The sequence below is a fragment of the Lepidochelys kempii genome, chromosome 1 (assembly GCF_965140265.1).
Source record: "Lepidochelys kempii isolate rLepKem1 chromosome 1, rLepKem1.hap2, whole genome shotgun sequence".
Taxonomy (NCBI): domain Eukaryota; kingdom Metazoa; phylum Chordata; order Testudines; family Cheloniidae; genus Lepidochelys; species Lepidochelys kempii.
The window spans coordinates 13,948,447-14,092,625 of record NC_133256.1 but is presented as its reverse complement, the minus strand read 5'-3'; the positions used below and the strand labels follow the sequence as shown (position 1 = coordinate 14,092,625).

Below are 144,179 nucleotides of genomic sequence, written 5' to 3'. Positions count from 1 at the left end.
GAAGTGTCACTTCTGCTCATTTACTGGAAATGTAATATCCTCGATTTTGCCTGGCCAATTCAAAATTGCACAATCAATATTGGCAGAGTTTGGGATCGCCAGCCATAAAGCAGGATCTGATGTATCCATTTGTGGTGTGCAATTTTTCTCACTGCTGTTTCTGTCATCATGCAAAGCTAATTCTTCTTTATTGTTTCTCACCTTTTCAGGTAAACCAGATTTTTCTTTGTCATTACTCTCCTTTTCATGTGAGCCATATTCTTCTTTATCATCACCCTCTTGTACACCACCGGGAAAACTGAACGATTCTCCATCACTTTCCTCACATTTCCATTCCTTATCTTCGGCTATATTTGCTAATTCCTTAGTAATAGGACTTCCATCATTTACGCTTTGTTCCCCAATTTCTTTTATATTGTTGCGTAGAGGTTCGAGAGATATCTCTGGTGTCTCATTATATATGTCCTTTATTAGTCACTACTTACACTCTTCAAGTCTTAAAACACAAGTAGACTTTAACCATTACACAATAAAACAAGGTTAACAATATTCCAACTGGGCTGTCACTTCACTTCAGCTCGTCCTTATCTCTCACTGACTGACTGGTGATGCCCCGCACCTTATATACCTCAAGGGCATGGCTGATAACATTCTAGGACGTTTGAGGAAAATGTAGTTCTCAGGAAGTCTGGAAGGTTCCATGAGATTCTACAAAGGTCCAGAACATTCTAGGAGCTAGTGAAAAATGAATCCACATACAGAATACCTGAAACATGTTACTTCGAACATTCTATTTTCCCTTTTGTCGCTAACAACAAAAACAGCACCCCGAGACTGGCGCCCCCCCCCCCAAAGCCCAGTACCCCAGGTGGTCATCTGGGTCACCTGTCCCTAAATCTGGCCCTGGCTGAGGGCGACTTTTATGCATAGTGTTATGTGTTGTTGATTTTTTGTTTGTTTTATCTTGCAATGTTAATAGTAGTCTTTGCAGGTTTCATTTAACTGGGGGCTCAGCTTCCCCACATCAAGAACAGCAGATGCTTTAAGAATTAAATTTTTTTTGTAAATGATTTCACTGGGCAAATTATGAATCCTCCTACCTGGCATTGCACACACATGCTGTTTCGAGGAAGGAGGGCAGAGGAAGGTGAGCTGCAGTCTTTTATTCTTCCACCCTCCCAGGCAAGATGAATAGTTAATTCAGCACTGAATCAGAGTCACCACATGATCATTTGAAATTGCTCATTCGGGATTCTGTCCCCTTCTTTCCCCAAACACTTTGCCTCACATAAAAAAAACACAGAATCAGAGAAGTTATGGTACATGGTTCTTCCAAGGTTAAAATAAATTTTCAAGAAATCAATGTAAGGTTATTTTCAAGGTGGTGGCACGTCTGCATGTGTGTGACATTAGCAACAGAGAATGGTGGGGTATTATAGCAACGGGCATCATCCGATGACTTCAGAAATGGAATTGCGTGACATCAGAATGAGAGTTTGGGAGCACTTTCTTCAGTTGAGAGTTTGGTTTTCAAGAAAATTAGCAGTGTTTTTGCTGGGATGAGCCTGTAGGAGGATTTGTAGGTCTAAAGCTGCTGTATGTATGAAGTGCTGACAATCCTAGTCTCTCACTGGCTGCATCTACACCTGTGCTTTTATTAGTAATGTTTCATCCCTGTTATTATGTCGCTGGAATAACAGCCATCAGCTCAGGTGAGACTCACCACTCCACTTTAATTCTGTGAAGGTGAATTCAGCAAGGAGATACATTCCCTGTTCCAGACAGAAGTAGAGGTGAGGAGGAGGGAAGATGGGATGTATTAATAGTTAATTCCCTCTAAACGTCACTAAAGAATAAGGCCTGCAACACTAGCTCATATTGACTGTGATGCTTCCATAGAGCACCCCTCTACCTCCCTCCCCTCCCCGTCGACTCCTTCCAGGCCAGAGAGCTACGGAACGGGGAAGGACACTTGAATATGGATCTTTTGTTTCAATGCAGAGCACCACTACAACGAGTTGAGCTGGCTGCCTCAGGACACAATGTGTCTTACGAGGCACCCACATATGTTTCCACAGCAGGTTAACACTTGCAGTAAGATAGAATTTCATCCGGAAGTATCACTATTTTCCGTTACTCTCACAGATGTTTGCTTGTTCAACTGACTGGCCTGCCGGCTCAGATGCAACAAATGCAACTCGGGCTAAGGTCAGAGGGATTTTTCTATTCACAGTTTAACTCGTTGTAATAAGACAACTTTCCTGCCACCTCCTGGGTGTCAGGAGGCAGAACTGACAGGGGCCCCAGTGACACTAGGATGGTAACAGACGTTCCTGGGGACTTGAATACTAGCCCATGCAGTGCTTATCCTTGTTCCTCATAGAGTCCTGGTTCAACAAAAGAGCCTTCTTACAAATTCGCTCATAAACTGTCAGTCATGAAAAATTCTGTTCCTTCTGTCCCTCAAAACCACTTCCCCCCAAGCCCGAACAAGCTGAAAGAAACACAAAGACAAACACATCCAACCAGGTGGGACTTAGCTTTCATGCATTCTTCCTCCAAAGTTCACACCTGACTCTGTCATTTCAGTGCTGAGTCAAGTGCTTGGGTCCCATGTTGAATTCACTAGGGTTCAGTTCTCAACTTGGGGGAACTTGGGATTTCACTCACTATTGCCCTGCTCCTTGGTTAGATCTTCACACAAATCCAAAGCGGGTAAAAATTACTACCATTCTAATCTGGCAGCATTTTACACCTATGTTACACTGGTGTAAATGACTGAACAAGGTACAGGCCCATAGTGAATTAAGCCTTTATTTTCCTCTGAAGGATTAAATTGTGACAAAATTGGAAGCTCAGTTAATCTCCAGGGCAAAAAGTGCCAAGGATACAAACTACTGCAGCTCTACTTTCTGATCCCATGTGTGGGCTGAGTGAGTGTTTCAAATGAATAAAAGCTACTTTCAGAAAATTAGCTTTACACATTAAGTTTGAGGAAAAGCTTTTCATGGTGAGAAATTTACAGTCTTTTAAAAAACCTTCATGCTGACATTTAATTAATATTATTAAAGTTGGCTTTTCTTCAGAGTTTGCTTCCGGTGAAATGTAGGGTTCCTTTACAGAACATGATTATCCCATGATTCCTTAAAAGGATCATAGTACAGGCCCACAGTGGTACACAGTACCAGTACACAGTACAGGCTTAATTCTCTATGGGCCTGTCATAGTGTAGACCCCACAAGAGAGTATTTAAAGCCAGGACTGCCTGCAGTCTAATCAGCAGGATAGCTTCCATCTTGGAAACAATCATCTCCAAGATCAGCCCATAGTAGATCCCAGTAGAGAGAAGAGAAGAGAAGAGAAGAGAAGAGAAGAGAAGAGAAGAGAAGAGAAGAGAAGAGAAGAAAGAAAGAAAGAAAGAAAGAAAGAAAGAAAGAAAGAAAGAAAGAAAGAAAGAAAGAAAGAAAGAAAGAAAGAAAGAAAGAAAGAAAGAAAGAAAGAAAGAAAGAAAGAAAGAAAGGTTGACAAATATGCAACAGCAATAAGTAATACCTGGGTTTGCTAACAAAGTTGCTAATAATAATTCACACCACTGCAGGGCCACCACTGCACAAAAGAGCATATTACTTGGGCTGTTCAGTTACTGGGTGGCCTGGTGACAGTTCAGAAAAATGGTGCAAAACACTACAAACTCAGTAGTGAAGAGCAGTGATGTGAAGAACTCCTCAGCAGCTTGTGACATTAAATGTGTTCTTCCAGAAGGAGAAAACAAAACTTCTTGTAAAAAAGAGGGTTTCTACATGTATTAAAACAGCTGTAGTGGAGAAAACAATCCACGTATCATTCAGAAATTAAGATCCATCCTTGACCAACATGAAGTGCTTGAAAGATCAGAGTCAGATACTGATTGCCAATTGTCTGCAGCAACCTTAACCAATTTGGACAAAGATTTTGATTACAGCTCTACGACCAGCTATGTGTACCTCCCTCAAAGTCATGGGGGAGAGGAGAGGCTGGGGAGAGGAAAATTAGGAAGAAGGAGAATGTTACAACATCAATCAGAAAGTCAGGAGACCTCTAAAAGATCTTAATAGCACGCAAGCCAATTTTGCTGGGATCTCTAGTGTCTCCAGCAGAACCTGACATGGGAAGAAGACTCTGATCCATTACCTGCTGCTTTAAAACAGTTCTAGCCCAATGGTTAAATTTAGATTTTAAAATAGATGCAGAAATAAAACAACATGGGACTAACTTCAATGACCTCCACAGAGTGGGAAGCTGCTTGAATTAAGCCAAGGACAGTCTCTTTGGTCATTAAATTCTCACGTATACAGCAATGTTGCAGGTCAAGCAGCAGACAGATTCAAATGATTGTACAGTTCTCCTGTGGCATATGTATTCCCAGCTTATTGCTCCTGCCAGCCTTTGTAAAAACCTATTGGTCAAAGAAAGGACACCACTAACAAGTATTAGGACTTGCTTTGTGAATCACTGTTTCAGCGGAATTCTCTGCAGCATTTCATAGGCACCCAAGCGTCTTCAGAAAAGAAAGTAGTGAAAAGGCAAAGCATCCTGTGCAATGGTATTTATGTACCAAAGGGCTGGAGAGAGGGGAAGATGGTCAGTTACATGAAGAGCACTTACCTGCTGACTGAGATTCTTGGAGCACCTTGATGTCACAGCCACCCTAAATTAAAAAAAAAAAAAAAAAAAGTTCACCAAAATGCAAACAGAGCAGGGGAACACATGTTCAGTGCTTGTAAGCCCTATAAGGATGCTCTAGCTAACACTGGTTAGGTTGGATGTGAAATAAAAATACATACACAACGTATATAATATATATTTTTATTATACCTCCTCTCCCAAATCCCTCTTGTTGTTTGACTTGGGGGCGCAGGGAGAGAAACTGAACTAACAAGCTGTGTGCCTCTCTTCACCCAGATCGCTTTCTCGAATGTTGTATCCTGTCCCCAATTCTTTTATCCATACTTTTAAGAGCATAAGCTCTTAAGAACGGGACTTCCTTTAAGAAACCAAGCCAGAGGGGTCCTGATCATCACTGGGGCTCCAGAAACTACTGCAATATAGACAAATAGGAAAAATAATAATAATAATGGGATTGATCATGATCTAAACCAAAAAAAATTGGTCGGAGACTTTCCAGCAAAGAAAGGTACTTCAGGAATAATCAGAAGACTCCAGGGGATGAGCAGATATCTGAGACAATTCATATCCGGTCTTGTACAAGTGAGGCAACCATTCAGAGAGATAATGATTCCAACCAATATGGCATTATAGGTGCCAACGTGCAGATGCTCTAGTGGTGGAATCTGCGTTATATGGCCTGGGGTAGTCCTTAAGCGATGTTGAAAATAGAGTGTGTCAATAAGTTCCTTAGTTCCCTGTGGCATAACAGAAGCAGAGTAGCAGTAAGTGTATATTGGCGGTGGGGGGAAGTGCTTGACTTGTACCAACATGGCTAACTTTATTGCAGGGGCATAGGCGTCACTATGAAAATGGAGAAGTATCGGTTGGCCCTTCTTTGATAGAAATGGTGGGATGAGGTTCTGCCTAAAAAAATTAAAAGTTTTCATCTTAGGCACTTGCATTTTTCCTACTGCAGTACTATTTTTGCCAAAAAAGATGCTATCAACAGCTATTGCCCTTACAAAGGAAAAAGAGGACCTTGAAAAATGAGTCCCAGGGCATGTTGACTCTTACAGAGATTATCCCACAATCCACCACCCTATTGCAACTGGTAATGGTTATTCAAAATGCAGACAATAGCAACTTGTGAATCCCCCGATCCCAGACCTTACAAAAGAGGCTGGGAACATAAGACAGAACTCTCTGTGTGTCTGATCTTTTATGGGGAGGAATATAACCATGGCAGAACATCTGCAGATGACACACCAAAAAGCGATTTTTTCTAGCAATGTTTCTAGTGAAAAGTTACAAGGGATTCCGGTGCATTTGGAAGTTCAGTACCTGGAGTCTTCACCTCATCCAGAATAAAAAATTGAATTCAAAAAGAGCAATCAGATTTGAGGAAGACATGTTCAATAAGTAATGAGCTTCCATTTTTTCTGAGACAAAAAAAAAATGGTCACAGACTTTCCAGCAAACTTTCCAGTAATATTTCAGGATAAAAAGGCTCCAGGAAATGTGTGTGTATTTGAGAAAACTCATACCCAACCTCGTACAAGTTACACAGCCACTCAGAAAGCTAATGACTCCACGTATGTTGCCACAATAGTGTGATGAGGTGACAAGGAGATGGTAGTGTCAAATTCCACATTCCAAATTCCACGTCTGTATGGCCTGTGGACAGTTCTCATGCAATTTCATCAAGAAAGAGAGAGAGAAAACTAGTTTCATAAGGGACCCCAGTATAGACAGGACTGTAATACATGGGTTCTTCATTTGATCTTGAATAAAAAAATAGATTCACAAGGGAAAAATCAGATATGAGAAACATGACCAGTGCTCCTAATTTGATTGAATCTGATCTAGGCAAGAATAAAATGGTTACAGACTTTCCAGCAAACCAAGAAAATTCAGGAGTAACTAGAAGACTCCAGGAGAAGAGCAAATAGGTCATGCAAATTCATCCTACACCCTTGTACATGCTACTCAGCCTCTCAGAGAGCTAATGACTCCCCTATTCTGCTGTAGTATGATGTTACGGCACAGGAGACGGCAGTGGCAGATGTCTCATTGTATGGTTTTGGGGCAGTTCTTCAGCAACGTTAACAAAAAAGAGAGAGGAGAATCATGTTGCAATCATTTCCTGATGCCTAACAGAAGCAGAGAAGCAGTATTTGTATACTGTGGGGAAAAGTCTGCGCAGGAATGTCAACATGTCTAGTTGGCAGCCGGTGTCAAGTGGAGTGCCCCAGGGGTCGGTCCTGGGGCCGGTTTTGTTCAATATCTTCATAAATGATATGGTGTAGATTGCACTCTCAGCAAATTTGCGGATGATACTAAACTGGGAGGAGTGGTAGATACGCTGAAGGGGAGGGATAGGATACAGAAGGACCTAGACAAATTGGAGGATTGGGCCAAAAGAAATCTGATGAGGTTCAATAAGGATAAGTGCAGGGTCCTGCACTTAGGACGGAAGAATCCAATGCACCGCTACAGACTAGGGGCCGAATGGCTAGGCAGCAGTTCTGCGGAAAAGGACCTAGTGGATGAGAAGCTGGATATGAGTCAGCAGTGTGCCCTTGTTGCCAAGAAGGCCAATGGCATTTTGGGATGTATAAGTAGGGGCATAGTGAGCAGATCGAGGGACGTGATCGTTCCCCTCTATTCGACATTGGTGAGGCCTCATCTGGAGTACTGTGTCCAGTTTTGGGCCCCACACTACAAGAAGGATGTGGATAAATTGGAGAGAGTCCAGCAAAGGGCAACAAAAATGATTAGGGGTCTAGAACACATGACTTATGAGGAGAGGCTGAGGGAGCTGGGATTGTTTAGTCTGCAGAAGAGAAGAATGAGGGGGGATTTGATAGCTGCTTTCAACTACCTGAAAGGGGGTTCCAAAGAGGATGGCTCTAGACTGTTCTCAATGGTAGCAGATGACAGAACAAGGAGTAATGGTCTCAAGTTGCAGTGGGGAGGTTTAGATTGGATATTAGGAAAAACTTTTTCACTATGAGGGTGGTGAAACACTGGAATGCGTTACCTAGGGAGGTGGTAGAATCTCCTTCCTTAGAGGTTTTTAAGGTCAGGCTTGACAAAGCCCTGGCTGGGATGATTTAACTGGGAATTGGTCCTGCTTTGAGCAGGGGGTTGGACTAGATGACCTTCTGGGGTCCCTTCCAACCCTGATATTCTATGATTCTATGTGTCAAGGTTTCTTCCCCACTCTGAACGCTAGGGTACAGATGTGGGGACCTGCATGAAAAACCTCCTAAGCTTATCTTTACCAGCTTAGGTCAAAACTTCCCCAAGGTACAAAATATTCCACCCTTTGTCCTTGGATTGGCCACTACCACCACCAAACAAATACTGGTTACTGGGGAAGAGCTGTTTGGAAACGTCTTTCCCCAAAAAATACTTCCCAAAACCTTGTACCCCACTTCCTGGACAAGGTTTGGTAAAAAGCCTCACCAATTTGCCTAGGTGACTACAGACCCAGACCCTTGGATCTTAAGAACAATGAACAATCCTCCCAACACTTGCACCCCCCCTTTCCTGGGAAATGTTGGATTAAAAGCCTCACCAATTTGCATAGGTGACCACAGACCCAAACCTTTGGATCTGAGAACAATGAAAAAGCATTCAGTTTTCTTACAAGAAGACTTTTAATAGAAATAGAAGTAAATAGAAGTAAAGAAATCACCTCTGTAAAATCAGGATGGTAGATATCTTACAGGGTAATTAGATTCAAAACATAGAGAATCCCTCTAGGCAAAAACTTGAGTTACAAAAAAGATACACAGACAGAAATAGTTATTCTATTCAGCACAATTCTTTTCTCAGCCATTTAAAGAAATCATAATCTAACACGTACCTAACTAGATTACTTACTAAAAGTTCTAAGACTCCATTCCTGGTCTATCCCCAGCAGAAACAGCATATAGACAGACGGAGACCCTTTGTTTTTCTCCCTCCTCCCAGCTTTTGAAAGTATCTTGTCTCCTCATTGGTCATTTTGGTCAGGTGCCAGCGAGGTTACCTTTAGCTTCTTAACCCTTTACAGGTGAGAGGAGCTTTCCCCTGGCCAGGAGGGATTTCAAAGGGGTTTACCCTTCCCTTTATATTTATGACACGCCCCCCAAATCTCAGCTAGGGTGAAACACTGGCTGGGATTTCTTCCTGGAGCTCTAGGAAAAACAGAGTTAACAAGACACATGCATCTCTAAATATACTACCAAGTACATAAAGACTAACAATATTTTCCACATCTTAAGGACGATTTTAACCAGTTGATTCTGGGAAACTTTCACGGGAGAGTGCATCAGCCACTTTGTTAGAAGCTCCTGAGATGTGTTGGATGTTGAAATCAAAATCTTGGAGAGCTAAACTCCACCGAAGAAGTTTTTTGCTATTTTCTTTGATGGTGTGAAGCCACTTCAGTGCAGCATGGTCGGTTTGCACGTGGAAACGCCGTCCCCAAACATATGAGCGTAGCTTTTCTAGAGCGTAGACAATGGCATAACATTCTTTTTCAGTGACTGACCAGTTGCTTTCCCTCTCAGACAGTTTTTTGCTGAGAAACACTACAGGGTGGAATTCTTGATCAGGTCCTTTCTTCATTAAAACTGCTCCCACACCACGCTCGGACGCATCTGTGGTTACTAGGAACGGTTTGTCAAAGTCTGGGGCCCTTAGTACAGGGTCAGACATGAGTGTCGCTTTAAGCTTGTTAAAGGCCTTCTGACACTTTTCGGTCCACTGAACAGCATTTGACTGTTTCTGTTTGGTTAGGTCTGTCAGTGGGGTGACGATTTGGCTGTATTGCGGTACAAATCGTCTGTAATAACCGGCCAAGCCTAAGAAGGATTGAACCTGTTTCTTTGACTTTGGGACAGGCCACTTTTGGATAGCATCCACTTTGGCCTGTAGGGGGCTGATAGTTCCTTGACCCACCTGGTGTCCAATGTAAGTCACTCTGTTTAGGCCTATTTGACACTTCTTAGCCTTAACAGTTAGTCCTGCCTCCCTTATGCGCTCAAGGACTTTTTGTAGATGTTCCAGGTGGTCTGCCCAGGAATCCGAAAATATGGCCACATCGTCAAGGTAGGCGACTGCATATTCTCCTAATCCCGCTAGGAGACCATCTACAAGTCTTTGGAAGGTGGCGGGTGCATTTTGCAGCCCGAAAGGGAGTACATTAAATTCATACAGCCCGAGATGTGTGGTGAAGGCTGACCTTTCCTTGGCAGATTCATCTAGCGGTACCTGCCAGTACCCCTTGGTTAAGTCCAAGGTAGAGATGAACTGGGCCCATCCCCGTTTCTCTAATAGTTCATCTGTGCGTGGCATTGGATAGTTGTCTGGGCGAGTTACAGCATTTAGCTTACGGTAGTCCATGCAAAAACGTATTTCCCCATCTGGTTTGGGAACTAGAACCACTGGAGATGCCCATGCACTTCCAGAGGGGCAGATTACACCCATCTGTAACATAACCTGGATCTCCCGTTCTATAGCAGTTTTAGCTTGAGGAGACTCCCCGTAAGGTTGGACCCTAATTGGGTGAGCATTACCTGTGTCAATGGAGTGGTATGCCCGTTCAGTCAGTCCTGGAGTGGCTGAGAACGTTGGCGCGTAGCTAGTGCACAGCTCCTGGATCTGCTGTCGCTGCATACACCCAAGAGTCATGGAGAGGTTCACCTCTTCCACGCCACCAGCACATTTCCCTTCGTAGTAGACACCTTCGGGCCACTCAGCGTCGTCTCCTCCCTGGGCTGTAAACTGACAAACCTTTAATTCTCTGGAATAAAAGGGCTTTAGAGAATTAATATGGTACACCTTAGGCTTCCGGTTGGAGGTGGGGAATGCTATGAGATAATTAACAGCTCCCAGGCGCTCCTGGACCGTGAATAGCCCTTCCCACGATGCTTCCATTTTATGGACCTGGAGCGCCTTTAAGACCATGACCTGGTCCCCTACTTTGAAGGAACGCTCTCTGGCATGTTTATCATACCAGGCTTTTTGCTCTTTTTGAGCATCCTGTAAGTTTTCTTTAGCAAGGGCTAAAGAGGTTCGGAGGGTGTTTTGTAGGTTGGTTACAAAGTCCAGAATGTTAGTTCCTGGAGAAGGTGTAAATCCCTCCCATTGCTGCTTCACCAACTGTAATGGCCCCTTAACCTCACGGCCATATACAAGTTCAAATGGGGAAAACCCTAAACTGGGGTGTGGTACAGCTCTGTAGGCAAAGAGCAACTGCTGCAACACTAGGTCCCAATCATTGGAGTGCTCATTTACGAATTTACGTATCATGGCCCCCAAAGTTCCATTAAACTTCTCCACCATGCCATTTGTTTGATGATGGTAAGGAGTGGCAACCAAGTGATTTACCCCATGAGCTTCCCAAAGGTTTTCCATAGTTCCTGCCAGGAAATTAGTCCCTGCATCTGTGAGGATGTCGGAGGGCCAACCTACCCTGGCAAAAATGTCTGCTAGTGCCTGGCACGCACTTTTAGCCCTGGTGTTGCTTAGAGCTACTGCTTCCGGCCATCGGGTGGCAAAATCCATGAAAGTCAGTATGTACTGCTTTCCTCTGGGTGTCTTTTTCGGAAAAGGACCGAGAATATCCACAGCTACTCGCTGAAATGGAACTTCAATGATGGGGAGTGGCTGGAGAGGGACTTTGACCTGGTCTTGGGGTTTTCCCACTCTTTGGCACACCTCACAAGACCGGACATAGGTAGAAACATCCTTGCCCATTTCCTCCCAGTGGAATGACCCCCCCAAACGGTCTTTGGTCCTGTTCACCCCAGCATGGCCACTAGGGTGATCATGGGCTAAGCTCAAGAGCTTGGCCCGGTATTTAGTTGGAACTACCAACTGTCTCTGAGGATGCCAGTCTTCCTGGTGTCCACCAGAAAGAGTTTCCTTGTATAAAAGTCCTCTTTCTACAACAAACCTGGATCGATTAGAAGAGCTGAGAGGCGGTGGGTTGCTCCGTGCCACCGTCCAAGCTCTCTGGAGGCTTTCATCTGCTTCCTGTTCGGTCTGGAACTGTTCCCTTGATGTTGGAGACATCAATTCCTCATGGGATTGTGGACCTAGGCTTGCTCCCTCTGGAAGCGATATAGGGGATGGAGCTGTTTCTGTTGACTGTGAACCGCTCTCCGCTGGTGCACTATGTTGGGATTCAGGCTCCGGCTGAGCCTCTTGTGTAGGGTTATCGGCTGCTGCCAGTTCAGGTTCGGTGGGGCCCTCTGGTGTTGAGGTTACAAGTACTGGATTCAGTGCTGACAATGGGTCTGGTGTTGGTTGTTCGGCTGGTTCCGGTTCTGGGACTGGTTCCGTCTGGGTCTCTGGGACTGGATCCACTATTGCTGTTGCATACCTAGCTAGATTACTTACTAAAAGTTCTAAGACTCCATTCCTGGTCTATCCCCGGCAGAAACAGCATATAGACAGACGGAGACCCTTTGTTTCTCTCCCTCCTCCCAGCTTTTGAAAGTATCTTGTCTCCTCATTGGTCATTTTGGTCAGGTGCCAGCGAGGTTACCTTTAGCTTCTTAACCTTTTACAGGTGAGAGGAGCTTTCCCCTGGCCAGGAGGGATTTCAAAGGGGTTTACCCTTCCCTTTATATTTATGACAACATGTTTAGCTTTTCTGGTTGGGTATGGAGTCCACTATCACATAAGAGCAGAAGCCTTGGTTGGTCCTTCTTGGATCAAGCTTTCTGGATACATTTTCAAAAAAAGCCCAGGTTTCTCCTTCGTCACATTTACTGTACCTACAAAAATATTACATGCTCCAAAAATGATACTGGCAAAAGAAATTTCCCTTTGTAGAGCTCCACTTAACACACCCTTTGTCAGAAGGAGGAGCAGGAGGATGTGAAAAAGAGTCAAGGGGAATTTTCACGGTACAGAGAATATTTGAAAACCCATCAACAGTTAGTCATGTCACAAACTTTGTGAGCTGAGGTGGTACTGAAAAGTCACAGAGGGAACTAGTGCATAAATAAGTGCCTTTAAACAGCCTTTCAATCAGTGTGGGGAGTGGTGTCAAGCCACAACCAAGAATAATGGAAAAGTCCAAAATATGCCAAATACTGCATACTTAACTACCAGAAGCATTGATGTCTAACAGAAAGATGCACAAACAAAACAGCAACAAAGAACCAACTACAATGTCATCCACAGAGGTAAACAGTTGCCTGAAAAACAGAGAAAGACATTTTCAACAGCTAATTCTCATGTAAAAAGCCATGGTTACCGGCCAAGCAGAAGTCCCAGCATCTCAATGGGGTGGACAAAGTAGAAACCTTCCAAAGAAACACAGTGCATCTCTGGAAAATTCAAATCAAGAACTGTGAGCATAGGAAGAGACTGTCCCTGCCTTGAAATTACAGTCTAAATACACAAAACAGATAAAAGGTAGGAGGGGAAACAAAAACTGGAAGTGACTTGCTCATGGTCACAGAAGTTAGTGTCAAAGCTAGGACTAGAACCCAGGTCTCCTCGCTTCCACTCCAATACCCTAGTCGTTAAATTTTTCTGAACTGAGAAGTCTACATCCGTTATCTTTGTCACAATCTACAATACGGTACTAGTAACGGATATCGGGAGATGTTTGTTATGTTATCATTTAATTTCTTAATTTCTGCTTTGTTATTTGATATTCCAAGGGTTGTTCTGTTTGTTTTTAATGTATGCTCCTTTTGACAAGTATGGAGCAAGGATATTATTAGCTTAAAACACTAGAACTTCATGATTAATGCACAAACTGAGTGTACAGTGGCAACATGTGTTAACCAACAGTTTATACAAGCTGTAAGGACATCACTTCAGTAAAAAGTTACACTGTGAGAAAAGAGTTCAATAAAGTTCCCTAATTGAGATTCTGCCCTGCACCATGTCCATTTCTTTACAGTATCCAACTGCAAGTGTCCCGAGGGTGTGAACACTAAGCAGGGATGAATGGGTACAAAGAGACTGAATGAGGAGTGATGGAATCCAGCAAGAGAACATTTAGGATAAAGAACAGGGAAACATTTTAAAGGGGGAGGCCTATTAGAGCGAGGAAGAGTCCCCCACCAGGGATTCCAGGGGTTCAGTCGTTATAACAGACTGGACAAAAAAACATTAGAATTGTACTGAAGGGATAATCCCAGCCACCTAATACCTCTTTTATTAGCCTACTGCTGTATGAGGGAAAACAGTTTTCAGTTTGGGTGGGTTTTTTCCTGTGTGTTCCCGAATTAAACTGCTGGCAATGAGGCCAGCTGAAAATATTCCCTGACTATCGCCCCAGCTGTGTGTACTTTGTGATGAGGTGGGGAGCCGTAATAATTTCTCACATGCATACGACACTTTTTCCATACGCATTCCCCAAACTGCACATAGGGAGAACCCTTTCCCTCGTAAGCCCCTGGGGTGACTGGGCAGGACCTAGGAATGCAAACTGCACAGAGCCTGCTGCATCATAGTGGGAGAGAGGAAATTTAGGCCAGTGACACCCAGGCAAACCCCTCCCCCACTGAGTGTAACTTTGGGATAGTTAACTATCAATGCCATGATTTTATGGTCTCATCTGCAAACAAACTGTTCCTGAACATGCTGGGAATTGTTGTTTTTCAGAGGGAAATGACAGGGTGAGAAGGTGGCCTCTCTGGTGTGTTACAGCATCAGATGGGGGAAACAGGTCATTTGGTCCAGAGGAGTATGGATGAAAATAAGAACTTAAGAACGGCCATACTGGGTCAGACCAAAGGTCCATCAAGCCCAGTATCCTGTCCTCTAACAGTGGTCAATGGCAGGTGCCCCAAAGGGAATGAACAAACATGTTATCATCAAGTGATCCATGCCCTGTCACCCAATCCCAGCTTCTGGCAAATAGAGGCTAGGGACAACATTCCTGCCCATCCTGGCTAATAGCCATTGATGTACCTATCTTCCATGAACCTATCTAGCTCCCTTTTGAACCCCATTATAGTACTGGCCTTCACAACACCCTCTGGCAAGGAGTTCCAGAGGTTGACAGTGCGTTACGTGAAAAAATACTTTCTTGTGTTTGTTTTAAATCTGCTACCTATTAATTTCATTTGGTGGCCCCTTGTTCTTGTATTATGAGAAGGAGTAAATAACACTTCCTTATTTACTTTCTCTATATCACTCATGATTTTATAGACCTCTATCATAACCCCCCTTAGTCGCCTCTTTTCCAAGCTGAAAAATCCCAGTCTTATTAATCTCTCCTCATACGGAAGCCTTTCTATACCCCTAATAATTTTTGTTGCCCTTTTCTGAACCTTGCCTAAGAGTGAAGATGCCTAAGAGTGAAGGCAGAAATTCTCTGTGAAGTAGGAATTCATAAGGGGGATTCTAGGGAGAAGCCCTGGGATTGATAGTGGAGTCTAGGAGGTGGTTTTCAAGATAGAAAATTCAAACAATCTGCAGAAACACATAGGCAGGTCTGGCTGCCTTTCCTCTGCTTCAGAAAAATCACTGTTAACCCTCCCAGGGAGATGCTTGGAATGCTTCTTAGTAGTTCACTGTGCATGTGGTCTTCAGAGAATCTGACCAGCTGAGCTCTAACCCATCCAGAGTCTTTGCTTCAGGCCCACAGCAGCTGCATGTAAAACATGGGGAATGACTCACAGTAGGGTCCTCAAATCACTAAACCGGATTTCTATTAGATTGCTTCTGGAAATAACTGAGGGGAAGAATACATAGGATTCAGCTGCAGCATTGCTGACACCAGCATTCAAAAATCATGAGTTAGACATATCAAAATAATGATCTTGGTTAAAGATAAGAAGATTAAAATAAGAATATAAAATAATGATATGATCGTTGGGGGTGCTTTGTGTGTATGATCATTTCAGGTTCCAAAATTCAACCTTCAATGCACACACACTGCACACAAATGTGGTTCCCCTCCCCCTCTTTGGCTGCTTGGAGTGGGACTCCTCTTACCCTTGCCTGTTCCCTTCTGTGTAGAGAGCTGCCTTTCTGCTCCTCTCCCTTATCATTGGCCTGGCTTCCTCCCTTCCCCCACCCCACAGTCTCCTGCCCTCATTCCCACTTCAGGTCTCTGCTCCCAGCTCTAATTTCACCAACCCCCGTATTTCCCCACCCAGTCTATAACCCCTAACACTTGGTCTCTGACTCTCAGCACTCCTTATTTCCTTGTAACCCTGAGCCTCCCTCCTGCTCCCCCACATTTTCTTGCATCCGCCCCCCTTCCTGCAGCTCCCACATTCTACTCTCTCTCCTCAGCTTCCTCCTGCCTCCACAGTCCCCTGTACTCCCTTCACTCTCCCTCCTGCTGCCCTGCACCCACATTCCCTCTATCCCTCCCTTCTCCTCTCCCTCCCAATCACATTAGGGCCTTAGGTCTACACTGCACATTCCTAATGGTGAGGTGTAGAGTGCGTACACCGCAAACACCCCTCGCATGCATATAAGCAGCAGTGTAGATCGTGAGGCACTGCTTAAGGCAAATAGAGTGGAGACACACCTGAATCTTTACCTACGTCCCCTACACGGCTCTCTACACACCCAAGCACGCCCTGTCTACACTGCTATTTTTAGCAGGGGAGTATCCCCACTGCCTCGCAGCTGCTGGTGTCTTTCCCTATTGCAGTGACAGACTCTGGCAACGGGGAAGGGCCCTGGCAGGGGGAGGCCTCAGGGAAAGTCACCGGCAGCTCCCCATTGTGGAGTCTTTCCCGCTGCCCCCCCCCCCCCCCCGCCGTAGCCTTTCACTGATCCGCATACCAGTGTAGCTACACTCCGCAGAGTGGACACAGCCTGCTTTCCACTGCAGGGCAGGAGCTACATGCACCCTACCCACCGCCCCCACCATATGTGCTGTAGGCACAAGCAAACTAAACAATCGCTTAGGGCCCCAAGCAGCTCAAGGGGACCCCCAGTCACTTTGTTAGTATGTGTTGGGGGGGGGGAATACTCCTGCGTAGGGTCCCCCAGTGGGTTAGCACCACCTCTGGACATCACCTTGGCTTCCCAGGGAGACGCCCAACTTTGCAGGGCTCAGGAGCAGCAGCCTGCATCTCCCCTTTTATACGCAGGCAGGTACTTAGCCACCCCCTACAGTGGGCTTCACCCAGTGGACGGTGGCCTTAGAAAAGCCTAGCGTGAGGGCAGCCACTGCGAGGTCCCTGCAGCCCGGGAAGACCGTCAGTGTGGAACGGGCTGGGAGAGCACTGCCTGGTGGTGGGCATGAGTCACTGCAGCTCAGCGAAGACAAGCAGAGGCCTCTGGGACGCAATCCAGGCTGTAGAGCAGGAGATGATCAGAGGGGAAAAGGGTGGGTTGCTCATCCTGGAAAAGGTTACGTGACAGGACAGAGTCGCATCTACTGTTCATGCCACAAAGAGCATGTTGTTAAAGGGAGGTGCAGTCCCAGGCTGGGATTTGGCCTTGGGGTTCACATCTTGATCCCAGAGGCTCCACCTGGCGCTATGTCTCATCAGGCAACACAGGCTTTCTTCACATGTTAGCACATAGACAATTCTGATCAAACTTTGTTGTGTTTTGCCCAACCTGTGATTCCCATATGAGAGATGCCAAGGTGCAATTAGGAGTGGGGAGCTGAGCTTCTCCCTGAGCATAGACTGCTTCCTCCAGCTGCTTTCCTCCTCTGCCCCACAGTCTCTGTTAATCTCCAGCAGCTCCCTACAGTTCCCTTCCCTTTTAGTCTCTCTCCCTTTCCTGGCCTTCACTCCCTCTCTTCTTACTCCCCACATTCCCCCGCCCAATCTCTCACCTGCAACCCATATCTCCCAGTCTTAATAGAAACAATGGGAGATGGCCAACACCTTTACTAAGGGCACCTCACGTCACATCTGATGACTATTGGAAAATGCAGGGCATCTTGACTGTGGACAACGTGTGAATTCAGTCCTATTATCTTTAAAAAATATTTTTAAAAGGGAAAAAGGAGGATCAGGGGAGCTATAGGCTAGTCAGCCTCACCTCAATCCCTGTAAAACCCATGGAGCAGGTCCTCAAGGAATCAATTCTGAAGAACTTTGATGAGAGGAAAGTGATCAGGAACAATCAGCATGGATTTACCAAAGGCAAGTCATGCCTGACTAACCTAATTTGCCTTCTATGATGAGATAACTGGCTCTGTGGATGAGGGGAAAGCAGTGAACATGTTGTTCCTTGACTTTAGCAAAGCTTTTGATATGGTCTTCCACAGTATTCTTGCCAGCAAGTTAAAGAAGTATGGGCTAGATGAATGGACTATAAGGTGGATAGAAAGCTGGCTAGATCATTGGCTCAAAGGGTAGTGATCAATGGCTCCATGTCTAGTTGGCAGCTGGTATCAAGCGGAGAGCCCCAAGGGTCGGTCCTGGGACCAGTTTTGTTCAATATCTTCATTAATGATCTGGAGGATGGCGGTGGATTGCACCCTCAGCAAGTTTGCAGATAACACTAAACTGGGAGGAGAGGTAGATACGCTGGAGGGTAGCGATAGGATACAGTGAGACCTAGACAAATTAGAGGATTGGGCCAAAAGAAATCTGATGAGGTTCAACAAGGACAAGTGCAGAGTCTTGCACTTAGGACGGAAGAATCCCATGCACTGCTACAGACTAGGGACTGAGTGGCTAGGCAGCAGTTCTGCAGAAAAGGACCTACGGGTTACAGTGGACGAGAAGCTGGACATGAGTCAACAGTGTGCCCTTGTTGCCAAGAAGGCCAATGGCATTTTGAGATGTATAAGTAGGGGCATTGCCAGCAGATCGAGGGACATGATCGTTCCCCTCTATTCGACATTGGTGAGGCCTCATCTGGAGTACTGTGTCCAGTTTTGGGCCCCACACTACAAGAAGGATGTGGAAAAATTGGAAAGACTCTAGCAGAGGGGATCACAAAAATGATTATGGGACTGGAGCACATGACTTATGAGGAGAGGCTGAGGGAACTGGAATTATTTAGTCTGCAGAAGAATGAGGGGGGATTTGATAGCTGCTTTCAACTACCTGAAGGGGGGTTCCAAAGAGGATGAAGCTTTGCTGCTCTCAGTGGTGGGAGACAACAGAACAAGGAGCAATGGTCTCAAGTTGCAGTGGAGGAGGTTTAGGTTGGATATCAGGAAAAAAATTTTCACTAGGAGGGTAGTGAAGCACTGGAATGGGTTACCTAGGAAGGTGGTGGAATTTCCTTTCTTAGAGGTTTTTAAGGCCCGGCTTGACAAAGCCCTGGCTGGGATGATTTAGTTGTGGATTGGTCCTGCTTTGAGCAGGGAGTTGGACTAGATGACCTCCTGAGGTCCCTTCCAACTCTGATATTCTGTGATTCTACACAACTGGAAACGGTGGTTGTTTGGATGAAGGGAAAAATTTTGCAGATCTGATGCCAGAAACCAGGAGATAATGAGAAACCTTAAATGCACGTGTGCGGACATACACACACACATTAACATTGCAATGAAACCATAGGAGTTGACAACCTAAGGTTACCCTCTGTGCTTATCACAGGAGTTTCTGTGGAAGATAACAGGACATGCTGCACCTTGTCTGCTGCTTGGCCCTGGCTACTGCATGAGCAGTGCCACCCATAGGCCCAAACTGTATATTACACTGTTATAATCTTACGTCCCCGCTTTTGTACTCTTGCTCTCTAATGGCATATAAACCCCACGCATGATGCCCTCCCTCAAGTGATATGGAGCCCTATCATCATGCAAATATAGGGCAGTTAGAAAATACTGGAGCTCTGCAGAGCTTTGTCCCTTGCGCTTTTCATAGATTTGACCACGTGAAGACCAGTACACAGGCCATAGATCATTACCCAGCAATCCCTGAATCAAGCCCCTCATTTCTCATTGTGCTAGGGCACATCTTTTAGAAAGACCCAAACCTTACCTACAGACTTCAAGAGACAAGAAGTCCAGCACATTCATGAGTAATTTGTTCCAAACTGTCTTTTTAAAAACTTACTTCCAGTCTGAATTTGTGTCTCTTCTGCTTCCAGCCATTGGATCTTGTTAAGCCTTTGTCTACTCGGTTTAACAGCCCTCCACTTTTAGAAATTTTCTCCCCATGTAGGTATTCATAGATCATGAACAAGTCACCTCGTAACTTCTCTACAATAAATTAGATCAGCAGTTCTCAAACTGTGGGTTGGGACCCCAAAGTGGGTTGCAACCCTGTTTTAAAGAGGGTGCCAGGGCTGGCGTTCAACTTGCTGGGGCCTGGGGTGGAAGCCCAAGCCCTGCCACCCAGGGCTGAAGCTGAAGCCCGAGATCTTCAGTCCTGGACACCTGGGGCTCAGGCTTTGGCCCAACCCCTTGGGTGGGCTCAGGCTTCGGTGCCCCCTTCTGGGGTCATGTAGTAATTTGTGTTGTCAGAAGGGGATCGTGGTGCAATGAAGTTTGAGAACCCCTGAGTTAGATCATAGGTAGGGCTCTACCAAATTCACGGCCATGAAAAACGTATCACAGACCGTGAAATCTGGTCTTTTGTGTGCTTTTACCCTATACTATACAGATTTCACAGGGGAGACCAGCATTTATCAAATTGGGGGTCCTGACCCAAAAGGGAGTTGCAGGAGGTGACCCCTTATTTTAGGGAGGTCACAGTATTGCCACCCTTACTTCTGTGCTGCCTTCAGAGTTGGGTGGCTGGAGAGTGGCGACTGTTCAGCGGCGCCCAGCTCTGAAGGCAGCGTCCCACCAGCAGCAGTGCAGAAGTGAGGGTGGCAACACCTTACCACGCTGTCCTTGCTTCTACACTGCTGCTTTCAGAGCTGGGCGGCTGGAGAGCGGCGGCTGCTGACGGAGGGCCCAGCTCTGCAGGCAGCAGTGCAGAAGGGTGGCAGTACCATACCCTGCTGTCCTTACTTCTGCGCTGCTGCTGGCGGCGGCTCTGCCTTCAGAGCTGGGCTCCAGCCAGCAGCCGCCGCTCTCCAGCTGCCCAGCTTCGAAGGCAGCGCCACCGCCAGCAGCAGCACAGAAGTAAGGGTAGCAGAACCACAACCCCCCGACAATAACCTTGCAAGCCCCCCACAACCCCTTTTTGGGTCAGGACCCCGACAATTACAACACCGTGAAATTTCAGATTTAAATGGCTGAAATCATGACATTTACGATTTTTAAAATCCTGTGACCAGGAAATTGAGCAAAATGGACCGTGAATTTGGTAGGGCCCTAATCATAGGTGCTGGAACAAGGGGTTCTGAGGCTGCTGCAGCACCCCTTGGCTTGAAGTGGTTTCCATTATATACAGGGCTTACAGTTTGTATGCGGGGGGAGGAGTGAGAGTCATTGAAGCAAATTATTCCAGCACCCCTGAATTAGATTGAGCTTCTTACATCTGTTATAGTATAGGTTTTCCAAAGTTTGTATAATTTTTATAGCTCTTTTCTGAACCCCGCCCCTTTTGTCCTTGCCCCTACAACATTTTATATCCATTGTACCTGACATTCCTGAAGTCCCCTCATCAGCCTCCTTGTATTCTGTGTGTGCATTGGGATGACCCAGCTTGAGCTAAAAGTGGAGTTTGTGAGACAGTTAATTTGACAGGACTAGATAATGTCTGGTCCTTCCAAGAGTGCATTGAGCCTCCTCCTTCCTTATCTTATCCAATACGTCCACTCTAAAATAGAACAGAATAGACTTGAGGGGCTTTGGGTCAGACCCTAGTGCCTGATTCTCCTTTCACTTGCACCCATGTAAATAAGTATCGGGGTAGCCATGTTAGTCTGTATCCACAAAAACAACAAAGAGTCTGGAGGCACCTTAAAGACTAACAGATAAGAAGTGGGTTTTTTACCCACAAAAGCTTATGCCCAAATAAATCTGTTAGTCTTTAAGGTGCCACTGGACTCCTTGTTGTTTTAGTGTAATAAGCAATAACTCAACTGAAGTTATTAGTTACACTGGTGTAAAACTAGCGTGAGATAAAAATAAGGCTCTATGTGCACAAGCCAAAGCTGTGAAAGCACAGAATCATAGAAATTGGAGCCCATGGGGCTAGCCTGCTATATTATATAATCTGTTTTCTTCATTGGTTTGATTGATTATATTATTTTCTTGGTTTATGTTTTGTACTGAATAATCCCAGTATACATTACTTCATTATACTTGGCTGTAACGCAAGGAACCTACAGGCCTACATCCTGTATGATTAGCTAGAGCAAGTTAGCAAAGTGTATGTAACCTTTGGCATAGATATATAGCCTACTGGCTACCCTTTTCGACTTTGGGGAACTGAATGGAGAACTGAACAGAAAACTGAATGGGTTTACCATAATTCTGGAACATACCAGTAACCACAAGGTACACTGCAGAACTTGGAAGTAATGATCTAGGCCAAAGGTAACTGGTTTGAGGATGAGATAATGGATATTAATATGTATGAATATGGTATTAGTATGTCAGAATATTCTAACCTATAGAGTAAGTGTATCCGAAGAATTATCTGAGTGAGGAAATAAGATTTGGGCATGGAAGGTTGGCATTGATATGAATATTCAGGGCAGTGCCAGGACCCTATAAGAGGGCCAACCACCATGCGGCGTAGTCACTCTTTCCCTTAGTTATTGTCTGTGAAGCTATCAGCTCAGTTTCTGCAATATAGTTTAGCAACTGAACACTGAAACCTAATCTCTACCAGTCTGGGATTGAGAAGCCTGCACCATTGAACTCATTGGGCATGCCAGAGATGAGGCTGGTCTTCTGTCTCCCACTACCAGGTCTCCAAGGAAGGGTGCAAATATGCTAGTTGAAGTAGCCTTTTATAAAAGGGATGTTACAACCGGGGATTATAGAACTGTATTACTTAGTTGTGGCTCTGTGGTTTATAGTTTGATTATTCTCTCATTTATTTTAATAACGATCTTGAAAATTTGGTTTTGTCCTCAGTGTGAGTGTCCTTGCCACACATCCCAAGGGTCCGTACAAGATACTGAACTCTCGATGTTCTCTGATTCTGTAGCCTGAATTTGGGACAAGACCTAAGTATTTTCTGGTCAGATCATTGGTGAGCCATAAAAAATTAGCTCTATAAATTCAGGTCAACATAATGTAGGACAGGAAGGGACCTTGAGAGATCATCTAGTCCAGCCCGCTACACTGAGGCAGGACCAATTAAACTTAAACCATCCCTGACAGGTGTCTGTCTAACTTGCTCTTAAAAACTTCCAGTGACAGGGCTTCCACAACCTCCCTTGGAAGCCTATTCTACTGCTTACCTATCTTTATGGTTAGACAGTTTTTCCTAATAGGTAACCTAAATCTCACTTGCTCCAAACTAAGTCAATTACTTCTTGTTCTACCTTCAGTGGGCATGAAGAACAATTGATCCCCATCCTCTTTGTAACAGCCCTTAACATATTTGAAGACTGTTATCAGGTCCCCCCTCAGGATATGTCTACATTACACTGTAAGCCCAGGCTCAGACACAGGCTCAAGGCCCTAACTCACCTCCCATCTACACACTCATCTCTTGGGCTCAGACCCAGGGTCCTAGGACCTCATGAAGGTGGAAGGTCTGAGCACAAGTTGAGGCAGGACCTACAGTTGGAGCCCCATCATTTTGCAGTGTAGACACAACCCCCTGCCCTCCTGGGCTCGGGTCCTTGGAGTCCACCTACAGCATCCCAAAATGCTGTGGGCCGATTTCCTTTGCCCTCTCTCTCCCAAGAATCGCCAGTCAACTCCAGAGAAAAAGAAGCACCCCCATTGATCCAATGCAACAGCTCAGCGTTTAACTCTTCCATTTTATTCTGACCACCAAGCTGCAAACACACCTTAGGACAGTAGTCTCCAACCTTATTAAATTCAAAAAGTGATCTTGTGCTTAAATGCAACCCAGGATTTATGTCAAAGAAAACATAGAAACAACAGTAATCACACAAACCCAAACACCCTTACCCCACCCCCTATCCTGCCCCTTCCCCAGGGCCACGCCCATGCCCCACTCACACCATCCCCCCTCCCTCCCTCCCTTTCACCGGGCTGGGACAGGGGAAGTGGGTTCTAGGCTGGGGCCGAGGGGTTCAGAGTGTGAGAGGGGCTCGAGGCTGAGCCTGGGGCAGAGTGTTGGGGTGCAGGAGGGGGTTCAGGTTGCAGGCTCTGGGAGGGAGTTTGGGTGCAGGAGGGGGCTCAGGGCTGAGGAGGGGGTTGGGGTGTGGGAGGGGATGTGGGGTGCTGGCTTTGGGAAGGGGCTCAGGGCTTGGGCAGCAGGTTGGGGTGCAGGGTGCAGGCACTGGGAGGGGGCTAGGGCAAGGGGTTGGGGTGCAAACTCTGGGAGGGGGTGCAGAGTGCAGGCTCAGGGTTGAGTACCAGAAAAGCAGGGACCACAACTGCACCTCTGGCAACTTGCTGACATAGTTCCCGTTTTATGATGAGTTTGACTGGGTGCGAGGGACTGCACCCATCACTGAGCCACCAGCAGCGGACTATGACCTTCTCAGCAGGGGTGGCACCCCCCTGGTGCCAGAAGCCAGCATGGGAATCGATGGGAGCCAGAAGCAGATGCCGAATGAGGCAAATGAAGTGACTCTGCTGATTAAACCAATCCTCGGGGACGTATGGATTTCTACTCTGTGAAGCAGTGTGCAAGCCCTGGCTAGCAGCATATATCTGCTAATGGCAGATCGCAGGCCAGGGCCTTGACATCTCCTGTCCTCTCCCCACCATGTGGGATTCAAAATGGGGACTGCAAAACACAAACAGTAAAACAAGCTTTTCCTAGGAAGGTGCATGTCTCTGCTAGTTCATTCCCGTTTGTTAAAATAAGAACCTTGTATTACTTTCCCTGTACATACGCTGCTTGATACTAACCCCACAGTGTAACACGCCACTTGGAAATATTCCACTGTAGGGGGCGAGGGGGAGAAGTAGAGGGGAAAGGGGTTCAATTGTAGTCACTCTCTGTTCCATTAGTCCATGAATTCCATAAATGACAAAGCCATTACTCCAAGATATGACTGGGGTTTGAATTCAGTCCAGAAATTTGCCAGGTGGAGAAAGGGGGTGTTTGCATGCACTCCTAACAGGCTATATCGGAAGCTGTGGGGAGGTATTAAGTTATGTGAAAGCCAGCGCAGTGTCCTGTTGATTCCTTTCATGAATTCTGACCCAATCCCAGGTGCTGATAGCTGCAAATGTTTCCTGCAGTAAGAACTCCAGCTAGGTAGTCACTGTTTTGGGAGGGCATATTTTCCAGGGCTACCTCGGTAGCTGACCAGCCCACTGCACTTGTAGATGTGCTGTTCAGTCACTGTACATTTGAATACTTTGATGGCATACGCACTTGGTTTCCCACTGGCAGTTTGGAATAACAACTCTCTCTGCCAGTCAGGCACCACAAGAACTGTTATGTCCTCCAAACCGTGCAATGCCTGATATGAGAACAGCAGCTTGTGTAGCATGATGCAGCCACTGACCCACTCCCAAACTCCATTTTAGTGATTTTTTTTTAAAAATTGTGATTTTTAGAGTACCATTCTCTCAGCACGTCTTTCGCTCTGAGTAACTCTGCTGTGTCCAGAGAGCTTCTGTGGTCTGAAGCAGCCCTCTGCCCATTTACTGAAGTTCAGTTTCAAAAAGGAACATTTTTTGTTCTGTGCTCCTTCTCTGAGCTATTCAAGACAAAAACCCGCTGTGTCTTGTCCTGTTCCAGACTCCGTAGCTTGCTCACAGTGCAGAAGCCTGGCTCTGTGTACCTTCCTGGACCATTCCAAGAGGAAGCGTTTCTGAGTTCTGGACAGGACCAACAAGCAGGTCAAGTACCAAAAGCAAAGGGACTTGCAGCAAGAGAAAAGAGGCCCAGAGGCAAGCGGAAAGGCTCAGGCTGGCCTCACAGTTTGGGGACAGGGTGGCAGCACAGGAGCAGGTGCTCACTTTACAGGTCCTGAAACAGGAATGGTGGTTAAGGGGGGAAGATAGAGCACAAAAGAAAGAACATTTGAGCAGCTGCTGTGCCCACACAACAAGCTGTGTCCCCTCCATGGTACCCTGGCCTGCATTCTCAGAACAGCTTAGACAATGCCATGGTTGGGTGGCCTGTGCAGTCAGGCCCTGTGAATGGCTGGACAAGGCAAATGTGCCCCATACAGTCCTCAGTTCTGAAGTCCTCTCCCGTGGACGCCTCCATCCCCCGGCCCCAGTGCCAAGTGCACGGCAAACATGGAAGAAGGGAAAGAAGAATGGAGAGCCAAGGGACAAGCAATAGTGTGAGGGGTGGGGTGTCTAGTACGTAGCTTACCTGTTTGCACTTGTTTATGCACTTTGTTCTTGGTTACTTAAAAGCTTTTGGTGTTGCTGATGTTTTGGTGTGCTAATGGCAGCTGGCCTGCCAGGCACAGGTTTAATATTATACTGTTCCAATACATATGTAAAAATAAAGGTTTTTATATCATAAAGACATTTTGTTGTCATCACTGCAACACAACATATAATGTGTATTTCAAATAATAAAGTTAAACATTTAAAAAAGGGAAGAAGGAGAACCCGGGGAACTACAGACCCGTCAGCCTCACCTCAGGCCCCAGAAAAATCATGGAGCAGGTCCTCAAGTAATCCATTTTGAAGCACTTGGAGAAGAGGAAGGTGATTAGGAAGAGTCAACATGGATTCACCAAGGGCAAGTCATGCCTGACCAACCTGATTGCTTTGTAGGATGAGATAACTGGCTCTGTGGATATGGGGAAAGAGGTGGACATGATATGCCTTGACTTTAGCAAAGCTTTTGATTCGGTCTCCCACAGTATTCTTGCCAGCAAGTTTTAAAAGTACGGATTGGATGAATGGACTATAAGGTGGATAGAAAGCTGACTAGATCGTCGGGCTCAACAGGTAGTGATCAATGGCTTGATGTCTTGTTGGCAGCCGGAATCAAGAGGAGTGCCCCAGAGGTTGGTTTTGTTCAACATCCTCATGAATGATCTGGATGATGGGATGGATTACACCCTCAGCAAATTCGCAAATGGCGCTAAACTGGGGGGAGAGGTAGATACACTGGAGGATAGGGATAGGGTCCAGAGTGACCTAGACAAATTGGAGGATTGGGCCAAAAGAAATCTGATGAGGTTCAACAAGGACAAGTGCAGAGTCCTGCATTTAGGATGGAAGAATCCCATGCACTGCTACAGGCTGGGGACCAACTAGCTAAGCAGAATTTCTGCAGAAAAGGTGCTGGGGATTACAGTGAATGAGAAGCTGGATATGAGTCAGCAGTGTGCCCTTGTTGCCAAGGAGGCATATTGGGCTGCATTAGTAGGAGCATTACCAGCAGATTGAGGGAAGTGATTATTCCCCTCTATTCAGCACTGGTGAGGCCACATCTGGAGTATTGCATCCAGTTTTGGGCCCCCCACTACAGAAAGGATGTGGACAATTTGGAGAGAGTCCAGTGGAGGGCAACAAAAATTATTAGGGGTCTGGGGCACATGACTTATGAGGAGAAGCTGAGGGAACTGGGCTTATTTAGTTTGCAGAAGAGAAGAGTGAGGGGGGATTTGATAGCAGCTTTTAACTACGTGAAGGGGGGTTCCAAAGAGGATGGAGCTAGGCTGTTCCCAGTGGTGGCAGATGACAGAACAAAGAGCAATGGTCTCAAGTTGCAGTGGGGAAGGTTTAGGTTGGATATTAGGAAAACTGTTTCACTAGGAGGGTGGTGAAGCACTGAACTGGGTTACCTAGGGAGGTGGTGGAATCTCCATCCTTAGAGGTTTTTAAAGGCCCACCTTGACAAAGCCCTGGCTGGAATGATTTAGTTGGGGCTGGTCCTGCTTTGAGGGGGTTGGACTAGATGACCTCCTGAGGTCTCTTCCAACCCTAATCTTCTATGATTCTATGATATGATCAGGGGCAACTGGGAGGCTGTATGCAAAACCAAGGTCTCAGTACAGCCATACATATCAATCCATACATCAGTTACTTAAATCAATCTATCCTGTTTCCCCCTCCCCACCCCATTTCATAAGTAGTCATAAAAAGAAAAGGAGTACTTGTGGCACCTTAGAGACTAACCAATTTATTTGAGCATGAGCTTCCGTGAGCTACAGCTCACTTCATCAGATGCATACCGTGGAAACTGCAGCAGACTTTATATACACACAGAGAATATGAAACAATACCTCCTCCCAGCCCACTGGTTATCACCAGCAGGAGAGTGAATTTGTGTGGGGGGGTGGAGGGTGAGAAAACCTGGATTTGTGCTGGAAATGGCCCAACCTGATGATCACTTTAGATAAGCTATTACCAGCAGGACAGTGGGCTGGGAGGAGGTATTGTTTCATATTCTCTGTGTGTATATAAAGTCTGCTGCAGTTTCCACGGTATGCATCCGATGAAGTGAGCTGTAGCTCACGAAAGCTCATGCTCAAATAAATTGGTTAGTCTCTAAGGTGCCACAAGTACTCCTTTTCTTTTTGCGAATACAGACTAACACGGCTGTTACTCTGAAACCTGTCATAAGTAGTCATGTCATTCCAAGGACAATACATGGCATACAACCTTCTCTCCCACACAAGCAATCAACACCTCCCCTAGGAACATTGATAAAGGTACTATTCTCGCTCTTCCACTGGCCCATGCAAGTCCATAATGGGGGAGCACAAAGCATCCCTGATTTCTGTTGCCCAGGTATATCCAGCTTCAGCTGTGGCAGGTGAACTTTCTGGCTGAGTGTACTGGCTCAGTGGTTTCTCTTCATCATAGGTCCAGGCAGGGGGAAACAGCTCACCTCAAAGATTATGTTCAGCGCAGAAGCCACAGTCATATGGACAGCATTGTTGACGCTGGAATTTAAATTGACACTGGAATGTAAACAAACCCTCAGGATATGTCTACACTGCAATTAAAACCCTGCAGCTGGCATGTGCCAACTGACTCAAGCTCACAGGGCTTGGGCTAAGGGGCTGTTTAACTGTGGTATAGACGTTCAGTCTCAGGCTGGAGCCCGGTCTCTAGGACCCTGCGAGTTGAGGGGGTCCCAGAGCTCAGGCTGCAGCCTGAGCCCAAACATCCACACTGGAATTAAACAGCCCCACAGCCCGAGCCCTGGGAGCCAGTGTGAGCTGGCATGGGCCAGCCGTGGGTTTTAAATTGCAGTGTAGACATACCGTCTGTCGCCTTTTCACAAGACTAAACATTGCCCAGTTTTTTAACATTTCCTTATAGCTCAGGTTTTCTAAATCTTTTACCATTTAAGTTGCTCTCCTCTGGACTCTTCAGTTTGTTCACACCAAAAGCGTGGAACTCAAAGCTGGACTGGGCACTCCATCTGAGGCTTTGCCAATGCCTGATTCAGCAGAATAGTTACCTCCCGTGTCCTGTTAATACGTCTCAGAATATAAGCCTTTTTCACAACTTTATCACACTGTTGACTCATAGTCAGTTTGTGACCCACTGTAATCCCCAGCTCCATTTCAGCACATTGCTACCTCGCCAAATGTTTCCCACCTTGTAGTTCAGAGCTTGATTTTCCCCTTCCTCAGTGCAGTGCTTTGCACTTGTCTTTATTGAATTGTATCTTGTTGATCTCAGACCAACCCTCTGATTTGTCCTCCAACATGCTAGCAACCCCTCCCAGTTTGATGTCATCCACAAATTTCATAAGCATACTCTCCACTCCAGTATCCAAGTCATTAATGAAAATGTTGATTAGTACTGGACGCACTGTGTGACACCACTAAATACGTTCCGACAGTTGGACGGTAAGCCATTGATAACTACTCTTTGAGTGCAACCTTTCAACCAGTTCTGTGTCCACTTTACAACAATTTCATCTAGACCACATTTCCCTAGTTTGCTTATGAGAACGTCATGTGGAACTGTGTCAAAAGCCTTACTAAAATCAAGATATATCACGCCTACAGCTTCCTCCCTATCTGCTAGGCCACAGGTTCTCAACCTCTTTCTTGCTGAGGCCCCGCCTCAACATGCTATAAAAACTCCAGGGCCCAGCGGGGCAGGGTGGGGGAGGAACCCTTTTGCATAGGCATAGTTTGCCTTCTGTTTTACGGGGGGCAAAGGCTGGTGGGGCTTGGGCCAGCTCCACACAGTGGGGTCCAGGAAGGGAGCCTGACTCACCGCAGCAGGTCACCCACCTGTTTGGGTTGGGGGAGGGGCACAACCAAAAAATATAAATCAAAGTGAGGACTCAGCTCAAAAAGTTTGAAAACTGCTCGGGGTGCAGGCAGGAGGTAGCTAGGGGCTGTGTGCAGTGAGGGGTGTTGTTCAGGGTGCAGGCAGGGAGTAGCTAGGGGCTGTGTGCGGGCAGGGGGCAGCTAAGGGTGCAGGTAGCTAGGGAATACGTGGGCTAGGGGGAGTAGCTCATGGTACAGGCAGGGGGCAGCTAGGGGCTGTGTGCCAGGAGGGCTCCCCCTGTAGTGGCTGCTCCCTGAGGGCTCTGCTGGCCCCAGAGCCAGGTCCCCCCACCCGGGAAGCTCTTACCGGCTGTGTGAGCAATCAAAGGCGGCTGGGAGCTGAGGAGCAGCCGCAACCCCGGGCACCAGCAGCAGATGGGGGATGCCACAGCTGCCCATTCCATGGCACCACCAGCCAGAGGAGCAGCTGCCCGGCACCACCTGGTTCTGGCTTCCCACCTACAACCTGACCAGGCAGCTGGGCCTTATGATGGGGCAGGGCAGTGGAGCTGCCCCTAGATTGCCCCACTCTGGGTAAAGCACTGCAGTTTGGGGGGCCAACACCCTCATGCCCCCCCAACTCTGCCCATGGGCTCAGGGCTTCTGCCCACTGGGAGCAGGGCTGGATTAACCTTTTGTGGGCCTGACACCAAACATATCTGTGGGCCCCCATTGAGGCAATGGAGCATGGCACAGGGAGGTCAGTCCCCAGACTGAGGGGCCAGCCAGAGGCAGCCTCGCTCCACCTAGCCCAGTGCGAGGGCACTATTTACAAACCAGCAGTTGCCAGACGCACAGTGGCCCTGTAATGCCAGCATGCCCCTTCCCCTCATAGGGTGGGCCCATGCCACGCTACAGAGCCCCCTGCCCAACACCCTCCCGACTCCCTATGACCAGAGCCCCCCCGGACCCACTATGCTCAGCACCTCCCCCGCCGACCTCCCCCAGAAATGCACAGCGCCCTGTACACCACCACCCCGGTCCAGCACTCCTATGCTCACAGCCCCACCACAACTGCCCAGCACCCCCGCACAGAACCCCCACTTCCTATTGCCCCAACACACACATCTTCCCTGCTCCCTCACAGCCCAGCACCCTCCCCCAGACTCCCCAGAGACCCACTCCCCCCTGCCCTGCCTCCCAGCTGCACTCACTGGCCCTGCTGGGAGGTGACTGTGTCTGCTGGGCTGAGCCGACAGCACAGCCAGGGCTGGTCCCAGGGCTGGGAATTGCTCTGTCCCTTCGGGAGTGGTGCGATCAGCCAGGCCAAGGCCTGCCCTGGCTGGGCTCCCTCAAGATGCCCTTGCCTGGAGGGGCCCAGCCAAGCCCCCCTCACTGTCTGCCCCCCCAGGCTGAGACTGGCCAGGCTTCTGCACCAGTCCCAGGCAGCTCAGCTCTAGGGAGGCAGGCGGGGCCCCACAGGCCTGGAGCCAGAGTTGCAATGGGGTCCTGCCAGGGGGCCGAGAGGAGCAGGGGGGTGGGGACAGGGGGCGTAGAGGAGCCCTCGGCCAGTCAGCAGGTATGCCAAGAGGAGCATGTAGTGTACAGGGGGAGGAGCGGGGTCTCGGGGCACAATGCAAGCAGAGCAGCCTGGGGCCCCTTCTGAGCATGGGCCCAGCTCTATGGAGCCACTGGCACCATTGTAAACCTGGCACTATCCGAGAGCGCCGGGGCTCAGGGCTTCAGTCCCATGCAGCTCCCGGCTTCAACGCCACACACTTCCAGCTTGGGGTGGGGGGGGGGCACTGGCTTCAACCTGCGCTGCTCCCAGCTTCGCGGGGGGGGCACCAGTTTCAGCCCCACGCCACTCCTGGCTTCAGCCCCGCAGGGGGGCGCCAAGGCTCCCGGCTTCAGCTCCACAAGGGGTGCTGGGATTCGGGGCATTGAGTGAAAGGGCTCTGGGGGTCCGTGGACCTCTGGTTCAGAACTGCTGCACTAGGCCAGTAACCCTGTCAGTAGATTGGTTTGGCATGATTTGCTCTTGGTAAATCCATGCAGGTTATTACTTATAACCCTATTATTCTGTATCTGTTTACAGACTGATTGTTTAATAATTTGTTCCATTTTCTTTCCAGGTATTGAAGTTAGGCTGACTGATCTGTAACTCCCCAGGTTCTCTTGTTCCCCTTTGTTAAAATAGGTTCTGTGTTTGCCCTTTTCCAGTCCTCTGGGATCTCACTTCAAAATGTTCACAACAAAACCGAAAAAAAGGAGAATTTACTAACTGGAAGGTTTGTTGAAAGGTTTGTGAACTATGGGATGTGAATGAACCTGGGCTCAGTTTTCAGTGAGCCTTGGCTGACTAGGTTTGAAAGCAGATGTGTGAATAGTTTGGATGGAGGTTTGCTTTGTGTTTTGAAGTTAGCCCTTTTGTTCTCATCTGAACGAACGGTGGAAACCTTTTTTGTAGTACATCCCAACTGTGGCCTTTCGACTAAGTTGACCGACAGAGGGTGTCTGTGATGATGTTACCTCATAGTAAACCAGAGCAAGGCATAGAGCAGTATACAACCTGGCGGGACCCGCTCCAGGACAAACAGACTGAAGAGAACTGTGAAGACACTGCCTGACTACTAGGCCAGCTGGCTGTCAGACTTACCCACTACAAAATTCGGGGAGAATGCAAGCAATGCGTCCTTGGGCCTGAAGAGAGCCTGAGGAATTAAAAAAAAGTGAAGGGGATTGTAGAGATATTTCTCAACAAATTACTAAAATGGGTGGTGGAGAATCACCGAGAAGAGCAGCAACAACAGACCCAGTTACTGCCACAACTGACAATACAACAACAGCAACAAGAGTAGAAGCAGCAGCTTCTTCGAGAGTTGGCTACACAACACAAGGAGCGGCAGCAACAGCTGGTACAATGGGTGGCAAAATATGTCTTTTAACACGCCGGTGGGAGCGGCTAACACCAACCCAGCTCCAAACCTCTCTCTGCAACTGCCAAAAATGGGACTAGACACCAAGCCTGAAGTGACCCTAGCAACAAGAGAGTCACCATGGCATCCTGTTGGCTGGTGGCGAACTGGGCAGTCCTGATTCCCCCATACCTGATAAGTATGGCCCAGGATATATACCAAAGCCTTGATGCAAGGGCTGTGTAGGACTATACTCTGCTTAAGGTGGCCATCCTAGATGCTTTTGGCATTTTAGATGAGACCCACTGCCAGAGGTTCTGGTGGGAGAGATTTTTGGCCAGAGCAGTAGTCCAGACTCTAAAGGAACATTGCTGGAGGTGGCTTCAGACTGGGGAAAGAATAGGAGAACAGGTAGAAGAGAGGATTGTGTTGGAGCAGTTTCCCCAAATTCTCCCATCCGGAATATGGGAGTGAGTGGTAAAACACTGACCAGAGACTATGTCAAGCAGTGACACTGACCAAGAATTACAAGCCATCTTCTGGGTCTGTCTGAGAAAAACCAAGGGGGGACCTGGCCCAATCACAGCCAATTCAGACAACCAGAAGAAGGGCAAAGAGGGGAGGTGCAAGAGAAACTTGGTTCCTTAGCCCAAGGCAGGGATAACCAACTAAACTCCCAATGGAGAGATGAGACGGAAGGGAGGTTCCAGCCTAGTGAGAGGCTCCTCCGTGGGAACACCATCAAATGTGGGGGCACAAGCAGCCAAGGCCCCTTTGCTGTCAGGCCACTGCTTCGCATGTGGACAACTAGGCCACTTCCAATGGGGTTGCCCATATATGTACTGCAATTATGGGTAGGTCTGTGTGGCAGAATCTAGAGTCCACAGAAGGGACTGGAAAAATTTGTGATCCCAATGCATATTAATGGGGCCAGGGTGCAAGGCTTAATAGACTTCATGTGTAGTCAGACAGGGGTCAGATAATACCTCACGGGGGTTGAGGGAGAGTCGTATATCTATAATGCATCCACAGGGATGTGCATCATAGGTGCAGTTAACCATACGGAACCACACAGACACAACCTGCATAGGGGGGCCATGAACCTAGCCTACTCTGTGATAATTGGGTGGAACTGGAAGTTCTTTTGGGAATTGATTGAGGAAGTGTGAGGAAAAGCCCTGGAGAAAGAAAGGGGTGAGTTTGTGGATACAGTAAAAGGAGACAGGAGATGGTCAGGTGAGGAAGGACAATAACCTGGGGGAAGGAACATCTGTGTCCCCAGTTAAGGATCCTCCCTCCACTGATGATGATCCAGGGGAAGGAACATCTGCGTCTTCAGTCAATGGTCCTACCCTAATGGTGCCCCAAACCCTATGGGGACTCGAGCCAGAGACCTACATACTACACCCCCTGACATCGACCTGCTCTCAAGCCAAGTTGATTTCACTGAAGAACAACAAAACAATTTGACCCTGAGCCAAGCCTATGAGCCTCACTCAGGTCAACAATGAAGTAAAGGAACCAATGCATCTGCGTGCAGATGTGGTCACCTCATCTCAAAAAAGATACATTGGAAATGGAAAAGGTTCAGAAAAGGGCAACAAAAATTATTAGGGGTATGGAATGGCTTCCATATGGGGAGAGATTAGTAAGATTGGGCCTTTTCAGCTTGGAAAAGAGATGACTAAGTGGGGATATGATAGAGGCTTATAAAATCATGACTGGTGTGGAGAAAGTAAATAAGGAAGTGTTATTTACTTCTTCCCATTACACAAGAACTAGGAACACCAAATTAAATTAATAGGCAGCAGGTTTAAAACAAAGAAGAGGAGGTATTTCTTCACATAACACACAGTCAAGCTGTGGAACTCTTTGCCAGAGGATGTTGCAAAGGCCAAGATTATAACAGGGTTCAAAAAAGAACTAGATAAATTCATGGAGGATAGGTCCATCAATGGCTATTAGCCAGGATGGGCGGGAATGGTGTCCCTAGTCTCTGTATGCCAGAAACTGGGAATGGGCGACAAGGGATGGATCACTTGATAAGTGCCTATTCTGTTCATTCCCTCTGGGGCACTTGGCATTGGCCACTGTCAGAAAACAGGATACTGGGCTAGATGGACCTTTAGTCTGACCCAGTATGGCCTCTCTTATGTTCTTAATGGCCACATTTTGAATTGCAAGGGGAAAAAATATACCCAGTGGTGAAACACTTCAGGGAGGTCAGGTTGCAATTCCTCAGCCCCAAGCAGTTCCAAAGGGAGGTGTTGAAGCTGGTCCATACAATACATTGTGGAAGACACCTCACATGGGAAAAAGTGCCTGAAAGAGTGACTGTGAGGTTTTATTGACCCAACATCCACAAGAAGTGTGGGATTTTTGCACTTTATGCCCTGAATGTCAGTGGACAAGCCCAAGAAAGGTCCCTAAGGCCCTCCTAGTTCCAGGATGCCATTAGTAATGGTTGGAATGGAGTTAATAGGCCCCCTGGAAAAGAGCTCAGCAGGACACCAATATATTTTGGGGACTATGTACCATTCCACATGCTACCCTGAGACAATACCCCTCAGATCAACAAATGCAGAAGTTATTACCCCAGAGCCGATGGGAGAGCTCTCTCCTGTTGAGTTATAGCATCTTCATTAAAGTGCTACAGCAGCACAGCTGCATTGGTGCGGCTGTACCAATGCAGCATTTTAAGTGTAGACATGTCCTAAGCCTGTGACCCCGCCCCAAACGGAGCCCAGTAATTTAGGGTAGGCTAATGAGTGATTCAGACACTGCAACCTCCCTTTAGGGCCCTAGGTTGAACCTGGTGGAGTGGGAGGGACCGGGTCCCTCTTCCCTGTACCCATCCCCTCTGTTCCGCCTCTGAAGGCCAGAAACAGGGACATACAGAAGAGAGTGAGGTTTGACATATATAACTCTGCAGGGCCCCCTCCAAGATGGGCAGTCTGAAGAGAACTGTGAAGCCACTGCCTAACCAGTAGGCCAAATGGCTATCAGACTGACCCACTACAGTGGGGTGGCCACTAACATGTTCCCTCAATACTGGATATTCCGGCACTTCCAGGAATAGAGTGGGCCTTCCCCTGCCTGTGACACCCCAGACCTGCCAGTGAGACCTTGGACACACCATGAATACAAGATCATGCTGCATGAGGGACACCATTTTTATGAGCGTGCCACCCCTCTCCCTTCCGCGTGACGACCTACACACAGTGCATGTGTGGTCATGTCATGCCGGGGACGCCATTTTCAAGAGCATCCCACCCTGCCCCCAACAGACTGACCTTGCATTCAGTGTGTGTACAAGGCCATGCTGGTGGGGTGGAACTGCACACTGTTCAAAATGGCGTCCCCAGTCTAATACTAAACAAAACCACATCTGGTTTTGCCTCAGTCCCGGATGGGGGACAAATCAGCCAAAAAGAGGACTGTCCAATATAAAACTGGACAAGGGGCCACCCTATGTTAGGGGTCACTTGTTTGTTTTGTATGTTATATAGACACCTATCCAACTTATTTCACACGGGCCGCCAAACAACCATCAGAACAACAGCCACATTTGCTTATTACCTACTTGGGCAGAATTTGAACCAGCGACTTGGGCCCTAATCTAGCAAAGATTTAAGTGGGATTCATCATCTGCTTAAGCTATACATGTACTTAAGAGGCCAGAGAAGCAAAAAGTTTTGATGTTCATTGCCATCCCCCCGAGTCCATACTTCTGTGATTGTCAAAGGAGATGGGCAGGATGTTATGTTAAAAATAGGCTTTTTTTCAATTCCCCTCTATGAATATGAGATGTCACCTGCCCATGGCATGACTTCAAGGAATGTCTTGAAACCTTTCAAATCAGTTTGTGACAAAGGCAGATAAAATGAAAGTTGCACTAAGAAACTTAAGCTCGCTAGGTGAGTCACCTGGAAATGTTTTCAAATTAGAGAAAAGGAGATGAACAGATGGTATTAGCCTACACAGCAAATCAAGATGGGTCATTTAAAATGTGTGATACCTTCATATTTGAAAAGGAGGACTTGTGGCACCTTAGAGACTAACCAATTTATTTGAGCATAAGCTTTCGTGAGCTACAGCTCACTTCATCGGATGTGAAGTGATCACCGATGAAGTGACCTGTAGCTCACGAAAGCTTATGCTCAAATAAATTGGTTAGTCTCTAAGGTGCCACAAGTACTCCTTTTCTTTTTGCGAATACAGACTAACACGGCTGTTACTCTGAAACCTTCATATTAGATTAAACCATACCGCTGTGGCTCTATACTTAGCCACATATACACTACTAACATTCATCTCAAATTAGCTCTACATTGTTGAAAGCTAGAATGAAAAAGAACCTCAAATTTCCCCTAGAAATCTGAAAGCAGGATTACACTGACTGAAACCTAGTCTGTGTAATTAGCATAGGCCTCTCAACACTAAAATAGAATGAAGGTTCTGCAACCAAACCTTGACATTACAATAAAACACTCCTACAAATGAAGAGAAATGGTTCAAGTCTGGGTACATATATGCCATGCCACCTTGGACTGTGCACTTGCATGGAGCACAACTGATTTCCGCAGCAGGTCCCTAGATGCCAATGTATAGAAGGTAGGTACAGACATGATGGGAGGCCTAAACAATCCAATGTACACAAACTAGATTCAGTGATACTAGCTGATGCTGCTCCACTTTCAGGTCCTACATAAGGACTGAGTATTTTAAGTGAAAAACAACATGAAAAAATTAGCTTAAACTGTTTAAAAGTCTTTTCTAAAGTTTAAAATATTTTTGAAGGTTAGGAAAAATGTTTTACAATGAGAAATGTAATTCCCTTTTAAATTTCAGCAACATTTTCTTTACACTCATGTTTAATAAAGTTGGATTTTCTGCAGAGCTGTTTCTAAAAAACGGTGTTTTAGCCACTAAAATGCATGACACAAGAGACACATTTAAAAATACCCAGTGAAAGGTTCACTTCTAGATAATGGCCTATTTCTAAACCTGAGAGTGACATGTGGGCTATCGTAACAGAGTGTTAGGGCATTATATCATTGTGTGCGGTATTGTTGTAGCCGTGTTGGTCCCAGGATATTAGAGAGAGAAGATATCAACACTGGGAAGTTTTGCTGGAGTAAGATATGGTGTGCATTTAAAGTGTGGCAGTGATTCCGCAATAGCTTCCTAAGTGGACACTCTTATTCCAGAATAAAGTGCTTATTTGTGGTTTATTTTAATCCACTTCCAAAGAAGATTAAACTAAACTGGAAAAAAAATCACTCTTATTCTGGAATAATAAGTATGTTCACACAAGGAGTTATTGTAAGTACTGCAGAATAACAATTCTGGTTAGTTTCCACGTGTAGACAAGCCCCAAGACAGAAACTTCCCCTGAAGTCTATTTTCTGTTACTCTCACAGATGTTTGCCTGTTCAACTGACTGGCCTGTTGGCTCAGATGCAGCAAATGCAACTCAAGCTAAGGTTAGAGGAATTTTTCTATTCATAGCTTAACTCACTATAATAAGACAGGTTTCAGAGTGGTAGCTGTGTTAGTCTGTATCAGCAAAAAAAAAAAAAAAATGAGGAGGACTTGTGGCACCTTAGAGACTAGCAAATTTATTTGGGCATAAGCTTTCGTGGGCTAAAACTCACTTCATCGGGTGCATGCAGTGGAAAATACAGTAGGAAGATACAGATATATATATATACACACAGAGAACATGAAAAAATGGGTGTTGCCATACCAACTGTAACGAGACCAATCGATTAAGGTGGGCTATTATCAGCAGGAGAAAAACACCTTTTGTAGTGATAATCAGGACGGTCCATTTCAAACAGTTGACAAGAAGGTGTGAGTAACAGTAGGGGGAAAAATTAGCATGGGGAAATAGTTTTTACTTTGTGTAATGACCCATCCACTCCCAGTCTTTATTCAAGCCTAATTTGATGGTGTCCAGTTTGCAAATTAATTCCAGTTCTGCAGTTTCTCGTTGGAGTCTGGTTTTGAAGTTTTTTTGTTGGAGAATTGCAACTTTTAGGTCTGAAATTGCGTGACCAGAGAGGCTGAGGTGCCACCTCCTTGGTGTCAGGAGGCAGAACTGACAGGGGGCCAAAGACACTTGGGGCTTATCTACACCACGCAGCTTTTAGCGACAAGGCTGTGTCAACACAGCCTTGTTGCTAAAAGTCAGCGTGCGTAAACGCTCTTTGTCGGTACTTTGTCAGCACTTTTGCAGACAAAATACTTCCAGCCCCGCGAGCAGCGTTAGCTTTGTCGGCAGGAGAGCACTTTGTCGACAATTTGGCAGTGTAGACAAACCCTTGGAGATGACGGTAACAGATGTTCCTGGAGACTTGAGTATTAGCACATGCAGTGCTTATCCTTGTTCCCGATAAGAGTCCTGGTTCAACAGAGGAGCCTTTTTTATAAATTTGCTCAGAAACCATCAGTGGTGAAAAATTCTGTTACAAAGACACACACATCCAACCAGGTGGGACGCAGACTTCACGTATTCTTCCTCCAAGGTTTACAGAAATGTCACTGTGTAGATTGCTGGTAGAAGGTGGGTCTAGAAGTATCTGAGCATCTTGCAGCCAACATCACCTCCTTTCCCTTCTCTCCTGATATGTTCCATACCTGAGTGTCACTTCAGTGCCAAGTCAAGTGCTGGGGTCCCCTGTTGAATTCACTAGGGTTCAGTTCCCCAATCTGAGCAACTTGGGACCCCATTCATCAATTTTCTGCACTTTATTTAACCATTTACGCTAATGCAAAGTAGGTATAAAGGGCTACCGCTCTGATCTCATAGGGTTTGACCCTACTTTGCACTGATGTAAATGACAGCACACGGTACAGGCTCTCAGTGAATTAAGTCTTCAGTAGCCTTAAAAGCAATAAGTTCTCACAACACCAGCAGTTCAGATTGTGACAACTGATTTCCATCTCTCGTCCCCTCTGGTAGAGGAATTAGTGCAGTTCTGCTGCACATGGGTGTGAGCAGGGGACAGGCTGTGCAAGGGGATGCGCTCCCTGCATGGAGTTCAGCTCATGTCCACAACAGCTCCTTTTAAGGCAGTAGACGGTGATTGAACAGGGTACGAGTGGGGTCCTAAGCAACCCCTGGGGTAGAAAATCCCAATGATATGAGCTGCTACAGCTTAGTCTGCAATTCCTACATATGGGCTGAGTATCTCAAGTGAAGAAAAGCTGCACTAAAAGCTTAAGTATCAGGGGGTAGCCATATTAGTCTGTATCCACAAAAACAACAAGGAGTGCGGTGTAAAAGCTTATGCCCAAATAAATCTGTTAGTCTTTATGTTGCCACTGGACTCCTTGTTACTAAAAACTTAGACCCTTTCTGAAATTTAAAATATATTAACTTTAAAGGAAAGCTTTTCACAGTGAGAGATGTTAGTTCTTGTTGAAACTCAATTCATATTATTAAAGGTGGCTTTTCTCCAGAGTGTTTCTGAAAAAAATTGAGATTTTCCACCAATTGCAGAAAAGATACATTTTAAAAGGAGAGACAAGGTTTCCCTGGAACAACAAAAACACAACTCTGACACTAGAGTGACCCCCACCGCCAAAATTCAAGTCCCTGTGTGAAAGAACAGAGAAGGTGCTAGACATTTTGAAAGAAAGGAAATTAGAAAGGAGAATCAGATTATAATCTAATGGATCCAAAGCATTTGTTTGGGTGTGCACATGTACACACGTCCAAACGCATGCACACAAAAGTATATTTACATGACTGAAATATAAAACATTTTCCCTAGAATGTTAATTGTTACATCTAATGGTAGGATATAACTGTGAGGCTGGTAAAGCCAGGTTCCAGCTCTCATCAAGTCTGTAGCTGTCAGCTGAGCACTGATAAATTCATAGTTGGAAACCAGGCCAGCTCACCTATGTGTTACTATTGTTCAAGAGAGGTGTTGAACTTGTAAAAATGTGTTTAGCTTCTATGAAATGCTGGTATGTTGCTGCATGCATTAATCTTACTTGTAATGTCTGTATCCCACACTACAAGGCATAGGCGCCGACTCTGTGGGTGTTCCAGGGCTGAAGCACCCATAGGGAAAAAAGGGGATGCTCAGCACCCACAGGGATGACCAGTTGTTGGCAGCCAGGGATCAGCTGTTGCACAGAAGTGCCTTGGCAGATGAGCTGTTTGGAATGGGCAGCCTGTGCGCAGCAGCTGCAAACAGCTGTTTGGTGGGCAGGCTCAGATCAGCTGTTTCCCATCTCCCTGCTCCAGCAAGGACTGAGTGAGTCTCAACACACGCCTTAGGGTTCGGGGTGGGTGGGAGTGCAGGGCTATCAGCAGCTGTGTAGCGAGCCCTTGTTCACCTGGGACTGCCCCCGCACCTCTTGGGCTGGTGGCCATGGCATCCATCTGTATGGTTTCTCCCTCCCAGCCAGGCTCCACTCCAGCCACAGCAGGTGTCAGGTGACCCAAGGGAACCCAGCTAGGCTAGGACTAGTGCGTGCAGTGGTGGATTAGGGGGAAGAGAAGCCCTCGCTGGGGGAGGGGAAAGGAGCCCCCCAATCCCAGCAGGAGCCACGCTGGGAGGGGAGAGGAACATCCCCTCCCCCACCGCAGGAGCTATGCTGGGGGAGGGAGGAGGACAAGGAACCTCCCACCCCCAACTGCCAGTGTTGTCTTTGGTGTGAGAGCTAAGGTACAAACTGAAGTCAGGTAAGTGGCTGGACTTTTAGTACTGGGAGCAACCTGAATATTTTGTGATTTTTAGTGTTAGTGACCATTTATCACTATTTATCCAGTTTGCCTGGTGGCAAGATAGACAGGAGTGCTCAAGGGGACGGTCTGTGATTCCATGATAAGATGGTTACAGTGATCCATTCACATTTGTGACTGGGTTGGTAAAATCTAATTATAGAACATAACCAGTTTGGGGTGTCTGCCCTGCTTTTCACAGTCTGCCCTGAGGTTTCAGAGTAACAGCCGTGTTAGTCTGTATTCGCAAAAAGAAAAGGAGTACCTGTGGATTTACACTTTACGCACCCCTACTGTAGCTCACGAAAGCTCATGCTCAAATAAATTGGCTAGTCTCTAAGGTGCCACAAGTCCTCCTGTTCTTTTTGCCCTGAGGTTGGCATTCAGTCATGAGTCACTCCAGACAGCATGACAACAACAGTGAAGGAAATGCATGTTGCGTAATTAGTACTAACTCCTTTCACATCCTTTGTCTTATTTACCATCTTTGTCACCTGCATTTTTGTCCCATGCGAAGACCCTTAACTGCTCAAACAAAGACTTGGAGTGCAAACTGTAGAGGAAGCGGTTTGCCTCATAAAATAAATGCTAGAATTTTTAATTTATCACTCCCAGGCTTAGATTCCGACTTGAGAACCTTGCTTCTTCACAAAATAAGTATTGGAAAAAATATTTTACTGAGAGGTATATCATCATATTCCTCACTTCAAGTAGAGAGACAAGTTGGGTGAAGTAATTGTGACATACCAGAGTACAATCCATACCAATGAGTAGCTGTGTTACCCCTGCCCTGTAACCTCAGGTGCCTTTTACAATGCCTTGCTGCCAGGGCCAGATTTCCAATTAGGCACAGTAGGCACTTGCCTGGGAGCACCTAAAGGTTAAAAATGGGTTAAAAGTTTCACTTTTTACAGAAAACATGAAGGTCCGTTGTTGGCGGGGGGGCACTGAAGATGCTGTGCCTAGGGGTGTGTAAAGTGTAAATCCGGCCCTGCTTGCTGCTGTAGCCTCCAACCTGGACTGCTCACAAACACCCTCCAGCATGTAAATTACTCCCAGTGATGTCTGTATGTGTGCTGCAGTCAGCCAGCCATCCATACCTTGGCTTTTACCAGCTTTAAAGATTACCACAGGATGATGCCCATACACTCCCAAGCCAGGTTTCCCCCTGCCCCCTGAAATGTATGTCCTGTACTGCCTTCTCCTGGACAGTACAAATATATTAAGTTCATTATTCCTTTAAGGGAATAATATGCACACAACTTGTTACCCCAAATGGAGTTATCCAGACACTTCCACTTGAATATACTGGATTATATAAAACAATAAAACAAGTTTATCAACTACAAAGAGAGATTTTAGCGAGGACAAGTAACGAGGCATAGAAGTCAGAAATGGTTACAAGAAAAAAATAAAGAAAACACTTACTGGTGCCTAACAAACTATATTAGATTCAAAGCAAAATTTTCTCACCATGTGCTTTCAACAGCGTTACAGACCAAACTTTTTAGGTCATGACCCCTCCCCCAGAGTCCAATGGCAGCTTTGTCTTTTCAGGTGCAGAGAATGTGATAGGCAGGGAAAGAGAGAGGGATGTCTGCCCCTTCTTTTTATAGTACCAGTCCCCCGCTTGAAAAATGTTTCCAGCGAGGAGCAAGGCAACAAGCAGTCTATGTGGAAGGAAACTCCATGCTGTTTCTTTACTAAAATGTAGAATTTTGCCCCTGCCCCCTTTCCACTTAGCAGGTTCTTGTTTACACCTGGCTGAGGCATAAGCTTGGCCCCTGTATCTGAGGAACTGGTTTGGCCACTCCCCAGACTTATCTGGAAAACACACTTTTAGTCACGATCTCATCTTATGTTTATAACTTCACATATAACGCTGCTACGTGCATTTTGCCATGATATTATTGATCAGAACATTAAGAGTTATTAAAGGATACCTCACAAGGCATACCTTATACAAATATTATTACAATAGTGTGTAGGGTATGGACACAGGTATATTCTGTCACAATAATTTATTTTATTGGACCAACTTCTGCTGGTGAGAGAGAAGCTTTCGAGCCACACAAAGCTCTTCTTTACAGTAGCGCCTCAGCACTCCATCTGAGATTAAGACCCTATTATGTTAGGCACTACACGCACACACAAGATAATTCCTTGTCCCAGAGTTTACCCTCTAAATAGATAAAGAGTAGGAGGGGAAACACAGGCAGAGAGAGATTAAGTGACTGGCTCAGTGGTTAAGCCAGGAACTGAACCCAAGTTTCCTGAGTTCTAATCCAGTGCAGTTTCCTTTTATGAAGAGTAAAAGAACGGAATGAGTGGAAAAAATATGAATAACTTATGAACAGAAATGTGGCTCCAGCCAATTGATAATGATATAAACATATAACCAACATCTACTGGGACACCATGTCTGCAAGCTGTGTCTATAACAGATCAAGAAAGGCTGAGCCAGATTGTTGGAAGGAAGATAAAGTGGGAAGACACCCTAACTATGCTCCACAGTTGGTCTGGGACCTTAATCTATTTACTTTTAGTGGGAAACGTGAGTAGGTTAATGTTAGGATATAGATATTCAGGCCTGTCTGTAAAGGCCTATACTCTACGAATTTAGGTGTATTCTTATCACTTAGCTAGTTTAGTTATAGAGGTATAAAAGAAAGAATCAAAATCACTGTCTGCTGGTGTAAAGTCCTTCTCTTACTGTGACAGTCTGAGGCCCTGTGCTTAGGCTAAGATCTTTGGCTAAGCAGCAGAGGCAGCCATAAGCTGGGAAGCGAATGGTCAGATCCTCACATTCCAAACTAGTCACATTGAAATAAGGTGCTATTGGGCTGTTAGGCACTATCAGGACAGGATTGTATTCCTATCACCTCCAGAGAAAGGGAAGTGCCTAGAAAATGTAAAAGGAAACTTAGTTTGATAGCATCCTGTCTGGCAAGAACTCACTTATCAATAGCTGGGATGTGAAATCCTCACTTCTTTATTGTTCTATCACTGTAGTCCCCATTTCCCTATTGTTTGTCCGTATAATCTCTGTCTGGTTCTGTGATTGTTTCTGTCTGCTGTAATAATTAATTTTGCTGGGTGTAAACTAATTAAGGTGGTAGGATATAATTGGTTAAATAATCATGTTACAATATGTTAGGATTGGTTAGTTAAATTTCAGTAAAATGATTGGTTAAGGTATAGCTAAGCAGAATTCAAGTTTTACTATATAGTCTGCAGTCAATCAGGAAGTGTGTGTGGGTGTGTGGGGGGGGAGAATGGGAACAGGGAATGGGGGTGGGGAAATTGGAATCATGTTTAGCTAAGGGCAGGAATGGGAACAGGGACACAAGTGTAAGGCTCTGTGGTGTCAGAGCTGGGAAGGAGGACACTAAGGAAGGAAACTGGAATCATGTTTGCTGGAAGTTCTCCCCAATAAACGTTGAATTGTTTGCACCTTTGAACTTTGGGTATTGTTGCTCTCTGTTCATGCGAGAAGGACCAGGGAAGTAAGCGGGTGAAGGAATAAGCCCCTTAACAGTTAATATGTGATCTGAATGGATACAGAAAGCACCACTGAAATGAAGACTCTCTGGGGTAGGTGGTGGCAGCCCAGCCAGAGTATAGTATGACAATGAGAAGGAGAAGGAAAATCTAGCAAAGGAAACTAGTGTTTACTTTTACAAAAGGTGTGAGGGGACAGGAACTGTAGCCCAGAGAGCTAGCTTCGCCTTTTATTTTTCTCAGCAGTAATGCAAGAACCTACAGGCCTGTAGCCTGTTAGACATTGGCTTAAGCAAGTTAGCATAGGTATAGTAGGCCTATGACCTTTAGCATAGATAAAATGGCCCGTCACTTACCCTAAATTATGGAAAACTGGGAATAGCTTGCTCAGTAGCAGGAGCTGGTACATAACGGTACCAGGCAAAAGCAGGAATATTAGGGATGATTGTTTTTTAATAAGACTTAAAACCAAGATCCTGAACATAGGTGGTCATTGATTACATGGCATCGTTTATAAGAATAGTGACAAATTTTAATTGGGCAAGTACATTCCACCAACCTAAAGTCACTGGAAGACAAGTGACGGTTGGTGACAGATGGACTGTCAGTCATGGGGACTACAGGCCCTGGGGGGAAGGATCTGGAAGGGGATGGCACATGGTCATTGACAGACTGCCAGTTAGTCTGAGATGTTACTGGAACTAAAGGGAATGTTCTGGAAGAGGGTGTCAGTCAACAACAGACTGGAAGTCAGAGCAATTATAGGGACATGAGGGAATGTTCTGGAAGAGGCTAGTAGGTGGTCAATTAAAAGCTGCCATTTAGCCAGGGAAGTTACAGTGAGGTGGAGAAAAGTTTCGAGAAGAGGATGTCAGATGGTCAGTGACAGACCAGCAGTTAGTCAGGGCTCTGGAGGTGGTAGTGACACTGGGGAGGTGGCCACTGACTGATGGGAAGTTACATCAGGAACATTACAGGGACCTGAGGGAAGATTCTAGAAGAGGGTGGCAGTTGGTCAGTGAGAAGGACAGTTAGTCAGGGATATTATGAGACCTTGGGGGAATGCCCTGGATGAAGGTGTCAGTCAGTATGGTACAGCTGGGCAGTCAGCCAGGGATGTGCAAGGACCTGAGGGTGGCCATTCTTTGACTAAAAGCAGCTAATTAGTCAGGGAAGTTACAGGGCAGTAGGGGAAGATTCTGAAAGAGGATGCCAAATGTTCAGTGACAGACTGGCACTTAGGGGTGTAAGTCAGGCCTGAGGAAAGGCCCTACAGGAGGGTGGCTGTTGGTCAGTTACATCAGGAATATTACAGGGATCTGAGGGAAGATTCTAGGAGAGGATTTGCCTATCTAGGTTCCTGTATGGCCTTAATCACCATAGTATGCAAGCTTCTCACACCCATTAATAGATTTTATCCTCGTAAGACCCCTGTGAGGTAGGAAAGTATTATCCCCATTTCACAGATGAAGAACTGAGGCACAGTGTAGATTAAGTAGCCTGCCCAAAGTCACATAACCTGTTATAGAGCGAGGAACTGAACCCAGACTTCTAAGGTCCGATCCAGTCCAGTGGCTTAACCACAAGGGCATTCCGCCTCTCAAGGACAGCACTTAGTCAGTGACAGACTAGTAATTATTCAGGAACGATCCAGGGACTTGGTGGGAAGGCTTTGGAAGATGAAGACAGTTAGCCACTAAGACCAAAGCTCATCCAAAAGAAATTCCATCAAAATTTTCAACAAAAATGAAAAATATACTTTTTCCCCCAAGTTTTCTGTGGAAAATTTCAATTTTTTTGGGTCTAAAACCTGAACAAAGGACTTTGATCCAAAATGAAAGTTGCTATTTGCTCCTTGTGTCCCCAGGCTCTTGTAGGGCTAGACTACATTGCCCATAATGACAGGTTTCAGAGTAACAGCCGTGTTAGTCTGTATTTGCAAAAAGAAAAGGAGGACTTGTGGCACCTTAGAGACTAACCAATTTATTTGAGTATAAGCTTTCGTGAGCTACAGCTCACTTCATGTGATGCATACTGTGGAAAGTGTAGAAGATCTTTTATACACACAAAGCATGAAAAAAAATACCTCCCCCCACCCCACTCTCCTGCTGGCAATAGCTTATCTAAAGTGATCACTCTCCTTACAATGTGTATGATAACCTGGATTTGTGCTGGAAATGGCCCAACTTGATTATCATACACATTGTAAGGAGAGTGGTCACTTTAGATAAGCTATTGCCAGCAGGAGAGTGGGGTGGGGGGAGGTATTGTTTCATGCTTTGTGTGTATAAAAGATCTTCTACACTTTCCACAGTATGCATCCGATGAAGTGAGCTGTAGCTCACGAAAGCTTATGCTCAAATAAATCGGTTAGCCTCTAAGGTGCCACAAGTACTCCTTTTCTTATTGCCCATAATGCATCACAGTCTCCCCTCTTGGAAGAATCTGTGACTCCTGGAGTCCCTGGCCACGGTGCATTATGGGAGATGTAGTCCAGCTGTGGATCCCAGCCCATAGAGAAGAATGGGGACCCAAAGGACAAACTACAATTACCATAAGGCACTACAACTCCAATTTTCAGCCAAAATATTTCAGTTTTCTCTCAAAATATGTCAACAAAAAACTGAAATTTTAGTCAAAACCCCAATTTTCTGACAAAAACAGTTTTGACAGAAAATTTTCAAGCATTCCTAATCGACAAACTAGCAGCGAGAGGAAATTCTAGAAAAGAGTGGCAGATGCTCAGTGACAGACTGACAGCTATTCAGAGATGATAGAGAGAAGTTGGGGGGAAGATCCTGGAAGTCAGTCAGTTACATATTGAAACTTAGTCAGCTGTGTCACAGAAGCTAGCGGGAAGGGTTAGGAAGGTGATGGCAGTTGGTCAGGGATGTTGCAGAGGACTGGGAAGGTGGCTCTGGAAGGAAGTGGCAGTCAATCTATTATATACTGGCAGTTAATCTGAGATGTTCTAGAGACCAGAAAGAAGGCTCTGGAAGGATGGTGGGATTGCTCAGTTACACACTGGCAAAGCGACCATGACTTTCTTTATCAAGCAGCCAGTTTGGGAAGAAGTTAATCTAGTTTCCTGACGAAGTGAATTGACATGGAAGTCCCGCTTGTCAGCTGGCTCTCGTGCGTTCTGTCAGCGTGCTGTCCAGCGCCATGCAGATAGCTGGTTTAGCAGAACTCGACAGTACTACCCAGTGTTGTTAAGTGCTGAAGGCTGGAATGTTGATGCCTTAGTAACGCTCTTCAGGCTGTCCTTGGAGCCCCAATATTAATTATTATTATTATTATCATCAACAGCAGATGAGGCAGCCACTCATTCAGCAAACCTCCACATTACTCACAACCACCACAGGCATGGTTCGGTGACAAACGCACTCAGCCAGGTTTATTGCCCTCGAGGCACAGGCCTAGCACCCTGGTACGCATGGCAAGGTTTATTGCCCTCGAGGCACAGGCCTAGCACCCTGGCAAGGCATGGCTCAATCAGCAGTGGAAGTCTCTGCTGTCCCTAGGCCACACAAAGGATTATGGTGAAGTACCCTGACATTTATAGGATAAAACAATTAAAATACACAACTTACACACCACCTTACGTATTTCATGACGTATGTTTGTTACCTCCCTTTGTTCCTGATATCTTAAACAAAATATCCCTATTCATTATTCTGTCAAACCATCTTACCTTGTGCTACTCTGTACTAGCTGGAATATATTTACATAAATATCTAGTGCCTAGTACACTAGCAACAACTTTGCCAAGTTCATGTACTGGACAGTGAACTTATAAGTAAGGCTAAGATTTTGTCACAGATATTTTTAGTAAAAGTCACAGACAGGTCATGGGCAAAAAAGAAAAATTTGCAGAAACCGTGACCTGTCCGTGACTTTTACTAAAATTATCCATGACAAAATGGGGATCTGTGGATCCCCACACTGCCAGCAGAGGCGCAGCTGCGCAGGAGCTAGGTGTTGTATGCAAAGGGAAACTGAGGCACACTACCATATTGCTTTCATGGCTAAATACCAATATTCCTATACTATCGACAACATTAATATCTACATTGTCTTTCTATTAATTGGGTTCCAAACATTTGCCAGAGCTTGTATGGATAAAGTAGCTATGTTCTTTAGCTCTTGGCAGGATCACGAGACATACAGGAACCATGCTGCAAAAGCAGGTCCAATCCACTATTGTTCTAACCACCTTGAGTTTGTAAAGAGATTCAATCATGTTATTGAACATGACTTTGATAAACCATTTCTATTATACACTGATACGGCTTCTAACCCAATACTAGCTGTAATAAGAGAGAACCAAGAATGGGGAGCACTTGGGATGCAGTCAGCAATGTTTGTGTCATCCCTTCCTGCATCAGTTTTGCATTGGGGGTGTGATGTTATTGACACAAACTGTGATCATATAGATCATTGTTGCAACCAAGGTCCTATAATGGCACCAAATCTTGTACAAAGGTGGTCACATAAGGTGTCCATGAAAAGGTTATGATTTGCTGGTTATGATTATGCTATCTTTATGCATGTATAATTTTTGTATTTAAAGTTATAAGTATTGGCTCTACACTGTCTGTATTTCAAACTTGTGCTATGCTTCTGGGTGACACCCCAGACAATTTGGCATCAACACTGCCTAGTCTGCTTGATGGCCCATTAAAGACAATCAACTATACAACTGACCCGCTGAGAGCAGGCAGATACACCTTGTGACTCAGCAAGGCATGCAGGGACATTCCTTTGGCCAGAACTCTAAGGTTTTTCCATGCCATGTGCTGGGTAGCTTGTGTTTGGAACAAAGGAAGCACAAGCCACATGGTAAAAGGACTATAAAAGGCAGCTGGATCGTCTCCATTTGGTCTTCAATCCTGCTTCTAACCTCTGGAGGAACTTTGCCTGACTGGAGCTCTGAACAAAGGACTGAATGACCCATTCCAGCTGTGAATGTACTCCAGAGACTTGATTTGAGCCTGCAGTTTATTCCATCACTGCTACAAGAACTTTGCCATTACTGTATGTAATTGATTCCATTTAACCAATTTTAGCTCTCATTTTTTTTCCCTTTTATGAATAAACCTTTAGATGCAAAAGGATTGGTAACAGCATGAGTTGTGGGTAAGATCTGACTTGTATATTGACATGGGTCAGGGGCTTGGTCCTTTGGGATCGGGAAAACCTTTTTTCTTTTACTGGGTCTTTTATTGGTTTTCATAACCAGTTGTCCCCATAATGAGTGGCACTGGTGGTGGAAACTGGAGTGTCTAAGGGAATTCCTTGTATGACTTATAGTTAGCCAGTGGGGTGAGACTGAAGTCTTCTCTGTTTGGCTGGTTTGGTTTGCCTAAAGGAACTCCAGCTTTGGGCTGTAACTGCCCTGCTCTAAGCAATTTATCCTGAATTGATGCTCTCAGTTGTGTTCCGCCAGAGGCAGCATCGTTACACTCAGAGGCAGAGAAAGAAAGCCAAACAGCAACCTGAAAGCACAGTGCAGGCTTGGGAGAAGTCAAGAGAGAGGTTCGAGGGGGGCGGGGGCGTAAACTAAGAAATTACTGATTTTGTTTGTGATTCTTGCTGTTTTTGGAGAAGCAAGACTTTGTACATTCCTTGTAAATAAACAAGATTGCATCAAAGAAAATACCAGACTCCATCAACAATTTCCGATACTAACTGGGCCCCAAACTTTGACTAGCCACTCTTCTCAAAAAGTGGTCACATAACTTTACTTGGCACCTAAATCATTAATTTCCAGTGTGCTGCAGAATTTTATATGGCAAATGAGAGAGGAAAGCTTATATTTTGGAAGCTGGGACAGCTGGGGCTTTTGGCATCAGGAAAGGTGAGGGGGTGGTTTGGGGGATGTTTTGGCTAGACTGATCAGCAGTGAAATAGTTGCCAATCTTGACATTTCAGGGTGCCATTTCTGTTGGGGAGGGAAAGAAGTGTAGGAGGGATGGGAATTCCTGGCATCCAGGCACTAGTAGGAAGTAGATTATATTTGTTTATCCATGTTAACACATGCATATTTCCCTTGATCCCATATATCTTGTATTTTTGCTCTCAGAGTAAAAATTAAGAATATGAGGAAACCACACAGACAGAGCTGGGTTCCAAATAACTGTGTTTACTAACTATATAGAGAAATACACTTTAAGCCAGAAGGGACCACCAGATCATTTCGTCTGACCTCCTGCATATCACAGGCCACCATCACCACCCCACACCTGCACACTAAACCAACTGAAATTAAATCAAAGTATTACAGTGTACAAGAAACTAGACTAATATGTGCCACAGGAAGAGAATAAGAGGGACCCATGTGCACCAGTATCCAAGGCCCCCTACAATGGCAGGGAAATAAGTATGTGAGATATACCCAGATAATCCTGGCAAATAACCAGCATCCTCACCTTGCAGAGGATGGTGAGAAACCCCAAAGGTAACTGCCATTCTGACCGGAGGGGAAATTCCTTCCTGATCCCACATATGGTGATCAGTTGTACCCTGAGCATGCAAACAAGAATTAGCTAGCCAAGCATCAGAGAGAGAATGCTTGGTGCCACCTCAGAGCCCAGGTCCTCCCCATCCAATGTCCCATCTCCAGATGTGGCCATCCCTGATGTTTCAGAAGAAGGAGATTAAAAACAGAACACATTTAAGGGGAAACGTACCTTCCTGACCCCTGCAGGTGGCCAGCTGAAACCTTGAAGCATGAGCTTTTAGGAATATAAGACAAACTGGAAGTGAGCCCCAAGGCTGCTGAGGTCTCCCCCTACCATCATGAGCAACTGTGTAATACAATCACACTCAGACATGTCCACCTCTCTCTAAAATTTAACTGTTTGCCCATGAAACTCCTGATGGGAGACTCTTCCAAAACTCAGCCCTTTGATGGCGAGAAACCTTGTTCTGATTTCCCGTCTGAATTTGTTCATAGCCAGTTTATATCCATTTGTTCTTGTGCCAACATTGCCATTTAGCTTAAATAGCTCTTCACCCTGCCTGGTATTTACCCTGCTAATTTGTGTGCGTGTGTGTATATATACAGTGGCTTCTGCAATCAAAGATAAGGGGAGGCCCACTAAAGGGCTATCAAACTAAAGAAATACTACCCAATTCCTATACATTACACCAGTGGTTCCCAAACTTGTTCTGCCCCTTGTGCAGGGAAAGCCCCTGGCGGGCCGGGCCAGTTTGTTTACCTGCCGCGTCCGCAGGCTCGGCCGATCGTGGCTCCCAGTGGCCACGGTTCGCTGCTCCAGGCCAATGGGAGCTGCTAGAAGCGGCGCAGGCTGAGGGACATGCTGGCTGCCGCTTCCCGTGGCCCCCACTGGCCTGGAGCAGCGAACCGCGGCCACTGGGAGCCGCAATCAGCCGAACCTGCGGATGCGGCAGATAAACAAACCAGCTTGGTCCGCCAGGGGCTTTCCCTGCACAAGCAGCAGAACAAGTTTGGGAACCGCTGTGCTACACCACAAGAACAGTTCCATTCTTGCAAGGTATTCTCAGCTAACATCCCCAAACTCAGCAGGGTCTCTCTGCAGGTTTAGAAATGGGCAGGTTCAATACTTGTGCTGAAATTGAACCCAGGACCTCTGGTTCTAAAAATCACAGATCTCTTGGTGCTCAGACAAAAGGACAAAAGACAGTAGCTACTCATAAATTTCCCTATAGAGTCTAGTGACTAGAGGAGGAAAAAGCATGGGTTACACTTAACCTCCATATGAGTCTGAAATTTCCCTTCCTCCCCACTCTTCCTTGCTCCCAGCAGATGTTTGACTCTCCAGAAGAGTCTTCTCGATTGCTTTCTCCTCTAGTAGAATTGTATATCCATAATCCTAGTAATTAAATATGGAAATGACCTATAAGGGCACTAAGCCCATCTCTGAGGCCCACAGCAAGATTGTAGATTGTTCTCTACAGAATGCAAGCAAGGCAACTGCCCGGGACCCTATGCCACAGGGGGCCATGTGAAGATAAGTTGCTCAGGCTTCAGCTTTAGCCCCGGGCGGCTGGATTCAGGACCCCAGGCTTCAGCCCCATGTGGTGAGGCTTCAGCTTTCTGCTCTGGGACCCAGAAAGTCAAAAGCTGGCCCTGCTTGGCGGGCCCCCAAAACCTGCTCGCATTCACCCAGGGAGTCCCAGACCCCTGGTTGAGAACCACTGTAATAGCTCTCACACTTTGAAAATACTTCCAGATATTCAGCCTAATAAATTTTCCCTTGCTTAGTTTCATTCCTCAAAGATCCCATTACATTCTTCATGAGAGAAGTGGTGTCCTAACCAAATTCAGCTTGAGCAATTAAATTCTGCCTATATAAATTCATGGTAAATTCAGGGGATTCAAAGAGCTCTTTGCTCAGCCAATCTTGATGTCCCATTTGTTCCTGTCTCACATGTCTATACATTTTTCCACACTGCCCCGAGTGCTTAGAATGGGAGCCCTATTCCACTACACCAAGCTGCCATCATCTCCTCATTCAAATCATTTGCACAAGAAGTCAGATTACAATAATTATGGGGGGGGGGGGGAAACCACCAATGAATCTTCAGCTGTGGATTTCTCAGTGCATTCTGTTTTCTACATGCCTGTTTTGAAATAATAATAATAATTCTTCAAGACTCTTATTAAACAGTTGCGAAATTTTGCTCTGTACCATTAAACAGTTACAGATTTTGTATAAAAACTAAGCCTACCTCTCACAAGCAAGGAAGGGGGTGGGGGATCATTGTTGTTTGTTTACTCCTGGAAGGCACTGAGACGCTTTTGTAATGGGAACCAGAACAAGAAACTAGGGGTAGAATGTGACGGTGGCATCGTTCCTCTGTACAGTTTGCAAGGTGTACTAGGAACTATATAAAATGATTATTTACATAATTTACCTACAAATTCAGCTTTAAAGAGGTGTTCCTTTCTCTCCATTTTTGCTAGTCAGAGAAAAAATGAAGAGTCTATGTGAGTTTAGTTTAGCAAACAATGTAAATAATGTAAATAAATGTAAATAAATTTAGGAATATTTTTGTAATTACTTGATGAAGCTGTGACATTTTCTTTTGCAAGAAATATTGAAAATGGTCACAGGCCACTTTTGGCCCAAGCAGTAACAAAACAGAGTGATAGTTAAATTTTATTGCTCTTCACATGGAAATTTGTTTATGAGAGGATGTAATATGTTCTGTTCTGGCTTGGTATTTAATGGTTTACCAGTTACAGTTCATGAGTAACATCTGTGTAGATGGCTTTTAATTTCTGTGTAACAAGAACGGGCTTCAAAACTTGCTGAAAGGACTTCAACTGATTTCTATTTGACTTCATATAGGTTACTAAAATAAATTTGTTATTCTCTAAAATGCCACAAGTACTCCTTTTCTTTTTGCAAATACAGACTAACACGGCTGCTACTCTGAAACCTATGACAGTTATTTCACTCCATTTTTCTGCAATACCAATTAAATATTTGTATAAATGATCTTGGAAATATAGTATTTCCATACATTTAATTTAAATTTCCAGACCTAAGCCATTTTTTCCTCATTTCCACATTTCCCTTGAAAGTCACGTATCTTGGTTTTGGAATTTGAAGCATCCAGTCAATGTGTCTCTGTCTTTCTTGAATACCCACGTCTGCTGTCTCTCTTCTATTATATTCATGTTCTGTTGTGATTATTTTTATTATGTGGTAAACAGGTTATACAATAGCTGAAACAAAACACAACACAGGTCAAAACCACTGCACAAAGAACAAGATAAGTCCAATGCAGAAATGGCCTTCACCTGCTCAATGCAACCTATTGATGTTATGCCCCTGCATTACTTACTGTCATTAAGGCCAGGTCTACACTACATACTTATCACAGTCTAATTATGTTGCTCAGGGGTGTGAAAAATCTTGGGGAAATGGAGTTAAGCCGATGGGAGAGCTCTCTCTCCGGTTGGCTTAGAGCATCTTCACCAGAAGCGCTACAGCGGCATAGCTGCACCACTGCAAGTTTCTAATGTCCACTTGCTTTTACTCTTGATATCCATGTGTAACCCTTCTGCCTGTCAGAGTTGGCAGCAACAAGGGCCAGGTTCAGTATGTAGGGGTTCCATTCCAATAACACAATGCAAAACCTGCTCGAGCCCCCACCCAGTGACCTGGGACAAATATATACACCACCCCCGCTGGGCACCTCCAAGAGGCAATACTTCCCCTCTCGCAAGCACATAGTCTGAGTGTAGCAAAAAGCCTTTTAATAATAGAAAGAAACAATGTGGCATTATGTTGGGGAAACACCACCAACAGGATTCATAACACAACCCACGAGCAAAACCCACTCCAAGCAAATTGGGGCATGTCCTTTCCCTTTGGTTCTTGAGTCCAGCAACCCAAAATCACCCAAAGTCCCAAAAGTCCAACGACCCAAAAGTCTCTGTCCTTGGCAGCCCCAGAGTTCAAAAGTTTATCTGCAGAGTTTTTACTTCCCAACCTGGGTGGAGATTGGGGGGGGTGTTAAGGGGCACCTTACGTGGTCCACCACTGATGGCTCCACCTCTCCATGGGGCTCCGCTCCGCCAGCCGCTCTGCTCCGCTCGCCGTCCCGCAAACTGAACTGTTCCGCCAGCCGCTTCGCTCGCTGTCCCGCAAACTGCTCTGCTCTGCCAGCCGCTCCGCTCACTGTCCCGCAAACTGCTCTGCTCTGCCAGCCGCTCCGCTCACTGTCCCGCAAACTGCTCTGCTCTGCCAGCCGCTCCGCTCACCATGCTGCAAACGGCTCTACCATATAGCTTCAGGCTCCCCCACTACTTAACACAACACTCAGTGATTTCAGCTCTTTTGTGAGTTCAGCTTGTAGTAGGGGAGCCACAGTGCTGGTGCACCATTAGCCCAAAGTGAATTCAGCTCAGCAGCCTGTAACTAGACTCCTAATGGAATCAAAATTAGCTCTGATATTCCACAGTGGAGAGAGGAGGAAGTGCAATTAGCACGTAAGGCCCTCACCAGGGGGCCCATGCCACCAGGTATTAATACCTGTTCCCAGCCTCTCTCAATTCACAGAGTTTTGGAACCCATGACCCTTGCCTAGCGAGTGCTACTTAGTTGATGGTGAGTCCCTCCATAATAACAAAAGGCCAAGTACAGTTCCACTGTCCTTGATTCCCATAATCAGGGTAATAACAATTTATTCTTCCTGCCCCAATAACAGAGACACTGGGGATCCCACAGCAGCCAAAGTGACCATTTGAGCAGCTATGGCCTCATTCTAGGCGGGGTGGGTGTGCCCATGCAAATGAGATCAGCCCCTGAAGTTCTATTCCACAACTTGCCACATCTCACCACCAGATGTCAGGGTGGAGCTCATCCTGACTTTGCTTACACATGTTTCCTTATTTCCACCTACCCGCAATATCCCAAATACCCCCGCATCCTCAAGGTATTCTCCCCCGGACATTTTTGGCTATCTGGAGCCACAGCTACCCTGTCCTCCGTATCATTCAACCATCTTTGAGAACAGCCCAGAGTGTAGCCCTTTTGTTCAGCATGGAGATTCATCTGCCCTTGGCTAGAGCAGAGGGTTTAACAAACAGAAGCTGCTGGGGTACTTCCCTAGAGTTGCTCACTGAGCAATTCAGTCAAGTGCATTTATTTCTGTTTGACAGAGTTGGGTTCAGATGAGGCAGATGGGTATTTTGTTCGGTGAGCTGGCATCTAGCACTGGTCATAGGGCTGGCCTGGGCTCAGTGATAACCAAACTCTTCATGTTCAGCTTGGTCCACTTCGACCAGTTCTGCAGAGCAAGAACAGGCAGCAGAGGCTGTATGATGAGTTCACTTACTCTAAGACCCACTGGCCTGTAAGTCACCAGGATGAACCTCTCCTGCCCCTCTTTTGGAGATGGGGAGTGAAGACTCTGGCTTATGGTGAGGAGAGAAAACCTATGACCCTTTCACAGAAGGGAGTAAAGTCACAGTCTGTTAAGTATGACTCATCCCAGTTTCCAACAGGGGATACAGGGGGAAACTTCTGCTTAGCCACATTTCTAAGTCCCTCTCCACAACCCGGCTCTGCTGTGATGAGCGTGGTTGAGGAGGGTTGAAATGTAGCAGGAGCAGAAGGGGAGGCAAAAATATGGGGAGAAGATCCCACTCAGCCCAGATGTAGGACACTGCTTAATACAGAACATTTGTCATGGGGATAAGGTGATAACATTTTTATTCACTTACTGCCATAGGCAAGAGGGAGCCTCCATTCCCAGAGTTACTGCTGTGGCTGCTCCTACAAGATAACTTTTCAGGTCCAAAGATAGCAGCAAGAAAACTGTGAGATCGATCCTTCTTTTTGTTCTGGTCAGGCTGCTGCTGAATGGCGTGGCTGCAAACTCCAAAGCACCATAATGTGGATCAGACCTTAACACTGCTCGTCTCCAATAGCCCAATAGCTCTAGTGAGACCTACAGGGGACCAGGCTCATAAATGGAAGTCAGACAAGAGACCAGCTGAATGGAGAAACAATGTTTTTCAAAAGTGAATTTTAGTGCAGTGCCAGACGAATAGTACCAGAAAATGAAATCTTGTGGTAACATGCTGACAGTACAGGCAGCACGAACGCAAGCTTCCCCCACCAACGTACATCTATCTAGAGAAGAAGGGGCCATCTCTAGATGTTAGATGGGGGTTTAGCGTCCATGGCCTATTCAGTTGTTTGGACATCCCAAATTAAAAAACATAGTAAGAGAAGCAAAAAAGTGCCACCGTGGCTAAACAACAAAGTAAAAGAAGCAGAGAGACACAAAAAGGCATCCTTTAAAAAGTGGAAGTTAAATCCTAGTGAGGAAAATAGAAAGGAGCATACACACTGGCAAGTGAAGTGTAAAGATATAATTAGGAAGGCCAAAAAATAATTTGAAGAATAGCTAGCCAAAGACTCAAAAAGTAATAGCAAATTTTTTAAGTACATCAGAAGCCAGAAGCCTGCTAAACAATCAGTGAGGTCACTGGATGATCAAGATGCTAAAGGAGCACTCAAGGACGATAATGTCATTGCGGAGAAACTAAAACAATTCTTTGCATCCGTCTTCATGGCTGAGGATGTGAGGGAGATTCCCAAACCTGAGTCATTCTTTTTGGGTGAAAAATCTAAGGAACTGTCCCAGATTGAGGTGTCATTAGAGGAGGTTTTGGAACAAATTGATAAACTAAACAGTAACAAGTCCCCAGGACCAGGTGGCATTCACCCAAGAGTTCTGAAGGAACTCAAATGTGAAATTGCAGAACTACTAACTGTAGTCTGTAACGTATCATTTAAATCAGCTTCTGTACCAAATGACTGGAGGATAGCTAATGTGATGCCAATTTTTAAAAAGGGCTCTAGAGGTGATCCCGGCAATTACAGGCCAGTAAGTTTGACTTCAGTACTGTGTAAACTGGTTGAAACTATAGTAAAGAATAAAATTGTCAGACACATAGATGAACATAATTTGTTGGTGAAGAGTCAACATGTTTGTTTTTTTTTTTGTAAAGGGAAATCATGCCTCACCAAACCACTAGAATTCTTTGAGGGGGTCAACAAGCATGTGGACAAGGGAGATCCAGTGGCTATAGTGTACTTGAATTTTCAGAAAGCCTTTGACAAGGCCCCCCACCAAAGGCTCTTAAGCAAAGTAGGCTGTCATGGGATAAGAGGGAAAGTCCTCTCATGGATTGGTAACTGGTTAAAAGATAGGTAACAAAGGGTAGGAATAAATGATGAGTTTTCAGAATGGAGAGAGGTACTGGGATTGGTCCTATTCAACATATTCATAAATGATCTGGGAAAAGGGGTAAACAGTGAGGTGGCAAAATTTGCAGATGATACAAAACTACTCAATATAGTTAAGTCTCAAGCAGACTGTGAAGAGCTACAAAAGGATCTCACAAAACTGGGTGACTGGGCAACAAAATGGCAGATGAAATTCAATGTTGATAAATGCAAAGCAATGCATACTGGAAAACATAATCCCAATTATACATACAGAATGATGGGGTCTAAAGCAGCAGTTACCACTCAAGAAAGTGGAGTATTGTGAATAGTTCTCTGAAAACATCCACTCAATGTGCAGCAGCTGTCAAAAAAAGCTAACAGAACGTTGGGAATCATTAAGAAAGGGACAGATAATAAGACAGCAACTATCATATTGCCTCGATATAAATCCATGGTATGCCCACATCTTGAATACTGCATGCAGTTGTGGTCACCTCATCTCAAAAAAGATATATTGCACTTGGAAAAGGTACAGAAAAGGGCAACAAAAATGATAAGGGGTATGGAACGGCTTCCATATGAAGAGCGATTAATAAGACTGGGACTTTTCATCTTGGAAAAGAGACGACTAAGGAAGGATATTATAGAGGTCTATAAAATCATGACCAGTGTGGAGAAAATAAATAAGGAAGTGTTATTTACTCCTTCTCATAACACAAGGACTAGGGGTCACCAAATGAAATTAATAAATTAATTAAATTAATAAATTAAATAATAAAACAAAGAAGAGGAAGTATTTTTTCACACAACACACAGTCAACCTGTCGAACTCCTTGCCACACAACACACAGTCAACCTGTCGAACTCCTTGCCAGAGGATGTTGTGAAGGCCAAGACTGTAACAGGGTTCAAAAAAGAACTAGATAAGTTCATGGAGGATAGGTCCATCAATGGCTATTAGCCAGGATGGGCAGGAATGGTGTCCCTAGCCTTTTTTTGCCAGAAGCTGGGAATGGGCGACAGGGGATGGATCACTTGATGATTACCTGTTCTGTTCATTCCCTTGGGGGCACCTGGCATTGGCCACTGTTGGAAGATAGTATACTGGGCTAGATGGACCTTTGGTCTGACCCAGTATCGCTGTTCTTGTGTTCACCTACCTGTCCAGTGGGAACCAGACTGAAACCACCTACTTACTTCATATGCAGAGAATGCCACTGAGTTGTGTCTTCCATAACAATGAAATTATTAGAAGGATTTTAACTCCCAACTCAGAGGGTTAAGCCAGGGTTCTGGTAGGAAGGGAACTGGCAACAGGATAGAGAGAATTTCAGACCCTGCAGTATCTGGGAGATTGCCCCAGGTCAGCAAGAAGTCTTTGCCCCTGAAAACTGGTGGCCTAAGGGAAATTATTTATCATTTTTATTACAGTAGCAACTCATGGTTTGAGTTGGTGATCTTAGTCTAGTTCTAAATAAAGACGGGTGTCCAGATCACAAACATCAACACCACAACTAGCAAGATTAAGGAAATAAATAGGGCACGTTTTATTAAAAATCAGAAAGGTGCAAAAGTTTATACAAACCTATCTACAAATTAAATTTCAGCCACCAGCCTTCTGGCAAGTTGACAGTCCATCCCCTTCTGTTGTACACTGATGTTCTTGCTTTACATTCTGTGATGAGGCAGCATTATAATAGGGGGCAGGGCTGACTCCCCCATGTGCGGGTATTCCATGGTGGTTGTTCCCTGGTCTGGAGAAGATTTAATACAAGAGACACTGTTAGGTGAAAGAATCCTCTTATGAATGAGGGTTTATAGGAGAACAAATGAACAATGTTAATCTAAACACACATGCTGAGCACCAGGATTGGTGTGTCTGCAGCTACACTGAGCTTTTTGCCCTTCTGCTCCATGGAAGGTTTCTGTCCTCCCTGAGCTTGCCTTCGGACACCTTCACTAGCTTTTGGCAGTTTTACCACCCCAGTCAAACTCCCCACCTGACACTGGAGTGTGTCATGCCCGGCATGTGCCAGGCACTTGGAGCCAGAAGTGAGAGCCCCTCAGGGCTCACCCTGCAGCTGCACTGAAGGAATGAGGCAGTGATCTGGGAACTGAGCTCAAGTAGAATGCATTAGAATGCTTTGGGGAGCACGCAGCCATTTGTCAAAACACTTCTAGGCCTGATTCTACAGCAATTCAAATAGAATATGTCTATGGTAAATCCTAGAAATGTCTATGGTAAATATGTCTATGGTAAATGGTTCGACTTTAGATTACTACAGCAAAAACTTCCTGACAAATAAACTAGACAAGTTCTGGCAATGCTGGCAATAATTGGTGCTGTTGTTAATGCATGTTACTCATTTACAATGCATGAAATAAAGTTTACCAACAGAAGCAGGAGGAGAGCCTTTTCAGGAGACAGACTGTCCAATTCCTTCTGGCTTCCTGTGCCAATCTGATGGAAACAAAGGGCATGTTCAGATACTACAATAATGAGTGTAGTATAAATGTGTAGCAGTACAGGTGTGATGGACAGAGTTTCAGGATAAATTACAAACCCTTGAGTGGTAGGTAACAAAGAGGAAATATAGGTCAGAACTAAAGCAAAAAGACCCCCAAAATCTCTAGGAGAAATACCCTCTACCTTTTCACAGTGATCTAAACACAACATATCCCAAGTGCCCCCCTGTATCCTCACTGTCAGCTACTCCAATATCTTGGAGGGGCTCAACAGTGATTCCCCTCAGGCTGATTAAACAGCTGCCATTCTTTTAGAGTTACCATGAGAAGCAGTAGTAGAAGTGGCTTCTCAGTGTGGAGGACTGTCTGTGTGGTGCAGACCAGTTCATCTGCTCAAAGATGGCAAAGATATCTCTACCAATTGAGGGTTCTTCATCAAATAGCAAATAGGCAAGAGCTGAAACGAAGAGCACAAAATGGAGGTCAGGAGACTCAAAGAAATGGGTCATTGTCCCCAGATATTCTAGGGCAGGAGTTCTCAAACTGGGGGGTCGGGACCCCTCAGGGAGTTGCGAGGTTATTACATGGGGGGTAGTGAGCTGCCAGCCTCCACCCCAAACCCCGCTTTGCCTCCAGCATTTATAATGGTGTTAAATATACAACAAAGGGTTTTTTAATTTATAAGGGGGGGGTCACACTCAGATGCTTGCTATGTGAAAGGTGTCACCTGTACAAAAGTTTGAGAACCACTGTTCTAGGGGATCATGCATCTTCACCATCAAATATCTTGGGCCATCCAGAAGCCTCCATACATCCCCATGATCAATACTACAACCTAGAGGGATCCCGTAAGGGATTTACGCAGAGGGGTGTCTTCTCATCTTGCCCTGCCCTGGCTTTATGCTCTTTCTAAAAGTCACATTGTTATTACTGCACAGGGGACAGTGAAAGGGAATGAATATTTGTCTGGGGTGGATTGATCTGAAATATTTCCACTCCCTGCCCCTCATTGCAGACCCCCAGGCATGCAACAATAAAAAGCATATGCAGATGGGCACACAGACATGCCTCCACTCATGTAAACACCAACACTCAAAGAAGTTCACACAGTATTATCATCATTAATTAATTATTAGAGTGCTGTATAAACATAAGAACGGCCATACTGAGTCAGATCAAAGGTCTATGTAGCCCAATATCCTGTCTTTGACAGTGGCCAATAAATAACACTTCCTTATTTTCTTTCTCCACACCAGTCATGATTTTATAGACTTCTATCATATCCTCCCTTAGTCGTCTCTTTTCCAAGCTGGAAAGTCCCAGTCTTATTAATCTCTCCTCATACGGAAACTGTTCCATGCCCCTGATCATTTCTGTTGTTCTTTTCTGAACCTTTTCCAATTCCAATATATTTTTTTGAGATGGGACAATGCAACAGGCACTCAGTATTCAAGATGTGGGCATACCATGGATTTATATCAAGGCAATATGATAATTGCTGTCTTATTATCTATCCCTTAATGATTCCCAATATTGTTCGCTTTTTTGACTGCTGCTGCAAATCGAGTGGGTGTTTTCAGAGAACTGTCCACAATGACTCCAAGATCTCTTTCTTGAGTGGTAACAGCTACTTTAGACCCCATCATTCTATATATATATATAGTTGGGGTTATGTTTTCCAATGTGCATTACTTTGCATTTATCAACATTGAATTTCATCTGCCATTTTGTTGCCCAGTCACCCAGTTTTGAGAGATCCTTTTGAAAGATAAAACAGCAAACATCTAATTCTGCACCAAAGATCTTACAATCTCAATGTACTTCTCACTCAGGGGCACTTCTGCAGACTCCCTCAAAGAAGTGCACTTGAAGAAAGACACAAATCTGGAAACACACCTAGATTTACACCTACCTATCTTAGCAGTATCTGAGCACCTCACAATGTTCAATGTACGTATTCTCACCTCACCTTTGTATAAAAAGATTATCCCCATTTACAGATAGGGAACAGAGGCTCAGTCACTTGTCCAAGGTCACACAGGAAGTCTGTGATAGAGCTGGGAATTGAACCCAAATCTTCCTTGCTAACATCATTACTTACCCTGCTGAAACAAGTCTACTTCCTTTTTCATGTATCTTCTCTTATGGTGGAACACCAACTCCACAAATATTATTACAAAAGAAACTGGGGAGGGGGGAAATAACAGAAGTTCCATCTCTTGCAAACAGAAGAATCTCTATGAGTCATCATCAAGATTTACATATTGGACTTGCAAATTAGACCTACGAGAGGCCTCTATCACTAAGCAAAAGGAGTATCTGACCCTATATGGCCCGTGGTCACTAAAAGGGACCTGACATACATTGCCTGTGGGTTACACAAATATTTGCTAGAAACAGAATAATGGGAATCAGGATTCCTGGGTTCGGTTCCTAGCATTGGGAGGGGAATGTCGCCTACAGCAGGAGTTACTGACATTGTTACAGAGAGGGTAGCCAAGCACATACCTTTGATACATTCAATGTAAAAAGACAGTGTGACTGAGTAAATGAGAGCTACAGTTTGCCATTTTGCGGACTTGATCTCTATTCCAGGCAGTGCCAGAAGTGACCTTGTATGACTTCTTTCCACAGTGAACCTCCTCCAGCCTTCCCTTGGGAAAGGCACACAAAACACTTGCTCTCAATTTCCCACCACTACTGGGAAAGGTATGGGTGCTGAAAGAGGGTTGCAAACACATAAGGGAAGTGTAGGATGCTCACACATGGTGAGGGTGCTTGCACAGCTTTGGTCGGGGGGGGGGGAGTGGAGTGAGGAGGAAAGGAGGGATTAGTCAGGGGCCACTGGTAGATGGAGAGGTGGAAGGTGTTTAGAAATCCCAGTTTCAGCTCAGGACTAAGAGCACCTCCTATACTGGGCTGAGCACACATTGCCTGGCCTTATCCATATGAGGGGGCCCCAGAACAGAGCTAGAGCCTGAGCCCTGGAGGCACTCTCATTCGCACCTTTCTATTGCAGGGTCCCCACAATGTTGTTTGTATTTCAGGTTTCGCCTTGCTTATTAAAAAAAACTTCTAATTTAAAAACAACTTTTCATAATTCCTGATTAAACAGGAGCTCTCTGCTCTTTAACCCCTTGCTATCCATTCTGGAGATCCCAGGTACACATGTATGGACATTACCAGCCTTTACTAAAGTCAGCAGAGATTTACCAGTGACTAATTTGATTCAAACAAATAAAACATTCTGATATGAAGAAGTGGACTTGGACTTGTTCCTCTACCCCTTTAACTAGAACAAAGGAATAGATGAGCTACAGCATTCCTGAGAAAATAGCATCACTTCTGGACTATAACAAGCTTGCAGGCTAGAGCAAGGTTTCCTTCTCCGTCCTTTCTATTATGGCAACAACATTGTAAAAACCAGGAGATGGTTGGTTTTGTCCACTGGTGCCAGAACAGGAAAATCTAACGGCCGCTTCTATCAGCACTTCTGCTGTTCTTACCTGTTTCTTTAGATGATTTCCAGGCTCTGAGATTAACATTGCTGTAGCTGCCTGTACAGCAGTTGTATCTATTATAGCAGTAGCTATTCCCTGGGAATTCTGCAACAGTTGGAGGCAGCCTGAGCGGTGAGAGGCATGGCCAGGAAAACCCAGAAGGGGAGTGCGCCATTAATAGCAGAAGCTGATGCAGTTCATTACAGGTCTGCACTGAACCTGTGGAGAAGTAGCTGACTGGGGACAAAGGACACTAAAGCCAGAGCAAACTAGAAAGGGGCCTGAAACACACACACAGCAGCCGCTTCTCCTAGAGGGGCTGTAACATCTAATAAAGCTTGTGCAGCCAAGATGTTCAGAAACAATGGATTAGGCTGGGGTAGGAGTCTGATCTGAGCAGGTGTTTGGCACAAAGCAAAGCAGCAGCTATATTCACCAAAAACAGAGGTAGACCACACAATGAAGATTGTGGGGTGTGTGGACTGTACCTCCAGGGAAAGCAGCCTGCAAGCAGGTATAAGGTAGCTGGCTACATATGGATAAGCGGATGAAAATGCAGCAGCAGAGAAGTCCCCAACAAGATCACTCATTACAAGATTGAATCCTGGGCAGGAACACTTCAAGGCCAATACCTAACTGCTCTCTGATAGAGCGATTGATGAGAACAGGCACCCCAAATATTAGGCCCAAGGCACCTCTCTGGTGGACTGCCACGAGGTGCCAAGATAAGAATGGCTGTGTTTATCTTTTATCATTACTCAGACATTTTTTGCTGTAATGAGCCAAAGATCAGAGACGTGTTCTTACATTACCAGGATTTTAAAATATATTTTAGAAAAATATCACACCATGTGACTTAGTAAAACCAGTCAAAACTTGCCATGGAAAAGGGACCTAAAGTGAACAAAAACAAAACAAAAAAAGATTGTATTGACAAAAATGGAAAATTGAGAAAATCAAGCGGTTTTCATAAAACTTTCCATTTTCCAAAAAATGGCCAAGTTTTATCCAAAAAAAATTTCAAATGATTTTGAACAAACAGAAAACAAACCCTACCTGAAGCAGTTAGCCTCCCACTGAGAAATGAGGACACTGCTAGACCATAGGTTATAAATGCCTTAGAATCATAGGACTGGAAGGGACCTCGAGAGGTCATCTAGTCCAGTCCCCTACAGTCATGGCAGGACTAAGTATTATCTAGACCAGCCTTATAAGCTCTATCAATGATTTAGAGCCAAGCTGACACCGTTTCCAATAACACTTTCAAAAACTCTCAGCTATCACCTAATCCCCCAATCCCATCCAATGATGCCCAGATATTCATTTCTCTAGAAACCATTTGTTAATTAAGACCCAACAAATCCTTGGGGTATCCAAACTGACCTCAATGTGATATATGTGTCATTTAATTATTACCCCTTATTTACAGACTTTCAGTAACTTCTGAGCCCCATTTGAATTCTACAAGTAAAATTATGAGACTGCTGAATGTTTTTACTAAGATATTACATCTGCTGTTTCCTTATATCTGCTGCTCACTATGTCACCTCTAGCTGTTTATAAATTTCTCCTTATATTGGTTCTAATATTTTTTCATAGATTTAAGGCCAGAAGGTGCCATTATGATCACCTATCTTACCTTCTGTACGACACAAGTCACTGAATTTCACTCAGTAATTCCTATACTTGTGGTTGAACTACAGCATAGCTTTTAGAAAGACATCCAATCTTCATTTAAAGACACCAAGCAATAGAGAATTTATCACTTTCCTTGGTAACCTATTCTAAAAGTTACTCTCTACCTTATTTTCAATTTGAATTTTTCTAATTTCAATTTCCAGTCTTTGAATCTTATGTCCATCTGCTAGATTAAAGGGTCCTGAATACCAGTTATCTTCTTCTTGTAGACCATTATATCCCATCACCTCTTTCCAAACATTCTCTTTTCATACACTAAACATATCTAGCTCTTGTGAGGCACATTTTCCATTTTAAGGAACAAAGTTGGACTTACCTATAACAACTGACAGATCAGCTGTAAGATCAGTAGTACCACACTGACTTTTTTGAATTTGGTATTTTCTCCTTTCTCTGATTTAAAATAAATCACTGAGAACATTAATTCTTTCTTCAAAGCACGTCAGCACAGTAGGAAAAAAATTGGTAACCTACCTAATTAAAAAACATAATTAAAATTGAACTAGAGATGTTTGAATACTATACAGTGAATACGCTGTTCAACCAACTAAGTTTGTATTTTGTAGTGGCCAAATAGCACTAACTACTGAATGTTATTTTACCAATACTTATTCAATAACATGACTTTTCTGGTAGTTGGGCTGATCTACACTACTGCGGTAAATCGATTTAAGTTACGCAACTTCAGTTACGTGAACAACGTAATCTATGTTCCCTCTAATTTTTGACAGTCCATGTGCGCAAAAAATGTCTTCTGTGCAAATTTTTGACAGGCCATGTGCGCAAAATTTTCTTCTGTGCAAATTGTTGCGCTTCTGTGCAAATTTTTGAGCGTGCAGTGTTTCACAGTGGGCGCGTACACGCGTACAGCTTAAAGGGAACAGTGAATGTAACTGAAGTAGACGTAGTTAGAGCCACTTACCGCGGTGTCTACACTGTGCTGTGTCGACAGGAGAGTGTCTTCCGTCAACTTCCCTTACGCTTCTTGGGGAGGTGGAGTACACAAATTGGTGGGAGAGTGCTCTCCCATCGGTTTAGTGTCTTCACCAGACCCACTTAATCGACACTCACTGCATCGATTACAGCACTGCCAATCTACCAGTAATTGTAGACATGGCTTAGCTGCAGCTTTAGCTGTACTCTGCATCATCCAGTACACCATGCCCAACTGGTACTGCTGGTATTCAATGTATGCTCTTCGGAACAGAAAGACTTCATCTGCACACTGTCGTAAGCACACATTCAGTATCCCACCCATTTAATCGTTTCTTTTATTTCCCCACCTTTATTCACCAATCAGCCAACTTTTGCTTTCCCAATAGATTTGTGGAAGTCTTTACCCCACTTCAGGTAACTTTTTCAGACCTTTTCTTTTTCCGAGAAACCTTTGTTTCATTCCTTTCACCTTCCTCCCCGCCCCTTAGCAATCCATTAAAAAATGTTTTGAGCCTGATTCAGCCATGTTTGCTTTTTTTTTTTTTTTTTTTTTTTGAAGTTCAGAGGAAATGCAGGCTCTTGTGGCTTGAACATGGTGTCTTAAAACTCTCCAGATCTCTACCACATTTATGTATTTTAATACTTTTGCCCGCTGCATGTTCCACCAGATTTCCCTAAACTGTATTCTTGAAAATTAAATACCTTAGTAACTATTGCAGTCTGTGATCCAATATCCATAAGATGCTGAATCCAAGTGGCCCATGATTACGAACGCTAAGCTTCACTAAAATTCCAACTTACTACTAGCTCCTGTTGAACAAGTTTCTGCAGCCCAGCATCTCCCACAAATATGCTACACATGGACCGTTCTGCACTGCAGTTCCTGGAGGTTGTTCAAAAATGGCCATGCCCCCTCTCCCACTTGCCACCCGATTTTCTGCCTCCACAGCAGCAAAGTGGCAGCTCACTTTGCTCCCATCCTTTTCTTTTATATTTGTTATTTTTAGCTGTTTTCAGCCAGGAGTGAGTGTTATTTTTAATTCAAGCCTCCTTGCCTGGGTTTTGAGTAATGCAGTGGTCAGAACTGTGACAGATACAGCAATTTCCTGCAATATCCTCAGAAGACCTTATTGTATGAAGTTTCCATATTATTGTGGGCCGGGATTGTATATAATCCCTCCAGGGAGAGATGTGACAGAGGTGAAGCCTGGGAATTCAAAAGACTATATTCAAAATGCTCCAAACAAATATGAACTTTTGGGACAATAGGTGTTAAGTGGATTTCCTGGAAAATCCCTAGGGAGAGGTTAATGCAAATGATCTCCAATTACACAAAAACCTTGCCTTTGGAAGCTATGCTGTGAGGAAAGGGTCATTGTCTGCAGAAAGGCCTTAGATCTGGCCAGCTTTGTGTTCTGGATCTAAGACGGATGAACTTGTAACCAGAGGAAAAAAATGAATTGTGGGTTTTGAAGGAATAAAACCTACCAGAGCCCGAGGTTAGAATTGGGGGGGTACCCTCTGGTAGACATTTTTGTTGGTGTGTAGTTTTTTAAAAATTGCTTTAAAGTTTTTGTCTGTAATACTTTGAACTTGAGAATAAATATGCCTGCTTAGAAGGAGCTGTATGGTAACTTATAACTACAGGCAATACACTGATCAGAGCCCTTGGAGAGAAGGCAAAATGCAGGTGCTGCCCTTGTAGGTTGATGACACAGTAGCACCCTACTAAAGGGCATGCTTATCCCATCAGAAGGAGGAATTCTTCCTAAGGACCCAACAGACAGGAAGGTGGCAGCTACCCTAACAAAGGGACTTCGAAGCTTCATCAGCACATCTCTCACAGCCACATGCTTTGTGAGAGCTACAGTTCCTAGGCTGGAGGACCCTAGGAACCTGGAGGACAGAGATCACCCTGGCATCAGCTCCATTCTTAAGAAAACTTCCCAGGCAACAGTATTCATTGCTGATGCCTCAGTGGATGCAATTTTCAGCCCTGGCTATAGCATCCTGCTCAGCAGCCATGCAACACCCATGGCTCCACCCCTAGAAAGTAGATGCTCACTCCAAATAAGTCCTACATTCCTCTAATTTCACAGGATCTCTCCTCTTTAGAGAAAAACTAGATTACAAAGTGGCAGAAAATGCTGCTAAATCTAAGCTAGGTCCTCCCCTCTCTGCAGAGTGCTCTGAGAGTACAAACCTGCTTTTAGGCAGACACACTCCTTTCGCCTATTCTCCTCAGAGTACCACCAGAGGAAGAATGGCAGATTTATCAAGGGCAAGTCTCAGAACCCAGGATTGAGCAGAAAACCCAGTTGGTCTCACAATGCCCAAGAGCCCAGCATGACGAGGAAATGTGCCTCTGGCTAAACTTGAATCTAGGAGGCAGAATTTCCCACTTTTCAGAGGACAGGAGTGCATTGACTATAGACCAATGGATAAGAGGGAGAGTGAATCAGGAATACTTCCATAAACTACAGGCTCCATCCCACCCCTTTTTATCCAGTTTCCCAGCTCCAGTGACTCCACCAAGCACAAACTGGTCCAGAATGAGATGTCCTGGACATAGCAGCACTAGAAGGAGTTCCCTTAGAAGAAAGGTTTTCCAGGTTGAGGTTTTCTACCTCATCTTCTTTATTGTTCAGAAGTGCACTGGGGGTAGAGAGACCATTATCAGCTTCAAGAGATTCAACAAGTGGAAGAAAACAAAATTTTGCAAGGAGACCCTAGATTCCACAGTCTCATCCCAAATTTAAGGGGACCTCCTAACCTTAGTGGACCTGGCAGATACATATCTCAGTGTTCCCATATGCCAATGCTCCACAATCTACTGAGATCTGCTTATGGAACAGATCACTACCAGTACCGAATGCTGCCATTTAGTCTCTCATTATCCCTGAGCGTCTTCACAAAGATGCTAGTGGTGATCATAGCCGGACTCAGATTGCAGAGTACTCACCATTACCCGTTTCTGGACAACATTCTAATCAGAGCTGCGACCCAGGCTGGAGAGCACAATGCTATGATTTGGATTCTGGATCTCCTGTAAGTGCATGGCTTTATAATAAACATCAAGAAAATTCCTTGATTCTGTCCACAAGGATAACTCACCTGGGAGCGAACATAGACACCTTGAAGGCAAAAGTCTACTCATTATTTGACAGATTACAGAAAATCCAGTATCTCATATCTATACTGCAAAAGTGCATGAGGCCAACAAATGCTCAACTGTCTTCAGTTAGTGGGCCCCCTGGTTGCATAAACATGCATAGGGATCATCCCAAGAGTGTGACTGCACATAAGGTGTCTGACATATTACTGAAAGTATGGGACCACTCCCTGGAATGCATGAAGGATCACATGCTGGTCCCAAAGCAAGTACTCAACTCCCTAAAATGATGGGCAATCCAAAGGAATGCTCATAAGCGCATTCCCATATGCCTTCCAGACTCTCTGGTTCACACAACTGATGCCAGCCTGTAGAGCTGGGGAGCACATCTGGGACCTGGAACCACTCAAAACATCTGGAACCACCAGAGAAAGGGACCATGGGATCAATCTCCTAGAGCTCTGTGCCTTCAGACTGCCCCTATGAAGGTGCCAGAACCATCTAGTAGAAAATCATGTCCCGGTCCAGTCAGACAAAATAATTCCAGTTGCATACATAAGTAGGTTATAAGAACAGGGAACCCAGCACTACATGCAGAAATAATGAGATAAGGCAGAAAAGTCTGTCCCTTCCCTAAAAGTGATTCACACAAAAGTGGAGCTGAACCAAAAGGCAGACGGGCTCAGCAAATGCAAAGTCAACAACTCAGAATGGTGTTTGAACCAGAAAGTCTTCAAACTGATCTTGCAGTTGTTTGGTCTTCCAGCACCCGAATGCAAAATGTTTGAAGTACTTTGCCAAGGAAGCATACCCTAAGTTCTTAGGAACAGATGCTTGCTGTATTCATTCCCCTTTCCCATTCACAGAGCAAATGATCCAAAACATAAAGTGGGAACAAGCAAAGATGACAGTGTTAGCTTTATACTGGCCAAGGAGACCCTGGTTTGCTGATCTGCTAGAACTGGAACCACTGTCATGGCTACCAGCAATACCAGACTTCTTTTTGTGAGGTCTGTTTCCCCACCTGGACCCAGACCATCTTCATCTAACAGCCTAGCTTTTGAAAGGAAAACATCAGTAGCACTTGGCCTGTCTTCCAGGGTGATTGGGGCTTTGCTCTCATCCAGGAATCTCCACCTTAAATGCCCATTTCTCCATCTGGACCAAATTCAGTATCTGGTGCCAGGGGCACACAGACCCAGGGATTCCAGCTATCCGGGGCTTTTTTCAAGGTGTGTATTAATGTCTTTAACCCAACACCATAGCACTCCAGGTATCAGTGGTTACTAGCATTCTATTCACAGGATCCCCAGGATCCCCGATAGCGAACCCCCGGGTTTCTAGATTTCTCAGCAGTCAGACTGGCTAGACCAGCCATCAGACCAATCTTTCTTAATTGGGATCTACCATTAGCACAGAACACCCTGACCACTCAACCCTTTTGAGCCTCTGGCTTCAATATCAGCATTCTTCTCTCTATCAAAACCAGTTTTCTGGTTGCCATTGCATCTGCTAGGCAAGTTTCTGAGCTGGCAGACTTACCTGTGCAGGGACATTACTGTATATTCCACAATGACAAAGTGGTGCTGAGAACTCCAGGATCTTTTCTCCCCAAAATGAAATCTCCTTTTCATGCCTGACAGGAGGTTATCCTTCATTCTGCTCAAAAACCACAGCAGCTGACCAAGAAGCTGTGGCACACTTGAGACAGAATTGTGGGAGACACTGTGCTGCACAATGGAAAATGTCTTGCCTGATAATTTCCTTTCTATTAGCAGCATCTCCCACAATTCTACCCATCGTGGATAGCTTTACAGCCAAGGGTCAGCATTTTATATGGAGTATTACTATGTACGCAGTCATCTACTGTACATAATTAATGAATTAGCATGATGTTATTGTTATTAATATTCTTTCATGAATTTTACAGTTTTGGAATGACTAATTAGGCAGCAAGCAGAAGTGGGGATGGCCAGCACACACTGTGCTGCAGCTTTGAACCACCTCTGCGAACTCCAGAGAGGAGGGAAACAGCCCATGTGTAGCAGAATTGTGGGAGATACTCCTAGCAGAAAGGAAATTTGGTAAGGAATTTTCCATTCCTTTGATTACAACACACCAATTATTAATATAAACAAAAATAAGCAATTCTACACAGCTCATTTTTGAGCTATTCCATTGCAAAAGACAGGCAGGAAATCAAATCTTTTCCATTTAAGGAAGATGCAACTTATCTGGCAAGAGTGAACTGAAAATAATTTCAAGCATATACCTTTGGCAGATAGCGACAGCGATTGTTTGTTGGACGTGGCAACTTAAAGAGTACATGTTTTATTTCAGTATAGCTATGATAAGGATGTGAAGAGTAACCACGAAAGCAAAGGAAATTTAATGGATGACATACTCTACTTTCAGCTACTGTAACTGAAACACAAAACAGTCTGGACTTTAGGTGCTGAATCAAAGCCTGTTAACTTGTAAATTTCTTTGTAATGAAACTATTACTAATTCCAGCATATTCACCAAAGATCATAAACCAAACAATTTTGGGCCTCAATTCACAACTGGTTTGGGAAAGGATTAGGAAAGAAGGCAATCTGAATTGAAGGTTAACGCATAAAGGTGGGAGTTAGGATATCAGCATTCTTTTCCTGTCTACCCAACAGACGTTGTGTATATCTGTGGGCAAGACAGTTAACACGCGTCTCAGTTTACCAATCTGTAAAGTATCTACCTCTCATAACAGAGGTGTTGAGAGTCTTCATGTTTATAAAGGTTCAGTGAAAGGAAATGACACTGTAAGTGCAAAATATAATTTCACTATAGATATAACCCTGTTTCATGGGCTTCTCTAAAAACTTCTTTGCAGCTATCTTAAAACAAGACCACCACAATATAAACTTTTCTGTCAAGAAACCACAATTGGGCCAGAACTTCAATTGTGTAATATGCTATGAGTGTTGATAAATTTAACACTTCATTTGATTTTTTAAAATCTGTTTGTAGAAAGGAGAGCAGCCATCTAAAGTTACATAGAGACAATGAATTTAAGCGTGGAGCCATACTTTATGGCAAAGTTGTAAACTTTTTATAGTGAGGCAACAGAAATACTGACAGGGGCTTTCTTCTCTCCTCCCTTTAGCTCAGCCTATAACACGGACATCCAATATACTGTAAGACCACGAGTGACAACAGCTTGGCACAAGCCACAGCGATTCATCTCATCTGCACAGAATTTTACATCCATTTTATGAACAGTAAATATACAGAACAGGCTCATACTAACCCCTTCAATGCCAGATGACTAGAAAAGACAGCTTGCTTGAATATACTAGCAATAAAATCTGCAGTTGATAAGCTTTGTCGTCATCTTTCTTGTCAAGCTCTGTTGTCACAGCATTTGGTGGCTGTGGCCATACTTTAAGTACCTCTGTTCTAGAAACACACACAGCTATTAAAACCGAAATACCATCTAGAATGACAATATTTCTGTATTAATTTTTAACTAGAAAAAAAGGCGTAAGGTATTTTCCATTTCATATATTCTCTCTTCTCTCCAACCTGAGTGCTTCTAATGTTATGTAAAATAAAGTGGAGGAACAAGTGCTTGTCACAGTATTCAATGTTGTAACATGAAGGTGATGCAGAGAAGACAATCCAATTCTTACCCAACTATGTTCAGCTTTTCCATAATATTCAGACTGAACATTTCTCTTTGCCATCATAAAAGATAAAAATTTGCCATTTAGGCTTATAATTAACAGACAAAACAGAACAAAAATGAAAGTCACAAGGACTTTATAACTGAAGCAACTGCTAAGAGCGGCTAAAAGGAGAACCAACAGCACCATCTACAGGAGACTACAGTGTTATGTACATAGATGTTCAGGACAAATATGTTAATCTTTTTAGGCTTTGTATTTTAGTCTGATGAGCATTTCTTCTATTGGAATTTAAAAAACTACAATATCAACAGTAAAATCACATCTTAAAAAAGACTGACGCAAAACCTGTATTATACTTTGGATGAATTATACTTACAGTAGTACTTCAGCACCAAAAATGGGCAGTTACGCTGATAGATGTATGTACAATTGAATGAGATGTCAAAGTCTTAAAATGCTTATTTATAATGAAATCTATACAAAATGGTTAAAAAAACTTTTCTATATACATTTTTTTAAAAAAAGAAAAGTATTGTCTTCATTACCAGAATGTATTAAAACAGCCTCTGCTGTCATTCCACCTGCACCCAAATCTCTCTCCGTGGCTTTTAACTATCATAAAAACCCAACATATTGCTTGAACAAGTCAAGTCATAAGGCTGAGGATTACCTCTGAAACATACAACTAATCAATTTAAGCTTTTAAACCTCCAAAATGGTCATTTAAAAAACAGCATGTAAGAGTAAAATATAGATCTTTAAAAGCCTCAGCTTGCATCTGAATACAACAGGCTGAAGTTATGAGATAATGAACCAAATATTCCCAAACACTAAACATTTGTTTTAAACCATAATACATTTCTGCTACCCCACAGCATTAGAATGAAAACATCTGCCTGTTTAACAGGAACTAGTTAAGCAACTTGGCCTGGTTTTAAATCATTGCATTTAAATAAATTATCAGAGGTTAATTAATTAGACTAAATGGGCATTTCATGTGCTTGTGACACAAAAAGAAATGTTTTGTACATTAAACTAGCATATTTCTTGCAATATATGAAAACAAAATCCACCAAACCATGTTACCTGTTAGTGATTTTGCTTATGTCCAAACAGTCACCAACAAGTAATTAAAAAAATAAACTATATTTTATGCTTATTAAAAATATGAACATTAATTGAGCTCAAGTGCAAGAACACTAACCAATTCAGAAATTCTTGGGGCTTTTCCAGTACGGGTCAGAGATACCTTTTATCTCACACGCTATTTAAAAATACAAATATCCACTAAACATTCTTTGTGATGGTGTTTCGCTCAATAGCTACAAAAAGAAAGACACGGCAAAGTAAAAGGTCCCTTTTTACTGAAAAGTTTCAGTATCTGGTCAAGAGCTTCATAGCAAGAACTTCTACTCAATCTTTTCAATTCACTGTAGATTTGCCTTTTTTTTTCTTTTTTTCTAAAGACATACATTCCACTGTCACTGGTTTACCATATCTTGGTAACTACATCTTTTTGGAAACAATTTTAAGATGTGGTTTCTGCAATACTGTCTTGTTAAAACACACTGATGCTTCAAGGGTCCAAAGAACAACTCTAATAGGCAAAGTGCTCTAATACATCACAATACAAGGACATCTTGGACACTCAACTGCCAAGATGAATTTAAAGTGCACTCCAGTGTCCCAATTCATTAGGATTGTTCAGCAGAACTTTGAGAAGGGCTGGGCTCAGTGCCTTCCTCAGTACTGCTGTCCACATCTTGTTCCATTGCTGTCTCCTCATCATCAAGACGTTGACTAGTAAAGTTATTGAGCTCCAGGAGCCCACTGGGTTCCACTACCACATTGGAGCTGGAGTGACAAGGGATGGAGTATTGAGGGATAGTCTAAAGGAAAGAAAAAATGAAGTTTTAATATGCAGTTTTGGATTAAGTGAGTTAAGGATTTGTATGTTTAAATAAAAAAAGATACTCATGCCTATTAAACAGTTGTAAGAATCCCAGAAACACTTTCCCAAAGTCAATAAGTTTGTTTTCACCCTATTGTTACAATATTGCTAAATTAAATGTAGCATTAAAGCATTTTGCAGGATTTTTTCACTGAAGGATAAGTTGAAATTATTACAGTTAAAGAAAGGATAGTCATGTGGTTAAGGCAGTTGGCTGGGATTCAAAAGATCTGGGATCAGTTGCCAGCTCCGCCAGACTTCCTGTGTAACCTTTGACAAGTTACTTAATCCCTTTGCTATCGGGGCCATCTGTAAAATAGGGGCAACACACACTCACTCTCTGTATGTTCGGTCTATTTAGACTAAGTATTTTGGGGTCGAGACTTCTCTGACTGTAGTATGTACAACATATTGCACAATTGGTTCCTGAAACTGGTTGGATTAATACAAAGAAAGAATAATAGATTTAGACTGATAAAAGTACTATGTTAACAAACGAATACAATAAATGACTAAATTGTTTTTTGTTTCTAATTTCTAGATCATATGGAAAATATATCTACATTTTAATTATTAAATTGATCATCAGATAGGTATTTTGATTTTGAAATTACCCAGACATCACAACCACACCTAAATACTATGGTGATTAGCATCATATAAATATCTATGATATTCAGATGTAGTAGAGTAAAATAATCAATCTCTTAGCCCTCACTCCTCAAGAGATACAAAAACCTGAGTACTTCCTAGAAAAACTACTTAGTTTCAAGGAAAATATTACAAAATAATTCAAAACATTTGTAAACTTTATAAATAAATCAAAGTTGGCGTATTTGTTTTCATTACAATTTTTCACCATAACAAGTGTATATAATATACAATAAAATCTCTAATTCAAACACTGCATAAAAACACAATGGCATTCTGTCCACTTCTCTGCAATGAGTCAGTATCATAGCATCATAGAAGTGTAGGACTGGAAGAGACCTCGAGAGGTCATCTAGTCTAGTCCAGTCCCCTGCACTCAAGGCAGGACTAAGTATTATCTAGACCATCTCTGACATGTGTGTTTCTAACCTGCCCTTAAAAATCTCCAGTGATGGAGATTCCACAACCTCCCTAGGCAATTTATTCCAGTGCTTAACTACCTTGACAGTTAGGAATTTTTTCCTAATGTCAAACCTAAATTACCTTTGCCACTAAGTAGATTGCTTCTTGTCCTACCCTCAGATGTTAAGGAGAACAAATTTTCTCCCTCTCCTTATAACAACCTTTTATGTACTTATACTTATGTATAATTAGGGTACTGTAAGTGAGATTTCAGATTTTTAAAATTTCAATACTTTGACAATCTAGACTATGGAATACAATAGTACGTTAAAAAGTATTAAAATAAAACTAAATTTGAATAAATGAACATTTTCACATTTGTTCACTTAGGTCCTGATTCATCAAAGCACATAAGCATCTGCTTAATTTAAGAATGTACGCAGTCCTGTTGACTTCATATCAATGAGACTTACTCATATGCATAAAGTTAATAATGTACTTAAGTGCTTTGATGAATCTGGCCCTTATTTACTAATTTGCAAAAGGTCTCCCAGTCAGTTTGAATTAATGAGATTCTACTATATCGCCTTTATGCTGAAGAAAGTTTTACACTAAAAAACAGGTAAGACTGTTAGACGCTGTAAAAAAAACAGGGCACAAATCATATCTCCATGGTAACAGCAAAAGTTGCATGTTCAAGCATTTCAGTTAGAAGGTGATTTGGAATATCTAGCAAGTTTGTTTTGTTTCCTTAATGGGAAAGCAAAGCAGAACACTTACAATGCTCAGGAGACAGACAATAGGAATGCAGTGACCAGCATGTTTGAGAAATTGTATTTAACAACTCATTGCCAATTTAATAAACAAGTGCCAAACATTTTTATATTCTTAAATCACGTACTGTTTTGGAGTGGAACCAAAATAAGGAAAAAAATACTTGAACATTATTCAGATGCTATTTAGGCTTTAGAGACATAAACCTAGAAACAGCTGCTTTTTTTTTTTTTTTTTTTAACCTTTATTTGCTCTGCTCTTCTCTTACCTGGATAATAATTTCAGATGAAATCTCTTCAGCTTTCTTTTGGGATATATTCTGAATGTGTATAAACTGGTTTGTTGAAGGCACTTCTTGTGCGTCCATTTTCTTCTCTGTTAAAGCAGGATCAGCAGCAGGAGGACTTGAACAGGACTCTTTACATTTCAGTTGCTGAGAGATGGAAGTTGCCGTCATGCCTACTGCAGTCACCCTTGGCACCTGGATACAAGGTGATGATTCTGCTTCACTAGCGAGTTTACTAGTGGACATGGCCTTGTTTGGGGGATCCACTACCATATGTTCTATGTTTGTGTCAATCTGAGCTTCCATCATAGACATTTTCAAAATGTCTGCTACTGCTGTCTTCACAGATGCCTGCATGGGAAATAGGCTTGTAACTGGCGATGCCAGTTTGGGCACAGAATTGCCGCCTGCTACCTTTGAAACAGTAGGAGGCTGTCGCCCCTCAAAAGTTATCTTTGTAACAGTGGATCCTTGAGTTATAATTGGCTGCTGCACCTGAAAATCAAATTTTTGTTGTGCATGTTACAGCTATTTTTTTATTTAAACCTAATCAATATTTATCTGGACAATACGGCACAAACAACATACTTGCTATTAGGAAGACAGTTGAAGCTCAGTGTTTTAAGAAAGGAATCAGCAGTGATACGATAACATTTAATTGAAGCCTGGGGAAGGTAGTGTTTGGACTGCTAGACAAAGTTTCTAGCAGAATATCACAGCAGCCTCATTTTCTTTTGGGATTTATATCCCCATGTGATGTATATTAATCCCTTCTTATTATTTTATATATGCTTCAAGGGGCTGGGGAGTAGTAGGTTTTTGGAGTTAATTAAAATACATATACAGTATTTCATTTTCCTCAGTCTTTACATCTTCCCCTCCCAAGGAAAGTAAAATTGCTCCTCTAGGTAAAATTATTTAACTGAAGGGTGATGGTGATGTAAACTACCAAGGAAGACGTACAATGGAGATCCTTGGGAGACTGCACTGTATTCGTCTTTATTTCCACCGCATTTTTTTAAAATGTTACGGGAACGGAAATCAATAATATATTATACCCAAAAAAATAAAAGAAATTAGGGGCAAATTCCATGCACTGTTGGTTGCAGAAATTCACAAAAAACTGTCCAACAAAATTGACTTGTGAGCTCTATGGATTTTTTTTCCCTATATAACAACATGTGCTTCTCTTTCCTAGTGTCAACCTTCTGATGGGGAAATTAATACCAGCGTAATGAGGAGTTCTCTCTTGCCAGGAGAAAACACGGCTACAGCAACTGGGTTGGTGTTTGGATTTTTCCTTGAACAGCGACGTTTTATTTTGCATGCTATCAATATTCTGTTACCTGGCTGGCGGGCTGTTTCTCTGAAGAGGCAGGTAGCTGCAATTGACTCTGGGGGGGTTGGGGTTGCACGTAGATTTTTTGTGCCGTTGGTGCCTGTTGCAGTTTGGGCAGCTGCTGCGTGGTTTTTACTGCAAGCACCTGTACTACAGTTTGCTGTGGCTGGGCCACTAAGGTAGGGAGTTGCCTTTCTTTGGCCATCATGTGGTGTGGGGTGTGCTGTGCATCTGGTTTGGTCTGTGCTTGCTCTTGCTGAAGTGGGGTTAGCTTTTGATGCCGGATAGAAAGCTGGGGCATTTGTGGGAGTTTGTGCTGGATCTGATCAGCCTGCAGGTGGATGGTCTGCTTTTGTTTAGTCTGGAAGCACTGCAGAGTTTTCACTTGCAGTTGAGTCTGTTCCAGCTGTGGTTGACTCAGTTTCTGCTGTTTTTGTGCCTGTGACTGCGTCAGGGCAGATCTGTAAAACAGACCAGTCTGAGGATCTAGGGTATCCATCTCTTCCACTTCTCCTTCCTCAGTTCCAAGTTGTTCACTGTGTTTGGTAAATGCAGTGTGGCTGCTTAAAGCCTTAATAAAAAAAGTTACAAATGAAAAAGTTATGAGACATCATCTAATTTACTGCAGAATACACAAATCTAGTGACATTACAGAATATTTAAACTGGACTGTTTTAAAAGCAGAATAGGTCACAGGACTTCAGGCATCCAACTCATGTATAAAAGCAGAAATACCCTAAGATGCTGAGTTCCCAAAGCCATAGCACTTCAATGGCTATTTCCATACCATAACAAGCTAAGCCCTGGTGTTCCACCCACTGCCTGCCTTTTAACTGTAGATGTCTTGCCCTCAGTGAAGCTTAGGTTGTTCTTACATTTGAAAGATTAAGATTCAGATCACCTCAAACTCCATGATGTCTGAATGGGAAATGGAAGGGATTGGCTGATTCAACAGAGATCTTAGGTTGGTGAATAGATGGTTCCTAGCTTTAACAAGAACCTATTATCTTAAGAGATTTTGATTCTGTTTCCTAACACTGTCTCCTCTCATGCTTCTTGGTGACTTCTTCTACACTACTTTTTACACATGGAGCCTGCCCCATTTCCCATGCACCAAAGCATAATCTCTCTCCTTTTCAGATCCAGTTCTTCCTGCGTTGATTTCCTCACCACTGCCATGTCTGTACCTTCACACACACCAAAACTACAGTCCCGTATATCACATTAGAGTTGGACTAAGTTCCTTGGGGGGGGGGGAGGACACAAACACTGTCTTATTACATGTTGTGTACACAATCCTACATAATAACTAAGTAGCCTCATTCAGCAAAATTCTACCTCTACAGATGCTCTCTGCAGAGGCTTTACGACAGACCTTATCTAAATATGAACTATATAAAAAGTGAGTGGTGTACATTTACCCAGGGGATCTCAAAAAACTAGAGTAGCTTTATTTTTGTTACTGCTGACAGATAACAGAAGTGCTAATTCTTGAATTAGATAAAAAAAATTAAACTATTTAAACAAGAACACACCACAGGCTTCTTCCTCTGCTTTTTACTGGGTTGTCCCTTTCACTTGGGCTGTTCATCCCCCCTTTTTAAAGCAGTCTCACAGTTGTGACTTCGCAAGTTGAGAATTTGCCAGAGGCCTCTGCAGTTTGGCACCTTACAAAGCCAAGCTCCAAATCAAAGGCATCCTGCTTCTTTATGGTCTCAATTCTGCTCCTTTTCCTTCCCCTGCTTCAAGATTAAGGTCTTGTCTAAGCTACAGAGTTTTGTCAACAAAAGTTATGCCACTTTAATTAAACCACTGTTGCATGTCCACACTGTGCTCCTTGTGTTCACAGAGTGCATCCACACTAGCAGCTCTCACATTGAAACAGAGAGAAGAGCACTGTGGGTAGCTACCCCACTTTGCAGCTGGCTGCAGAATGCTTTGGGAAGGCTTTGCAATGCCTCGTGGGACAGGTACAGCACCACATGATGCAGGTTTCTCAATCCCATCATTCCATGGGAATCCTACTAGATTGCCAGCAGCTTTTCAACTGAAGTGTGTGTGGGAGGAGTGACTGTGTGACAGGGTTTGTGTGGTGTGGGAGAGAGACAGAGTGGGTTGTGGGAGAGTGAGTGTGTCAGCATGCTGTCTCGAAGTTCAGACAGTGGCCGGAAACATTCAGTCCTGAGACACGGGGAGGGGGACGCCCCCATCAGCCCCTGCCCCCCTTCCTGGCTCTGCACAGCACTGTAGTCACACACACACACACACACACCACCTCCCCTGTCTGCTGCTGTGTTCCTAGTGCTGGGGAAGAGCAGAATTCCACTTAATGATTTGCTCTTTGCTGCCAGCATGCTCAGGATACTGGGAGAGGTCAGTTATGGTGACAACGAATGGCAGCGTCTACAATGACGCTTTGTCGCTTTAACTTCATCGCAAAAAGCTCTATGCCTCTTGTCAAGGTGGTTTTATTTTGCCAACAAAAGTAGGGTTGTAGCATGTGCACCTCCACTGTTTTGTCGGCAAACGCTGCGTTTTGCCGACAAAACTCTGTACTGTAGACAAGGCCTAACACTGAACCTTTAGGGCCCTTCCCCCTTTCATTACTGTGTACAGAGACAGGCAAGTCCTATACTGCTGTCAAGTGGACTCCACACAAACAGAGAGGGCTCATGTAGGCAGCAACTTCCTTTCAAAATGGCCAACAGCAAACATGTAGCATATACAAAACAACTCCTCCGTTTACTATACAAGAGGTAATACCTTACTGGACCAACTTCTGTTGGTTAAAGGTACAAGTTTTCAAGATAAAAGACATTAGCCCACCTACCTTGTCCCAGATCCTGGGACCAACATGGCTACATCAGCATTGCAATCAACCATGGAAGATATTCTTAGATAGTCTTTTTTTTAGTCCCACACTCAAGGAACAGCAACTCACAATGGGCCAAATTCTGTCCTTATGCTTGGGTTTCCACTGACAAACCAACATGACATGCGCATTCAAATCAAAACCTGGCCCTAGATAATTCACATAGCCTACTTATGTTCACAGACTGTTTGGAAAAGAAAAGGTACAACCTGCTGCATGATATGGGTAATTGCGCCTGTGGAAGATGCAGGGATAGATTTCACCACAACAGAAGTCTGTGTTGCTGTCTGCGACTGAGCCACATGCTGCAGCAGAGTCCTCTGGGGCTGGGATGACTGCTGGTGGGGCTGAGACCGATGACTGACTGAAAGTAAAGAGGTCAATGGCACTTCCCCAGAACTAACTGTAGTAGCTAAAGCTACTTGCTTTGTTCTTTTACCTTCAAGTGAAAGCAAATACGGATGAAATAAAAATCTGAGTATGAAATAAGTCCTTTACTGTATGCTAGCTTCAATCTTAAAGTGTAGATCTATTCTGAGAAGGATCTTAAAAATAGCATCATGGGGTCCGGTGTTTGTTTCAGTGATTTCTGAGCAAGTGTGAGCTCAGTTTTAAAATGTCCTCCGCCTCCCAAATGCTAGTCCTGCAAACTGAATTTGTGCTCCGGGTTCTTTCATACATCATCAATACGGACCATTCTGGAGTCCAAATTATGCTGTTACATGTTTGTAACTCCACTGAAGGCAATGCAGTTGCACAGACATAACTAAAAATGCCAAAATGTGATTACAGAAAATTACTGATCACATGTGAGAATGAGAACACTTTAGGACTCTCAAACCTTACGTTAAATGTACAGGGCTGGCAATTAGAAAGTGTTTACTTGTAAAGAATTTGAGCAAATTTTCTCAGAAGTCAATGAGACAACATAGACCCATCATACCTGTTTTTAGAGTCACTTATCAGACTAGAACCACATCAACTTTGGGGCTACAGTTTTGGCTCCATAATTAACCAGATGGGTGGTCAAAGTGAAATAGTCCTAAAGTCAGATAATGATTTATTCTATTATCTAACAAAGCAGTCAACAGCATAAGACAACAGCATCAATGGAGAACCCAAATTAGCTTATACCTACTCATACCATTATGTAGATATTTGCTTTAATTAAAAAGAAAAGGAGTACTTGTGGCACCTTAGAGACTAACCAATTTATTTGAGTATAAGCTTTCGTGAGCTACAGCTCACTTCATACTCAAATAAATTGGTTAGTCTCTAAGGTGCCACAAGTACTCCTTTTCTTTTTGCGAATACAGACTAACACGGCTGTCACTCTGAAACCTGCTTTAATTAACTTATTCCTAAATGCATCAGGTACTAGAAAATATGGTATGGTACTGGATGGCTCAGAGGAATATGATTATATCCAGATTAACTGACAGTGACTAGAAGTCAATATTTTCTGGTAGTTAGAAGGGAGGCCAAAGTTTGGATGAATATGGAAAGTTAACTTGCCACTCCGAGATGGGGTTGGATAAACTCAGCATTGCCTTTCATGCTGTACTAGCTATTACTGGATATCCCCAACAGTTTCTACAGAATTTAAAACTTCATTTAAAAATAAAGTTTCTAACCTATATGGTTGTGTAGAAATTCTTCCGAATGTGAACCAATACAGAGTTGTCTTCCTGAGTCTGCAGACAGACAAAAAATGATAATACTAAGAGGTGTGAACTGCCCCATTCAATTCAATGGGTGTTAATACTGAAGCCCAACAGCTATTTAGATTTATTTAAAATGTACCTAAAACCTTTGCTCTAGGTGCATGTATAAAAATTCACAACATATAAATGTCAGTATAGTACATTATTTCACTGCTTATCATTTTAGCAGAAAATCTACCTATTGTGGGAATAGTGGCATACTTATTTGTTTCATATACACATTCAATGACCCCCGTTCCTTAAATTCAAATGGGAAGGAACTGGTGAAGTAACTGTAGTTGTATGCTGTTACGAAGGCTGCTGCTGTCCAACCCATGGTTGGTTGCATTTAATTGGTGGGAAAAGCAAATGACCCCTACCATGCACATTCCCTGTAATTCTGTAAATCACTTTGAGCTCTGTAAAAAAACCCCCAGTTTTAAGTTACTGATTATTTTAAGTTCAGGAAAGCGTTAATTGCTGTCATCTGTTGTCCTGGATCTGTGGATAAAGAGGACTTCAGACTACACGAATATTGAATGGGGATCTTTTATAAGCACTGACTTAAAATATATACATAGTTCAACTTGACTTTTCCCGTAGATCTTGGAGGAAACTGAACACTCGAATACAACATACAACACACAGTGTATGGTGATGTCAGGGAATATGACTGACCTTCAAACAACTGGTGATCAGTTTAATAATGTTATAATGTACGCTTACTTGTTATTAAATACTTATTATACTTCTTGTTATTCAAACAACATTTTAATATTAAGTCAATGCTTTCCCACCAGGGATCCATTGGAGTTATGACTCTCTCACTCACAATTGAAGCCAGATACAGTAAGCAGTATAAAAAAAAAGTCCCATCCAACTTAAATCTGGATACCAGGGGGCAAAAGTGGAGGGGGAAGGAGGGAAGGGAAAATGAAAAATGGAAATACCAGATTAGACTTTAATACTAAAAACACTGAAATCATATTTTAAATATATTTGAATATAAACAAGCTTTATCCTGTTTTTAAACAGACATTTTCACCGCAGTTAAAACTTAATTGGGAAATGCAAAATGCAAGCATGTAGAGTATTCATTCAAGTGCTGAATTTAAGAAGCTAAACATGCTAACCCTTTCACACTGAATTTATTAAATGGTGCAAATGTCTAGGGGCAGACGAGACTGTTCCAGTTTATGGGAGATATAGTTTAAATTAGACACATGTCCAGAGAAAAACACTGAAGGACTGATGCAACATGAGGACTAGAAAGATGCTTCAAACTGGCACATCACACTTATTATTGGGATTCAGCTTTCACTAACCTTAACTGACCTACTCTATGCCTAAAACTTCCAATTTGGCACTGCAAAATGGATACAGAAAACTTTACCAGCCCAAACACAAAATGTACTTACCCACTATATCATGAGGATGGCAATTATAATGGAAAATGCCCACCTGGCCAAAAAAAGGCTACCTGCTCAGTATCATTAAGTGAGTTGAATTCCACAAAGTTGGGTGAACTAATTCTGCAAGAAGTCTTTTACCCTTTCACAACAGATATGCCATATAATGAATCCTGAGCTTCATTTTCTACTTTTCCTTCCCAAGAGTTTTCCCCAAAGACATCAACAAGGGCACTTTGCCCTTTCACCACCAGATCAGAGTATGTTTAAATGATATGCCTTGAAACAATGATCTTTTGTTTCATTTTACACCAGAAATAGATAGATGCACATTCTCTGATCTACCAGGGAAGAGCAGAAGCATCCCATGCCCCTTGATGTATCCTCAAAGTAGTGGAAGAAGACTAGCATGAATTTCCTCTACAGAAATACTATAATGAAAGGAAGACAGAAAATACTGATCCCCTGCCCCACAAGCAACAATAAAAACAACAAAAAGGCTTTCCACTGAAAACCAGCCATCCTAATTCTAGCATTCATAGTATGTTTTGTAGCCACTTACCAGTTGTGATATATTCAGCTACTAATTCTGATTCTACCACAGCAATGGAAGGGCTTTCTGGAGAATGCCTCTTCTCCTGAGTCATCTGAATAGGAACTGCCATTTGGCTCAGGTCAATGGTAGGTTGTCTTGGTTTTGATTCTAACTTCTCCTTCACTGTTTAAAGATGGGGGGGGGGAGAAGAAGAGAAGAGGAAATGCACCTTTTAGTAAAATAGATTCCAACTAAAGTTAAATACAGATAGATAAGAGGATCAAACCGTCCCAAGGAAGTGGGACATAATCAAGATATACCGTACTTCCAAGCTGAACACTTGCAGGAGCAAAAATACAGAATTTTCATCTACAAAAATGTAAAATATAGTTATTTTAACAATGCAATTGATTAACATGATTCAAAGTGATCCCAAACACCCACATACCTGTTGTCTGCTGAAGTTCCAGCAGTGCTTTTATTGTAGAAGTAGCTGATTGCGATTCATTGGATACATCTTGATAAATTATTGTGGGGCTGGTGTCCACAGCAATTTCATGTTCTGACCAATCCTGACTTCTAGATGCAATCACATGAACGACAGGCTGGGAATCTGTTACCCAGAAAAATGAGGACAAATCGAATCAACCAACTACAACATTTTTATTCAGTGTTCATTACAGGCGGTGCTGGTAGCAACACCTATTGTTAAGGTTGCCTAATACTTTCCATTATAAAATATTATTTTCAGTTGCTTATAAAACCTTGCCAAACTTTAACTATTCAAACTGAAGTTTTTCTTAGTGTCTGCCTCAAGCTGACTTTTTTTGGAAAATTTCAGCTGTTCAGATATTCAAGTTAGTCAATATTCAAATATTGAACAAAAAAGCCTTAATTTCTTTAAATTTGATCACATTAAGTTCCTTGAAAACCAGGAGTTCCCAAAAAACACTATCAATGTGCAAGCAGAAGTTACTCACCTTGTGCAGTAACTGGAGTTCTTGGAGATGTGTCCCCCTGTGGGTGCTTCACTTCGGGTGCCAATGCGTCCTGCGCCTTTGATTGGAGATTTTTGGAGCAGTGCCTGTTTGGCCTGTGTGTGTGCCCCACACATCCTAGTGCCCTGTGCTGAGGCCATATGGCGAATCACTCTCAATTCCTTTTCCACCAAAGTCCCCCAAAGGAGATTCTGAAGCAGAGGTGGAGGAGGGCAGATAGTGGAGCACCCACAGGGGGACACATCTCAAAGAGCTCCAGTTACTGCAAAAACGTGAGTAACCTCTCCTTTTTTGAGTAGTGTCCCTGTGGATTCCTGACCTCAGGTGACTCCTGGGGAGCATCCGCTAAGGAGGCAAGAGGTTCAGAGTAGAGTCCAATACAGGAGAGAGAACTTCATTGCCTATAGCATCTGATCTTGCAGCAGGCACCAAGGCATAGTGATCAGAAGTATGAACAGAGGACTAAGTTGCCGCTCTACAGATATATACAGTTGGTACATCCTTAAATTAGGCTATAGATGCAGATAGTATATTTCACAGGAGCACTATCAGTCTCACAAGGGGCTGAACATGAGTTGGGTCATAACTGATCTTAATACATTCAGAGATCCACTTTGATATCTATCCTGTTTTGAAATTACCAAACCCTTGTTTCTGTCTGCGATGGATACAAATAGTCTAGGAAATCTTCTAGAAGGTTTGATCCTATCTAGGTAAAAAGCTAATGTCCTCCTCTCATCTAGGGTATGGAATACGGCTTCTTCATTAGTCCAATGTGGCTTTGGGACAAAAACATGACCTTAGTTAAGAATCTTCGATAGGCCCATAGTGAGAATCTCTCTCTGGTGAATACCATAAATAGAAAGGATCTGCCATTAAAACTCCCAATTCTCCAACCCTTCAGGCAGAAGTGATAGCTACCAGAAAGGCTGTCTTCACTGATAAGTTTAACAAAGAACACATAGCCAGTGGCTCAAAAGGATGCTTTTAAAAAGCAATTAAGGACTAGGCTTAGGTCCCAGCTAGACACAGGATCTCTTATTTGTGAGGAGAGATTCGACAAACCTCTGGCTGGGTGAGCAAAGAGCAAAAATCCCTTTATGGGTGTGTGAAAAGCTGTTATTGCCATTAAGGGTATCCTAATGGAGTTCAGAGAAAGACCCAACATTTTCAATTCCAACAGGTAATCCAGTACCCCTGGGAAAAGAGTGAAATCTGATAACTGTTACACCAAAAACAATATCTCATCCATTTCTGGAGGTAAGTATTCCTGCAGGTTCTTTTCTAAAAAGGTGTACCTTTGATGACCAGGATCCCTCTATTCCTGAGAGCCATTGAGGAAGCACGCTTGGAGACCCAGAATCTGCATGTTGGGGAGGGAGTGCCAGACCAGCATCCTGAGTCAGTAGGTGAGGAGTGATCCGTAGATGCCCCGGAGGGCAAGAGATGAGTGATTAGATAAGGATACCAAACTTGTCTTGACCACGTTGGTGCAGTGAATATGACTTTGGCCTGATGTTGTTGAGAACTTTCAATAGTAATGGTGTTGGTGGATATGCATATGAGATGAGAAAAGCATCTTCCAGGGATTGGGGATCAAGACCACCTCTGAACCAATACTTGATGGATTTTGCATTGGCTGCCGTGGCAAACAGATTGACCTCCAGGAACTGTCAAGTTAATACCACCTTGAGGAGGACTCAAGAGTTACGTTCCCACTCATAATTTAGAAAAATTGCTGCTGAGGTCATCTGGTGTTCTAATACCTGGCAGGTATGAAGCTGAGATGACAATCGGTTTGGCTGTGCACCAATTTCAGAGTTTTATTGCTCTGAGAGCACAGAGAGATGGTGAAGGTGCTCTGCTCCTCCCTGGGGATTGAAATAATAAATTCATGCCATGTTGTCTGTCATCATCTTTACTGACTTTTATCTGTTTAGAGGTAAAATAGTGTAGGCAAACATTTTTGACTGGTCCCAATTCCAAACCATTGATATAAAGAAGCTACTCTGGTAGTAACCATTTGCCCTGAACCTTGTAAGGTTTCAGATGTGCCCCCAACCCAAAACTGAAGTGTCTTATGTTATCCCTACAGGAGGGCGATTCTGAAAGAATGTCACACCTACACAGATTTTGGTCAGTCCTTCCACCAGTTGCGAGACTGTAGAACCCATTGGGAAACAGACTGTAATCTCCCTAGGCTGTGCTTTCTTGATTTGTAAACCATTCAAAGCCATCCCTATAGGCCTCCGAGATGTAACCTGGCATGTTGCTCTACAAAGACGCAAGCTGACATGTGTCCCAGTAGTTGAAGACAATCTCCTATTGTTACTTGAGAACTGCACCAAATCCTTGAGATTCATTAATGTTAGAAATCTTCTGAGAAGGTATGCTCTGCCTGTCAGTGCATCCAGCGAAGCCCCTATGATGTCTAGATAGAGTCAAAATGGATTTCGAGATTGATTTGAAGGCCCAGGATGTGAAACAGAGAACACATCATCTTCACTGCCATTAACACTTCATGGTATAATCTGCCCCGATCAACCAATCATCCAGACACTGGAAAACTATTACACCCAAATGACATAGGTGGGCGGCAACTAATTTCAGAATCTTTGATAATACTCTTGGGGCAGAAGATAGGCTGAAAGGGAGCACCCTGTATTTGCACTGCTCACTGTTGAATAGAAAACAAAGAAACTTTTTTTTGTTCAGGGTAAATAGCAACATGAAAATATGAGTCTTGCAGGCTGATTGTCATGAACCAATCTCCTAATTCTAACAAGCCAATTATTGCTGGAAGAGTCACCATCCTAAATCCCTACTGTTTTACATATCTGTTTATAAACTTGAAATCTAAAACTGGTCTCCACTCTCCATTCTTTTTGGGGATCAGGAAGTACTTTGAATAGAATCTCCCTCCCCCATGCTGTACAGGAACTGGTTCTAGTGCTCCTAAACACAGAAGTGAGGCAACCTCTTGCACCAGTAATTGATCATGAGAAATGTCCCTGAAAAGAGACTGGGAGGAGGAATGGGTAGGAATGATAGATTTGAAATGGATAGTGTAACCAGATGTTATGCCTTCCAAAATGCGTTTGTCCAATGTTGTATTCTCCCATGCAGCTTGAAAATGGGAGAGGTGGCATCTAAAAGGAGGGAGAATGTTGCAGCTGTAAAACCTTGTTGATTGGATGGTTGAGTCTCTCAGTAGATCCATCAAAACTGTTGCTTGGAGGGCGCAGATGGCTGAGAAGATGCAGATGTAGCTGAAGGAGGTTTCTTTTTAAAGTATCTTGGCCTCTTGGATAGTGGCTCTGATAGAGGCTATGGCAGGATGGTCTATGGTAAGCTGAATATAAGGCTAGGAGTGCTCTCTGTACCATCTGAAACCTAATGATCTCCTATTTACAGGAGTATAAAGCCTTACAGATTGCAGTGTGGCTCTCATGTCCTTTAAAGTTCAAAGAGATGTATCCATCGAGTCTGCAAAGAGCTTGCGACTAACAAAAGGGAGGCCTCTGACAGTGCTCTGAACTTCTCTTGGAAAGCCTGACAGCTGCAGCCAAGACTTTCTTCTCATGACCACTGCAGTGGATACAGATTGTGCTGCTGTATCTGCAGCATCCAACGAGGCCTGGAGCAATGTCTTTGTATAATCGCATTAAATTGGTCAGTTCCTTTGACAGGTGTTCAATAAAGGAATTAGATCTGTTGCAATTCAAACAGTCGTATTTGGCCATGAGTGCCTGATGGTTCGCTATTCTGAACTGAAGTGTAGCTGAAGAGTGAGATTTGCGACTAAAAAGACTGAGCCTCTTGTGGTCCTTACTGTATGGGGTGGACTTTGAGCTATGCTGTCTGCCACACTCATTAATGGCCTTCACTACCAGGGAATTTTTAGATGAGTGAGAAAATAGAAGCTCTGACTCTCTGGCAGGGACAGAATACTTATTATCCATCCTTCTGCAGGTAGGTGGTGCAGTAGCTGGGGTTTGCCAAACAGTCTTAGCAGGCTCCAGAAGAGCTTCCAATCTTCATAGATGTGGAGGTGTGTAAAATATCTAGGAGTTTATAGTGGGACTCCTGAACCTCCTCTGAGGGAGTGTGTAACAGGTCAGTAATTTGGTTCATCAGTTCTTGAAACTGCTTGAAGTCATTGGCCATAGAAGGTGGCGGAGGCATCACAGTTTCATTAGGTGATGAGGAGGCAATATTAGTAAGAGGTGTCACCTCTTTATCCACCCTTGTTTCTTGCTCCTCAAAGGTCTCCTCCTTTGGCATAGGTGGTGATAGAGGACGAGTGGGCCCTTCTCTGCTCCCTCCAGCAGTATGGAGACTTAATTGAAAACTGTTGACAACAGAATGCCTACATGCCCCAGCAAGGCCACTGAGAGGGGCCAATGGCATAGGTAGAGGCATTCATCTGTGTTCCCGCCATGGGTTTATCATTTGAGATCTATCCTCCTGAAATATGTCAGTGTAGGAGGGAGAGTGATGTGACCTAGAATCCCAGGGGAACCCTGGATCAATATTTGAGAGTCTGAGGAGTGCTCTTCCACATGCTCCAAGGGAAAAGGGTGGGAGGGGAATAGTTGTTCTGCCTGCGAATTAGGCAAGGGTGCATATGGCACTCTAGGAGATAGAGGGGTCTGTGACCGAGAGAGTCTTGAGGCTGATAAACAGAGGAGACTCTGGCTCCAAAGATGTTAACAGGTCTTCAGGTTACCTAAATTTTTGCAGGCATCATAGACTGGGTCGAGTGAGAACCTGTGGAGGATGGCTTCAGTACTGATGCAGTTGGTACCAAGTGCTTGGCATGGGATTGAATAGGCTCAATCTGTAAAAAGAAGGTATATGAGCAGTCTTTGGTACCACTTACTTTCTAATGTTATTCGGGGATGTGCTTAGCATTTTTTCAACTGCATCTCTGCCATTCTAGGAACTCAGTACCGACTTTGGCTTAGATGATTGACTCCTCTTCACCTTTGTGGTACTGGCATCACCACAAGGAACTCCCCTTGGGACCTAAGATCTCTGTAGTCATCTTGTGTGTTGGTGACAGATTTTCTTGGAGATTTACTCCTTGCCTCCTTCTGCTTAGAGGCAGATATTGAGACTCATCTCCACTGACCAAGATCTTGATGTGGATGCTGCACTAGTGGTACACCAGGAGGTCTATGTTCACAGGTTCCTCCATCCCCTGGATCCGAAGCTGGTCATAAAGCTGGTTCCATTATCAGGAGTTTAAAGTTGATTTCCCAATTTTTTTGGGCTCTACCCCTGAAGGAAGTGCAGATCTTGCACTTACTGGGGACATGAGCACCACCCAGACAGTGGAGGCACTGGGAATGCCAGACACTGATTAGAGTAGCCTCATGGCAGGATAGGCACCTTTTGAATTCCTAGGAGCGCAGCATTCCTGAGCAAACAAAAAAAACCTGACCCCCTATAAAGGGGAAAAATCTTAACATCTAACTGTATCTATGAATAATTTGGGGGGGGAAAGATGGTTGTTTTTCTTTTTTTCAGTGAAAGGAAAAGGGGAACACCTGTTTCAACAACTAAAAACACTAAAAGGTCACAGACTATATGCTAACTAACTAGCTAATTGCTGAATACTAGAGAGAACAAACACAGGTAAATGCCATCTCATGTTGATTGCGGTTGAGAAGGAACTGAGGGGCAGTTTGCCTGTGCAGCTTCTTCTAGCCTTGGTGTGGAGCACAAACACGGGTGAGGCGCATGGGCGGGCCCAATGGGAACTACCACCAAAAATCTCCAATCTGAGGCACAGGCGCACCTGAAGTGGAACATCCACAGGGACACTACTCGAAGAACAACAACTTTTAAAAAGTTGAAGGGATGAATGGAAGAGGAGGGCTATGTATGTGAAAAAGATAAAAGGTGTTTGCAGATATAAACTGACCATTCTGTTTTTATCTAAAGAACATGCTTAAAAATACTTGTGTATCCAGTCTCTTAATGAGTTCACAAATCTCCTAATGTTACAATGGATGTCACTACCCAGGTTAGCTGGGGATCAAAGGAAGACCTGAACCATATGATTTTTTTTAAAAAAAAGTAAATTTGATATTTAGAGAACTGATGATTTTGAGGTGAAAAGTAAAACATTTCTGATTAATACTACATACTTCTCTAGAATATGTCATCAATCTCAAATCTCAAAGTGCTTTCAGAAGTTAATCCCCATCACCCCTGCAAGTAGTAATATCCTCATTTTTCAGATGTGGAACTGAGACATGGGGTTACAGGACTCACAAAAAGTCAGTATTTGGAAGCAATTTTCAGAAATCCTGATCTCCAGTCACCTAACCAGACCAGATGACCGTGCATTTAAAACATAATAAAGAGATACAACAGGTTATAAAAAACTAGCTTACGTCTTTGGGAGAGGGAATCAAAGCTTATTACTTAGCAAACAAAGTGATTATATTTACCCTGGGAGCTCTGGGAGGACTCTGTAGAAGAGGAGCTGCTATCAGTGTAGCTCTGTGGTTCTTCTTTCACTTCTGGGAGAGAGGAGTTTCCTGCCTCTGCCACCCTGGATGCCTGCTGCAATGTTTCAGTTACCAGCTGCCTTGTCTGCTCACTCACAACCGTAGCTTGAAATGTCACAGGCTTTGGTTTTATGAGAACCTAAGAGAAAAAACAATTTCTCTATTTACAGTAAGAGCACTCAAGAAAGGACCAAACACCTATCAGAGTTTCTTGAGTGCACTGTCTCCTGATATGTAATCAAGACAGCATATACAAAAGAGGATTATATAGAGGTTGTATGTTCCTGTCCATACAGGAGCATGGCAAATTCCTACACAACCACTTAGCATCTGTGAATACTAAGAACTATATAGATCATCTAATTTAAGGTCTATTATTAAGGTCACAAGCTACTGATCATTATGCTATAAGGAACTAATCCAGTAAAGTACTTAAGCATGTGCTTAACACAAGTGATTTATGGGATTGGGCACTAATTTATTTAGACATACAACTGGTTTTTCTAGTTCTGACCAATTCAGATAAATTCTGAAAGCCTGTATATGAATATAACTTTCTTTCATTTATTGATACAAGATTAAACTTGAACTCTGTTTAGACGTATAGAGTGCCCAGAATTAGGATAGATTCAATAACACAGGGTGCAGAGGGCTAACATACTAGTCTTTTAACTCTACAGTCTAATTTTAGGCATAAACTTTAGAGTATACACTTCAAGTTGAGAAGCCTAGTGACCATATTACACGCCTGTGTACTACAGTTGTCAATCTGTACTCAATGGCATAAGGACCTGAATAGCAGGAGTCAGGACGAAGGTTCATTAGAAGAATTGACGTTTGCAAGGACCTTGCCTACTTTGTACTTGGCTCAAGCCACTGCTATTAAACCATCAATTTTATGAGCAGTAAATTCAGACATAATCATCATAAAAAAGGTAACAAACAATTTTATGGCACCTATCTTCACAGTACTTAAGTTCCTACATCTAATCATCATATCAGATTATTTTGAACAGGTTCTGGCAGACAAAAGGAAGATAATTACCACCATATCAGAACAGACAGAGTCTTAACTACTCTGATATCCTGTTGATGCCAGATGTTTCAAAGTCACTCCATAGGGCAGGATTCACCCTGCTTCTTCCCAGTCCCTCAGGTTGACAGATTATGGAGCGATTCCTCCCATCTTTCATGGACTCAAACCTGGCTACCTATTTTCTTTAGGCTACAGTTCAAAGCAGTAGATTCCCTTCAGGAATATGAGCAGCCCTGAAGAATGAGGTGATTTTTATTCCACACAAAATGTGTTTTTGCACGTGCCATTTTTAGCCATATATGATTTGCCTTACTACTCTGAAGCAGTGAATTCCACAAGCTAGTCATACATTGCTTAACAAGTATTTCCTTTAATGTTTAAAATGTGTTGCCTTTTAATTTCATCATGCATGTCTTCTATCATAAAACAGAAGACTGAATAGTGCTTGACTGGCCTTCTCTATATATTTCTACCATATAACTGTATCTCAGTCCTTTCAATCTCTCCTCATATGGAATAACCTTCCCTTCCATACCTGTAATCCTCTCTCCTCCTCATTATAGCTTCATGCCTTATCTGATTTTTGGGACCTTTGTTGCACAGAATGTTTGCTCAACTGTATAAATCTTCCGGAATGATTCAATCTTAAAATATTCTGCTTGAGCTTTACAAATACAGGCTCTGGCCTCAAAGGTGAGTTAGGCTTCTTCCCCTGGAAAGTAATGTGCTTAAATACCCATCTAGTGTGCTAATGGAGCACCAAACTGCCAATCTATGTTAGGCTCCAGGGAGAGACCTACTTCATGAAGTGCATAAGATACACATTACTATAACCAGATCAATTTCACCCCACACCAAAGGCTTTGAAGTGCAAAGGACTGCCAACACCATGAAGGCTTGTTTCTCTTTTTATAGAAATCTAAGTATTTTTCACAAGACAGAAGGAGTCCTTGCTGTACCTGTGTTTTCCCTTGCTGCCCATAAACAATTTTGGTTGGGATGATTTTGGTGGCTGGCTGGACAGTAGATCCTATTCCTTTCGGCTGCGTGACGATCATTTTTGTGATGGGTCTGGTTGCAGTGATGATGGCAGGTTTTGCTCCTGCTGGCACTGCTTGAATAGTTTTCTCCCCCTGAAGTAAAGACAAAATGTACATGTTAACTTGCAATGCAATTTCTTCAGTGATATATAACACCCTCCTATCTAAACATAGGTAAAATTCACATAAGAGGCAGCACAGTGGCTGCTCTGTAACATGCCAACCAATTTCTTTCATCATCAGGTTGGTTTCAAGGAGTAGGTGCATTTAATAGGAAGTAAATTCAAAAACCAAGCACAAAAATAAAGACTAGTAAGAGTTTATGTGGCGTTAAGAAAAAAAAACTCTTCTCTGGGAAAGTAGAATTGTATGAGATGTTTAAAGGTATACTCAAAACTTTTAAGAGTTGCTCTTTGTCAGTAGCAACATCTTAGATTATTAAAACTGGAAATATTTTACTATTTTATTTACCTTTTACAATTTGTGCTGTTATGAATTTATTTTGGTTTCCACAATGAAACTAGTTTGGCCAGTTTTATTTCTAATTCTCGTGTGGTTTTCTTTCAGGTGCGGTGAAGGGAAAAGGTGGCTTTCAGCAGTGCAAGCAAATGTTCACTTTTAATTGGTTAAGCACATACAGATGCTATATAAGACAGCTATCAAGATAATCTCTGCTTCAAAGAATTCACAGAACAGAAAATAGAATCCTTTGCAACTCATTTGCAAACATGCTTTAAAAGAAAGTTAAAAAAATACCAAATCTTTTTTAACATTGTTTTTTATAAAGAATTTTACCAAACCTAAATCTGGAGTTTACAATTTTTTGACAGTTTGTTCCTTTAATCTGTCTTACATTATTATGCCTATCACTGGGGTATCCAGTACAGCTAGTCAGGAATTTTCCAACAAAATGTTTTTTTTTTTTAAATCAGAAAATGCTGATTTGTCAAAATTGAACCTTTTCACGGGAATGGTTCTATTTGAGTGAACTTCCAAAGGACCCCAAGCAGACGAAACTCTTGTTAACTTGACAACAAAAGTCTCCTCAGTTTCACTGCTGCCATTTAGTGGTTGGAAGCAGTAAAACTGTCAAGAATCCTGTCAATTTCATTCAGCAGCTGCCTGGGCTTCCAGGGTCCCTAGCTCTGCTGCAGGCCATGCTGGGGAGCATATTTTGTTTTGGAACATCACATTCTGGTGTTTCCAAAATATTGTAGGATTTCAGTTTAGTGAAAATCTGAGTGTTCAGCTTTTTATCTTAATTCAGAATTGCCCTGAAAAGCTTAGAAGTTAAGGGCATACATAATTAACAGATATACAGATGGATATCAAATTTTACAAACTATGTTAAATGTGCAGAATATTTGAAAAAGGACCCTCCCTTCACACATTGGATCAGACAATCCCATTCTCATATTAAAAGAACTGGTACAAGAATCCAGTCATTTTGTATGACTCCACCCTTTTTGGACCGGACAGCCTCTGTAACCCAGAGACAGCTGGACAGAGAACACAAAGAAGGAGAAGATATGAGGCTTTAACCCAACTTTAACAGTCCCTATTGAACCCCCACTTTTGTTAATTGCTCTAGTCCCAAAGAGCATACTAGCCCCTCAATCATCCCTGACCTAGGCCCAAGCTACATCTGCTAGACAGCTAATTAGAGTTTGCTAGCCAGGACCACTATATGAAACTAGGTTTATAACAAACAGAGAAAGGCAGAAGGCAACACACACTCTTACTTGGTCTATGGATTCTAGACTTAAAACTCTTGCTTACCCCGGCATTTAACAATGTTGTAACAACATTTTTGCCTGGAAGTCCTTGAATAGTTGTTCCTTTTCCAGTAGTCTTTTGCACAACAATCACATTGGGCTTGGAAGTCATTGGGATTGTAGTAATTTTGGTTGTAGTTCCTTAAAGCAAGTGGGAAGAAGAGAGGCCTGGGTTAAAAGTGATGATGCTCCGTTATTTTTATGTATATATTTCATGCAACTCTAGAATCTTTATAAACACGCTTTGGGTGCAACATAAGGAAAATAATTAGGGCTTCTGATTTTCAGTTTTAATCAGTAAACACCAATAAAACACCCCAGATACCCAAAAAAAAAAAAAAAAAAATGAAAACAGTGTTTATCCAATAAACACTGGAAAAACACCAGAAATGGTTACTTGTATATAAGGGCTTGTTTGTACAGAGCAGTAATAGGACAAGGGATGTGACTTCTAAAACATGCTAATATGTTGCACATTATGTGGTCCAGGTAGGCCCTGCTGGTGTGCACTAAAGGTTCCTTAATGTGCTTTAATATAGTGCTACTATGTTAAAGAACACTAAGGGACATTATAAAGAGATTCATTACAATGTGTACAAAGAGAGTCCTGAAACCCCTCTGATTTTTGGAAAGCTACATAAAACTTGAAAATTGCTAAACATAAACCCTGAAAAATGAAATGGATAAACTCTGAAAAACAGAAGCCCTAAAGATAATCCTACCATCACGGCAAGTTTAAATGCAACTGAAAAAAGTTAAACTGCTAAAGAGACGACATTTAACGTGTGGCCCGTAGGGTGCACAACAACTGTAGATCTTGTGTGGGGAGCACAGAGCTGAACAGTTTTCATGGTTGATACAAACCAAAGGACAATTTCTGAACAGCTATCACGAAAGGTACAGGCACAGATATTATGGTTGTGTGCATTTATCTTTGACATATTCTGTAAATATGCGCATTAGCTCTGTCTCTCAGTGTTGCAAATTTTGGGCATCCCTGTGCTAAAAGAAAGTTGTCTACCAAATAAATTACTTCAAATAGAAATAAAGATTGAAAATGGTAGATCAAGCAATTCTATCTGTAGCAGATTTTGCAAGAGAAAAATCTTAGATTTTACATCTTATAAAAGGGAGGTTTCCCATTCAGTAGAAAGCTGTTCATATGCTGAGAACACATTAACACTATTATCTCTCTTTTCCACAAAGGGAGGCCAGGTTTTTACTATGGCTAATGTATGGGAATACAGAATTCTGTTACTGGAATTATAAGACAAACTTGTGGTTTCTTTCACAGCATTATTTAAAAAACAACAACAAACCTCTTTCCTTTTGAAGCCCAGAGTTCAGAAGACATTTTTCTACTGATGAACTTTTTGTTGTTCTTCCCTCCTACTGTATAATAACTTGCCTTTAGTGGCTTCTTGTTTATTTACAATGACCCTTTCTGAACAGCTCCTCACAATGGCTAACAGACCATACAAGTCACCATACAAGGTATCAATTTGCCCATTTCAATAATTACTTTTCTGCTCAGATAACTACCACTTCTGTTTTTCCCTAAAAATAGTTCCAACTATCTGTAAAGACATCATACCTAGCTGCTGACATGCGTGCCAACAAAGAATCCTGGTCATCAACTTCAACCCATCATTGATGCCTGGCAACTACCTCATAACACATTCCAGATTTAAAAATTCATTTAATTTGTACCAATTTTGAGAAAGGGAAATAATTCTAAGATGGTGAAAGTAGCGTTTCTCTCAATTCTAACCTGTTCTAACTGTTCCTCTCATCAATCAGCCATTTCTGATATGTATAAAGGAGAATAACCCTTTTCCAATAATTGGTCCTAAATGCAAAAAATATTTTTCAAACATGCAACAAAATGATTTGTCTTTGTACCCACAGAGATAAATCAAACGTGAGGCCTAAAGTATTTGCATGTCTCTAGAAGTTTTGTATCTCAGATAAGACTTTATATCAATACACCTACCAGAAACAATATTACTGCTTATAATCTTGCCTCCCAGTGTAGCCAGCGATTTCGGCACTACCGTAATGATGCTGCCACTGGTGGTTTTCACATAAGTGGCAGCGCCTGGAGTTCCAGCCATCCGAGCCCCAATAGAGGGGCTTACCGTTGGACGAGTATATGTTGCTTGTGTCCCTATTTCAAAGTAAAACAATAAAAACAGGCTTGCAATTAAAATATGAAACACCATGAGTATTGCAAATTGTGAAAGAAGGTTTAGATCAAAGAGAAGTATTTAGTTCCACTATAAGAAATTGAACATAGGAACAGAGGAGAAGAAAGGACATCACCTGGGTCAAGTCCAGTCCATTGCTATCACAGGCACACTCATCATACAATCCTATTCATAAATTTATCATGCTCCATTTTAAAACCAGTTAGGTGGTTTGCCCCCACTACTCCTATTGGGAGACTGTTCCAGAACCTCACTCTTCTGATGATCAGAAATCATCTTCTAATTTCCAGTCTAAATTTATTCATGGCCAGTTTATACCCATTTTTCTTGGGCCAGCGTTGTCCTTTAGATTCAACAGCTCTTCTCCCTCCCTGCCATTACCCCTCTGATGTATTCATAGAGAGCAACCATATCCCCATACAGCCTTTGACTGGATACTATTTATCATTACCCTTTAAGATCCTCCAGCTAGTTTTCAGTCTGCATCACGTGCAGATATATGCCAATTTAAATTAAATTAAAGATTTCATAAAGCACTGTCAAATGTTTTGTCTATCATGTTTCAAGTTAAAACTATTCTAGTTTGTAATGGATTTGTTCTTCATAAACTGATGTCCTTTATGTTCATGGCTCTGTTGTTCACAAGGTGTTTAGATTCTCCCTCAATATTTGTCCTTTATTTTATTACCTGCCAAAGTGTGATTTACTGGATGGAATTTGCTAGAAGCGATCTCTTCCTCTTTCAGAAGAGTGGGGAGAGAGCACATAAACCAATAGAAATGGCTTAACAGAATCGACATCCAGCCTAAATTTCGGTTTGCGAAAGTTATACCATCACTCTTTAGAATACAATAGCTACAATAATAAATACAACTATACATTTTAGAAGTATTTATGAATTCAAGCTAATCTTCTCAATACCCAAAAGATACATAAACCTGGTGTTTGTTTTCTTTCTCCTATTAACTTCAATGGGAGCAATACAGGGCCCACAGAGGTTAAGGAACTTGCCCAAAGTCACAGAGTGAGTCACTGGGAGAGGTAGAATATGAACTCAATTCCTGACTACCAGTCCCATGCTCAGTCCTCTCAACCACTACGTTTAACAGGTATTAGTTAAGGAAGGGTAACTTTCTACTCCAGTTGTACTTCTACACATACTGTAGACTAAGCATTGCAGAGCTTTGTTGCTAAAAATTATTATACAAAACAGCTAGATTTAATTGGGAAACCTAATATTCAAAACTGGTCTGAAGAGAGAAAGCAAATGGCCTAGTCAAGATTTACCAATTAAACATGAAAAAAACCTTCCAAAAAGTTATATTCACTTGTTTAAAATATATCAGGATAATGTTTTATCTGGGTAAAGAATTTAAAGGTGAACTGAAAAGTTGGACTAAAAATTGAGTTAAGCACAGATTTATACCACCTACCCCAACATGTGTGGCGTACTTAGGAAAGAAATGAATTTTGACCAAACTTTAAAGAAATTCAGCCTTGCCTCTAAATCTTCTTCATACATTCAACACTACCCTAATACATCAGTCTGTAACATTACTGATATAGAAAGGAAGTGTATCTACTGGTGAATACACAGAACAGAGTTGAGGGATCTGGGTTCTATTCCTGGCTCCTCTATGCACTTACTGTGAGACCCTGAGAAACTCAGCTGTCTCTCAAATCCCCCATCCATAAGACAGGAATAATGATATTTACCTACCTTCAAGGGATGTTGAGAGGCTTAATTCATTTGTTTAACATCCTCTAATACAAGGTGCTACAGAAGTGCAAAGTATCATCATCATCGGTTTCAGTGACATTTCTCTCTCAACCAGTGGGAAAGGAATGATTAGACTTATGTGTGTCAAGCCAAAGAGAGTACAAGAGAAATAAGAGACCACCCAATGGTAAACTTGACAATACAGCATTTTATAATACAGCATTTTAGTGTATGACAAGGATAAATGTCCTAACCTAGTATGTGACTATCAAAAGGTTTACAAATTTGCTGTTATACCCTTTTTTTTTTTTTAAATAAACAATGAACAAAATGCTATTTAACCCTGCTAAACAGGATTTATTAACAGTATTGCTGGGTTTACCCTCCCTTCCCTTCTAAGAACAGTAACTTACCAGTGGGAGTAGTGACCAGTTTAGTTGTCATGATAGTCCCATTACTGCTAACCACCATAATAGGTGAATTGCTACTGCTGGGCAAAGTTGCTGTAACTGGTTTGGGTAGGATTTTACTGGGCTGCACCTGTTGAGTGATTATTTTAACACCTAGAAAAGGAGAAAGGTCACTGTTAACATACAGGCACAAAAAGTTACTTGCTGAAATGTTTCCCCAGACCAAACCCTAATGGGCAAGTAGCTGCACAAGGCTTTTATTTTTGACCCAATATATTCCTAAGCCTGAAAATATTTAGATTTTTTGCTAGTACCAAGACAACCACCACCTTCACCTTTCATGTGCCTGCTAGCACTTCCAAACTACTCCGATCACCACAGGTGCTTGTAGCACCATTAAGTCATGTGATCTAGTGCAGACGTTTTTAACCTTCTTTGGTCCGTGACCAAATATATCTCCCCAGGACCCACTATGTTAATCAATATCAAGTTGGTCCAAAACCAATGAAATATCTAAAAAATGCATCCATACATTTGTCAGTTAAGTCTCTTCATTATCATATACTTTATTAAGAATTGTTAAATTTCATTTTGATAGTAATCAAAAATATGTAAAAATGAGAGTGCCGTTTGGAGCAAGGGAGTGATGGTGACACTGGATTCAGGAGCTAGGGGTGAGGATGCTTCTCCCTCCCATTCTGAACTCATCTCTTGAGCTGGTGCTGCCTTGGAGCTGCTGTGGAATTGGGATGGGACAGGGGCTGACCAGAGACAAAGAGTGAGGGAGTGAGCAAGTCACTCCTCTCCGCTTCTAATGGTCCCTACTGTCTAGGAGGATTTGTCTTCTCTTCCCCACTCCTAACCTGTGGGGCACGACCCAGCAAATACCTCTTTGGGATACACTTTTGGGTTGCAACCAAAGGTTTCAAGTAGTCATGATCTAGAAGTCAGAGCAAGAGTTTATCCGAGCCAAGTGAGTCCTGAGTTCTACTCTGTGCTAAGTAGATGCACTGTGTTGTTGGCTGAGTTATTTGACCCTCATTGAGTCAATACAGAGGGAAAACTAGATAAAAAGCAAAATCTCAGTTAAAACATCTAATTTGAACTTTTGTAATTGCTACTCCTTCTGTACTAGTTCTTTGTACCAAGCAGACACAAAAATGATAGTTACTGATTAAGTGGTGAGCAATGACTGTAGGGTGGAGGCATTTTATAGTGTTCATTAATGAACTTTTATCTAAAGCAATGGTCTCATAATCCACGAGACATTTTATCACAGATTCCCAGCACCACCCTGCGGTCCTATCCTTTTAGGTACTCTGACCTAAAAGGTCTAGAACTGAAAAAAATACATGTTCCCTTACTACAGTGCTGATTTCACGTGCAATAAACAAGGACAGAATAATACGCTGCACTTTTATAGCACTTTTCCTTAAAATTTTCTAAGAGCTTTACAAACATTACTTCTCAACTCCCCATGAGGTAGGTATTAGTAAACCATTTTACAAACAGATCAAACTGATGCAGAGAGACTGACTTGCCCAAAGTCAACTGTATTAACTAGAGCTAGAAACAGAACTGGAAATATCAAAGGAATCAGTGTTGGAAACAGAACTGAAAGTTGGACTGGATTCTAAGTACTGCATTTGCTACGACAAAAGTCAGTGTAACTTTTTGGTTTTTGAACCAATAGTAGCAGTAAGAGATGGGTGGATGGATTACCTTTAAGCTTAAGTGATACAGCTGAAAAGCTGTTTGTTTGCTCAAATGTTTAAATCTTCAGAAAACTGCCATCTTCCAGGTTGCCAGCAGGGCATGTGTATACCTTTTTTTACAATCTCTAAAGGTCGGAAGAAAACTTCCTATTTAATAGGAGTTCATTCTATTTTCTACTGGAGGGGGACGGGGGGGAGGACAGAACAACACAAACACTTTTCCACAAAGGTAAACTAAAATTATTACCTACACATACCCTGTTAACCACCTTTTCCAGTTTCAGAGCCAAATTCTGCCCTGAAGTGCCTCCCATTGAAGTCAATGAGAGCTGCCTGTGCACATTTTGGGCAGAATTTAGCCCTTAGTTCTTGTATGGTAGTCAGACTTCACTCATTACTAATATTGCCCAAGATTAATTCCAGCTACCTGATTCTTGTTTTATCTGAATGGTGGGCTTGATGCCAGGTGGCAACTGACACTGTTGTGATTGCTGCTGATGTGCTACTGGAGAAGACTGTGACAGCTGCTGCTGGGTCTGTTGTATTTGATGCAGCTGCTGTTTTGGGGTCTGCTGATGCTGTTTGGGAAACTGTGTTAGAATCTGGGTTGGGGTCCCCACCAAGCTTTTTGGGGAAGGTAGTCTGGTGGATGCAACTTTAATCGCCGACGTGGACACACCTGTGAAAGAACAAACAAATGTGGATTTAACAATGAAACAAGTGAACAAATTTCTGTTCTTTAAATGCAACACAACCACTTTTCCATTGCCTTTACTACTGTGAAAAGCACGTGTAAGCGTGCATAGGATCTGACAAGATGCAATACCATCTTTCAATTCCAAAGTATCCGAATTTAGAGACAAAGAAAACCTTACATAAGTTACCAATGTGTGAGCACAACAGAGTAAGATAGTTCAGTGGTTCTCAACCAGGGGTACTTGTACCCCTAGGGGTATGCAGAGATCTTCCAGGGGATACAGCAACTCATCTAGATATTTGCCTCGTTTTACAACAGGTTACATAAAAAGCACTAGTAAAGTCAGTGCAAACTAAAATTTCATACAGATGATGTTTATACTGTTCAAAATACTGAAATGTAAGTACAATATTTATATTATTTATTTTATAATTATATGGTAAAAATGAGAAAGTACACTATTTTTCAGTAATAGTGTGCTGTGACACTTGTATTTTTATGTCTGATTTTGTAAAAGCAAGTAGTTTTTAAGTGAGGTGTAACTTGGGATATGCAAGACAACTCAGACTCCTGAAAGAGGTGCAGTAGTCTGCAAAGATTGAGAACCACTGAGATAGTTAATGCAGAGAATATTGCAGTCTACTGTGTGCTTTTTGTAGTATAATTAACATAACCCCCTTTCAAGGCTGACCCTTTTTAAACTGCAAGACAATAAAAAATTTATAGTGCAATAAAAACTGTTAGAGATTGAAAGAAAATATGGGGACATCAAGAGCATTAACACTAACAGAGAATGTTTGACAATGTGTGTGGTAGTCCTAGGAAGGCTAACCAGCTAACGCCCTCTATTTCACAGTATGCGTACAATACATAACTTGGAAATCAGGAGCAGTCTTGAACAAGGTAAGCAAATCCAAGTCTACTTATCAAGGTATAACAATCCTGTACAGTAATAGTGATTAAGGCTACATTTTAGGCATGGGTATTTTTAGTAGAAGTCATGGGCAGGTCATGGGCAATAAACAAAAATTCACAGCCCGTGACCCGTCCCGGGGGGGAGGGAGGGGGTGTCAAGGGCACCGTGGGTGCTCTTGGGGTGGGGGGACACCCAGGACCCCCGCAGCTGGGGAGGCAAGGGGGTTGGCAGGCTCCCTTCCTGGCTTCATGTGGCTCCCCGGAAGCAGCGACATGTCCCTCAGCTCCTAGGCAGAGGCACAGCCAGGGGGCCAATGGGACCTGCCTGGCCACGCCTCTGCCTGGGAGCCAAGGGGCATGTCACTGCTTCCTGGGAAGCCCCTCATGTAAGCACTGCCCAGATCTCTCACCCCCTTCTGCGTCCCAACCCCCTTCCCTGAACCCTCTCTCACACCCAAACTCCTGCTACTGCTGGGGGCGGGGCGTGGTGGCCCAAGACTTCTCCAGCAATGGCCAGTGCAACTGGCCTAGGGGCTGCCTGAGCTGCTCAGGTCGCCTCTAGGTCAGCTGAACTGGCTGCTGCAGAAGTCACAGAGGGTTCCAGAAAGTCATGGAATCCGTGACTTCTGTGACATATTCGCAGCCTTAATAGTGATTAAAACAAAGCCTGCAATAAGAATCCCACCTTCCAATTTTAAGCAATCACTTTAAAGAATTTCCATTCCTCCCTCCCACCAGGTTTCCAGTAGAATCTGGCTCAATCTATAATTCTAAAGACCACCTCCACTAGGCAACACATTTTTGCCAGACCTTTGGGAGGTCATCAGACATTTTTTACTGTGCCATGCAAGAAGTGGAGTGTGAAAATTATCTTCCTGCTTCAAGTAGTTAAAATAATAAACAGAAAGGTTTCCTCAGAAATATTGAAAGGGAAAAAAATGCCTTGTATCGCTATCTTCTGAACCCCTCTGACCAAAATTAAGAATGCAGACGAACTATAGAAGAACCTATATCAAATCATCCTACACCAAAAGGAAAGTTCATGGCAATACAGGAAAAGACAGGGTAGGAAATGCAGGGAAACAACAGGGGAATCTTTGGGTTCCAAAAGAGGCTGTGAACACTCTTAGGAGAGAATGGGGAAGGGGAAGAAAATGAAGAATATGGGCCTTGAAGAAGTACTTTATGACAGCCAGTGTGATCTAGCATATTTAGTTTGGACTAGAAGCCAGCAACTCCTGATTTCCAATCCCAGCTCCAACAGATTTCCTCTGACCTTAGGTAACCCATTCTCTACTCAGTTTACCTACCTCTAAAATGGGGATAAATTTTATAAATACTTCTCCACCTCACAGAAACATTGAGGATTAATTGGTAAAAACTCAAGAAGCAATCTGAAGACTAGATATGCCAAGTATTATGATACATCTATTTTTGGGTTTCATTTTGTGAGCCTGTCTAAACAAAAAGAAATTTCCCCAAAAAATTACCCCCAGAAAACTTAGTTATTTTTCATATCTGGGATGGGTAGGGGGAGTGTCAAGGCTGATTCCCCACTCTGGTACTTTGAGTGCAGAAGGTGGGGGCCTGCAAGAATTCTAAAAATTAATACTGGCCACTCCAGGCTTGTATTAAATTTCCAAGGTTACAGCTTCTCTCTGACCTTGAATGGGCAGATGCTGCCACCACCCAAATGCAAAACTCCTTGGAACCCAGGAAGGCGCACCTGGGAATTCCTTCCTGTGGGGTACCCTCAAGTGCCACCCCCCCCGCCACCCCCAGGGAAGAGCCGAGAAAGAAAAAAAAAAATATCAGCTGTTGCCACCAGCTACCTAAAAAACATGTGCACAAACCACTTAAGATACAAAAATCCAAATCCTGTTCTTAAAAAGGGTAAATTCTATTAAAAACAAAAAGAAAATACATCTGAAAACTCAGGCTATTGCTAGATTTTTAAAAGAGTAATTCCAAAAATTAAGCATCCAAAATAGTTTTTTGGGGGTTCAGCTTAAAGGTTACAAGCAACAAAAGCATTTGGGGTTAGCACAGAAGAATCCACAAGCCATAAGAAACAAACAAAATAAACCTAATCGCACCTTTCTACACATTTTCTGATCTACTTACATATCTGGGTTCCAAATAAGCAATTCTAGGTATGATTCTGATGATTTTCATACCTGGCCGTCAGCTTCTCACAGCATAACTGCTGCCCTGTTCCCCTTTTCCCCAGAGGGCAACAACAGACACAAAGGGAAAGTTTTTTTCCCAATTTTAAAAAGTTCTAGCCTTCACATTGGCTCTTTTGGTCAGGTGCCCACTCCCTTCCTCTACCTGTGGACTTTTTTAACCCTTTACAGGTAAAGCAAGTACAGAACAGCTACTAACAGGGATTTTATAGCTAACTGGCTGGCTGGGTGTCCATAAAAGGAAGCTATCCCCCCACTTCATTTATCACAGAGAGTGTATTAAAGGTTAATACAACTCAGCTTGCAGTTACAAGTTTTTAATACTGCAGTTAAGTCACATTCACAGTGGAAAGCTATACAATATTTTCCGACAAGATTCTCTTTGGAACTATACAATTTGCATATATTAATTGTTGAGGGGGAAGAGAAGAAATCTGGATTAAGGATTCAGTTACAGAATACAGCGGATTGGCTGCATTGAGAATTAGAGGTATACATACTGTTTTCCACGTTCCATGCACTTTACAAAGTATATGTACCAAGACTGGCGGCAAACAAGTCTGTCTCAAACAAAGGGAATGTGTGCTCTGCTCAATTAACATTTAGGCAATAAACAAAATCATCAAGCTGACAGGGAAATAAAGGAAGCTCAAACAAGGACTACTGTACCAGTAAAAGTTTTGATAAACATAACAACGCTCATACCTTGTGCTACCGTTGACATCACCACTGACGGCGTCGATGACACCACAGCAGTCACAGCAATGGTATTTGGAGTGGAAGAGGGAGTGGAACAGGTGCTGCCATTTCCGCTGCTACTGACCAAAGAGGATTGAGACGCTGTTATAACCACTGGCTGCTTCTGAGTAGTTGAGGCAATGACAGACGTTGGAACAAGTTTAGTGACTGCTGCGTAGTTGTGGGACTTGGAGAGAATGTTGGGTACAAACGTTGAACTTGGAGAGGTGGTTACTATGATCACCTGAAACAACAAAAAATTAATTCATCACTCACATGTATTTAGAAGTTTTATAGCAACTTTGTAATACACTACACACACACACTGGTATTTAGTTTTAGTGATCTTAGTTTAGAGTTCCTTTTCCAAATCTGAATATACTTGCCAGCAACAAATAAAAAGTTTATCTTGGTTGGGGGCCGGGCAGCTAATCTATCAGTTTCTGAAGGGACTATATTTTTGATTAAAATGGATATGTTTTTGCTTTTTGGTTAAGAAGAAAACAGCACGTATGTGGCTAAAGTAGTGTTATCTGATGTTGCCGACAAATTGAAACAAGACAGGTATGAATTGACCCAGTTCATCTCACTGGGGCACAAAGTCTGAAGCCTGACTGTCACCATCACTCAAAACTGCTCCATGTCTGGAATTTCAGGAGGGTTTTAACCTTCATTCTCCCAAACCTGTACGTATCCCAAGATCTGGCAACGAGCACAAGAAGCATAAATTCTTTAATAACCTATTTGCCAACAATTGATCATTTAGCTATATGGATCAAAAACTATTTTTCAAATGATTATTACATTTCCCATCAGTGCAATAAGTTTGCCCCTCCCTAATGTTTATCAGTGAACAACCCATTTTAGGGATCAGAAGCAATTTATCTGATTATCTATGGATGTTTTAAATAGATAGGAAATTCCTTCCTCTCGGGGCAACAGTTGTCTGCAGATAAAAAAAAGCTATACCTAGTGAATTACAATTGCATCTGACTGACTGATCACTGAAATACCTAGAATTCATTTTTAACTTTCAAGAGAGAGATTTTACTCTTATGCAACTGTCTGGTTTGAGAAACTGATTGTTTTATGATCTGGATACAGATATATAACATAAACATACACATAACATTTTGTTTTGATCTTACTGTGTATGTGCATACACAATATACTACATGCTATACATTACATATGTACACACAAGTTAAAATAGAAACATATATTGTATAACCCACATAAAACCTAAGGAATACTCATCTGTCCTATATAGTGGGACACTAGAAAGGAGAATATTTCTCTAAAGTACAATTATTAAGGAGTGAGGGTCCAAACGATTATACTTTTTTATACTATTTTCTCTAATATGTAAAGATGATAAAATGAATCTAGGGAGGAATACTGAAATTGCATAGCATCCTTCCACTGGTAAAAGGTTATTTGATTAGCTGACCAACTATAAGTTATTCAGATTTTTAAGAGGAACATCTGTTTATTTTGTTAAAGACATTTATTGAATATATACTGAAGCTAATCCTGGCAGTTTTGAGAAATGCCAAAAATTTGGTCCTCTAATCACTTTGTCAAGAGGTATTGAAAAAAGATGTGAGGGTAACAGTTGCCACTGGACTTGACTAGTAAGAGTAGTTACTAGATTGTCCTCCTTTGTATAAAGCTTTATGCAATAGAAAAATGGAAGAGCATTGATATCTTTCAGTGGGATCTATGAATTTTCCTCCAACCTACTGAAATATCACCACAATCCTGAAAACTGGTAAAAAAGAATTCAAGAACCACATTCAACATCACTTATTGTTTAAGGAACTGCATATCAAATTCAAGCCTAATCCCAAACCTCAATAATCCTTTAAAATTACTAAAGCAGCATTATCACTTTGATTGGAAAATATGATATACAAACTCAATTTAAAAGAGTATCACGGTAACAAATTATGCAATATACAAAAACTACTACACTTCCTATTAGAACAAGTTTAGATCTTGTCATTGTGAATTAGCATGGGACCTGAGTGAGATTTCACTTATAAACTGAAGCATGCATATAAAGCAAAATGAGAAATATCTGTTTGAAGGTTTTTTGAGAACAAATGACAAATACTCTTCTGTAAAGGCCTGAGTGAAAGAAGATAAAATTAACAGTATTTCCATTTTCAAAAAGATGGCACCTATTGTTCCATTCAGAAAGGACAGTGAATCATCAGATTGTAATAGGTTAATGTCCTATCTTGTGCCTGTACCTTGCCTTTGCAGGTCTATTTCATCCTGAACTACTACATCCTCCTTTATAATCTATGCTTTTCAATTGCATTTTGAATATAAAGGATACTAAAGCACAGGCTAAAACTTTGTTTATTTACAGAGTTCAAAGGACCTGCTCTGAAAAAGGAATAAGCTGTATAAGTAGTATGGAAAATGAATAAAGTCTCGATAATGATATGTAGATGAATACACTAAGCCCCCCACTTTTCTTCAAGCTAGTTATATTTAGTACAAACAATAAATTACTTGTGTTCATCCAGACAAGTGTTCTGTCACCGGTTAAATCAGACTTTAATCCAAATAATATTTGCTGCATGGAAAGCAAGACCTTATATTTGATGTGCTCATGCTCATTTGCATGCCATTAACCAGAATGCTTTTCCAGCAGACGTTTGTTTGAGCAGTGATACTGCTGGACTTCAGGGAACTAAATGAAAGCATCCCCTATTTTACACAACTGAACAGACATTATGAAAGGCCAGGAACACACACTATCTTCACACTAAAATGTAGGAAGTTACCCCACTGAACTAAGCGTCCAAAATCAGGACATGGGAAGTGTGCTAATCCACATAAAGTTAGAAAGTAAATCTATGAGTCTGACATAAAGATTATGGTGGGAAGGTTGGGCTCAAAAGTCAAGAATCTCTCATTATTTGAGAAATGCTTTCTAGAGGCCAATCTAAATCAATGCTCTCTGTGTCAAGGTCAAATTAACCTCTCATATAAATCTATTGAAATCAATAGATACGCCAAAGATGAACTTGGTTTGCAGTATTTTCACTGTCACTATTGTGTTTAAATTTAAAGATGATTTATTTTAGTTAATTAAAATACATCCAGCCAATATTCTGGACCCACAAAATCAAAAACAAAATGTCACGGAGGACCAGTCCAACATTTAAAACCCTCCCCCAAAGCCTGAGAGAACAAGTAGGTCTTGCAGCATGATCTGGAAATCAACAAATGCAGGGTCCATTTAAAAAATATTCTACAGCTGAGGACTGCTTGCCTCCAGCCCCATTATGGTCAAACTTGGGCACTGTTAGTTTGAGTACCTCAGTTGATCTCAACTGCCACAATACTATGTAAAGGGAGTAGAATGAAGACGAAAATAACGTCCCCACAATCTCTGTTCAGATCTAGCAACAAGTCCTGCTGGGCCCAAAGAGAAATCTCATGCCTCCTTGGAGGCATGATCTCCTACATGAAGTAGAGTGGGCCATGGAAAGACCAAACCCAGTTTCCTGGGTCTTACTACTGCAAAAGTAGAATAATTTAAATTAAGGAAAAGAGAAATAAGAAAGATTACCTTTGACCAAAAGTTGTTACCATCTGATGGCTGTTCATTGGCCTATGTGATCCAGTTCTCAGTGGACTAGTGCCCATATCACAAAACCCAACACCACAAAAGGTACTAACTGGCAACTTGTTGGCAGTCTCACCAGAGAGGCCAATAACTGAGTGAGCATGGAGACTAAATTCCCTCTCATCCCTAGAAGTGATCCCTTCAGGTCAGGGTTGATGCACATTGGTGGGGCAGAGTGGGGGAAGCTTGCACTCCCACTGTCTGTGCTGTGCCTGTTCTGTGAATAAAAAAAGGGCTTCAGTCTCCAGGGCTGTCAATCCAGGTCCCTTCACGCGAAGGTGCACTACAGTCACACCAGATTTTTGTTTTAAAAAGAGGGATTATCTTACCCAAAGAACAATCCTTAAAATATAGCTTGACACTTTGTAGAAAGGAAAAAGCTAAATATCATGTCTTATTCATTGACAGAAATACAATTACGTAATGCTTGGCGGATTCCCCCACGTACCTTCTGTGTTGTTGTGTTTGTCGTCTGTGTTGAGGGTTTAGTGAATGTTATTTTCACAGGAGACATGTGTGGCGGTAAGGAGTTGGCAATGCTCTGCATGATATTACTCATCTTGGGGCTGCCGCTTACAGGCACCGTGATAGTTTTAGTGACAGGAGTGACTGCTTTCGGGACTTCTTTCAGAAGAACAGGAGAGGAACTAGAAGAGTTAGTTCGTCGTCTTTTACGGGGCTTTTCATCATCATCTGAGCAGCTGACACCTGGAAGAACAGGACTTTTCAATTATATAGCACTTTTCATCTGACCATCTCTCCCTGCTTTCGAATAACATTAAGTGCTTTCTAATAACATTAAGCTTGTTAAGTCGTACATTTATTTTCAAATGGGAAAACACAAGGCAGAGAGAAGATAAAACTTTCCAAAGGTCACAGCAAGTCCATGACAGACCTGAGAACAGAATCAGGTGTTCCAATTCCCTCCCACAGATCACACTTGTTTTCATAATACTGAATTTCTCTTAAAAAAAAAAAACAGAACACCAAGGGTATTGAGTAATTTTGCAGTTTAATTCTGGTTAAGAAATTAAAAGAATGTAATAACCTGTGTGGGGCTTTTGCTATTCTGTGTAAAAATGGCAGAAGTTACGCTAATGAGACTGCACATGTGTGAGGGGGATGGGAAGACATTTTTCAAGTGCGTTCCTGTTCAGAACTCCACATTCAGCTTTTCTAGCAGTTTTCATCTATGGCAATTTTCCACATGTAACTAAAATTTCCCCCTTTGCTTCATCACACCATGCCCCCTTACCCCTTGTGCCTTCTTTAATGCAACCCAGTACATTTTCAGCAGCATCCCTTTCTCCTTCAAATAGCTTCTGAAGATCTATTTATCATATGATGCATTCCTGATGCCAAGACCACATTCCACTTTGTCAACTTGTGCCTTTAGCAGTTTGAAGCAGTGACTATTTTGACACATTTACTCACATATTGAAACTTCTACCAATATGCAATCCTGCAAAAGAAACTTTTTGCCTCAAAAAAGTTTCTTCACCCCCACAATCACCTACCTCAGGTGCAGAAAATATATCTGCTGTAACACTCCGCTGAACCACTGACAATAGCTTTCTAGAACATGCTCTGTTGATCTTGATAAGCAGTATGGCGCTACTTTCATAAAATACTAGACCTTGTCCAAGACTGTCTTACTTCAGCTGGCCAAAAGGGTCACAGAATGTCAGACATTATATGCATGGAGGTGTATTGTAACCCTCTTTGACAATATCGCATACAGCCATGATGCCGCTTATGGGCAACAACATAAGTCAAAGGCGATGAGTTGAAAAACATGCTAAATGCCTGCAGTTCACCTTTGTACAAGATGACTGGAGATGCTCATGGTCAGACCCTCATCTTGCAAAAGAAGAATTAAATCTGCTCTCAGCAAAAATTCAAATGCAAAAAATTGAGGGATTGGATGATTTAGGGAATTGATGAGATTTTTTCATCCCTGTATCATTTGTTTGAATCCAGACCAGTCTTATAGTTATTACTAAGGCTATGATTTTGTCATGGACATTTTTAGTAAAAGTCAGGGAGAGGTCATGGGCAATAAACAAAAATTCACATAAGCCGTGACCTGTCCCTGACTTTTACTAAAAATGTCCATGACAAAATGGGGAGGGAGGAGGGTCCAGCACCCTACCCTGCTGTGGCTGGAACTGCGGCCCCTGCCCAGTGGCTAGGAGGGACCCTCACCCGCAGCTGCGGAGCTGCCGGGGATCCCCTGCCGCCTATGTGTAGGCTGGGGAGCTGCGGGGGATTCCCCTGCCAGCAGCTGCAGCTGAGGAACTGCCAGGGATTCCTCCCACCCCAGCCTGCGGGGACTGGGGACCTCTGGGATATTCCCCCCTGCACCTGTGGGGGCTGGGAAGCTGCGGGGCCCCCGCCACTCTCGGCGGCAGGGGTACCCTGCAGCTCCCGGCCACCAAAGGCAGTTGGGGTGCGCTGCAGCTCCCAGCCACTGCAGGCTGAAGTCATGGAGGTCTGCGGAATTCACAGATTCCATGACTTCCGTGACCTTCATGACCAAATCATAGGCTGAGTCATTACTATGTGATAGCATTTTTTTAAGGTTTAGATTTCAGTTGTTTGAGCTAAGAGAACATCAATTTTTCTAGATCTTACATCTGAAATAATGTACCTTTCTATAGTAGGTAGGGCAGATTGATTTAAATCCAAGTAATTTACAACTGCAAGTAGGAAACCTTGATTTAAATAATCAGTTTTAATCTCCATTTGCATTTGTACTTTTCAATTATTTTCCTAAAGAAAGGTTTATTCTCATTGGTTGATATAAGCATTAAAACACGTTGATTTCCCACCAAATAAAACCTTTAGACTAAATTTGGTATTTTTTTTTGCTAACCAGGAGGATATACTATATCTGTACATTTATTTTAGTATTCATATGGCTTAACATACATTTATTCAAATTCTTAATTTTAATTTTTTTTTTTAATGTTAGAAAATGGTGAATTGATGCAATTCTTATGTATTAGGCGGAAATTTTTACTGGGCATTTGTGTCAAGCTACACTTGAATGGAATTTGGAATTAAATTAAAACTGTACACAAGCAGCATTTTTAAATTGTTACTTCGTTAAGTAAAATTACCTTAAATGTGCTGGATACATAAGAAAACAAGTTTACCAAAACATGTTTGCATTTTGAAATGATTTATTAAGCAAAGGAAGTATTAACTGTTAGTGAATTGACGGATTGTTTCTGGTCACCAGGGGCCAAATATTGCAAAGATGTGTAGATGCCTTTCTAAGGTGATTTCAGTACGAGTTAGCTGCCTAACCTGCTTGGGCATTTTTGAATATCCCAGCAGACACTTACCTGCATCTTCAGGTACCTAAATACTTTTGAAAATCTGACCTCATATCCTTCAAGTATTTAGAATTAATCTCATCATCTCCCACCCGGCTTTTATTTTTAGACAAACTTTCCTCCTTTTTCAACTCCCAATCAGTTTCTAAATTTTGACTGAACTAGTCAAAATGAAGAAAATATTCTCTCTGCACTTGCTAATTACCTTTGGTTTCAGTTTAGTTACAGCTAAAGGTTTTCTGGAAAATGTAAATTGCATTCACTCCTTTATAAAGACTGAAAACAACAACAGATAATTACTTAATTACATTACATTGTGACATTTATAAAGCTTGAGTTGACCTCAAAAGCTGTTTTCTCTCTGATTCTGTATGTAATTAAAAACAGAATAAAAATCTGAGGAGGGCTCATTGATGCAGCATATTTTCTATTTAAATTATTTCAGTAGATTATAGCACATTGACACTAACACAGGTTATCAACTTCAAATTTAATTTTAGATAGGGTTATTTTTTAAACAAAAATGTATATACATTTAAATAAAAAAATCTGATTTCTGATTATTTTAAAGTCATCAATTTTTATCCGCCGTGATAGTAGGAATAGTAAAATGATGTAGTTGGTTTCTAAGCCTGTACTTCCCAACACAGTGCAAAACTATAGGAGTATGCAAGCCACAGCACTGTGCAAGTAAATTGTAATAGAATCCCTGCGTGAGGTTAGTTGTGTAGTTTGTTTAAAAGTTCAGCTACTTCTCAGAAAAAAAACAGCAGGAAAACAATATTATTTTAAGTTTATATTCTTTTGGTAATATCCATAAAGGGCCAAATCCTTACCTGATTTACATCAGGTAAGGATTTGGCACTTTACCTTGACATGCCATATCACTTGCTGCTTTAGGGCACATGACTGCTTGTAGGAAAATGATATTCCTAGAAATTCTCCTGCTCATCTGAGAAGGGAAAAAGGTTTTCTCCTCCTTCCCACTCCCTCAAATGACAGCAGTCGGCCAGGTGCATACTTTGGGGAAGAGGTGAAAGGGAAACCTTCCTCTGAAGCATTAGCCATGACCACATCAGAGGCAAAATTCCAAACTAGATGGACAAATGATCCATTATTGCATGGCAATTCCTAGGTTTTATTTTTCATACTTTGCACTTCTGTTATCCCATACATCAAAATATCTCCATCAATGAATTGAGCCTCAACATACCCTGAGGAAGGGAAGTATTAATCCCACTTTAACATCTTTGTGCCTTAGTGTATTTATCAGTAAAGTGACTTGCCCAAAGTCACATAGTAAATTTGAGGCAGAGCTGGGTCTAGAACCCAGATTACCTGAGTCAGAGTCCTGTGCTTTAACCACAAGACCATCCCCTTTCTGTTTTGTTAATCAAAGTTACTGGTATCACTTACTTTTGACGTAAACAGTACTTCCACTTGGCAAGACGACTACATTGGAGGCTGGACTGGCAGGTCTGGGGGACTTCACTGTTGCTACACTGCCACTTGGAACAGGGGTAGATGTTGGGGTTGAAGTGGTACTTGTGTAGGAATAGCAAACCACCACTGAAGAGGAGAGAAGACACCTTCCACATAACTACAGTAAATCATTCCATTATCCTAGCACTATTTTGACAGCTTTGAAGATAAATTAAAGCCTAAGGCTTATTGGGTCACTATCCACATTTTTGCCTCTGCGGTCCTGCTACTGTGGAGTGGTGTCCTCTCTGACCCAAGAATGACCACAGAATTAGTTGCTTTCAAAGCAGATTTTAAAACGTTTTTATTTGAGAAGACCTTAGAGACACCATTGATATTATTTTCTTCTCTACTGACTGTGTGTTTTATATTATAGTTTATCTTATACATGTTTAGTATTTAAATTAACTTTGTTTTAATGTGCTTAGGACTCTAGCGTAGATCAGTGATATAAATATAAAATTGTTATTGCATTGTGTTCAGTGGCATGTCAGTCCTAGAATCAATCTGAAAACCCTCTTTAAATTAAGACAGATTAATGTATTTTAAAATGGTTTTCCTTGTTTAATTGCTGTAACATTGATGTTTACAAGCATTAGTAAGACAAAGCAGGTGGTATAACGTTTCCCAAATCTGTCAGAAAAAAACTAATTCAGGAAGTGTTAGGTTTTCTGTAACTGTGTAAATATACTGTAATTAAACCCATAAAACAAAGTAAAATAAAACTTTCCAGCTTAGATGGAGTTTGTAGGGGGTACGGGCAGGATGGGGGTGGCATCTTTTGACTTGTTAATTTAGAACATTTGATCTGGAGTGACAAAATAAGAATGGAGATCCACGTCATTTTGCAAAGTCAGCTTTCTGAGTATCACTGTACCTTAATGGGGCCTGTAACAACAACTTTTTTTATTTCTTTCATTTTTAGGAATTTAACTTTGCACCATTTATAGCAACTGCCACACTTTACATCTTCTGAACATTTAAAACATATGTGGTTTACATTTTTGCTTTTTCCTTCGCATAGATAGTGAACCAGTCAAGTTCCTTTGTGCTTTTGGTCAATTTCATATTCTGGTTCCTAATGCACTAGCACAGGGGTTCTCAAACTTCATTGCACCGCGACCCCCTTCTGACAATAAAAATTACTATATGACTCCAGGAGGGGGGACTGAAGTCTGAGCCTGCCTGAGCCCCGCTGCCCTGGGCGGGGGGCCCAAAGCCAAAGCTCAAGGGCTTCAGCCCCAGGCAGGGGGCCTGTAACCTGAGCTGTGACACCTGGGGCTGAAGCCCTTGGGTGGTGGGGCTCAGGCTTCGGATCCAGGTCCCAGCAAGTCTAAGCTAGCGCTGGTGACCCCATTAAAACAGGGTCGCGACCCACTTTGGGGTTCCGACCCAGTTTGAGAACCGCTGCACTAGCACAATACTACATTTAGGTTGCAAAAACTCCGAAAGGGACTTCAAATCCAATCAGATTTCATGAAAACATTTCTATTAATATTGTATGAAAATGAAGGTGGATTTTTGTTTTTTATTTTAAATATAATCTACACACTTTGGATCTAAGCTAGCTTATGGTATCCCTTTAAAATGTGAAATTGTTCTTCTCACATCCTCACTACTTGCAGTAAAATATTGGGATTCCCTCACCTTCTTTGTTCCCAGTTTCTGCAGGAACTGGAAGAGATGCATTGTGCTGAATAGCTGCATTGGCAACAGCATTAGCTGTTACAGTAAAGGCTGTTTGTGGAACCAGCCGTGGCATCAGCGGCACCAGTCGACGACCTTCTATAGACCATTCTGAAGAGCTGTTCGGTCCAGACATACTAAACAGAAATGCATATTATGTGAAAGTGTTCTCTTATCCAGCACATTTACTGACTAAATATACTTTTCCAACAGAAAAAAGCTACTGGATAACAGGATTTCTCTTCTAGTGGCAGCCTAGAATATGCACAGTAAAACATAACTAAAAAAGCAGACTTGCAAATTAGTGTATATTATACTCCTCTAACTAGCTAAAAATATCAGAAGCACAATGTTCATGAAACAGCCATCAAACTAAGTGTGCTATAGAAATAATCATTTCTAAGGCAGATCTCGTTCTACTTAATTAAAAATATTCTAAGCCCCATCACAATAGCCCGAACAAGATTGCAACATGTCAAATGGCTCAGCCCATGCATTTCCCTTAACAGAGGCCAACCACCTGGTCTTAACTTCTAATTGGCCTCAAAGTTTGAAGACAAAATAGAATACTTAACAATCATGTTGTCTCCTTTTTCAGCTAGGCAGAAATGCTTCTGTTTTGTATGACCATTTCACTGAATCAATGAAGCCAGAATTGTAGACTATAATTTTCAATGAGAGTTTCATTTAACTTATTACCACATACTGAAGAACTACTTTTAACTCTGGCTAACAGTACTAAGTAACTAGTAAAAAAATTAGCGCTAATTAGTCTATTTCTCAGTTAAACCCAGATTCGTTTCAGCATCTTCCACAAATTTTCTTACAGTACTTACTGATTAGCATCAGTTGAGGTAAAATTTAGAATTTTTGTTGACAATAACTGCAAACATGAGTTTATATTAAGAGTGCTAACTCCAGTATATCTAATGGCAATACTGCACTTTCCTAGCATCACTAAGAATTAATCCACATCAGTCAAATGAGCTCTCTGCTATATTATTTCTTAATGTGAAAGACAGAAAAGAGATTTACAAAAAGATATGGCATTCCATAAACTAGCACCCCCTTTGGGTTTCCTACTGTGTGTTCTAGATTTTAATCCCCTTGAGGTAGAAACTGCATGAGTTTTGCAAACTGCTGACATCGTCATCAGCATTTAACAGGAAATTCAATTTAAGAAATCAATCCTGATTGTTTTATTAAATAAGCTATTCTTTATTCACTTTTTTTAAAGAAAAAAATCTGAACTGTTGTGCTATGTAGTTGTTTAATAGGCCAGACTATTTCCAAGCCTTTAAACCTGAAACATTTGAATGAGAGGTTTTTCGTAGCAGTGGGTGGGTGAGATTCTGTGGCCTGCGTTGTGCAGGAGGTTGGACTAGATGATCATAATGGTCCCTTCTGACCTTAATATCTATGAGTCTGACAGTTTACAAAAGAATATGCCTTTTGGTAAGTCTCAGTTCAAAATATTGCTAACTGATACGATAGGCTCCTTATACATGATTGTTTTATTGCTTTTTCCATTATAATTTCAGAATTGTAAGATTCACACTTAAAATCTATAGCTGTTTTATATTAATTTATGAAAATAAAGAGAAATTCTTATTCTCTAGCTGAACATTAAATAATTTAAGGCATTTCTTTCCCCCTTAAAATAAAATCTCTCAAGCCATTTATTTAATTCTGAAAACTACTTTTAGATAATTAGAGTACTAAGCATCTCACTTAAAGATAAGTGAGCACCAGTTTCTCTCCCCCAGTCATGTGGTCTTTGGGGAAAAAACCGTAGGGAGCTAGCTAGAGACTGAAACTGGCACAACAGTTGCAGAAAGCAGTTCAACCATGTCCTGCTGAACTGGGGGATAAATATGGCCCAGCCAGGCCACCCTTCCCTCCAGAACCCAGAACTGATACCACGCCCCACTCCTTAGGGAACTAGGACCCAGGGGGCATCCCCTTCTCCACAGCAACTGTGAGCTTTGGGAAAGAAAACACAGGGAGGAGCCAGCCAAAACCAACACTGCCACAGCAGCTGCATAGGGCAGTTCAAGCAGGGAGTAATGGACAGTGATGATGTCACACTGCTTTCTGAAATTTTCACTCTAAACATTTTCCCCAGTGTTGACTGGCTGTTTGCTCCACCCTCTCTGACCCCCTCCCTCAAGGTCACCAAAGATCCTTTATCCTTCCATTTAGCTAATCCTCTCCTAATGTAACCCAATCAAAAAGATTTAAACAAAACTAAAATCATGGCAAAACATGAAGCTTGCAGCCATCACATTGTTCACTCTCCATATACATTTTATCAGTTTCCCTACTTTCTGTTTGTCTTATCTATTTAGACTGTAAACTCTTCAAGACAGGAACTCTCTCTTATGCTATGTTTATATACGACACAATAGGGCCGCATTTTCAGCTGACTCCTAAGCACTACCTTAATGAACAAAACAGTGACTCATTAACCGCAGATTTCAACAACTTCCACACATTTTCCTGTAGTACATACTACAGATCTGCAATAGCTGAGGGTATAGTTACATGTACTACTACAATTGTCAGCTGTGTTATTCCTTCAAGGTTGCTAGTGGTTTAAAATCTCTAGTATTTGGTTTAAAAGATAAAGGACTGCCCAATGCAAAGACTATTTGCTAACTTATGGAAGTCATGTTCAGTATGAGTAATAGCTTACTTATGCGCAATAGTTGTTAGCCGTTCATCATTTACGGCTCTCCGAACTTCAGCACGATGGCGCTCAGTGGAAATGCTGTCAAAAAAGAAAGCAGCCAATATATTTTAGATATGGAAAGACAAATATATTTAATTGATCCTGTTAGCAAAAATGAAAATGTTAGAAACAGCACCACTCTGGTGGATGGAGGGGTCAGCATTTACATTTTAGAGATTGCCACTTGCTTCTCTTCCCTGTGACAGTGAAAATGAAGTGTTTTATTATTCAGAAGGTAAAAGATAATTCTCTGGCCTAGAGAATAGAAAGGATTTCACCATAGTTACTAGAGATTACATTAGTGGCTACATGGCTGGATTTCCAATTCTGGGTTCCAATCTTACAAGGATGGAAGTGAGGAAAATAATTTCATTTGCAAGTTAAGCAAATGTGACCAGGAATCATTGAAAGGAAAATAAATATGGGTTCAAAATAAATATGGAATCACCGCTATATTGTTTGTTGTGTCTCTTTTCTGATTATGAATTCATTTTAAGAGCTGAAGATGCCTCTGGTAGGAAGTATGTGCAATGCTTTTAAAAGAAAACAGGCCATAAACCAATTATACACTCACCACATTTACCATAAGTAGTGTGAGGTTTACCTAAGCACTTTGGAGAGGTCTCCAAGAAGGTCTTTCTTTTCCTTGGTAAGGTCCCCCTGTGCACGCAAGGCACTGATAACTCCAGCATATGCCTCCAGTTCTAAGGAAATATAGAAATATGATTAGCTCTTAACCATTAACATCAAAAAGGGAAAAATAAAATCATGGGTTTAAATTCAGTAGATATACATCTGTCCTATGATCTTCACTGTCTGCTAAGATGCTAAAACATAAATTTCAAGGTCTTAATATACTGGCTCTGCATAAAAATTCAACAACCTTAACTCAGACATCGAGTGAATGACTTATTGTTCTAGTTATTGAACATTTCACAAAAAATGTGTGACTGAAAACCTTGTTTTAAATTAGCAATCTAAACCCTTTCCACACTAAACATAGCTATACAAACCAACAAAATCAAATCCCAGTTAACATAAAAATAAGTATTAATAGGGACAGAAAGAGTAACAAAAAAGACCGACTAGTGCACAGATAGCAGTCAGATAATAGCTTCCAAAATAAGCAAGACTTGCATTGTTTTCAAAAGCTGTCAGCAAGTGAGTCCAGTGGACCCAAATTACAAAACCAGAGAACCATGCCCAAAACAATTCCTACACCCAGCCCAGTTCTGACGAAACCTAGGGGAAAACAGAGAAGACACACTGGTCAGCCATAACCCCCAAACCAGGACATTGGGCAGACAATAACTGCTTAAGTATTTAAGGCTTAGGTAATAAAGCATTTTATATACAAACCCAATTGCTGTCTTTAAAGTCAACATTTGCTAAGGTACCACACAGTAATACGAGAGATACTACAGTATTTTTCTGTGCTTAGACTATGAAGTTACTTTACTCAGTAATCACTCGATGTCTGAGTTAAGGTTGTTGTATTTTTATGGAGAGCCAGTATATTAAGACCTTGAACTGTATGTTTTAGCATTATAGCAGACAGTGAAGATCACAGGACGGACGTAAAGTAATGCACACTCGAAAACATAATCCCAACTATACATATAAAATGATGGGGTCCAAATTAGCTGTTACCACGCAAGAAAGAGATTTTGGAGTCATTGTGGATAGTTCTCTGAAAACATCCACTCAATGTGCAGCGGCTGTCAAAAAAGCGAACAGAATGTTGGGAATCATTAAGAAAGGGATAGATAATAAGACAGAAAATATCATGGCCACTGTTGGAAGACAAGATACTGGGATGGATGGACCTTTGGTCTGACCCAGTATGGCCATTCTTATGGCACCACCTTCCTCACTCCTATCCCTAAGTAGTACAGACAAATTGTAACTGGTGCAGTCTCTGTTCAGTCAAGGGAAATCCAGTTAAATGGCCGAAATAAGGTATAAAATTAGGTTTAACAAATGAAAACAAGCAAATTCAAATTTAAGGCTGCCACATCATCCCATATTTCATGCTTCCTCAGCTATGTACTGCAAAGGTCCCAGGGCAGTGCTAGATATCACACTAAGATATGATTTAAGTATTGACACATTTTTCTAAAATCTGCTATGGCGTTTAATTTACTATGGAGTATCTGAGCCTTGTAGAGTGGTCTAATGGATACAGCACTGGACTGGAAGTTAGGAAACATGGGATATATGCATTGCTCTACCACTGACCTGCTTTGTGACCTTGAGACAGGGCAAGTCTCTTCACCTCTCTGTGCTTCCATTTCCTCTCCCTTGTCTATCTTGTCTATTTAGACAAAGTTCTTTCAGATAGCATAAGCCTCTGTCTCTGTTTGTACACCTGCAATCTCATTTAGGGCCTCTAGGTGCTACCACAATACAAGTAATACATTTTTAAATAATAAAAATAATGATTCAGATTCTATACTCAATGTGCTGTCTCTTAAAAACAAAACCCCCTCCCCACGATAACCAAGCAAGATGAGAGAAAGTTTCACCCTTTTCTCTCTCTAATAATAATAGTTTTATAGCATAATCTGAAGACCTCAAAGAACTTTACATTAATCTTCATGCCTCTGATGCAAGATACGTAGTACAGTACTTTTTTTATAGATAGATAAAATAAAGCCCAGAGAGGTTAAGTGATTTGCCCAAGGTTACGTAGGAAGTCAGAAGAAAAGTCTCAAATATCAAATCTCAACTCCCTCTACTGTGTTCAACCACTAGACTATGTTGCCTAAATGAAAGTCTAAAAAGAAAACTAAGATTTTTCTTCTTCCAATATTAAAATGCTATTAAAAACTATTAAGTATAATTGCCTTACTACATATGCATGTTATTACGGATATAATACCCAGAAACTTTCTTACAGATAGCCCTTTTCATTTGGGCAAAGCATCCAGAATTCAACGCATGGCTACAGCAATTCAAGAGGCTCCTATTGTTATGACCATTAAACTAATTGAGATTGTTTTCACCTCTCCCAGCCAGTTCCTGTCCTTCTGTAATTGAAGACTGGAAATATTGTATTGCGGGACATTTTCTTTCATTAAGAATCTGCATTACAGTAGTTTTACTGATGTAACTCTAACCACTGTGACAACTAAACATGGGTAGCATTGCAAGATTCATTTTGACCTTCATATGTTTTCTCTATATAAAACCAAAAAAGGAGGTAGGAAACTAATCAGACATAGCAAACTGAGGAGTTACTCACTTTTGACAGAAATGTCTCCTATTACACATTAATGTGCATGAAAACATCATAATTTGCAGTGCAGGTACCATCCAACCAAAATGATTCTATGAAATTAGGTTTAAAACCAGCTCTATTCATTGAATCCATAAAGAGCATCCACCCCTACCAACTACTATCAAAGCAAGAGCTGTGAAAACAAACACTGACACCTACTGATCACTTTCTGTATCTTATATGTTGATTGCAAACATATGAAAGTGTTTAATGAAGACAGTGGGCTGGCAATTCTTTAAACAGAGATAGATACACAAAGTCCCAGCAGCCAGGCGGATGGAGGAAGCAGAGAGCCACAAATTGTACCCAGTTTGCGAAGAATCCTCTTGCATTCATCCCTGCTGAGATCCAGAAGGGTTGGCCACACAACAGGCATTCTTTCCCTGTGTTTGTGCTCCCACAGAGCTCAACCTCCCTGAAAAAGAATACAAATACTGTAAGTAAAAGTCCATGCTCTACATCTTAGAATTTGATTAGTGCAATCTCTCCCCTCCTCCAGCCTGCTCAGAACTTCGCCAAGGTCATCTTCCTTTCCATCCACGTATTCCCCTGCCTGAACCCCTGCAAAAGGCTTGCCATTTCACTATAAAAATTCTGCAACTTCACTCCAGACATTGACTTCCTATAGCCATTTCCTCAGGCTAGGTCTACACTTGAAAATTATACTGGATAGCTATATCAGTCAGAGGTGTGAATAAACCACACCACTGAGCACTGTAGCTATGCCAACATAACCCCCAGGCAGACAAAGCTATATCGATGGAAGAGTGCTTCCACGGAGGGAGCTAATGTTCAGAGAAGTGATGTTCTTATACTGACAGAAAAACCTCTTCTGTCAGTGTAGGTTGCATCTACATTGTGGGGCTATGCCAGTATGGCTCTACCAGAGTAACTATGTTAGTATAGTCTCTTTAGTGTAGATACACCTGAGGGTCATCCTAGCCTCTCTCCCGACAGATGCCTATATCTTTCTCAGACCTTCTTTCATGCCATGCTCTCTCTTATATCTGGAACTATCTCTGAATTGATGTAAAAGTCCCCTCCCTCTCCTTACGCACAGAGCATCTATTATAGGAAGTCTTCCAGCTACAGTGACTCTACCATCCATGGGAATATATTTGGCATTTGTCTGTTATGTTGCACACTGGCAAAAACATCATGAAAATGTACTTGTTCAGGCACAGTATCTAACTTGTCCAACCACATCCTGACAACGATGAAAACCACTCATTAAAATGATTTTATCCACCCACTAAAAAAAATTACTCGCCAGAGGCAGACAGGTTAATAGACTTGTGCAAGACCATGCCAATACTTGTACTGCACTTGGGCCGTTAGACTGAAGCGCCACAGAGCAGTGATTACGGTTCTGTGTTTAGCAACGTGAACAAAAACAAAGCATCAATCGCATCATACACTTTGCACGAGATGATCTGGCAGAGCACGCACAGGAAACTGTGACAGCAGACCCAGGATGCACCTACCCCTACTCCCAAATTCATTGTACCCATTATCACTACCCTGTAATTGTCCTGGTCTCAGTGAAAACAAATGATCCCATACACAAACAACAAGAGGTGATGGTCAATGGGTGGGCAGAAGCTTAGTGACCCCCAATACAACCCCCCAAGATGGAGGAAGTGAAACGCTTCCTCTAGCCTCCATAAACTGGGGGAAAGGGACAGGAACAGCTCCTTCAACCCCCAGCTGACAGAGCTGCCCCCGCTTTCCTCAGCCCAAGGGGGGCAGGCTTTGTTGGGGAGGGGTGGAGCACACAGCTCCCACAGCGTGGGGGGAGATATACACTATCGCCCCCTCTTCTCTCAGCTGGCTGGGGGGGGTGCTGTGTGTGGGAGGGGGGCACAGCTCCCTCCTCCCTCAGCCACAGCCAGGGGGTGTTGTGTGTGTGCACACGTGGAGGGGAGAGGGATGCCCAGCTCCCTCAGCCACAGCCAGGGAGTGTTGTGTGTGTGTGTGGGGGGCGTGCACAGCTCCCTCAGCCACAGCCAGGGAGTGTTGTGTGTGTGTGGGGGGGTCCCCACAGCTCCCTCAGCCACAGCCAGGGAGTGTTGTGTGTGTGTGTGGGGGGCGTGCACAGCTCCCTCAGCCACAGCCAGGGAGTGTTGTGTGTGTGGGGGGGGGTCCCCACAGCTCCCTCAGCCACAGCCAGGGGGTGTTGTGTGTGTGTGTGTGGGGGGGTCCCCACAGCTCCCTCAGCCACAGCCAGGGAGTGTTGTGTGAGTGTGGGGGGGTCCCCACAGCTCCCTCAGCCACAGCCAGGGGGTGTTGTATGTGTGTGTGGGGGGGGGGTCCCCACAGCTCCCTCAGCCACAGCCAGGGGGTGTTGTGTGTGTGGGTCCCCACAGCTCCCTCAGCCACAGCCAGGGGTTGTTGTATGTGTGTGTGTGGGGGGGGGTCCCCACAGCTCCCTCAGCCACAGCCAGGGGGTGTTGTGTGTGTGGGTCCCCACAGCTCCCTCAGCCACAGCCAGGGGGTGTTGTGTGTGTGTGGGTCCCCACAGCTCCCTCAGCCACAGCCAGGGGGTGTTGTGTGTGTGTGGGTCCCCACAGCTCCCTCAGCCACAGCCAGGGGGTGTTGTGTGTGTGTGTGTGGGGGGGGTGTCCCCACAGTTCCCTCAGCCACAACCAGGAGGTGTTGTGTGTGTGTGTGGGGGGGGTCCCCACAGCTCCCTCAGCCACAACCAGGAGGTGTTGTGTGTGTGTGTGTGGGGGGTCCCCACAGCTCCCTCAGCCACAGCCAGGAGGTGTTGTGTGTGTTTGTGTGGGGGGGTCCCCACAGCTCCCTCAGCCACAGCCAGGGGGTGTTGTGTGTGTGTGTGTGTGTGTGTGTGGGGCGTGCTCGGCTCTCTCAGCCACAGCCAGGGGGTGTTGTGTGTGTGTGTGGGGGGGGCGTGCTCGGCTCTCTCAGCCACAGCCAGGAGGTGTTGTGTGTGTGTGTGGGGGGGGTCCCCACAGCTCCCTCAGCCACAGCCAGGGGGTGTTGTGTGTGTGTGTGGGGGGGGTCCCCACAGCTCCCTCAGCCACAGCCAGGGGGTGTTGTGTGTGTGTGTGTGGGGGGGTCCCCACAGCTCCCTCAGCCACAGCCAGGGGGTGTTGTGTGTGTGTGTGTGGGGGGTCCCCACAGCTCCCTCAGCCACAGCCAGGGGGTGTTGTGTGTGTGTGTGTGGGGGGTCCCCACAGCTCCCTCAGCCACAGCCAGGGGGTGTTGTGTGTGTGGGGGGGGGGGGTCCCCACAGCTCCCTCAGCCACAGCCAGGGGGTGTTGTGTGTGTGTGTGTGGGGGGGTGTCCCCACAGCTCCCTCAGCCACAGCCAGGGGGTGTTGTGTGTGTGTGTGTGGGGGGGGTCCCCACAGCTCCCTCAGCCACAGCCAGGGGGTGTTGTGTGTGTGTGTGGGGGGGTCCCCACAGCTCCCTCAGCCACAGCCAGGGGGTGTTGTGTGTGTGTGTGTGTGGGGGGGTCCCCACAGCTCCCTCAGCCACAGCCAGGGGGTGTTGTGTGTGTGTGTGTGGGGGGGTCCCCACAGCTCCCTCAGCCACAGCCAGGAGGTGTTGTGTGTGTGTGTGTGTGGGGGGGGGTCCCCGCAGCTCCCTCAGCCACAGCCAGGAGGTGTTGTGTGTGTGTGTGTGTGGGGGGTCCCCACAGCTCCCTCAGCCACAGCCAGGGGGTGTTGTGTGTGTGTGTGGGGGGGGTCCCCACAGCTCCCTCAGCCACAGCCAGGGGGTGTTGTGTGTGTGTGTGGGGGGGTCCCCACAGCTCCCTCAGCCACAACCAGGAGGTGTTGTGTGTGTGTGTGTGTGTGGGGTCCCCACAGCTCCCTCAGCCACAGCCAGGAGGTGTTGTGTGTGTTTGTGTGGGGGGGTCCCCACAGCTCCCTCAGCCACAGCCAGGGGGTGTTGTGTGTGTGTGTGTGTGTGTGTGTGGGGCGTGCTCGGCTCTCTCAGCCACAGCCAGGGGGTGTTGTGTGTGTGTGTGGGGGGGGCGTGCTCGGCTCTCTCAGCCACAGCCAGGAGGTGTTGTGTGTGTGTGTGTGGGGGGTCCCCACAGCTCCCTCAGCCACAGCCAGGGGGTGTTGTGTGTGTGTGTGGGGGGGGTCCCCACAGCTCCCTCAGCCACAGCCAGGGGGTGTTGTGTGTGTGTGTGTGGGGGGGTCCCCACAGCTCCCTCAGCCACAGCCAGGGGGTGTTGTGTGTGTGTGGGGGGGGGTCCCCACAGCTCCCTCAGCCACAGCCAGGGGGTGTTGTGTGTGTGTGTGTGGGGGGGGTCCCCACAGCTCCCTCAGCCACAGCCAGGGGGTGTTGTGTGTGTGTGGGGGGGGGGTGTCCCCACAGCTCCCTCAGCCACAGCCAGGGGGTGTTGTGTGTGTGTGTGTGGGGGGGGTCCCCACAGCTCCCTCAGCCACAGCCAGGGGGTGTTGTGTGTGTGTGTGTGGGGGGTCCCCACAGCTCCCTCAGCCACAGCCAGGGGGTGTTGTGTGTGTGTGTGTGGGGGGGTCCCCACAGCTCCCTCAGCCACAGCCAGGGGGTGTTGTGTGTGTGTGTGTGGGGGGGTCCCCACAGCTCCCTCAGCCACAGCCAGGAGGTGTTGTGTGTGTGTGTGTGTGGGGGGGGTCCCCGCAGCTCCCTCAGCCACAGCCAGGAGGTGTTGTGTGTGTGTGTGGGGGGGGGGGTCCCCGCAGCTCCCTCAGCCACAGCCAGGAGGTGTTGTGTGTGTGTGTGGGGGGGGGGGTCCCCGCAGCTCCCTCAGCCACAGCCAGGGGGTGTTGTGTGTGTGTGTGGGGGGGGTCCCCACAGCTCCCTCAGCCACAGCCAGGGGGTGTTGTGTGTGTGTGTGTGGGGGGGTCCCCACAGCTCCCTCAGCCACAGCCAGGGGGTGTTGTGTGTGTGTGTGGGGGGGTCCCCACAGCTCCCTCAGCCACAGCCAGGGGGTGTTGTGTGTGTGGGGGGGGGGTCCCCACAGCTCCCTCAGCCACAGCCAGGGGGTGTTGTGTGTGTGTGTGTGGGGGGTCCCCACAGCTCCCTCAGCCACAGCCAGGGGGTGTTGTGTGTGTGTGTGGGGGGGTCCCCACAGCTCCCTCAGCCACAGCCAGGGGGTGTTGTGTGTGTGTGTGGGGGGGGGTCCCCACAGCTCCCTCAGCCACAGCCAGGAGGTGTTGTGTGTGTGTGTGTGTGGGGGGGGTCCCCGCAGCTCCCTCAGCCACAGCCAGGAGGTGTTGTGTGTGTGTGTGTGGGGGGGGTCCCCACAGCTCCCTCAGCCACAGCCAGGGGGTGTTGTGTGTGTGTGTGTGTGGGGTCCCCACAGCTCCCTCAGCCACAGCCAGGAGGTGTTGTGTGTGTTTGTGTGGGGGGGTCCCCACAGCTCCCTCAGCCACAGCCAGGGGGTGTTGTGTGTGTGTGTGTGTGTGTGTGTGTGGGGCGTGCTCGGCTCTCTCAGCCACAGCCAGGGGGTGTTGTGTGTGTGTGTGGGGGGGGCGTGCTCGGCTCTCTCAGCCACAGCCAGGAGGTGTTGTGTGTGTGTGTGGGGGGGGTCCCCACAGCTCCCTCAGCCACAGCCAGGGGGTGTTGTGTGTGTGTGTGGGGGGGGTCCCCACAGCTCCCTCAGCCACAGCCAGGGGGTGTTGTGTGTGTGTGTGTGGGGGGGGTCCCCACAGCTCCCTCAGCCACAGCCAGGGGGTGTTGTGTGTGTGTGGGGGGGGGTCCCCACAGCTCCCTCAGCCACAGCCAGGGGGTGTTGTGTGTGTGTGGGGGGGGGGGGTCCCCACAGCTCCCTCAGCCACAGCCAGGGGGTGTTGTGTGTGTGTGTGTGGGGGGGGGGTCCCCACAGCTCCCTCAGCCACAGCCAGGGGGTGTTGTGTGTGTGTGGGGGGGGGGGTGTCCCCACAGCTCCCTCAGCCACAGCCAGGGGGTGTTGTGTGTGTGTGTGTGGGGGGGGTCCCCACAGCTCCCTCAGCCACAGCCAGGGGGTGTTGTGTGTGTGTGGGGGGGGGGGTCCCCACAGCTCCCTCAGCCACAGCCAGGGGGTGTTGTGTGTGTGTGTGTGGGGGGGTCCCCACAGCTCCCTCAGCCACAGCCAGGGGGTGTTGTGTGTGTGTGTGGGGGGGGGGTCCCCACAGCTCCCTCAGCCACAGCCAGGAGGTGTTGTGTGTGTGTGTGTGGGGGGGGGGTCCCCGCAGCTCCCTCAGCCACAGCCAGGAGGTGTTGTGTGTGTGTGTGGGGGGGGGGGGTCCCCGCAGCTCCCTCAGCCACAGCCAGGAGGTGTTGTGTGTGTGTGTGTGGGGGGGGTCCCCGCAGCTCCCTCAGCCACAGCCAGGGGGTGTTGTGTGTGTGTGTGTGGGGGGTCCCCACAGCTCCCTCAGCCACAGCCAGGGGGTGTTGTGTGTGTGTGTGGGGGGGGTCCCCACAGCTCCCTCAGCCACAGCCAGGGGGTGTTGTGTGTGTGTGTGTGGGGGTCCCCACAGCTCCCTCAGCCACAGCCAGGGGGTGTTGTGTGTGTGTGTGGGGGGGTCCCCACAGCTCCCTCAGCCACAGCCAGGGGGTGTTGTGTGTGTGTGTGTGGGGGGTGTCCCCACAGCTCCCTCAGCCACAGCCAGGGGGTGTTGTGTGTGTGTGTGTGGGGGGGGTCCCCACAGCTCCCTCAGCCACAGCCAGGGGGTGTTGTGTGTGTGTGTGGGGGGGGTCCCCACAGCTCCCTCAGCCACAGCCAGGAGGTGTTGTGTGTGTGTGTGTGGGGGGGGGGGTGTCCCCGCAGCTCCCTCAGCCACAGCCAGGAGGTGTTGTGTGTGTGTGTGTGTGTGGGGGGGTCCCCACAGCTCCCTCAGCCACAGCCAGGGGGTGTTGTGTGTGTGTGTGTGGGGGGGTCCTCGCAGCTCCCTCAGCCACAGCCAGGGGGTGTTGTGTGTGTGGGGGGGGGGGTCCCCGCAGCTCCCTCAGCCACAGCCAGGAGGTGTTGTGTGTGTGTGTGTGGGGGGGGGGGTCCCCGCAGCTCCCTCAGCCACAGCCAGGGGGTGTTGTGTGTGTGTGTGTGTGGGGGGGTCCCCGCAGCTCCCTCAGCCACAGCCAGGGGGTGTTGTGTGTGTGTGTGTGGGGGGGGGGTCCCCGCAGCTCCCTCAGCCACAGCCAGGAGGTGTTGTGTGTGTGTGTGTGTGGGGGGGGTCCCCGCAGCTCCCTCAGCCACAGCCAGGGGGTGTTGTGTGTGTGTGGGGGGGGTCCCCGCAGCTCCCTCAGCCACAGCCAGGGGGTGTTGTGTGTGTGTGTGGGGGGGGTCCCCACAGCTCCCTCAGCCACAGCCAGGGGGTGTTGTGTGTGTGGGGGGGGGTCCCCGCAGCTCCCTCAGCCACAGCCAGGGGGTGTTGTGTGTGTGTGTGTGGGGGGGTCCCCGCAGCTCCCTCAGCCACAGCCAGGGGGTGTTGTGTGTGTGTGTGTGGGGGGGGGGTCCCCGCAGCTCCCTCAGCCACAGCCAGGAGGTGTTGTGTGTGTGTGTGGGGGGGGGGGGTCCCCGCAGCTCCCTCAGCCACAGCCAGGAGGTGTTGTGTGTGTGTGTGTGGGGGGGTCCCCGCAGCTCCCTCAGCCACAGCCAGGGGGTGTTGTGTGTGTGTGTGTGTGGGGGGGTCCCCGCAGCTCCCTCAGCCACAGCCAGGGGGTGTTGTGTGTGTGTGTGTGGGGGGGGGGTCCCCGCAGCTCCCTCAGCCACAGCCAGGAGGTGTTGTGTGTGTGTGTGTGGGGGGGGGGGTCCCCGCAGCTCCCTCAGCCACAGCCAGGGGGTGTTGTGTGTGTGTGTGGGGGGGGTCCTCGCAGCTCCCTCAGCCACAGCCAGGGGGTGTTGTGTGTGTGTGTGTGGGGGGTCCCCGCAGCTCCCTCAGCCACAGCCAGGGGGTGTTGTGTGTGTGTGTGTGGGGGGTCCCCGCAGCTCCCTCAGCCACAGCCAGGGGGTGTTGTGTGTGGGGGGGGGGGGTCCCCGCAGCTCCCTCAGCCACAGCCAGGGGGCCGGACGGAAGCCTCCCGCTCACCCCGGTGGGCGGACGCGTCGCCCTCCGCCAGCCGGGCGGGGGGAAGCGGGAGCTGCCCACTCCTGCGCCTTTCACTGACGTGGACACAGCACCCAACCAGCCCACGGAGGGGCCAGTCGCCCTCCCGCCCCCGCCCCAGCTCCCGCGGGGAGGGGACCCACCTGCCCGGCCGTTCCGGGAACATCTAAAGGCTCCTCAGCGGCAGAGCCCGGCTGGCTGCAGGTTTGTTTAGTGGCGGCGGCAGGCAGCTCCGTCCAGCCAAGATGGCGGCAAAACAGCAGCTCGCATGCGCGGCCGCGCGGGGCCGTGTGGGAATTGTAGTTGCCCCTCAGCGACGCCCTGCCCACGGCCCGCTTCAGACGTCACGACGTACTCGCCGCCGTTGCGCGAGACAAGGGGCGGGTCAGCTTCCAAGATGGTGGCTTGAGGCCGCCGCGCGGCGCCTACCTGGGAGGTGTAGTCCCTTTGTGTATGACAACGGAGCGCCGGCGGGAGTCTTCCGCCACGCCCAGCGGCTTGGAACGCACGACGGAGCGCGAGAGGGGGCAAACTTCCTGCTCGCGTTGCGCGGCTCGGCTCAGAAGGGAGGGGAGGTGCAAAGCAAGTTGCAACGTGTTTGCCCTGCACCCAGCGCCATTGTCCTGGGGCTCCACTTGGCACCCAGGGGCGAAGCGCACCCAGGCGCTAGCCAGAGCCCTCTGCATAGCCGAGAGAGGGGGGGCTGCGTTCCTGGTACCCGGGCTGAGAGGCTGTCAGGGAGTAAAGGCCCTGCAGCCTTGCCACAAGTCTTCCTTCTCTCACAAGTCTTGTGATATTTGTTTGCCTTAAACCCTCAGCTCCTGGAGTCAGTATGAGCCTCCACTTTCATTTTTTAAAAACAAAAAGTCCTCATGGCTAAAGACGAAAACTCCACAACGGGAGGCCAATAAAAAGAACTCTGAATTTATTTTTTTTAAATCTCATACTAATCCACAGAGCCCTCCCTACCAACACTGCAAAAAGAAGGATTCTGGGTGGACTCCTCCTGAAGGTCGAGACAGCAGACTGGACTTCTACATAGAGTGCTTCCGCCGACGTGCACGAGCTGAAATTGTGGAAAAGCAGCATCACTTGCCCCATAACCTCAGCCGTGCGGAACACAATGCCATCCACAGCCTCAGAAACAACTCTGACATCATAATCAAAAAGGCTGACAAAGGAGGTGCTGCTGTCATCATGAATAGGTCGGAATATGAACAAGAGGCTGCTCGGCAGCTCTCCAACACCACTTTCTACAAGCCATTACCCTCTGATCCCACTGAGAGTAACCAAAAGCAACTACAGCATTTGCTCAAGAAACTCCCTGAAAAAGCACAAGATTAAATCCGCACAGACACACCCCTGGAACCCCGACCTGGGATATTCTATCTACTACCCAAGATTCTGCCCTCCGGAGAGTCCTCTCCACTTCCCGTTGGGAAGCGGCAATGCTCCTCCCCAGACCTGGCTGCATTTCAGAGGCGGGGGAGCAGAGCCCTGCCTCTGACCATGCAGCCTGTCTCTCCAAGGGAAGATCATCATTCCTCCCCTTCTTAGAGGAAAACCGGCCAGGCTGGGTTGGCAAATCACTGGAAATCCTGGGCGCCCCATCATCTCAGGCATTGGCACCCTGACAGCAGGATTGTCTGGCTATGTAGACTCCCTCCTCAGGCCCTACGCTACCAGCACTCCCAGCTACCTTTGAGACACCACTGTCTTCCTGAGGAAACTACAATCCATCGGTGATCTTCCTGGTAACACCATCCTGGCCACTATGGATGTAGAAGCCCTCTACACCAACATTCCACACAAAGATGGACTACAAGCCATCAAGAACACTATCCCCGATAATGTCACGGCTAACCTGATGGCTGAACTTTGTGACTTTGTCCTTACCCATAACTATTTTACATTTGGGGACAATGTATACCTTCAGATCAGCGGCACTGCTATGGGTACCCGCATGGCCCCACAGTATGCCAACATTTTTATGGCTGATTTAGAACAACGCTTCCTCAGCTCTCGTCCCCTAACGCCCCTACTCTACTTGCGCTATATTGATGACATTTTCATCATCTGGACCCATGGAAAAGAAGCCCTTGAGGAATTCCACCATGATTTCAACAATTTCCATCCCACCATCAACCTCAGCCTGGTCCAGTCCACACAAGAGATCCACTTCCTGGACACTACTGATCTAATAAACAATGGTCACATAAACACCACCCTATACCGGAAACCTACTGACCGCTATTCCTACTTACATGCCTCCAGCTTTCATCCAGGACACACCACACGATCCATCGTCTACTGCCAAGCTCTGCGATACAACCGCATTTGCTCCAACCCCTCAGACAGAGATAACACCTACAAGATCTCTATCAAGCATTCTTACAACTACAATACCCACCTGCGGAAGTGAAGAAACAGATTGATAAAGCCAGAAGAGTTCCCAGAAGTCACCTACTACAGGACAGGCCTAACAAAGAAAATAACAGAACGCCACTAGCCGTCACCTTCAGCCCCCAACTAAAACCCCTCCAACGCATTATCAAGGATCTACAACCTATCCTGAAGGATGACCCAACACTCTCACAAATCTTGGGAGACAGGCCAGTCCTTGCCTACAGACAGCCCCCCAACCTGAAGCAAATACTCACCAGCAACCACATACCACACAACAAAACCACTAACCCAGGAACCTATCCTTGCAACAAAGCCCGTTGCCAACTGTGTCCACATATCTATTCAGGGGACACCATCACAGGGCCTAATCACATCAGCCACACTATCAGAGGCTCGTTCACCTGCATATCCACCAATGTGATATATGCCATCATGTGCCAGCAATGCCCCTCTGCCATGTACATTGGTCAAACTGGACAGTCTCTACGTAAAAGAATAAATGGACAAAAATCAGATGTCAAGAATTATAACATTCATAAACCAGTCGGAGAACACTTCAATCTCTCTGGTCACGCGATTACAGACATGAAAGTCGCTATTTTACAACAAAAAAACTTCAAATCCAGACTCCAGCGAGAAACTGCTGAATTGGAATTCATTTGCAAATTCGAATACAATTAACTTAGGCTTGAATAGAGACTGGGAGTGGCTTAGTCATTATGCAAGGTAGCCTATTTCCCCTTGTTTTTTCCTAACCCCACTCCCCCCCGACGTTCTTGTTAAACCCTGGATTTGTGCTGGAAATGGCCCACCTTGATTATCATACACATTGTAAGGAGAGTGATCGCTTTAGATAAGCTATTACCAGCAGGAGAGTGGGGTGGGAGGAGGTATTTTTTCATGCTTAGTGTGTATATAATAAGATCTTCTAAACTTTCCACAGTATGCATCCGATGAAGTGAGCTGTAGCTCACGAAAGCTTATGCTCAAATAAAATGGTTCGTCTCTAAAGTGCCACAAGTACTCCTTTTCTTTGTGCGAAGGTTTTTTAAGTCAATCTCATGATTTTGGGTGGGCCTGATGTGTGGTTTCTGAACATTTGGGGCTCGCCATACTGCTTTGGTCATATGGTTTTTCCTTTATCTTCATGGTAATAGGTTTTAGGTTCATGGGAAATTCTGGGTAGGTCTCACAAATTTACATTATTTATAATAGAATGTGGGTGCTGTGAATGTTGAATCACCTTCAGTCGTGTAAGTGTTATGGGCAAAAAGTCTCCACATACCTCTCTCCTATGAAAAAAATCAGATAAAACAATTTCCTTCCCTCCCCCCCCCCAAAAAAAAAACAAACAGATCCAGTTGTGCTCCATTCTATGGGCTCCCTGTGCCTATCAACTGTGAGTACAGTGACCATGTGGTCCCAAAAGCCAGGAATGTTGTTTTCAGACCCTCATCCTGGATATGGAGTGACCCAGGCCTCAGCTAGGGGCTATGCCTACTGTGGGGGGAGGCAGAGGCAAACCAATACAATGGAGATAATTTTAAACTTTATAAAGGAAAAACCCAGAATTTAGGCAGGAACAATAATATATACATAATAGAATAATATAATGTTCTTGCTTAGGAAAATAAACTATAAATTACCAGCATTATAAAAAGTTTTTTCTAAAACATTGTGTCACCATAGGGGAATCAACTCCTTCTCTCCCTGGCTACAAAGTCCAGCTTCACCCCTGCTGTCCTGCTTCCACTTTTATCTGGTTTGTGATGCTCCTTTGCTTTTACCCTGCGATGACCACATGTTTATCAAACAGGTCCACCTGTGAACTACAGCCCCTCACCTGGAGAGCCACACCCATTGTATTTCCCTCTGTCAGCATCCCAATGGTTAACCTCACTGGTCATAGGCTCTGTGCCCCTTGCAACCAGACTCCTTACACATGGTCCTTCATGGTCCAGCTTCTATTAATGCAACTTCCTCTGGTCAAGCTCCTTTTCACCCCAGCAGAGTCTCTTTTCACCTTCTTCTCTAACCAGCTTCCAACTACCCCCTTGGTGCAGATTCTGAGCTCCTCTCATGGGCTATTTCTTTCCCCAAAACAGCATTCGAGGCTGCTTTACCATAGCTGCAGCAGGTGCAAATGCCAAGGTCAGAGTTACTACACTTATTTTAAAAATAAAAATTGTATTAGAAAAGAGCCAAAGTGCACGCAAGTAGAGCCACCTGTACACATTTATCTGAAAGAAGAATTTGGCTTTAAACGTTGCACAAATTCAGTTAGATTCAGCAAAGTTAGTGCAGGGGGGTATAAATTGCACTTCCCTTTGCCAGCACTACCCTGCCCTGGCAAACTTTGGGCCAGATGCTGCCAATCCTCATTTGTGATGTCAGTGAGACAATTTGGCAAGATCAGGCCCAAAACGTCCTATGGATATGGTGGAAGACAACCTTTTGTGGTTCATTCAGTGACAGCAAGGATTTTCCGTAATGCATTTGTGTTAAAAAAATGTATTTGGCACTTTCTGCCCAAAAATTGTTTTATAAAAAAGAAAAGATACTTAAATATGTTCTGTCTGAAGCTGCAGCTGCTGTCTTCCTGCTGATGTTGTAAGATGATGTCCAAGAATGTAATGCAGTGGCAAAAAGGGATAAAGTCATGGGGTATGTTAATAGGAGTGTTGTATGTAAGACACAGGAAGAAATTCTCCCGCTCTACTCAGGACTAGTGAGGCCTCCACTGGTGCAGTGTCCAATTCTGGCCACCATACTTTAGGAAAGGTGTGGACAAACTGAAGAGAGTCCAGATGTCAGCAACAAAAAATGACAAAGCATTTAGAAAAACTGACCTATGAGGAAAGACTATAAAAAACTGGGACTGTTTAATCCCAAGAAAAGGAGACTGAAGGGAGGACCTGTTAAGTCTTCAAATATGTTAAACGCCGGTATAAAGAGGATGGTGATCAATTGTTCTCTAAGTCCATGGAAGGTAAAACAAGAAGTAATGGGTTTAATCTGCAGCATGGAAGAACTAGATTAGATATTAGGAAAAACTTTCCAACTATAAAGGTAGTTAACTCCGGAATAGTCTTCCAAGGGAGATTGGAGAATCCCCATCACTGCAGGTTTTTAAGAACAGGTTGGATAAACACCTGTCAGGGATGCTCTAGGTTTACTTGGTCCTACCTCAGCGCAGAGGGCAAGACTTGATGACTTCTTGAGGTCCCTTCCAGCTCTACATTTCTATGATTCTATCTATGCAACTAGTCTGGAAGTTTAACTCTCCTCTCCCATATTTATATATGCCATATCCTTTTGCTTTCACGGTGTCACCAGAATCATGGTCAACCAACAGATGTCAGGGTTGATTTTTGTCTGCCACCACACATTTGAGCACATCTTAAAAGGGATACAATTCTGGAGGTGCACTCCTTTGCAGTTTAACTTGCTCTCCTTTTTTTCCTTGCACACTGAAGAGAATTTCTCCCTTTTTTGTGTCGGGAGATAAATAATGATTAGCAATAAAGCTACTAAAAGCTTTCTTATGATTTCCGATTTCCTCTTGCAAATACGCTTTGCATTTTAATAGCAGGAAACCTGCATAATTTATTGTACTTAAACAGTATAATTTAAAAAACAACAACCAGGCTAGATTTCATTCAAAGATATGAAGGACAGCCAGATCATTTCCCATAAAGTGCATTTAAAGTATTATCTTGCAACCATTAGTAAGTCGTAGAGAGATCCTGAAAGTGAAATAATGCTGACCTTAGACATGTTAGAAAACTCAAGAATGATAACATAATTAAGAACAAAGCACACACAATTTCATTAATAAAAGGTTTTTTAAAAGGATAAAGAGAGAGTGTCATATGTACAGTGACAAGACCGAAACAGTCCCTACTAAACATAAATGGAATGTGGACACATCTGTAAAAGCCTTTTTGAACAACATTATATTTTGAGTAAGTCTTATACTGTTAATTGTTAAAATAGAAGAACAATCATACTAAAGGTACTTAGAGGGTTTATAAAGTTTTTTTCCTCATTTTTTATACAGCATACATACTCTATAAAAGCCTCATTACTAGAAACAAATATCTTTAATGGGCTATGTACATTCTGCACTCTCCCTCTTTTCAAGAAATTCACATCTGAAAGCCATCATACTAATAAATAGGAGTAGAATTTGGCCCAAGCCTGTTACAAAAGATATTTTCATATTTTTTTCAAGTTGTGGTGAAAAGAAATGTTTCTGATCATCTTGACAGGTTTCGAAAACAAGCAGGACTTTAAAAATTGATCTACCTTTCCATTGAATAGAAATAGATGCATTAAAAATAACTACATCTTGATGAGCATCCCAATCCTGAAAATATGCATATGTTTAACTTTATGCACATGAATAGTTTGTTTGATTTCAATGGGACTCCTCATACCTACCTAAAGTTAAGCTTGTGCAAAAAAGCGTTGGCATAATCAGAACCTTCGTTTTCACTTAAGGTCTGTTCCTGCACCACTAAAATCAGTGGGAGCTTTGCCTTGACTTGAATAATTGCAGGACCAGAGCCTCAGCCTACGTCTACACTGCACGTCTTTCGGTGGGGTATGTACTTGGGTAGCACCCCGGCACGGGTTTAAGTAGCAGTCTACATAGTGAGGCATGGCTTACTACAGACATGCCTGATGGGTGTGGGTATGTACGCAAGCATATACCCTACTCAGCTTTCTACTCACCCAAGACATGCCTTCCTGTCTAGCGTGCTATTAACTGTGGAGTGTCCTGGTGTCTCCCAGCTGATGGAGCCTTTCCCTGCTGCAGCAAAAGGTTCCATCAGCTGGGAGACAGCAGGATGCTCCAGCTCTCTGGCAGCTGGGAAAGGCTCCGCTGCAGTCCTCCCTGCCACAGATAAGGACTGAGGCAATGGGGAAAGGCTCAGAGTTTCCCCCTCCCAGAGCCTTTCACTGACACCTGCAGCTACACACAGTAACAGTCCATGCACTGTGGACACAGCTTGCTTTTTTCACTGTGACATACCCTCTGAGCTGCCAAAAGTGGCATGTAGCGTAGAGGTAGCCTTAAAAGTAAATGCTATAGTTAGTTACTTTAGTTCTTATCCACAAAGGTATTTGATGCCTAAAGCCCAGACTTAGGTGCTAGGTCTTGGGTTTAGATGTCTAAGATCCTAGTTTTAGCCTCCACTGCGATCTCCACAACTCCTGCTGAACGCTGTAGGTGCCAAAACTCACTCAGAGCCTAAGTTTTCAGGGTAAGAGTTTCTGCCTCTGGGCATTTGCTCTGCAGTGTCACTCTAGGTGACAGGATGCCAGTCTCCCACCTGAGCCCAGAAAGATCCATGAACCAAGGGAAGATAGGCAGTGAATACCTATCTCATGTGCAGTGCTCAATCAGGTAGGCAAGCTCAGAGCCCACTACTGGATCAGGTTCCATTCAAAATCCAGCTGGAGGAGGAGGAGGAAGATGTTAGTGCCCACCTTATAACGGTGAGACCAGAGATTAGCGCATTCACCTGGGATAAAAATGACCATACTGGATCAGACCAATAGTCCATCTAACCCAGTAGCCTGTCTTCCAACAAGCTAGTGCTAGATGCTTCAGAGGAACAAACAGAAGAGGGAAATTTTGACTGATCAATCCTGTAATCCAGTCCCAGTTTCTGGCAGTTGAAGGTTTCGGAACACCAAGAGCATAGGTTGTGACCCTGACCACCTTGACTAATAGCCATTGATGGACCTATCCTCCATGAATTTATCTCAATCTTTTATCTATACTTTAGGCCTTCACAGTGTCCCCAAGCAACAAGTTCCACAGGTTGACTGCGTTGTTTGAAGAAGCACTTCCTTATGATTGTTTTAAACCTGCTGCCTATTAATTTCATCAGGTGACCCTTGTGTTTTGTGAAAGGGTAAATAACACATCCCTATTCATTTTTTCTATATCATTCATGATTTTATAAATCTCTATTATGTCCCCCATAAATTGTCACCTTTCTAAGCGGCACAGTCCATTTTTTTAATCTCGCCTCATATGGAAGCTATTCCATCCTCCCAGTCATTTTTGTTGCCTTTCTCTGTACCTTTGCTGATTTTAATCTACCTTTTTTTAAAATGGGGCAACCAAAACTGCATACTGTAAAGATCCAGGGACTAGAACCCAGGTCTGTAGAGCCTGGGACAGCTAATGGTCCCATAGTGCCACCAGAAGACAATACAGAGCTCCCCCCAGGAAGCTCTGTGGAGAGTAGGCAGCACAGGAAGTATCACCCAAGAAAACCAGAGTGACAGTGCCTTGCAGCCCTCTGATTGGCCAAGCACCCTAGTTAATCTTGGAGAGTTGCCCCAGGAACTCGTTTGGACAACCACACAGATTTCAGGCCTGTGGTAGCACCTCGCCATCTCTGATCCCAACCTGACTTTTGCCTCCTAAATCCAGGCTGATACTATCCCTGACTCTGACTCTTGCTTATTGAACCCAGCTCAAGAGATACCTCTGATTCCCAGCTCTGGGGTCCTGAGCTGGGGGTATTTTGACTGTAGCCTCTCTATTGTGGGCTCATGAGTGGCTGACTAGAGCATTCATAAACACAGCTGGGTATGATTCCTGCCTGTGGATGTTGGTATGAGTGGAAGCTTGGAGGCCTCTGCAGCTTGTCACAGTGCAAGAGGGAACCCAGACTGGTGAAAAAGCGCTCAGTTGTACCTCAGTTCCTGGTGGCACCCCAGTGGGACCCATCACCACCACCCCCATGCTCAAGGCTTGTTGCCCTGTCAAATAAAGCTATTAGGTTGGTTTGACACAACTTGTTCTTGACATATCCATGCTGACTGTTATTTATCACCTTATTATCTTGTGTTTGCAAATTGATTGCTTAATTATTTGTTCCACTATCTTTCCAGCTACTGAAGTTAAGATGATTGGTCTATAATTCTCCAGGTTGTCCTTATTCCCCTTTTCATTGATTGGAAAAGGGCAAATATAGTACCAGTCCTCTGGAATCTCTCCCATTTTCCGTGACTCTTTGAAGATAATTGATAATGGCTCAGATACCTCCTCAGTCAGCTCCTTGAGTATTCTAGGATGTATTTCATCAGGCCCTGGTAACTTGAAGACATCTAACTTGTCTGAGTAATTTTTAACTTGTTCTTTCCCTATTTTAGCCTCTGATCGTACCTCATTTTCACTGGCATTCACTACGTTAGATGTCCAATTGCTATGAACCCTTTTGGTAAAAACTGAAACAAAAAAGTCATCTAGCACTTTTGCCATTTCCACATTTTCTGTTGCTTTCCTCCTCTCATTGAGTAATGGGCCTATCCTGCCCGTGGTCTTCCTCTTGCTTCTAACGTATTTCTAGAATAATCTCGTTTTGTGCCTTGACCTTCCTAATTTTTTTCCTACATGCTTGTTGATTGTTCATCGTTTGTAATTTGACCTAGTTTCCACTTTGTGTAGATTTTTTTTTTTTTTTGGTGTGTTTCAGACAATTTTTTATGGAGCAAGGCAGTTGCCTAATTCCTGCAAAAAGGAGTTTAGATGCATAAGCTGCTGACTCAGGAGATAGGCTCCCATTCATGGATCACTTAGCGGAGATAGGTTTCAGAGCAACAGCCGTGTTAGTCTGTATTCGCAAAAAGAAAAGGAGTACTTGTGGCACCTTAGAGACTAACCAATTTTTTGGGGCATAAGCTTTCGTGAGCTACAGCTCACTTCATTGGATGCATACTGTGGAAAATACAGAAGATGTTTTTATACACCCAGACCATGAAAAAATGGGTGTTTATCACTACAAAAGGTTTTCTCTCCCCCACCCCACTCTTCTGCTGGTAATAGCTTATCTAAAGTGATCACTCTCCTTACAATGAGTATGATAATCAAGGTGGGCCATTTCCAGCACAAATCCAGGTTTTCTCCCCCCACCTCCTCCTGTTGGTAATAGCTTATCTAAAGTGATCGCTCTCCTTACAATGTGTATGATAATAAAGGTGGGCCATTTCCAGCACAAATCCAAGGTTTAACAAGAACGTCTGAGGAACAGTGGGGGGTGGGGGGGAGGGGAAGGAATAAACAAGGGGAAATAGGTTACTTTTTATAATGAATCAACCATTCCCAGTCTCTATTCAAGCCTAAGTTAATTCTATCCAATTTGCAAATGAATTCCAATTCAGCAGTCTCTCATTGGAGTCTGTTTTCGAAGTTTTTTTGTTGAAGGATAGTCACTTTGAGATCAGAAATCGAGTGACCAGAGAGATTGAAGTGTTCTCCGACTGGTGTATGAATGTTATAATTCTTGACATCTGATTTTTGTCCATTTATTCTTTTACGTAGAGACTGTCCAGTTTGACCAATGTACATGGCAGAGGGGCACTGCTGGCACATGATGGCATATATCACATTGGTGGATGTGCAGGTGAACGAGCCTCTGATAGTGTGGCTGATGTGATTAGGCCCTGTGATGGTGTTCCCTGAATAGATATGTGGGCACAGTTGGCAACGGGCTTTGTTGCAAGGATAGGTTCCTGGGTTAGTGGTTTTGTTGTGTGGTATGTGGTTGCTGGTGAGTATTTGCTTCAGGTTGGGGGGCTGTCTGTAGGCAAGGACTGGCCTGTCTCCCAAGATTTGTGAGAGTGTTGGGTCATCCTTCAGGATAGGTTGTAGATCCTTGATAATGCGTTGGAGGGGTTTTAGTTGGGGGCTGAAGGTGACGGCTAGTGGCGTTCTGTTATTTTCTTTGTTAGGCCTGTCGTGTAGTAGGTGACTTCTGGGAACTCTTCTGGCTCTATCAATCTGTTTCTTCACTTCCGCAGGTGGGTATTGTAGTTGTAAGAATGCTTGATAGAGATCTTGTAGGTGTTTGTCTCTGTCTGAGGGGTTGGAGCAAATGCGGTTGTATCGCAGAGCTTGGCTGTAGACGATGGATCGTGTGGTGTGTCCTGGATGAAAGCTGGAGGCATGTAAGTAGGAATAGCGGTCAGTAGGTTTCCGGTATAGGGTGGTGTTTATGTGACCATCATTTATTAGCACTGTAGTGTCCAGGAAGTGGATCTCTTGTGTGGACTGGACCAGGCTGAGGTTGATAGTGGGATGGAAATTGTTGAAATCATGGTGGAATTCCTCAAGGGCTTCTTTTCCATGGGTCCAGATGATGAAGATGGCATCAATATAGCGCAAGTAGAGTAGGGGCGTTAGGGGACGAGAGCTGAGGAAGCGTTGTTCTAAGTCAGCCATAAAAATGTTGGCATACTGTGGGGCTATGCGGGTACCCATAGCAGTGCCGCTGATTTGAAGGTATACATTGTCCCCAAATGTAAAATAGTTATGGGTAAGGACAAAGTCACAAAGTTCAGCCACCAGGTTAGCCGTGACATTATCGGGGATAGTGTTCTTGATGGCTTGTAGTCCATCTTTGTGTGGAATGTTGGTGTAGAGGGCTTCTACATCCATAGTGGCCAGGATGGTGTTATCAATAGCTTTAGATAAGCTATTACCAACAGGAGAGTGGGGTGGGGGGGGGAAGAAAACCTGGATTTGTGCTGGAAATGGCCCACCTTGATTATCATACACATTGTAAGGAGAGTGATCACTTTAGATAAGCTATTACCAGCAGAAGAGTGGGGTGGGGGAGAGAAAACCTTTTGTAGTGATAAACACCCATTTTTTCATGGTCTGTGTGTATAAAA

The 144,179-nt window shown here is 44.0% G+C and overlaps 1 protein-coding gene and 1 long non-coding RNA gene across 8 annotated transcripts; both read right to left on the bottom strand.

Annotated features, from left to right (window-relative positions):
• Positions 1–60,065: 60,065 nt before the first annotated feature.
• LOC140899976 (uncharacterized) lies at positions 60,066–62,895 on the bottom strand. The gene is made up of 3 exons (XR_012155529.1): positions 61,398–62,895; positions 61,003–61,071; positions 60,066–60,364 (listed from the first exon to the last, which is right to left on the bottom strand). It is a non-coding gene; the product is annotated as an uncharacterized lncRNA (long non-coding RNA).
• Positions 62,896–74,321: 11,426 nt separating this feature from the next.
• EMSY (EMSY transcriptional repressor, BRCA2 interacting) lies at positions 74,322–132,358 on the bottom strand. Of its 7 annotated transcripts, XM_073335092.1 has the most exons (22): positions 132,218–132,358; positions 124,340–124,448; positions 121,358–121,457; positions 120,718–120,792; positions 117,984–118,159; positions 116,271–116,423; positions 111,962–112,221; positions 107,835–108,111; positions 103,759–104,010; positions 101,620–101,769; positions 100,175–100,291; positions 99,273–99,446; positions 97,284–97,420; positions 95,424–95,597; positions 93,369–93,567; positions 86,358–86,522; positions 85,937–86,092; positions 83,897–83,956; positions 82,472–82,626; positions 79,398–79,961; positions 78,034–78,546; positions 74,322–75,876 (listed from the first exon to the last, which is right to left on the bottom strand). In XM_073335092.1, the coding sequence occupies exons 2-22, from the start codon at positions 124,407–124,409 to the stop codon at positions 75,682–75,684; spliced, it is 4,122 nt and encodes a 1,373-aa protein (XP_073191193.1). In that variant the 5' UTR covers positions 124,410–124,448; positions 132,218–132,358; the 3' UTR covers positions 74,322–75,681. The 7 variants fall into 7 exon arrangements, with proteins under 7 accessions (XP_073191193.1, XP_073191196.1, XP_073191203.1 ...); XM_073335095.1 differs by lacking the exon at positions 83,897–83,956; XM_073335102.1 differs by lacking the exon at positions 100,175–100,291.
• Positions 132,359–144,179: the final 11,821 nt, after the last annotated feature.

Bases quoted from the DNA above. Each gene is read 5' to 3' on its own strand.
- EMSY (XM_073335092.1), bottom strand. From the start codon at position 124,409: ATGCCTGTTGTGTGGCCAACCCTTCTGGATCTCAGCAGGGATGAATGC. The intron at 121,458-124,339 runs GTACAATTTGTG...ATATTTCCTTAG, and splicing joins GAGGATTCTTCGCAAACTGG to AACTGGAGGCATATGCTGGA. The intron at 120,793-121,357 runs GTAAACCTCACA...CTTTTTTGACAG, and splicing joins GACCTCTCCAAAGTGCTTAG to CATTTCCACTGAGCGCCATC.